Genomic DNA, 136,467 nt, shown 5'->3' with positions numbered 1-136,467 from the left:
GCCTAACGAATAAACTCATGAAAAGATGCTCAACATCACTCATTATTAGAAAAATGCAAATCAAAACCACAATGAGATATCACCTCACACCAGTCAGAATGGCGATTATCAAAAAATCTACAAACAATAAATGCTGGAAAGGGTGTAGAGAAAAGGGAAATTTCTTGTGCTGTTTTTCAGGATGTAAATTGACACAGCCGCTATGGAAGACGGTATGGAGATTCCTTAAAAGAACTAGGAATAAAACCACCATATGACACAGCACTCCCACCTAGGCATATACCCTGAGGAAACCAAAATTGAAAAAAGACTTCCATTGTTCATTGCAGTACTATTTACAATAGTCAGAACATGGAACCAACCTAGATGTCCATCAACAGATGAATGGGCAAAGAAGCAGTGGTACATATATGAAATGGAATATAAAAAGGAATGAATTTGAGTCAGTTCTAATGAGGTGGATGAACCTAGAACCTAGTATACAGAGTAAAGTAAGTCAGAAAGAGAAAGAGAAATTTGTATTTTAATGCATATATACATAATCTAGAAAAATAGTCCTGAAAAATTCATTTGCAGGGCAGCAATGGAGCAATATAGATAGAGAATAGACTTATGGACATGGGAAGAAGGAAGGAGGGGGTGAGGTATAGGGAAAGAGTAACATGGAAACTTACATTACCATATGTAAAAGAGATAGCCAACCAGTAATTTGTTGTATGGCTCAGGAAAGCCAAACAGGGGCTCTGAATCAACCTAGAGGAGTAGGTTGGGGAAGGATATGGGAGAGAGGTTCAAAAGGGAGGGGATATATGTATACCTATGGCTGATTCATGCTGAGATTTGACATAAAACAAGAAAATTTTTTAAAGCAGTTATCCTTCAATTCAAAAATAAAAATTTTAAAAAGAAGGATAAATATTAATAAATCCATACCTATTCACATCATATTCAAAGAACTAAAGGCTAATAATAAATAGAATATCTCAAAGGCAGTCAGAGAAGAAAGACATTATATAGAGGGGGACACTGATTGTGTGTGTGTGTAGATATTAATAGCTATAAATTTCCATCATTTTATTGTTTTTGCTTCATCTTGTAAGTTTTAGTTGGTTGTCTTTGTCTTCACATTCATCCGAAAGTATATTCTAATTTCTTTTGTGATTTCTCTTTTGACGTATCAGTTACTTTTAAGAGTGTTCTTTAATGTCCATGTATCTGTGAATTTCCCCAATTTCCTTCTGTTATCTGTTGGTGGTATAGTGGTGAGCTTGGCTGCCTTCCAGATTTCCTTCTGTTATTTACTTCTAATTTAATTTTGCTGCAGATAGAGCACATACTTTGTATGAAGTATATTTTTAATTTATTGAAAGGTATTTTGCCTACTATATGGCTTATCCTATAGTGTATACTTCAGAAAAAATGTATATCCTGCTATTTTTGGGTGGAGTATTCTACAGTTTTCTGTTAGATCTACTTGGTTTACAGCTTTGCTAGTGTCTTCTATTTTCTTGCTAGTCTTCTGTCTGGTTTTCCTCTCGGTTATCACAAATGAGAGTCTCCAACTATCACTGAGTTGTCTTATTTTCCTCTGAATTGTTTCAGTTTTTCTTCATGTAATTTTGGGTTTTGTTGTTGATTACCCATGTTTATAATTGTTATGTCTTCTTGATGGATTGACACTGTTATTGTTATAACATGTCCTTTTCCTCACATAATAATTTTATCTTAAAACTTCTTTTGTCTGATATTACTGTGATCAGTCTAGCACTTTTTTGATCATTATTTGCGTGTAACATCTTTTTCTATCCTTTCACTTTTGAACTGCTTGTGCCTTTGCATCTAAAGCATATCTCTTCATTTTTGTTAATACTTTTCCCCACTATTAAGATATTATTCAATTTCTTTCTGGTCTTCATTATTTCTAATGAGAAATAAGCCATTATAATTATTGAGTTTCCCTTGTAAGCAATGAGTAATTTTTTTTTCTTTTGCTGCATTAATGATTTTGTTTATTTTTGGCTTTTACATTTTTTTTGCCTATCTTTGATTTTATTGTAAATAAATTTCATTAGGCTTCTTGGATATATAGATTAAAATTTTTAATCAACTTTGGGAATATTTTGGCCATTGTTTCATCAAATATTAGCTACACTCCTTTTTTTTTCTCTCTCTCCTGGAACTTCTATGATGCAGTATTTATATGTTTGATATTGTTCCAAAGGTTTCTGAGGTCCTAGTCATTTGTGTTCATTCTGTTTTTTTCTGCTCCTCTGACTGCATAATCTCAATTGACCTGTCTTCAAGGTCAGTGATTCTTCTGTCTGAAGTCTACACAGTTAGCCTAGTGGTCACCTAATGATTCCACAGAGACTTCCTTAAACACTTGGGACTAATAAGTTTCCCAGTGCTGAGATGTTCTGTATACATGTTATGGTACATCCTCAGCATTCAGTCTTTTGGTTTATTACTATGCCTTGACTCTCATTTCTTATTCGTACAGACCCTTTAAGTTAAACAGAGTGGAAGCCTAATGCTTTTTAGACCTCTCCTGAGCATGTACACAGTCCTGGGCATGTGGGTCCTTCTAGATTATTAGTAATGTTTCAGAGTTTTACAAAGCACTTGTCAGCAAAACATCTCATTCCTCAGTCTTTCCTACCAAGCTTTTGACTAGCCTATTATTTATCCCAACTTATATGCATTGCTCCAGACAGCAGGAACTTAGAAACAACCTACAAGTCCATCGTTAGACCAATGGATAAAAATGTGGTATGTATGTTTATATATATTTATACAAACAAACACACAGTGGAATGCTAGTCAGTCATAAAGAGGGAAGAAATCTTTCCATTTGTGACACATGAATGGGCCTTAAGGCTATTATGCTAAGTAAAATATGTCAGAAAGAGAAAGACAAATGATCTCACTTATATGTGGAGTATAGAATACAATACAAAACCAAAACAAACTCATAGATACAGTGAAAAGACTGGTGGTTGCCTTAGTTGAGGGTGAAGATTGGGTGAAATGGGCTAAGGGGGTCAAAAGTTATAAAATTCCAGTTATAAAATAAATAAACCATGGTGATATAACATACGGCACAGTAAATATAGTTGATAATAATGTATGGCATAATTGAAAGTTCCTAAAAGAGTAAATTTGAGACTTCTCATTTTTGTTATGTAAGGTGACATGTTAACTAGATTTACTGTACTGATAATTTTGCAATGTGTACAAAAGTAATGAATATGCTAAAAATCAATTATACCTCAATTTTTAAAAGTTTAAGAAATGAATAGGAAAACCAGAGACTGAAAATAAATTTTAGTACATATATGTGACAAATAACTTATTGCAAGATATATGAGGAACACTTACAAGTCAATAATAATCAAAAGAAAAATGCTCAATGAGTATACTACCCAAAGCAATCTATAGATTCAATGTAATCCTTATCAAGCTACCAACAGTATTTTTCACAGAGCTAGAACAAATAATTTCACAATTTGTATGGAAATAAAAAAACCTCGAATAGCCAAAGCAATCTTGAGAAAGAAGAATGGAACTGGAGGAATCAACTTGCCTGACTTCAGGCTCTACTACAAAGCCACAGTCATCAAGACAGTATGTTACTGGCACAAAGACAGAAATATAGATCAATGGAACAAAATAGAAAGCCCAGAGATAAACCCACGCACCTATGGACACCTTATCTTTGACAAAGGAGGCAAGAATATACAATGGAGAAAAGACAATCTCTTTTACAATTGGTGCTGGGAAAACTGGCCAACCACTTGTAAAAGAATGAAACAAGAACACTTTCTAAAACCCTACACAAAAATAAACTCAAAATGGATTAAAGATCTAAACGTAAGACCAGAAACTAGAAAACTCCTAGAGGAGAACATAGGCAAAACACTCTCTGACATAAATCACAGCAGGATCCTCTATGACCCACCTCCAAGAATATTGAAAGTAAAAGCAAAAATAAACAAATGGGACCTGATTAAACTTAAAAGCTTCTGCACAACAAAGGAAACTATAAGCAAGGTGAAAAGACAGCCTTCAGAATGGGAGAAAGTAATAGCAAATGAAGCAACTGACAAAGAATTAATCTCAAAAATATACAAGCAACTCCTACAGCTCAATGCCAGAAAAATAAACGATCCAATCAAAAAATGGGCCAAAGAACTAAACAGACATTTCTCCAAAGAAGACATACAGATGGCTAACAAACACATGGAAAGATGCTCAACATCACTCACTATCAGAGAAATGCAAATCAAAACCACAATGAGGTACCATTTCACACCAGTCAGAATGGCTGCTATCCAAAAGTCTACAAGCAATAAATGCTGGAGACGGTGTGGAGAAAAGGGAGCCCTCTTACACTGTTGGTGGGAATGCAAACTAGTACAGCCACTATGGAGAACAGTGTAGAGATTCCTTAAAAAACTGGAAATAGAACTGCCTTATGACCCAGCAATCCCACTGCTGGGCATACACACCAAGGAAACCAGAATTGAAAGAGACACGTGTACCCCAATGTTCATCGCAGCACTGTTTATAATAGCCAGGACATGGGAGCAACCTAGATGTCCATCAGCAGACGAATGGATAAAAAAGCTGTGGTACATATACACAGTGGAGTATTACTCAGCCGTTAAAATGAACATTTGAGTCAGTTCTGATGAGATGGATGAAACTGGAGCCTATTATACAGAGTGAAGTAAGCCAGAAAGAAAAACACCAATACAGTACACTAACACATATATATGGAATTTAGAAAGATGGTAATGATAGACTTGTATGCGAGACAGCAAAAGAGACACTGATGTATAGAACAGTCTTTTGGAGTCTGTGGGAGACGGAGAGGGTGGGATGATTTGGGAGAATGGCATTGAAACATCTGTAATATCATATAAGAAACGAATCGCCAGTCCAGGTTTGATGCAGGATACAGGATGCTTGGGGCTGGTGGACTGGGATGACCCAGAGGGATGGTATAGGGAGGGAGGTGGGAGGGGTGTTCAGGATGGGGAGCACGTGTATACCTGTGGCAGATTCATGTTGATGTATGTCAAAACCAATACAGTATTGTAAAATAATTAGCCTCCAATTAAAATAAATAAATTTAAATTTTAAAAAATAAATATTGCTACAACTTGAAAAAATTAAAAGGTAGTTCTTATAATAAAAATAAATAAATTTAAATTAAAAAAAGCCTAAATAGACACTTTGAAAAGGAGATGTAAAATGATGATTAAAGACATGAAAAGGTGCATAATATTATTATTCAGCAGTCCAATGCAAATTAAAATCTATATGAGATATGATTTCATACCTACTAAAATGGTTAAAATTTGCAAGGTCGGCAAACACCAAATGTTTAAAATGTGAATTAAATGGGACTACCACATAATTTCTTTGGAAGGAATGATTCTAAAGCTGAAACTCCAGTACTTTGGCCACCTCATGCGAAGAGTTGACTCATTGGAAAAGACTCTGATGCTGGGAGGGATTGGGGGCAAGAGGAGAAGGGGACGACAGAGGATGAGATGGCTGGATGGCATCACTAACTCGATGGACGTGAGTCTCAGTGAACTCCGGGAGCTGGTGTTGGACAGGGAGGCCTGGCGTGCTGGGATTCATGGGGTCGCAAAGAGTCAGACATGACTGAGCGACTGATCTGATCTGATCTGACCACATATTGCTGGTAGGATTGGAAAATCACACAGTCTGTTTCACAAAGGTTTTTATAATTACTTGTAAAATTAAACAATACACAGTAGTTCTACTTATTGACTCAGGACAATAGGTAAAGAGATTCTTCAAAAAAGAAAAAAATGTAAATTATTGTTAGATAGCAAAGCATCCCCACTCCAGTACTTTTGCCTAGAAAATCCCATGGACAGAGGAGCCTGGTAGGCTGCAGACCATGGGGTCGCTAGAGTTGGACACCACAGAGCGACTTCACTTTTACTTTTCATTTTCATGCATTGTAGAAGGAAATGGTAACCCACTCCAGTGTTCTTGCCTGGAGAATCCCAGGGACGGGGGAGCCTGGTGGGCTGCCGTCTATGGGGTCACACAGAGTCAGACACGACTAAAGCGATGAAGCAGCAGCAGCAGCAGCAGCAAAGCATGGTCATCTTTGAACATTCAGTTCAGTTCAATTCAGTCACTCAGTCGTGTCTGACTCTTTGTGACCCCATGAGCTGTAGCACGCCAGGCCTCCCTGTCCAACACCAAATCCCAGAGCCTACACAAACACATGTCCATTGAGTTGGTGATGCCATCCAATGATCTCATCCTCTGGTGTCTCCTTTTCCTCCTACCCTCAATCTTTCCCAGCATCAGGGTCTTTTCAAATGAGTCAGCTCTTCGCATCAGGTGGCCAAAGTATTGGAGTTTTAGCTTCAGCATCAGTCCTTCCAATGAATATCCAGGACTGATTTCCTTTAGAAATGACTGGCTGGATCTCCTTGCAGCCCAAGGGACTCTCAACAGTATTCTCCAACACCACAGTTCAAAAGCATCAATTCTTTGGCCCTCAGCTTTCTTCACAGTCCAACTCTCACATCCACACATGACTAATGGAAAAATCATAGCCTTGACGAGACGAACCTTTGTTGGCAAAGTAATGTCTCTGCTTTTTAATATGCTTTCTAGGTTGGTCATAACTTTCCTTCCAAGGAGTAAGCATCTTATAATTTCATGGCTGCAATCACCATTTTCAGTGATTTTTGTGCCCTCAAGAATAAAGTCAGCCAATATTTCCATTGTTTCCCCATCTATTTGCCATGAAGTGATGGGACCAGATGCCATGATCTTCGTTTTTTGAGTGTTGAGTTTTAAGCCAACACTCTCCTCTTTCACTTTCATCAAGAGGTTCTTTAGTTCTTCTTCACTTCTGCCGTAAGGGTGGTGTCATCTGCATATCTGAGGTTATTGATATTTCTCCCAGCAATCTTGATTTCAGCTTGTGCTTCCTCCAGCACAGCATTTTTCATGATATACTCTGCATATAAGTTAAATAAGCAGGGTGACAATATACAGCTTTGATGTACTCCTTTTCCTATTTGGAACCAGTCTGTTGTTCCATGTCCAGTTCTAACTGTTGCTTCCTGACCTGCATACAGGTTCCTCAAGAGGAAGGTCAGGTGGTCTGGTATTCCCATCTCTTTCAGAATTTTCCACAGTTTATTGTGATCCACACAGTCAAAGGCTTTGGCATAGTCAATAAAACAGAAATAGATGTTTTTCTGCAACTCTCTTGCTTTTTTGATGATCCAGCGGATGTTGGCAATTTAATCTCTGGTTCCTCTGCCTTTTCTAAAACCAGCTTGAACATCAGGAAGTTCACGGTTCACATATTGCTGAAGCCTGGATTGGAGAGTTTTAAGCATTACTTTACTAGCATGTGAGATGAGTGCAATTATAGTAGTGGTAGTTTGAGTATTCTTTGGCATTGCCTTTCTTTGAGATTGGAATGAAAACTGACATTTTACAGCCCTGTGGCCACTGCTGAGTTTTCCAAATTTGCTGGCATATTGAGTGCAGCACTTTCACAGCATCATCTTTTAGGATTTGAAATAGCTTAGCTGGAATTCTACCACCTCCACTAGCTTTGTCCGTAGTGATGTTTCCTAAGGCCCACTTGATTTCACATTCCAGGATGTCTGGCTCTAGGTGAGTGATCAGAGCCTCATAATTAACTGGGTCATAAAGATCTTTTTTGTACAGTTCTTCTGTGTATTCTTGCCACCTCTTCTTAATATCTTCTGCTTCTTTTAGGTCTATACCATTTCTGTCTTTTATTGAGCCCATCTTTGCATGAAATGTTCCCTTGGTATCTCTAATTTTCTTGAAGAGATCTCTAGTCTTTCCCATTCTGTTGTTTTCCTCTATTTCTTTGCATTGATTGCTGAGAAATGCTTTCTTATCTTTGTTATTCTTTGTAACTCTGCATTCACATGGATATATTTTTTCTTTTGTCCTTTGCTTTTCACTTCTCTTCTTTTCACAGCTATTTGAACATTATGCTGAGTGAATAAAGCAAGGTACAAAATTCTACGCACTAAATGACTTCACTTTTATGAAACTCAGGAATAAGTAAAACCTCTCCCTGCTCTTAAAAGATGCTCAGCATCACTAATTATCAGAGAAATGCACATCAAAACCACTATGAGGTACCATTTCACACCAGTCAGAATGGCTGCGACCCAAAAGTCTACAAGCAATAAATGCTGGAGAGGGTGTGAAGAAAAGGGAACATTCTTACACTGTTGGTGGGAATGAAAACTAGTACAGCCACTATGGAGAAGTGTGGCAATTCCTTAAAAAACTGGAAATAGAACTGCCTTATGACCCAGCAATCCCACTGCTGGGCATACACACCGAGGAAACCAGAATTGAAAGAGACACGTGTACCCCAATGTTCATCACAGCACTGTTTATAATAGCCAGGACATGGAAACAACCTAGATGTCCATCAGCAGATGAATGGATAAGAAAGCTGTGGTACATATACACAATGGAGTATTACTCAGCCATTAAAAAGAATACATTTGAATCAGTTCTAATGAGGTGGATGAAACTGGACCCTATTATACAGAGTGAAGTAAGGCAGAAAGAAAAACACCAGTACAGTATACTAATGCATATATATGGAATTCAGAAAGATGGTAACAGTAACCCTGTATACAAGACAGCAAAAGAGACACAGATGTATAGAACAGTCTTTTGGACTCTGTGGGAGAGGGAGAGGGTGGGATGATTTAGGAGAATGGCATTGAAACATGTATAATATCATATATGAAACGAGTCACCAGTCCAGGTTCAATGCACAATACTGGATGCTAGGGGCTCGTGCACTGGGACGACCCAGAGGAATGTACAGAGGGAGAAAGGAGGGAGGAAGGTTCAGGACAGGGAACACGTGTATACCTGTGGCGGATTCATGGTGATATATGGCAAAACCAATACAATGTTGTAAATTTAAAAAATAAAATAAAATAAAAAATAAAAATAAAATTTAAAAAAAAGAAATAAGATGAGTGTTTGCCTATGTGAGTTGAGATTTAGTAAAAGCAGGAAAATGGAAGTTTGCTGGGTGTTGGAAATTTTCTGTACTTTTACTAGGGCTATAGTTCAATTTTTAAAATCTAATTAACATAAAGCAACTATGCTTCAATAAAAAATAAATTAAAATTTAAAAGTCCAATAAACTTTTACACTTAAACTAGCATATTTTAGTGAGTTTAAATTGTATTTAAGAGAAAAATATAAAATCTTTACGGGATTAAAACCACATGTAAGCTTTATCTCAATAGGCTCTTCCTCTCTTAATTTTACTCCTATATCCCTTATTTTGCCAACTCTTTCTGTGACCTTGTAGGAAAAGCATTAGAATAGTGTCAGGTAAAATGTATTTCATCCTTATTAGCTTTATCACATATTAGTTTGATGATTTCAAAGTATCATAGATCCATAGACTATTCAGTTCACTCAGTCGCTCAGTCGTGTCCAACTCTTTGCGACCCCATAGACTGCAGCATGACAGGCCTCCCTGTCCATCACCAACTCCTGGAGTTTACTCAAACTCACATCCATCTTGTCGGTGATGCCATCCAACCATCTCATCCTCTGTCATCCCCTTCTCCTCCCACCTTCTATTTTCCTAACATCAGGGTCTTTTCAGATGAGTCAGTTCTTTGAATCAAGCGACCAAAGTATTGGAGTTTCAGCTTCAGCATCAGTCTTTCCAGTGAATACTCAGGACAGATTTCCTTTAAGATGGACAGGTTGGATCTGAAGAGTCTTCTCCAACATCACAGTTCAAAAGTATCAAGTCTTTGGAACTCAGTTTTCTTTGTAGTCCAACTCTCATATCCATACATGACTACGGGAAAAACCATAGCTTTGATTGGTCAGATGTTTGTTGGCAAAGTAATTATATTACTTTTTAATATATATTAAATACTTTTAATATACATTATTTAAGTATACATTGTATACTTTTAATATACTTTATATTACTTTTTAATATACTGTCTAGGTTGGTCATGACTTTTTTGTTTCCAAGGAGCAAGCGTCTTTTAATTTCATGGCTGCAATCACCATCTGCTGTGATTTTGGAACCCCAAAAAATAAAGTCAGCCAATGTTTCCACTATTTCCCCATATATTTCCCATGAAGTGATGGGACCAAATGCCATGATCTTCGTTTTTTGAATGTTGAGCTTTAAGCCAACTTTTTCACTCTCCACTTTCACTTTCATCAAGAGGCTTTTGAGTTCCTCTTCACTTTCTGCCATAAGGGTGGTGTCATCTGCATATCTGAGGTTATTGATATTTCTCCCAGCAATCTTGATGCCAACTTGTGCTTCTTCCAGCCCAGCGTTTCTCATGATGTATTCTGCATATAAGTTAAATAAGCAGGGTGATAATATACAGCCTTGACGTACTCCTTTTCCTATTTGGAACCAGTCTGTTGTTCCATGTCCAGTTCTAACTGTTGCCTCCTGACTTGCATACAGGTTTCTCAACAGGCAGGTCAGGTGGCCTGGTATTTTCATCTCTTTAAGAATTTCCCTTAGTTTGTTGTGATCCATGCAGTCAAAGGCTTTGGCATAGTCAATAAAGTAGAAATAGATGTTTTTCTGGAACTCTCTTGCTTTTATGATGATCCAACAGATGTTGGCAATTTGATCTCTGGTTCCTATGCCTTTTCTAAATACAGCTTGAACATTTGAAAGTTCATAGTTCACGAACTGTTGAAGCCTGCCTTGGAGAATTTTGATCATTACTTTGCTAGTGTGTGAGATATGTGCAATTGTGCAGTAGTTTGAACATTCTTTGGCAATGCCTTTCTTTGGAATTGGAATGAAATCTGACCTTTTCCTGTCCTGTGACCACTGCGGAGTTTTCCAAACTTGCTGGCACATAAGTGCAACACTTTCACAGCATCTTCTTTTAGTATTTGAAATAGCTCAACTGGAATTTCATCACCTCCACTAGCTTTGTTCATTGTGATGCTTCCTAAGGCCCACTTGACTTCATATTCCAGGATATCTGGCTCTAGGTGAGTGATCACACCATCTTGATTATCTAGGTCATGAAGATCTTTTTTTGTATAGTTCTTCTATGTATTCTTGTCACCTCTTCTTAATATCATCTTCTGTTTCATCCATACCATTTCTGTCTTTTATTGGGCCCATCTTTGCATGAAATGTTCCCTTGGTATCTCTAATTTTTTTTGAAGAGATCTCTAGATTTCCCCATTCTATTGTCTTCCTCTATTTGTTTGCATTGATCACTAAGGCTTTCTTATCTCTCCTTGTTATTCTTTAGAATTCTACATTTAAATGGGTATATCTTTCTTTTTCTCCTTTGCCTTTTGCTTCTCTTCTATTCACAGCTATTTGTAAGGCCTCCTCAGACAACCATTCTGCCTTTTTGCATTTCTTTTCCTTGGGAATGGTCTTGATCCCTGTCTCCTGTACAGTGTCACAAACCTCCATCCATAGTTCTTCAGGCACTCTGTCTATCAGATGTAAGCCCTTGAATCTATTTGTTACTTCCACTGTATAATTGTAAGGGATTTGATTTACTATAGACTATTAACACTGAGGAAAAGTGTAAGGTACATAAGAAGGGTTGAACTGAATTAGGATATTCCTTTTGAATACCTTGTGACCCTGCTCTACAAAGGCTCTTTTTTGATGTACAATTGAAATTTCTTTAATCTCTTAATTGTCTAAATTAAAACTTTCTACCTACTTTGAATGTCATATATAGTTAGAACAAATTGTGCAGAGTCTTATGAAAGTTTTTTATGTTTTTCCCTCTTGGGTCACATCCAAGGCTAATTGACTGGGATATTTGAATTGTGGTATCTTCAGTGAGCCAGTCTAACTCAGTATCTTCTGTGACTCTGTGTGCACCCTTTCTGATAGTTAATGATTTTGAGCTTGTTTTCATGTGTTTATTGGACATCCATGTATCTTTTTTTGGAGAAATACCTATTAAAATTCTTTGTACATTTTAAAATTGGATTATGTATCATTTAATTAATGAGTTATTTTTTAAAAACTTCTGGATGCAAACCACTTACCAGATATCAAGTTTATCCCATTTAGTTTTTTGATAGTGTCTTTTAAAACACCAATACTTTTAATTTTGATAAAGTATAATTTATTTATTTTGTCTTTTATCACCATGCCTTTGGAGCCATTTCTAAGAAAACATTATCAGAGTTCATGCAAATTAACTCTTAGATTTTAATCTAAGAGGGTTAATAATGTTTTACACAACCCTCTTGGATTAGGGTCTTACATTAAGGTCTATGATCTATTAACTTTTCTGTTTTTATTGTAGTAAAATATGCATGACATAAAGTTAACATTAAAAATTAAGTGTAATTGGCAAATTCCGGGATATAGTGGAGAACAGAGGAGCCTGGCATGCTACAGTCCATGGGATTGCAAAAAGTTGGACAGGACCTTAGTGACTGAAAAATAACAACAATTTAGCAGCACTGACTATATTTACTTTGTTGTGTAGCCATCATCACTACCAGAACATTTTCTTCATCCTAAACTGAAACTCTGTGCCCATTAAACATTAATTTTCTATTATCCCTGGCTCCAAATCCCTGCTAACCACTACTCTACTTTCTGTCTTTATGAATTCTGTTATTTTAAATACTTCATATAAGTGGAATCATGCAGCGTTTGTGTTTTTGTAAGCCGACTTAGCATAGTTTCATCCATGTTGTAGCAAGTATCAGAATTTACTTCTTCTTTAAGGCTGATTGTGTGTGTGTGTGTGTGTGTTTATATTCATAGTAATATTGGCCTGTATTTCTCTTGTCTTGTGGGATTCTTATCTGGATTTGGTATCTGGGTAAAGATGGTCTTGTAAAATGAGTTTGGGATTGTTTTCTCCTCCTTGCTGGAGACCTTGAATTCCATGGTGCTGAAATGGGTTATGAAAGCCTCTGATAGGGTAATTAGTTTGGCAATGGTCCCTGCTGGATTCTCTCTTAATCCTTTGTCTCTGGCACTGATTGGGAACCTGAGGCTACAAGAGCCACGCAGGGCAGTAGAATCCAGCCACTACTGGAATATACTGGGGCACAATTGAAATCTGTTGCTACATGAGCTACCTGATGCCATAGGAGCCAACTTATGCTGGGGTAAGCTGAGAGCATGTATTCACGACAGTTTGTTAGGAATTTGGTTCCAAGAGATTCAGCTGTCACCTTGGTGGGTTGTCCCCAGATCTTGGTGTCCCCAGATCCACACTGGAGATGCCTAAGTCTGTGGGAGCCAGCAGGTGCCAGAGTGCATTGAGGGCTTTGATTCATGGAAGCATGTGGAAGCATGAAGACAAAGAAGCTTCCTGGAGAGAAACAATCACTTGTGGCCACCAGTCACCTGGAACCACTGGAACTGACCAGTTTCCTGGTAGAGAACTGAGTTCAAAAGGGCCTTCTAGTAACCGGGAGCCAAAAAAAGCTGCCTGAGGTAATGGATGCTGTCTGGGACTGCTGGACACAGTTCAGTTGAGTTCAGTCGATCAGTCGTGTCCAACTCTTTGCGACCCCATGGACTGCAGCATGCCAGGCCTTCCTGTCCATCACCAACTGCCAGAGTTTAATCAAACTCATGTCCATTAAGTCGGTGATGTGATCCAACCATCTCATCCTCTGTCATACCTTTCTCCTCCTGCCTTCAATTTTTCCCATCATCAGGGTCTTTTCAAATGAGTCAGCTCTTCACATCAGGTGGCCAAAGTATTAGAGTTTCAATTCAAAATCAGTCCACCCAAAGAATATTCAGGTCTGATTTCCTTTAGGAAGGACTGGTTGGACGTCATTGCAGTCCAAGGGATTCTCAAGTCTTTTGCAACATCACAGTTCAAAAGCATCAATTCTTCAGGGTTCAGCTTTATTTATGATCCAACTTTCACATCCATACATGACTACTAAAGAAACCGTGGCTTTGACTACACGGATTTTTGTTGGTAAAGTAATGTCTCTGCTTTTGAATATGCTATCTAGATTGGTCATAACTTTCCTTCCAAGGAGTAAGCATATTTTAATTTCATGGCTGCAGTCACCATCTGCAGTGATTTTGGAGCCCCAAAAAATAAAGTCTGACACAGTTTCTACTGTTTCCCCATCTACTTCCCATGAATTAATGGGACCAGATGCCATGATCTTCGTTTTCTGAATGTTGAGCTTTAAGCCAACTTTTTCACTCTCCACTTTCACTTTCATCAAGAGGCTTTTGAGTTCCTCTTCACTTTCTGACATAAGGGTGGTGTCATCTGCATATCTGAGCTTATTGATATTTCTCCCAGCAATCTTGATGCCAGCTTGTGCTTCTTTCAGTCCAGCGTTTCTCATGATGTACTCTGCATATAAGTTAAATAAGCAGGGTGATAATATACAGCCTTGACGTATTCCTTTTCCTATTTGGAACCAGTCTGTTATTCCATGTCCAGTTCTAACTTTTGCTTCCTGACCTGCATACAGATTTCTCAAGAGGCAGATCAGGTGGTCTGGTATTCCCATCTCCTTCAGAATTTTCCACAGTTTATTGTGATCCACACAGTCAAAGGCTTTGGCATAGTCAATAAAACAGAAATAGATGTTTTTCTGGAACTCTCTTGCTGTTTTCATGATCCAGTGGATGTTGGCAATTTGATATCTGGTTCCTCTGCCTTTTCTAAAACCATCTTGAACATCAGGAAGTTCATGGTTCATGTATTGCTGAAGCCTGGCTTGGAGAATCTTGAGCATTACTTTACTGGCATGTGAGATGAGTGCAATTGTGCAGTAGTCTGAGCGTTCTTTGGTATTGCCTTTCTTTGGGATTGGAATGAAAATGGACTTTTTCCAGTCCTGTGGCCACTGCTGAGTTTTCCAAATTTGCTGTCATATTGAGTGCAGCACTTTCACAGCATCATCTTTCAGGATTTGAAATAGCTCAACTGGAATTCCATCACCTCCACTAGCTTTGTTCGTAGTGATGCCTTCTAAGGCCCCTTGACTTCATATTTCAGGATGTATGGCTCTAGATGAGTGATCACACCATTGTGATTATCGGGGTCGTGAAGATTTTTTTGTACAGTTCTTCTGTGTATTCTTTCCACCTCTTCTTAATATCTTCTGCTTCTGTTAGGTCCATACCATTTCTGTCCTTTATCGAGCCCGTCTTTGCATGAAATATTCCCTTGGTATCTCTAATTTTCTTGAAGAGATCTCTAGTCTTTCCCCTTCTCTATTTCTTTGCATTGATCGCTAAGGAAGGCTTTCTTATCTCTTCTTGCTATTCTTTGGAACTCTGCATTCAGATGCTTATATCTTTCCTTTTCTCCTTTGCTTTTTGCCTCTCTTCTTTTCACAGCTATTTGTAAGACCTCCCCAGACAGCCATTTTGCATTTTTGCATTTCTTTTCCATGGGGATGGTCTTGATCCCTGTCTCCTGTACAATGTCACGAACCTCATTCCATAGTTCATCAGGCACTCTATCTATCAGATCTAGGCCCTTAAATCTACTTCTCACTTCCACTGTTTAATCATAAGGGATTTGATTAAGGTCATACCTGAATGGTCTAGTGGTTTTCCCTACTTTCTTCAATTTCAGTCTGAATTTGGCAATGAGGAGTTCATGATCTGAGCCACAGTCAGCTCCTGGTCTTTTTGTTGTTGTTGTTGTTGACTGTATAGAGCTTCTCCATCTTTGGCTGTAAAGAATATAATAAATCTGATTTTGGTGTTGACCATGTGGTGATGTCCATGGGTAGAGTCTTCTCTTGTGTTGTTGGGAGAGGGTGTTTGCTATGACCAGTGCATTTTCTTGGCAAAACTCTATTAGTCTTTGCCCTGCTTCATTCTGTATTCCAAGGCCAAATTTGCCTGATACTCCAGATGTTTCTTGACTACCTACTTTTGCAATCCAGTCCCCTATAATGAAAAGGACATCTTTTTGGGGTGTTAGTTCTAAAAGGTCTTGTAGGTCTTCATAGTTCAACTTCAGCTTCTTCAGCATTACTGGTTGGGGCATAGACTTGGATTACTGTGATATTGAATGGTTTGCCTTGGAAACGAACAGAGATCATTCTGTCGTTTTTGAGATTGCATCCAAATACTGAATTTCGGACTCTTTTGTTGACCATGATGGCTACTCCATTTCTTCTGAGGGATTCCTGCCCGCAGTAGTAGATATAATGGTCATATGAGTTAAATTCACCCGTTCCAGTCCATTTGAGTTTGCGGATTCCTAGAATGTCGACATTCACTCTTGCCATCTCTTGTTTGACCACTTCCAATTTGCCTTGATTCATGGACCTGACATTCCAGTTTCCTATGCAATATTGCTCTTTACAGCATCGGACCTTGCTTCTGTCACCAGTCACATCCACAGCTGGGTACTGTTTTTGCTTTGGCTCCATCCCTTCATTCTTTCTGGAGTCATTTCTCCACTGATCTCCAGTAGCATATTGGGCACCTTCCGACCTGGGGAGTTCATCTTTCAGTATCCTATCATTTTGCCTTTTCATACTGTTCATGGGGTTCTCAAGGCAAGAATACTGAAGTGGTTTGCCATTCCCTTCTCCAGTGGACCACATTCTGTCAGATCTCTTCACCATGACCCGCCCATCTTGAGTTGCCCCACAGGCATGGCTTAGTTTCATTGAGTTAGACTAGCCTGTGGTCCTAGTGTGATTAGATTGACTAGTTTTCTGTGAGTATTGTTTCAGTGTGTCTACCCTCTGATGCCCTCTTGCAATACCTACCGTCTTACTTGGGTTTCTCTTACCTTGGGTGTGGGGTATCTCTTCACACCTGCTCCAGCAAAGCACAGCCGCTGCTCCTTACCTTGGACGAGGGGTATCTCCTCACTGCCACCCTTCCTGACCTTCAACGTGGGATAGCTCCTCTAGGCCCTCCTGCGCCCATGCAGCTACCACTCCTTGGACGTAGCAGATATTCCTATGCCACCATTTTATTTACATCATTTTCTCAAAATCTTCTGATTATGTATTTTCAGGGCTGTTCTTCAGTAAGACTAGTTGTTCTCCAAGAGCCAGAGCCTGCACATATTCTGGCAAGGTCTAGTTAATTATGATACAGATAGGATTATTTAACCACTCAGATAGATACTGAATATACCTTGTGGAATCAGGCTGTTGGTATGAGGATCTCCATGACCTTAGATGATACGTGAATTTGGAAATTTCAGTTGCCTTTGTAGAGGAAAGACCATCAAATACTGATTGTCCATTACTTAGAATATAATATAAATTATATGGACCTGGATTTGGTAGAGATTTCATAGAAAGTGAAAGTGAAGTCACTCCATCATGTCCGACTCTTTGCGACCCCATCGACTGTAACCTACCAGGCTCCATGGTCCATGGGATTTTCCAGGCAAGAATACTGAAGTGGGCTGCCATTTACTTAGTCCTAATTAATATGTATATTACTAGGGCCTAAGACACAGTAGATCCTTAATAAATATTTGTGACACTGGAGTATTATTTTTGAAGGCTATTAATGTGTTTTACCTTTTAACATTTATCATGTGTGAGATTCCAGTATTTTGCTAGATATACTCATTTCTCCCATTGTTTGTATATGCAATGTGTGTGTGTGTGCGTGTGTGTCTGTAAAGGGAGCAGATTAGGATTATAACAGGAATGCAAAAGTAACTGAAAAATCTGTCCCTCTTCTTCAGCTAACTTACTTCAGGTACCTGTGGTAAGACAAAGATGACAGCTGAAGAAATGTATGTTTTATAGTCTTCTTTTCTTTTCTCAGAATAGGATCTTGGGGTGAGAAACTTGTTAGAGAGTTTAAGAGAAAATCCGAAATTAGAGTTTTAGTTCTCTACTCCGTTTGGGACTATGGGAAAGACTTCTTTTCAGTGTTCCCTCGATATTAAATTGTACCAGCAACCAAATCTGAATCAAGTTGATGGATGGCATAGTTATGCAGAGAGAGGACCTGAGTTTAGTGCCCTAGAGTCTCCTTCAGCTCCTGTGCAATATAGAAGATATTTAGAAGTTCATGCATTCCTTGTAGAAATAATGAGAAAGTAGCTGTCTGGAGAGTCATCATAATATAGGCTGAGAGCTGCAGAATGTGGTAACCTGAGAGTAAGGTTATAGTGATTAAAGAAAAATCAATATTTTCTTTCCAATATGAGTATAATATCTAAATGTATCAGTGCTTACACTTCCTGAAAGGGTTTATAAATTAGTAATTCCCTTTCTTATCTGTGTTACCTTAAACCAGACTGATAGGTCATTTCCATCATGTCATGGTAGCAAGAGGCTGCCGCTGTGACTCCCTTCTCCAACTAGATTTGACTGAAGCAGGTGAATTTGCGCCTTAGTACTCTGAGCCTCTGCAGCTCTCCATTCTGACTGCTCAGATCTGCTCACATTTTAGCAACCCAACTAAGCCATAGAGGCCCAAGCACAATATTTTTTCTAGTCTTATTGATACATAATGAATACATCACTGTATAAGTTTAAGGCATACTGCATGATGACTTAATTTATATATATTGTGAAATGATTATTGCAATGGCTCAGCTAACATCCATCATTTCAAATAAATATAATAAAGAGAAAATAAAGAAGAAAAAGAAAAATTTTTTTTCCTTGTGTGAGAACACAGGACTTAACTTCTTAAAAACTTTCCTATGTATTACATTAAAAAGTGTTAACTATAATCATTGCATTGTACATTATAGTCTTAGTACTTATTTATATTATAACTGGGACTTCCCTGGTAGCTCATGAAGAATTCGCCTGCAATGCAGGAGATGCAAGCTCAATCTCTGGGTTGGGAAGATCCCCTGAAGAAGGGAATGGCTACCCACTCCAGTATTCTTACTTGGAGAATTCCATGTACAGAGGAGCTTGGCAAGCTACATTCCACAGGGAAACAAAGAGTCGGACACAAATGAGTATCTAACATACAAACGCATCTTAACTGGAAAATTGTACTTTTTGACCACCTTCCTCCAATTCCTCTTTCATCCACCCTCTGCCTTTAGTAACCACATATCTGATATATTTTCCTATAAGTTTGGCTTTTTTGTCTCTTTTTTCTTAGATTCCACACGTGAGATCATAAAGTAATATTTGTTTTTCTCTGACTTATTTCACTCAGCATAATGCTTTCTAGATTTATCCATGTTATTGAAATGGTAGGATTTCCTCATTGTTATGGCAAAATAATATTCCAGTGGGGTAGGTAGACAGACCCCAGTGTCTTTATCCATTCATCCATCAATGGACACTTAGGTTGTTTCCATATCTTGGCCATTGTAATTAATGCTGCTCTGAACATGAGGATGCAGATACCTTTTCAAGTTAAAGTTTTCATTTCCTTTGAATATAGTCCCAGAAGTGGAGCATCACCACTGGCTATGATAGGTCCTTTGATCTTTTTTTTTTCCCCCTCTGGCTCATATTACAATTTAACTTGACAGGTTAAACTTTGCTCTGCAGATAAAAGTAACTCTACCTCTGCATTGATTTTGATAAGGTATGAATTTAAAATCCAACAGAACTCTGTGGTGTGTGTGTGTTTTATAGCATCTCTGTGCTTCCATCTCTACCCTTAGAACTCAAGATGTCTATAGCTCTTTATTTAGAATTAAAGACACTGAATGGCAGGAATAAGAAACAAAACAGGAGAATTTTATTTTCATATTTAAATATTTTAGCTATTGGAACTTTAAATATTAAAAGGCCAATTAAAGGTGCATTTGACATAATTTAAAGCCACACTCTTTATAACCAGAGGAAATAGATTTTATTTAAATTCAGTTTGTCAAAGCGCAAATATCTTCATACATTTATGTTGCTCCAACGAGGTGGATGAAACTGGAGCCTATTATACAGAGTGAAGTAAGCCAGAAAGAAAAACACCAATACAATATACTAATGCATATATATGGAACTTAGAAAGATGGTGACAATAACCCTGTATGTGAGACAGCAAAAGAGACACAGATGTATAGAACAGTCTTTTGGACTCTGTTGGAGAGGGAGAGGGTGGGATGATTTGGGAGAATGGAATTGAAACATGTATAATATCATATATGAAACGAATCACCAGTCCAAGTTTGATGCATGATATTGGTTGCTTGGGGCCGGTGCACTGGGACGACCCAGAGGGATGGTATGGGGAGGAAGGAGGGAGGGGGGTTCGGGATGGGGAACACGTGTATACCTGTGGCAGATTCATGTTGATGTATGGCAAAACCAATACAATATTGTAAAGTAATTAACCTCCAATTAAAATAAATAAATTTATATTTAAAAAAACTTAAAAGGTAGTACATTTTATAAGCATCTCTGGATTTTATTTGTTGGTTTCACATACTACAATACAAAGTCCATTTAAAAGAACATATTGCAGAAATTCTAAAATTGTAATTTACTTGAAAAGTTACTGTCATAAAGAAGGTTTTTTTTTAAAATATTTTCTTAAATATTTTTTATAATTGAACATGGAAGTAAGAATTTAAAAGTAAAATACTACCCAGTTAGGTTTTTTTGTTGTTTTTTAATTTAAATACTTTTTGAGTACATATATCCTTAACATTCTTTATGGGATAAATACAAAATTAACACAAAAGCATGTACTTGTACATAAAAGATATAGAATTAACCACGGATGCTGAATATTTTGGTGTTTCCATGTGTTAATATTGCAGAACACCTCAATTTTACTACTGTTTAAAAATTGCTTTGATTTTGAAAACTTGTTTACAATGACAGGTGTTACAAGAGTTTGCAGAAATATTTAAGGCTAATATTAATGTGTATATAAGTGAGGCCCTGACACTCAAAAGCTAACGTCAAAGTTTGTATCATTATGATAGATAGTCACCACTATATTGTATAGATTGTGTATATGAAATTACAATAATATTTTACTGGTAAGAAATCTAACATGACAACATGTTAAGGAATTACCAAATCTGTATGTGTGCTTTTAAAGATGGTACTGTAAAAAGAATGTCTGTGAAAATTTTAACATGCTGTGATCAGCATAACAAATAATGTCTGAGCTTTTTTTTTAACCTATTTTTTACCTCTTGGTAAATGTGAGGTACTATTTAGCTATTTGGGATACTATTTGAATATGAGGATGATGTTTTACTAAAAATCAAATGTTATAATTTAAGCTTTAGATCTTTTATATTAGTTATGTTCCAAATGATAGGATGCTTCTTTTTTTTTTTTTTTTTGGAAATAGAAAATATTCTTAACTTATCAGACTCTTAACTTAAAATTATCCATACTTTTATAACCTTTAATACTTTGGTCACTATCAATTTCCCTGAAGCATTTTTAACATTTTAAAATAATAAGGCTAAACCTAGACTACTGGCTTTTCATTTATATTAACTGTAACAACATATACACTAAACACCCATATGTAATTTATGTTCAAAAACTTACTTTGGCTTCACAAATGAGAGCATTTATAACTATACATTAAAATGACACAAGAATTTTCATGTTGATTACTAATCGAAGGAAAGGACATGTTTCTTCTTCCTCTTCTCTCCCTACTTCATTTCTTGAAATTATACGGTTTTCTCCCCTTTGATAAAGATAGTTTATGGTAGCTTCACCACCACAACACATGTACCAGCTCTTCCAATGTTAACAGGAACTTCCTAATGCAGAAAACAAAAATAAAGAAAGAAATGCTGTTTGAATGAACTCTGTCTTTGGCATAATATATTGGAGCTGAAAAAATCCTCAGCTATTCTGGCCCAGCCTTCATCTTGTATAAAGATAATGGAAAATGCAGCCCAGATAACATTCCAATGTGGAGACAGCATAGTCTTTAAGATGCAGTAGATCTGAGTTTGAAGGACAGCTGATCTTGGTTAAGTTTCACCGCTTTTGTAATTTCTCACTTAAAAAATTGAAACTAATAATACTTATCCTTCAATGTTTTTGTTAGGGGTAAGCAAGAAAATGAATGAAAATAATTAGGGATATAGGAGTTATAATCTGTTTATCTAGTTGTTCTCTTTCACCCTTTGCAAGGTCACACAATGAAACAGTGAAATACCTGGAATATAATCTATATCTCTTAACTACTTGTCTAAAATTTTCCGAAAAATAATTTACACAATGTTAGAAAAACATTTTTTATCATATTTGACCAATATCCTTGTTTGCCAAATATTTCTTTCCATTACTAAGCTGGTTTTAATCATTGTAAATTTAAGAGCTAACTATATGGCAGAACTTGAGTATTTCTGAGGGTCATAATGAATCATATTGTTGGAGTAAAGAGATAGAAACCCATGTTCTTTCTGTGCCACTTCTTATATTAATATTTTCCTTAGAATTTCTTCTGTTGATACCCAGAACTCTTTATAGGGTTTAATTCCAGTCTTTTACTGTGCACCAAATCCATGAATAACTTATTAGTACTTAAGAGTGTTGCAATTTGTAGAATCTCTATAAGGAGGAGACTGAAAGATTTTTCTCCTGGGCACCAGTTGATAAGAAGGGACAGACACTTGTAGATAAAGATATTATTCCTTGCTTCTCAAGTCAAAATACATACATAAAAAGTTGGTTAGAGAGTAAAGCTCTTGGATTATTGAATCTGATTCACTTTTCTATAAAAGGAATGAGTCCATGAAGCTTAAAAAATGTCTTGTCCTCACTTTATATAAATACTGATGGATTCTACTAATGATCAAACAGCTCAATTAATAATTCTATATAGCTAAATAAAGCACATGCAATAAATTTCACTAAAGTAATTTGATTCAGCCCTAGAGTGGAAGAGAATGGGATGAATTCCAAATATATATTTTAATTTTTGAGTTAAACCCTGAAATATATCAATTTGGATACTTAAATTAAGAGTACCTCTCTCCATTCATCTTTCTGTGCATCATACGATTCAACAGTGTGCAAATAAGTATGTCCATCATATCCTCCAACCACATAGAGTCTGTCTCCAAGGGGACATACAGCAACAGCATCTCGAGGAACACTCAGAGGTGCCACAGTTGACCATGAATCATTTTTTGGATCATACCTTAAGAAGTTCAGGCAGACAATTGAAAAGAAAGTTATACAGTGTTAAAATTAAAAATAATATAAATTAATAAAATATATACTTATCTAATAAAAAGAAATTTAAAAATACCTTATAAATAGCAAATGTAATCAGAGTAATAAATATTAAGGCTATGACAGAATTCTCTTCAGCCACCAGAGGACACTCAAAGCATAGTGAAAGTGAATTTCCTTTAAAAAATGCCATGCATTTCTTTGATCAGTTCTCAGATTTTCTGAGGAAATTTCACACATTGGCATCTTAACGTTATGTGAAAAATGCCCTCTTTGCCATTTAGTATGATGGTTGGAACGCATTTTTCTCTTATTCTTTATCAAAGTTATACATGTGATGCCTGATCTTGTTTATGAGAGCTCAAATTTTAAGTAAATCAGAATATAATTGCCTTTTTGTTAAATAAACTATGGTTACCATGGTTTTAATACTCTTTGTGGTTACAGTGACCACAGTCTTATTATTTTTCTTATTCTTATTCTTTCTTCCATGAAAGTTCTTATTCATCTTCACAGGACCCTGGGATTTTTATTTACATTTTAATTTGAAGTTGATTCCTCATCTCCAAATATATTTTGTAAGCAAAATGACAGGGCACTCAGTAATCAGTATTAATTAAAATCTTCTCCAGGAATTATTTACTAAAATTTGAACCAAATACATAATAATAAAATCTAAAAGAAGAGAACAGAACTTCCCTCATGGTCCCAGTGGTTAAGAATCCACCTGCCAGTGTAGGGGACACCGGTTTGATCTCCAAGTCTGGGAAGATTTCACATGACACGGGGCAATCAAGCTCATGGTACACAACTACGGAGCTTGAGCTCTAGGACCCAGGAGCCACAACTACTGAAATTCACATGCTGCAACTACTGAAGCCCTCGAGACTGGAGCCTGTGCTTCCACACAAGAGAAACTACTGCAACGAGAAGCCAGCGCACCACAATGAAGAGCAACTCCCAATCTCCACAACTAGCTTGTGTTCAACAAAGAAGACCCAATACAGCTAAAATTAAATAAACAAATTAAACTAAATTTTAAAAAAGGTTCTCTATTATAGAAAAAAATTTTAAATAGTTTTAAAAAACAGTGAACAAAAAAACTTATACAGATATATGTGTAAATTCTCTCTGATCTTATACTGTCTTATTTGTAAATTCCAATGAAAACATTTATTTTACAAAAGATATTTTCATTTATTACCACCTGTTAATTTCCTTATATTTGTATTACTCATCTGATTTCTGTTTTTCTTTGTTTAATCATAATCTAAATCATAAACCCCAGCTTTCACTTGAACTTGGTCTTCACATCCAGTAATATTTTCAATAATATCTGAAATCAACAATAATTAAGATATCCTTAATATCCATCACATATTGTTGAATGTCATGAAGGATTTCACCTTAAATTATGATGTTATACTGAAACCCACAACCAGAAGATCCACAGCTATGTGTTTTAGCTAAATTGAATCTTCAACACAATTGCTATTATTAATTGATGCTGCATTCAGCTAACAGAGTACACTCATACAAGTACACACACGTATGACTGGTGAACCAGGGCTCACAGGGTTCTTTTATAGATTGGCATCCAGAGCCCAAGATTTTTTCTGCATATACATGATAATAAATGTTCAAAAATCTGGTTAATGTTAATAATATCTGGACACTGCTTGATTAACAAGAGAGGTTTGGAGAATGTAGAATCTTTTGAAGAAAGAAAATTGTCACCTTGGTTATTATCTGTAAGGACACACAGGGGCAGTTATTAAAAAAAAAAGTTAACCACTACATCACCTTCAAATTAAACAGCACCTGTTTCTCCCATTCTGTTTCTCTTTTGCTTTTTGGTTTCTTCTTACTTTGGTTATAAGTATATAATTATTCCTCCACTTGGTGTAATTACGGATAATTTGCTTGACTTCTTTGCCACAATTTTCTCATCAACATTATAGAAATGATAATCCCTGACCCAGCCATCATAAGTTTATGTGATGGTTTTAGAAAACTTTAAATGATTATCTTAATTAACTGGATGAGACTCCTATGGTAAGCTGTTGATGTTTGAGTAGAAAAAGAGTTTCAGGAATGTTGTCTAGGACATGGAAATGAGAATTATCTAATTCCATAGAATGTGCATCTTTGACTTTCTACTGACAACACTATTTTACAACTCTATAAGTGTAGAAATTAAGTTGTAGAAAACTGAATTTTCTTGTGATTCCTATACATAACAATAAAATAAATTTTGCTTGATAGAGATAGAATTAATTTCTAACCCCAAATGATGACCTTCCCAAGTATTGTTTTATTCTCTATAGGATACTAACTACTCTTGCATCTATGAACAATTTTTACAGCATTTTTCAGCATTTTCCTAACTGTTTTTATGTATTTTCTTCAAAGGTTTTTTGAAATAATTTTAATACCTTATGAGTTACCACATTAATTAATGAATTACACAAAACATTTGACATGTTACTCATATTTGTATCAAAGGCATAACTTTTCAAAAATTATACTTTAGCACTAATTATTTCTTCAATATCTTTACAAAGAAAATGTCAATAAGGGGATAATGATAATAATAATAATTATTATTATAAAATAATACAAACAAAATAACACCAGCAACTAGCTACCATTAAGTACTTAATATGTTCCAGGCAACACACTTATTATTCTATACCCTATGAAGTTGATTATTCCCACTTTTCACATGAGGAAACTGTTTAGAGGTATAAAGTAACTGGGTCAAAGTCCCATAACTTGCAAATAACAGATCTGGGATTTACACCCAGATTTTTCTGACTCCAAATTTGGTGCTTTTAACTAGTATACTATACAAGTTTTGATATGCATGAAGTGCTTTTTTCCCATTAAACATTAAATTAAAAGTGGTATATTTGGAAATATAATTATATCAATAAATAAAAATTAGTTATTAGGATATGTTGGTAACTAATTTTGTAGCCTGAATTATGAACTGGATAATCAGCTTCCTCCCATGAGTTTATATTTTCCTAGTTGTATGTGTAAATGCCTATTGAAATTGGTTTAGACACCTCATATTATTGTAAGGCTAATTTCATGGTGAACACTCTACAGTGCTAAAATGCAGACAAATTACTCTCTTTTTCAGGTCTCAACATAGAATTACACAGTCACAGGCATTCTAAGTAAAGCCAGGAAAACGCTGGCATAATAATGAAAGAGAGGAAGGTGATTTAATTAAACTTTTTTATGTATTCTAAATTTTTTTTCCTTATGAAATGTATGCTTTATAGACTAAAGCTAATTTCATAATCCAATACCTTTAAATATAAGAAACCAAGTAAGTGCAACACAAGCTAAACCACTAAGTGAAAACAAAAAGCCTCCAACACTGAAATAGACAAAAACATAAGACTTTAGTATTCCAGAAAGAAAATATCTCACTAATTTGAATTTATTAAGAGAAAATGGCTATTATAAGAGCTGGGAGTATTACTTGTACTTGTATATAATTGTATAATCATATATACAATATACATATATATATGTACATATATACAATATATGTACATATATACAATTATATATGATTTAACTTTCATTTCAGATGAAATTTTTGTGAAGTCAGGTTTGATTTTTGTAGTGACAAACCTTCATTACTTTTTATTTACTAGATATAATTTTGCATAGTATTGCTTATTTTGTATAAAACCCTTCTAGACAACTTTTCATACTATGGTAAAGAACAGTATGAATTTATTATATCAGTATCACTATTTGACCTCTCCTTGTGAATTTACTACTTCAATATAACTTAAGTATTAATGGAATTTGAGAAAGAATAATTACTTTTACATGGGTTTCTTTGTACATTTGATTAAACCAAGTTTTCCCAAATATAATAATTACTGACACTGTCTATCATATAGGAGGTGATATAGTCTTTCATATTATCAACTGTCATGTAAAGAAGAAGCTATGTTTATTCTTAGATACAGAAAAATACATAGTTTTACAACTGTAAGGATAAAATTCAATGCCTAGATACTCTTCCTTAAAATGAAAGCTACACTTAGGTAAACTTACCTTTACTAAAATTTTTATTTCTTTAAAATTTATTTGTTTTTAATTGAAGGAAAATTGCTTTACAATACTGACTTGACTTCTGTCATACATCAAAATGAATCAGCCACATGTCCCCTCCATCTTGAATCTCCCTCCGACCTCCCACCCCATCCCAGTCTTCTAAGCTGTCACAAAGCACCAGGCTGAGCTCCTCCTGTGTTGTATAGCAACTTCCTATTATCTATCTATTTTACACACGGTAATCTCAAAAATGAAGAATGATCTCCATTACAAGGCAAACCATTATCACAGTAATCCACATCTATGCCCCAACCAGTAACACTGAAGAAGCTGAAGTTGAATGGTTCTATGAAGACCCGCAAGACCTTTGAGAACTAACACCCCAAAAAGATGTCCTTTTCATTATAGGGTGCTGCTGCTGCTGCTGCTAAGTCGCTTCAGTCATGTCCAACTCTGTGCGACCCCATAGATGGCAGCCCACCGGGCTCCCCCGTCCCTGGGATTCTCCAGGCAAGAACACTGGAGTGGGTTGCCATTTCCTTCTCCAATGCATGAAAGTGAAAAGTGAAAGTGAAGTCGTTCAGTCGTGTCCGACTTCCAGCGATCCCATGGACTACAGCCCATCAGGCTCCTACATCCATGGGATTTGCCAGGCAAGAGTACTGGAGTGGGGTGCCATCATCTTCTCCCATTATAGGGTATTGGGACGCAAAAGTAGGAAGTCAAGAAAAACATGGAAAAACAGGCAAATTTGGCCTTGGAGAACAGAATGAAGCAGGACAAAGACTAATAGAGTTTTGCCAAGAGAACACACTCGTTATAGCAAAGACCTTCTTCCAACAACACAAGAGAAGACTCTGCACATGGACATCACCAGAAGGCCAACACCAAAATCAGATTGATCATATTTTTGCAGCCAAAATAGAGAAGCTCTATACAGTCAGCAAAAACAAGACTGGGAGTGGACTGTGGCTCAGATGATGAACTCCTTATTGCCACATTTGGACTTAAATTGAAGAAAGTGGAGAAAACCAATAAGCCATTCAGGTATGACCTAAATCAAATCCCTTATACAGTGTATACAGATTATACAGTGGAAATGAGAAATAGATTTAAGAGACTAGATCTGATAGACAAGGTGCCTGATGAACTATGGACAGAAGTTCGTGACATTGTACAGGAGACAGGGGTCAAGACCATCCCCAAGGAAAAAAAATGCAAAAAATTAAGATGGCTCTCTGAGGAAGCCTTACAAATAGCTGTGAAAAGAAGCCAAAAACAAAGAAGAAAAGGAAAGATATAATCATTTGAATGCAGAGTTGCAAAAAATAGCAAGGAGAGATAAGAAAGGCTTCCTCAGTAATCAGTGTAAAGAAATAGGGGAAAGCAATAGAATGGGAAAGACTAGAGATCTCTTCAAAAAAATTAGAGAGACCAAGGGAACTTTTCATGCAAAGATGGGCTCAATAAAGGACAGAAATGGTATGGGCCTGATAGAAGCATAAGATATTAAGAAGAGGTGGCAAAAATACATAGAAGAACTATACAAAAAAGATATTCAAGACCCAGTTAACCACGATGGTGAGATCCCTGACCTAGAGTCAAACATTCTGGAATGTGAAGTCAACTAGGCCTTAGGAAGCACCACTATGAACAAAGCTAGTGGAGGTGATGGAACTCCAGTTGAGCTAATTCAAATCCTGAAAGATGATGCTGTGAAAGTGCTGCACTCAATATGTCAGCAAATTTGGAAAACTCAGCAGTGGCCACAGGACTGGAAAAGGTCAGTTTTCATTCCAATCCCTAAGAAAGGAAATACCAAGGAATGTTCACACTCCCACACAATTGTACTCATCTCACATGCTAATAAAGTAATCCTCAAAATTCTCCAAGCCAGGCTTCAATAATACATGAACTGTGCATTTGCAGATGTTCAAGCTTGTTTTAGAAAAGGCTGAGGAATCAGACATCAAATTTCCAACATCTGCTGGATCATTAAAACAGCAAGAGAGTTCCAGAAAAACATTTATTTCTGCTTTATTGACTATGCCAAATCCTTTGACTGTGTGGATCACAATAAACTGTAGAAAATTCTGAAAGAGATGGGAATACCAGATCACCTGACCTGCTTCTTGAAAAACCTGTATGCATGTCAGGAAGCAACAGTTAGAACTGGACATGGAACAACAGACAGGTTCCAAATAGGAAAAGGAGTACGTCAAGGCTGTATATTGTCACCATGCTTATTTAACTTATATGCAGGATATATCATTAGAAATGCTGGGCTGGATAAAGCACAAACTGGAATCAAGATTGCATGGAGAAATATCAATAAGCTCAGATATGCAGATGACACCACCCTTATGGCCGAAAGTGAAGAGAACTAAAGCGCCTCTTGATGTAAGTGAAAGAGGAGAGTGAAAAATTTGGCTTAAAGCTCAACATTCAGAAGACTAAGATCACGGCAACTTGTCCCAGCACTTCATGACAAATAGATAGGATACAGTGGAAACAGTGGCTTGCTTACTTACTTTATTTATTTATTTAATTTTGGCTCCAAAATCACTGCAGATGGTGATTGCAGCCATGAAATTAAAAGATGCTTACTCCTTGCAAGGAAAGTTATGACCAACCTAGATAGCATATTCAAAAGCAGAGACATTACTTTGCCAACAAAGGTGTGTTTAGTCAAGGCTATGGTTTTTCAAGTAGTCATGTATGGATGTGACTGTTGGAGTCTAAAGAAAGCTTAGCGCCGAAGAATTGATGCTTTTGAACAGTGGTGTTGGAGAAGACTTTTGAAAGTCTCTTGGACTGCAAGGAGATCCAACCAGTCAGGAGATCAGTTCTGGGTGTACATTGGAAGGACTGATGTTGAAGATGAAACTCCAATACTTTGGCTACCTGATGCGAAGAACTGACTCATTTGAAAAGACCCTGATGCTGGGAAAGACTGAGGGTAGGAGAAGAGGACGACAGAGGATGAGATGGTTGGATGGCATCACTAACTCCATGGACATGAGTTTGGGTAGGTTCCGGGAGTTGATGATGGTCAGGGAGGCCTGGCGTGCTGCAGTTCATGGAGTCGCAAAGAGTCAGACACTTCTGAGTGACTGAACTGAACTGAATATATATATTTCAGTGCTATTCTCTCAATTCAACCCACCCTCTCCTTATACCACTGTGTCCATAAGGCTGTTCTCTACCTGAGTTTCTATTCCTGCCTTGCAAATAGTTTCATCGTAACATTTCTCTAGATTATATATATATATATATATATATATATATATATATATATACACACATGTATTAATATACAATACTTGTTTTTTTATTTCTAACTTACTTTACTCGTATAACAACTCTAGGTTCACATATCTGACTAGAATTTACTCAAATTCATCCCTTTTTATGTTTGGGTAATATGCCATTGTATATATGTACCACGTCTTCTTTATTTATTCATTTGTTGATGGGCATATAGGTTTCTTCCATGTCCTGGCTATTGTAAATAGTGCTACAATGAATAGTGGGGGTACATGTGTCTTTTCAATTATGGTTTCCTCAGGGTATATGCCCAATAGTGGGATTCTCTGGGTCATATGGTAGTTTTAGTCCTATTTTTTAAGAGAAATATCCATACATTTCTCCACAGAGGCAGTATCAATTTGCATTCCCCAAAATATTGCAAGTGGATTCCCTTTTCTCCCTATTCTCTCCATAATTTATTGTTAGTAGATTTCTGCTGATGGCCATTCTGACCAGTGTGAAATGAAACATCATAGTTCTGTTTTGCATTTCTCTAATAATAAACAATTTTGAGCACTTTTTTTCATATATTTGTTATCCATTTGAAGGTCTTCTTTGGAGAAATACCTGTTTAGGTTTTCTGCCCAATTTTTGATTGGGGTTTCTGTTTTTGTGATATTCAGCTCCATGAGGCGTTTGTGTATTTTGGAGATTAATCATTTGTCAGTTACTTTATTTCCAATTCCGTTCAATCAGTCATGTGGTACACTTTGTGAACCCATGAACACCAGGCTTCCTGTCCATCACCAACTGCTGGAGATTATTCAAACTCATGTCCATGATCCAGCAATCCCACTGCTGGGCATACACACTGAGGAAACCAGAAGGGAAAGAGACACGTGTACCCCAATGTTCATCGCAGCACTGTTTATAATAGCCAGGACATGGAAGCAACCTAGATGCCCATCAGCAGATGAATGGATAAGAAAGCTGTGGTACATATACACAATGGAGTATTATTCAGCCATTAAAAAGAATACATTTGAATCAGTTCTGGTGAGGTGGATGAAACTGGAGCCTATTATACAGAGTGAAGTAAGCCAGAAGGAAAAACACCAATACAGTATACTAACGCATATATATGGAATTTAGAAAGATGGTAACAATAACCCTGTGTACGAGACAGCAAAAGAGACAGTGATGTATAGAACAGTCTCATGGACTCTGTGGGAGAGGGAGAGGGTGGGAAGATTTGAGAGAATGGCATTGAAACATGTAAAATATCATGTATGAAACGAGATGCCAGACCAGGTTCGATGCACAATACTGGATGCTTGGGGCTAGTGCACTGGGACGACCCAGAGGGATGGTATGGGGAGGGAGGAGGGAGGAGGGTTCGGGATGGGGAACACATGTATGCCTGTGGTGGATTCATTTTGATATTTGGCAAAACTAATACAATTATGTAAAGTTTAAAAATTATATAAAATTAAAAAAAAAAAACTCATGTCCATTGAGTCAGTGATGTCATCCAACCATCATATCCTCTGTCGTCCCCTTTTCTTCCCACTTTCAATCTTTCCCAGCATCAGGGTCTTGTCCAATGAGTCAGTTCTTTACATCAGGGTCCAAAGTATTGGAGTCTCACCATGAGCATCAGCCCTTCCAATGAATATTCAGGACTGATTTCCTTTAGGATTGACTGTTGGATCTCCTTGCAGTCCAAGGGACTCTCTAGAGTCTTCCCCAACACCACAGTTCAAGAGCATCAACTCTTTGGATCTCAGCTTTCTTTATAGTCCAATTCTCACATCCATACATGACTACTGGGAAAACCATAGCTTTGACTAGACAGACTTTTGTTGGCAAAGTAATGTCTCTGCTTTTTAATACGTTGTCTAGGTTGGCCTTAACTTTTCTTCTAAGGAGCAAGCATCTTTTAATTTCATGACTGCAGTCACCATCTGCAGTGATATTGGAGCCCCCCAAATAAAGTATGTCACTGTTTCCACTGTTTCTCTATCATTTGCAATGAAATGATGGGACCAGATGCCATGATCTTAGCCTTCTGAATGTTGAGTTTTAAGCCAAGTTTTTCACTCTCCTCTTTCACTTTCATCAAGAGGCGCTTTAGTTCTCTTCACTTTCTGCCATAAGAGTGGTGTTATTTGCATATCTGCGGTTATTGATATTTCTCCATGCAATCTTGATTCCAGCTTGTGCTTCATCCAGCCCAGCGTTTCTCATGATGTACTCTGCATATAAGTTAAATAAGCACGGTGACAATATACAGCCTTGACGTACTCCTTTCCCGATTTGGAACCCGTCCATTGTTACATGTCAAGTTCTAATCATTACTTCTTGACCTGAATATAGATTTCTCAAGAGGCAGGTCAGGTAGTCTTGTATTCCCATCCCTTGTAGAATTTTCCAGTTTTTTGTGATCCACACAGTCAAAGGCTCTAACATAGTCATTAAAGCAGAAGTAGATGTTTTTCTGAAACTCTCTCTATGATCCAGCAGATGTCAGCAATTTCATCTCTGGTTCCTCTGTCTTTTCTAAAACAAGCTTGAACACCTGGAAGTTCATGGTTCATGTACTATTGAAGGGTGGCTTGGCAAATTTTGAGCCTTACTTTACTCGCATGTGAGATGAGTGCAATTGTGCAGTAGTTTGAACATTCTTTGGCATTGCCTTTCTTTGGGATTGGAATGAACAGTGATCTTTTCCAGTCTTGTGGCCACTGCTGAGTTTTCCAAATTTGCTGGTGTATTGAGTGTAGCACTTTCACAGCATCATCTTTTAAGATTTGAAATAGCTCAACTGGAAGTCCATCCACTAGCTTTGTTCATAGTGATGCTTCCTAAGGCCCACTTGACTTCACACTCCAGTATGCTTGGCTCTAGGTGAGTGATAACACCATCATGGTTATCTGGGTCATGAAGATTTTTTTTTATATAGTTCTTCTGTGTATTCTTGCCACTTCTTCTTAATATCTTTTGCTTCTGTTAGGTCCAGTGAACCTAACAGATGTGCCCATCTTTGCATGAAAATTTCCCTTGGTATCTCTAATTTTCTTGAAGCATTCTCTAGTCTTTCCAATTCTACTGTTTTCCTCTACTTCTTTGCACTGATCGTTGAGGCAGTCTTTCTTCTCTCTCCTTGCTATTCTTTGGAACTCTCCATTCAAATGGGTATGTATTTCATTTTCCCTTTGATTTCACATTTTTTCTTTTCTCAACTATTTGTAAGGCCTCCTTGAACAACCATTTCGCCTTTTTGTATTTCTTTTTTGGGGGGGATGATCTTTATCACTGTCTCCTGTACAATGTCACGAACCTCCATCCATAGTTCTTCAGGCACTGTATCTATCAGATCTAATCCCGGGAATCTATTTGGCACTTCCACTGTATCATTGTAAGGATTTGATTTAGATCACGCCTGAAAGGTCTAGTGGTTTTCTCTATTTTTGTCAGTTGAAGTCTGTATTTGGCAAAAAGAAGTTCATTATTTGAGCCACAGTCAGCTCCCAGTCTTGATTTTGCTGACTGTATAGAGCTTCTCCATCTTTGGCTGCAGAGAATATAATCAATATGATTTTGGTATTCACCATCTGGTGATGTCCATCTGTAGAGTCTTCTCTTATGTTGTTGGATGAGGGTGTTTGCTATGACCAGTGAATTCTTTTGGGAAAACTCTATTAGCCTTTGACCTGCTTTGTTTTGTACTCCAAGGCCAAATTTGTCTGTTATTCCAGGTGTCTCTTGACTACCTACTTTTGCATTCCAGCATCCTATATTGAAAAGGACATCTTTTTTCGGTGTTAGTTCTAGAGAATCATTTAACTTCTGCATTACTGGTCGGGGAATAGACTTGGATTACTGTGATACTGTATGGTTTGTCTTGGAAACAAACATAGATTACTCTGTCATTTTTGAGATTGCATCCAAGTATTGTATTTTAGACTCTTTTGTTGACCATGATGGCTACTCCATTTCTTCTAAGGGATTCCTGCCCACAGTAGTAGATATAATGGTCATCTGAGTTAAATTCACATATTCCCATCCATTTTAGTTTGCTGATTCCTAAAATGTCAATATTCACTCCTGCCATCTCCTGTTTGACCACTTCCAATTTGCTTGATTCATGGACCTAACATTCCGTGTTCCTATGCAGTATTGCTCTTTACAACATCGGACTTTACTGCCATCACCAGTCACATCCACAACTCTGTGCTTTTTTTTCTTTTCTCCATATCTTCATTCTTTCTGAAGTTATTTCTCCACTGATCTCCACCTACCCTCCTGCGGAGTTCATCTTTCAGTATTGTATCTTTTTGCCTTTTCATACTGTTCAGCAGTGGCCTGCTGCAGGGTTGGAGGCACTGAGTGCAGCAGTACCTGTATGGGACCTTTTGAAGAAGGTCGCCATTACCTTCATTACCTCCACCATAGTTTGGTCTCAAGTCACACAACAGGGAGGGAACACAGCCCCACCCATCAACAGATAATTGGATTAAAGATTTACTGAGGATGGCCCCACTCATCAGAATAAGACTCAGTTTCCCCCTAGTCAGTCTCTCCCATCAGGAAGCTTTCATAAGCCTTTTATCCTTCTCCATCAGAGGGCAGAATGAAAACCACTGTCACAGTAAAATAACCAATCTAATCACACGGACCACAGCCTTGTCTAACTCAATGAAACTATGAGCCATGCCCTATAGGGCCACCCAAGACAGACAGGTCATGGTGGAGAATTCTGACAAATGTGGTCCATTGGAGAAGGGAATGGCAAATCACTTCGGTATTCTTGCCTTGAGAACCTCATGAATAATATGAACATTTGCAATTAATTTCTCCCATTCTGAGGATTTTTTTCATCTCGTTTATGGTTTCCTTTGCTGTGCAAAAGCTTTTAAGTTTAATTAGGTCCCATTTATTTACTTTTGTTTTTAATTTCCATTATTGTAGGAGGTGGGTCATAGAGGATCTTGCTGTGGTTTATGTCAAAGAGTGTTCTGTGTATGTTTTCCTCTGAGTTTTATAGTTTCTGGTATTACACTTACTTTTTTTGAATACAAATATGAGTTGAGAGTATATATACATTCACAGACAGGTGAGTCTAATCTTTTGTGAATTGTGTGCTCTCCATAATTTTTGGTGTTCTCTAGAAAGCATCAATAAATTATCTAGGCAATTTAAAACTCCAATAAAATCTATAATTTTCTCAACTTCTTACAGTGAACTTTAACAAGTCTTGCATGTACCATATTCCTTTGGCCTTTCTAAAAGTGAAACATGATTCCCATCAAGTATATATACACAAGTGCTGAGTAAATGCTTAGAATTTGGTATACACAATGAAATTCTGTATTAATAAAACAGGAAATATTGACGTTTAATCCTACTGATAGTACTGAGTGTACTATAGTGAACTTTTGGTTTTATAATAAATTGGAAAGTCAAATATGACAGGTTTCCAATCTTTTACAAACTCCACTTATATGACAAAAAAATCCTTTAGCCACTATTTGTCAGTTAACCATAGAGGGTTTCAACTTTCACTTCTGTAAGATGACAGGAATATACTAGATTTTCAAGGTCCTTTCCATTTGTAGTTACATGTAATTTCATTATTGTCCTTCTGGACATTTATTTAAAGGGAAGAACAAGTTCAGCTCTACTTTTTAAATATACAACCAACTCAAGGTGATTTTCATGTGTTTTTTTTATTTTGTTTTCAATGTTGCATAACTAGGGAGTAATACCAGCAAGATAGTAGGCTAGTAAGTTCTAGTATCTTATTCTAGCACAAAAAGTTATGGAATAAACCAACAGAAACGGGCCCAGATAACTTTGCAGCAGTTTTGGAAACCAGTCAAGATCCAAAGAAATAAATTCCATGCTCATTTAAGAAAAAGAAGTAGCAGGAGGAGCTAAGATGGCGGAGGAGTAGGACGGGGAGAACACTTTCTCCCCCACAAATTCATCAAAAGAACATTTAAACACTGAGTAAATTCCACAAAATAACTTCTGAAAGCCGGCAGAGGACATCAGGCACCCAGAAAAGCAACCCAAGTCTTCGAAAGGAGGTAGGGAAAAATATAAAAGACAAAAAAAGGGACAAAAGAGGGAGGGACGGAGTTCCGTCCTGGGAAGGGAGTCTTAAAAAGAGAGAAGTTTCCAAACACCAGGAAACCTTCTCACTGCCGAATCTGTGCGGAGCCTTGGAAACACAGAGGGCAACATAACAGGGAGGAAAAATAAATAATTAAAACCCGCACATTGCAAGCCGTACGGTAACTCCCCCAGCGGAGAAGCAGTGCAGACGCCTGCATACGCCATTAGCAAGCGGGGGCTGGGCAGGGAGGCACGGCGCGGTGCGGGCTGCATCGCAAGAATCTGGCCTGAATACCCCGAGCACTATCTGAGCGAAATAATTTGGGCTAGCAAACCAGACTGTGGGATATCTACCACGCGAAAAGCCAGCCCTAACTTATGACACCGTCAGGCCCGCGCACGGAATAAAGGACTGAACAGAGATAGCCGGCGGCAGACCATCCCCCTCCGGTGATAGGCAGCCAGAGCCAGAAGGGGACAATCGCAGCCCCAGAGAGACATTATCTATAAAACTGTAAGCAGGCTTCTTTGCTAACTAAAACTTCTTGGGGGTCTGGACGGTCAACATCTGCCTGAGAAGGTGTGCCGGTGCACAACTAGATAACCGAGCTGCGGGGAGGCGATAAGTCGCAGCAATCGCACGCGCAAAACACATCACCTGAGCTGCTCGGATCTGAGAAGAGCACAAAACGCAGGCCCAACTGAGAGTCTGCGCCTCTGAGGACTACCCGAGTGCCTGAACTTGAGCGGCTTGGACCTGGGAAGTACAGACAGGCCAGGGCGGGCCGCGGATGGTTCGCGGGGGAGCAACCTAGAGCCTGAGCAGCATGGGCAGAGAGGCTACACGTGCCGTGAACTGGTGGCAGACCCAGTGTGGCTGAGGCACTGCGAGCACACGCCAGTGTTATTTGTTTGCATCATCCCTCCCTACCTCCCCTCAGTGTGACTGAACAAGTGAGCCTATAAAAAAAAAAAAATTTAAGTCCTCTATTATTCCTTTAATTTCCACTTTTATAACCGATTACTTTGCAAAAAAAAAAAAAGACCCTATTTTTTTAAAGCAAACTTTATATATATATATATATATATTTTAAACTTTATATAATTGTATTAGTTTTGCCAAACATCAAAATGAATCCGCCACAGGTATACATGTGTTCCCCATCCTATTTTTTTAAATAATTTTTTGACCTTTTTTTTTTCTTTTTCCTTCTTTTCTTTAACATTGTATTTTTGAAATTCCAAACTCTACTCTAGATTTTTAATTTTAGCTTTTTAGTATTTGTTATCAATTTTGTACCTATAGTTTTTTTTTTATATATAATTTCTGTGACCCTTTTTTCTTTTTTCTTTTTCTTTTTCTCTGTTTCTTTCTCTTCTTCTTTTAAATAACATTGTATATCTGAAATTCCAAACTCTATTCTAGATTTTTAATTTATGCTTTTTGGTATTTGTTATCAAATTTGTTCCTGTATTTTTTTAATATATATATAATTTATGTGACCTTGTTTGTTCTTGTTTGTTTTTTTTTTTCTCTCTCTTTCTTTTTTTTCTTCTTTTTTTAACACTGTATTTTTGTAATTCCACACTCTACTTTGCTTTTTGGTATTAGTTATCAATTTTGTACCTATATTTTCTTTATAATTTTTGCGACCTTGTTTGTTTTTGTATGTTCATTTTTTCTCTCTTTCTTTTCCTTCTTCTTTTCTTTAACATCGTATTTTTGAAATTCCAAACTCTACTCTAGATTTTTAATTTTTGCTTTTATGTATTTGTTACCAATTTTGTACCTTTAAGAACCCAATCTTCAGTACCCATTTTTCACTAGGGAGCGAGATTACTGGCTTAACTGCTCTCTCTCCCTTTGAACTCTCCTTTTTCTCCACTAGGTCGCCTGTGTCTCCTCCCTAACCCCTCTCTACTCTACCCAACTCTGTGAATTTCTGTGTGTCCCAGATGGTGGAGAACACTTAGGGAACTGATTACTTGCTGGATCTGTATCCCTCCTTTTCATTCCCCCCATTTATCCTCCTGGCCACCTCTGCCACCTTCTTCCTTCTTCTCTTCTCTGTATAACTCTGTGAACAACTCTGAGTGGTCCAGTTGTGGAGTGCACATAAGGAAGAGATTACTGAATAGCCCACTCTCTCCTCTATTGACTCCACCTCATCTCATTCGGGTCACCTCTAACTCCCTCCTCACTCTTCTCTTCTCCATATAACGCTGTAAACCTCTCTGGGCGAAACAAGTTTCAGGGCAAGACATACCAAGCAAATTCTCCAGCAGCAAGGAACACAGCCCTAAGCTCCAAGATACAGACAGCCCAAAGTCACCCCAAAACCATAGACATCCCGTAACTCATTACTGGACATTTCATTGCACTCCAGAGAGAAGAAATACAGCTACACCCCCCCCCCCCCCAGAACACCGACACAAGCTTCCCTAACCAAGAAACCTTGACAAGCCACCTGTACAAACCCACACAGAGTGAGGAAATGCCACAATAAAGAGAACTCCACAAACTGCCAGAATACAGAAAGGACACCCCAAATTCAGCAATTTAAACAAGATGAACAGACAGAGGAATACCCAGCAGATAAAGGAACAGGATAAAAGCCCACCAAGCCAAACAAAAGAGGAAGAGATAGGGAATCTACCTGATAAAGAATTCCGAATAATGATAGTGAAATTGATCCAAAATCTTGAAATCAAAATGGAATCACAGATAAATAGCTTGGAGACAAAGATTGAGAAGATGCAAGAAAGGTTTAACAAGGACCTAGAAGAAATAAAAGAGAGTCAATATAAAATGAATAATGCAATAAATGAAATTAAAAACACTCTGGAGGCAACAAATAGTAGACTAACAGAGGCAGAAGATAGGATTAGTGAATTAGAAGATAGAATGCTAGAAATAAATGAATCAGAGAGGATAAAAGAAAAACGAATTAAAAGAAATGAGGACAATCTCAGGGACCTCCAGGACAATATTAAACGCTACAACATTCGAATCATAGGGTTTCCAGAAGAAGAAGACAAAAAGAAAGACGATGAGAAAATACTTGAGGAGATAATAGTTGAAAACTTCCCTAAAATGGGGAAAGAAATAATCACCCAAGTCCAAGAAACCCAGAGAGTCCCAAACAGGATAAACCCAAGGCGAAACACCCCAAGACACATATTAATCAAATTAACAAAGATCAAACACAAAGAACAAATATTAAAAGCAGCAAGGGAAAAACAACAAATAACATACAAGGGAATTCCCATTAGGATAACAGCTGATCTTTCAATAGAAACTCTTCAAGCCAGGAGGGAATGGCAAGACATACTTAAAGTGATGAAAGAAAATAACCTACAGCCCAGATTATTGTACCCAGCAAGGATCTCATTCAAATATGAAGGAGAAATCAAAAGCTTCTCAGACAAGCAAAAGCTGAGAGAATTCAGCACCATCAAACCAGCTCTCCAACAAATACTAAAGGATATTCTCTAGACAGGAAACACAAAAAGGGTGTATAAACTTGAACCCAAAACAATAAAGTAAATGGCAACGGGATCATACTTATCAGTAATTACCTTAAATGTAAATGGGTTGAATGCCCCAACCAAAAGACAAAGACTGGCTGAATGGATACAAAAACAAGACCCCTACATATGTTGTCTACAAAAGACCCACCTCAAAACAGGGGATGCATACAGACTGAAAGTGAAGGGCTGGAAAAAGATTTTCCATGCAAATAGGGACCAAAAGAAAGCAGGAGTAGCAATACTTATATCAGATAAAATAGACTTTAAAACAAAGGCTGTGAAAAGAGACAAAGATGGTCATTACCTAATGATCAAAGGATCAATCCAAGAAGAAGATATAACAATTATAAATTTATATGCACCCAACATGGGAGCGCCACAATATGTAAGACAAATGCTAACAAGTATGAAAGGAGAAATTAACAACAACACAATAATAGTGGGAGACTTTAATACTCCACTCACAACTATGGATAGACCAACTAAACAGAAAATTAACAAGGAAACACAAACATTAAACAATACAATAGACCAGTTAGACCTAATTGATATCTATAGGACATTTCATCCCAAAACAATGAATTTCACCTTTTTCTCAAGCGCACATGGAACCTTCTCCAGGATAGATCACATCCTGGGCCATAAATCTAGCCTTGGTAAATTCAAAAAAATAGAAATCATTCCAAGCATCTTTTCTGACCACAATGCAGTAAGATTAGATCTCAATTACAGGAGAAAAACTATTAAAAATTCCAACATATGGAGGATGAACAACACCCTGCTGAATAACCAACAAATCACAGAAGAAATCAAAAAAGAAATCAAAATTTGCATAGAAACTAATGAAAATGAAAACACAACAACTCAAAACCTGTGGGACACTTTAAAAGCAGTCCTAAGGGGAAAGTTCATAGCAATACAGGCATACCTCAAGAAACAAGAAAAAAGTCAAATAAATAACCTAACCCTACACCTAAAGCAACTAGAAAAGGAAGAAATGAAGAACCCCAGGGTTAGTAGAAGGAAAGAAATCTTAAAATTAGGGCAGAAATAAATGCAAAAGAAACAAAAGAGACCATACCAAAAATCAACAAAGCCAAAAGCTGGTTCTTTGAAAGGATAAATAAAATTGACAAACCATTAGCCAGACTCATCAAGAAACAAAGGGAGAAAAATCAAATCAATAAAATTAGAAATGAAAATGGAGAGATCACAACAGACAACACAGAAATACAAAGGATCATAAGACACTACTATCAACAATTATATGCCAATAAAATGGACAACGTGGAAGAAATGGACAAGTTCCTAGAAAAGTACAACTTTCCAAAATGGGACCAGGAAGAAATAGAAAATCTTAACAGACCCATCACAAGCACGGAAATTGAAACTGTAATCAAAAATCTTCCAGCAAACAAAAGCCCAGGTCCAGACGGCTTCACAGCTGAATTCTATCAAAAATTTGGAGAAGGGCTAACACCTATCCTGCTCAAACTCTTCCAGAAAATTGCAGAGGAAGGTAAACTTCCAAACTCATTCTATGAGGCCACCATCACCCTAATACCAAAACCTGACAAAGATCCCACAAAAAAAGAAAACTACAGGCCAATATCACTGATGAACATAGATGCAAAAATCCTTAACAAAATTCTAGCAATCAGAATCCAACAACACATTAAAAAGATCATACACCATGACCAAGTGGGCTTTATCCCAGGGATGCAAGGATTCTTCAATATCCGCAAATCAATCAATGTTATACACCACATTAACAAATTGAAAAACAAAAACCATATGATTATCTCAATAGATGCAGAGAAAGCCTTTGACAAAATTCAACATCCATTTATGATAAGAACTCTCCAGAAAGCAGGAATAGAAGGAACATACCTCAACATAATAAAAGCTATATATGACAAACCCACAGCAAACATTATCCTCAATGGTGAAAAATTGAAAGCATTTCCTCTATAAAGTCAGGAACAAGACAAGGGTGCCCACTTTCACCATTACTATTCAACATAGTTTTGGAAGTTTGGCCACAGCAATCAGAGCAGAAAAAGAAATAAAAGGAATCCAAATTGGAAAAGAAGAAGTAAAACTCTCACTGTTTGCAGATGACATGATCCTTTACATAGAAAACCCTAAAGACTCCACCAGAAAATTTCTAGAACTAATCAATGATTATAGTAAAGTTTCTGGATATAAAATCAACACACAGAAATCCCTTGCATTCCTATACACTAATAATGAGAAAACTGAAAGAGAAATTAAGGAAACAATTCCATTCACCATTGCAACGGAAAGAATAAAATACTTAGGAATATATCTACCTAAAGAAACTAAAGACCTATATATAGAAAACTATAAAACGCTGGTGAAAGAAATCAAAGAGGACACTAATAGATGGAGAAATATACCATGTTCATGGATTGGAAGAATCAATATAGTGAAAATGAGTATTTTACCCAAAGCAATTTATAGATTCAATGAAATCCCTATCAAGCTACCAACGGTATTCTTCACAGAGCTAGAACAAATAATTTCACAATTTGTATGAAAATACAAAAAACCTCCAATAGCCAAAGCTATCTTGAGAAAGAAGAATGGAACTGGAGGAATCAACCTGCCTGACTTCAGGCTCTATTACAAAGCCACAGTTGTCAAGACAGTATGGTACTGGCACAAAGACAGAAATATTGATCAATGGAACAAAATAGAAAGCCCAGAGATAAATCCACACACATATGGACACCTTATCTTTGACAAAGGAGGCAAGAATATACAATGGATTAAAGACAATCTCTTTAACAAGTGGTGCTGGGAAAACTGGTCAACCACTTGTAAAAGAATGAAACTAGAACACTTTCTAACAAACACCTTACACAAAAATAAACTCAAAATGGATTAAAGATCTAAACGTAAGACCAGAAACTAGAAAACTCCCAGAGAAGAACATAGGCAAAACACTCTCTGACATAAATCACAGCAGGATCCTCTATGACCCACCTCCCAGAATATTGGAAATAAAAGCAAAAATAAACAAATGGGACCTAATTAAACTTAAAAGCTTCTGCACAACAAAGGAAACTATTAGCAAGGTGAAAAGGCAGCCTTCAGAATGGGAGAAAATAATAGCAAATGAAGCAACCGACAAACAACTAATCTCAAAAATATACAAGCAACTCCTACAGCTCAACTCCAGAAAAATAAATGACCCAATCAAAAAATGGGCCAAAGAACTAAATAGACATTTCTCCAAAGAAGACATACAGATGGCTAACAAACACATGAAAAGATGCTCAACATCACTCATTATCAGAGAAATGCAAATCAAAACCACTATGAGGTACCATTTCACGCCAGTCAGAATGGCTGCGATCCAAAAGTCTACAAGCAATAAATGCTGGAGAGGGTGTGGAGAAAAGGGAACTCTCTTACACTGTTGGTGGGAATGCAAACTAGTACAGCCACTATGGAGAACAGTGTGGAGATTCCTTAAAAAACTGGAAACAGAACTGCCTTATGATCCAGCAATCCCACTGCTGGGCATACACACTGAGGAAACCAGAAGGGAAAGAGACATGTGTACCCCAATGTTCATCGCAGCACTGTTGATAATAGCCAGGACATGGAAGCAACCTAGATGCCCATCTGCAGATGAATGGATAAGAAAGCTGTGGTACATATACACAATGGAGTATTACTCAGCCATTAAAAAGAATACATTTGAATCAGTTCTAATGAGATGGATGAAACTGGACCCTATTATACAGAGTGAAGTAAGCCAGAAGGAAAAACACCAATACAGTATACTAACGCATATATATGGAATTTAGAAAGATGGTAACAATAACCCTGTGTACAAGACAGCAAAAGAGACACTGATGTATAGATCAGTCTTATGGACTCTGTGGGCGAGGGAGAGGGTGGGGAGATTTGGGAGAATAGCGTTGAAACATGTATAATATCATGTATGAAATGAGTCGCCAGTCTAGGTTCGATGCACGGTACTGGATGCTTGGGGCTGGTGCACTGGGACGACCCAGAGGGAAGGGAGGGGAGGGAGGAGGGAGGAGGGTTCAGGATGGGGAACACGGGTATACCTATGGCGGATTCATTTCTATATTTGGCAAAACTAATACAATATTGTAAAGTTTAAAAATAAAATTTAAAAAAAAAAGAAAAATAAGTAGGCAATTTTGTGAAATTCTTACTTGCTATTACCCCACTCCCTCCTAGAAAGACATGGTTTGGATTTGAGAAAGCAGTAGCTCAGCCCCAGCTCCTTCAGTTCCTTTTCCTGAATCAGAGAGAGAAGAGCAAAGCTAATAATCTACAATCTAACCCATCTCAATTGTTCCCAAAGAGGTTATTTTCTGTGTTACCTAGCTCAGAGCTCAGACAGTCTTATGTGGCATAGTTCAGATATCAGGCTAGGAAAAGCCATGAGAAGTAGTGCACATAGTTCGTGAAAATTGCGGGGAGATTACAGATGCACTGACAACTTAGAAAAGAGATTACTGATATTACAAAACTGCTGATTGTTCCAATAGAAAGCTAAGGCCCTGAAAGACAGCAGGGCCAAGACTCTTAGAAAGATGAATGGCAAAACCAATACAATATTGTAAAGTAATTATCCTCCAATTAAAATAAATATTTTTTTTTTAAAGAAAAGTAAGGCATTTAAAAGCAGCCATGTACACAGAGAATCACACACACACACACACAGGAAAAAGACGAATTTAGTAAAGGTCTGAGAAGACCTCAAGTCTTAATGCTAGGTTGATCTCAAGCACAGAACATAATTAGTGATTAATTAGTGACAGTCTTCCTATGCATGGAGCCAATCGGCAAGGATATTTAAAAATATCCAGTTTTCAACAAACATCCCAAAACATACAAATAAATAGGAAAATGAATATTACTCCAAAGAACAAAATAAACCTCCAGAGCCATTTTTGTTAAAAATATAGGCATCTGTCTTACTAGAGAAAGATATTAAAAGAACTGCCATATATTCTCAAAAAGCAAAAAGAAAAACAGGCAAAAAACTAAAGGAAACAGGAAAATGATAAATGAACAAAATAAGAATGTCAACAGAGGAAATAACTTATAAAGAAGAAAAAATAGAAATTCTGGCTCTGAAAGATGAAATGACTGAATTTAAAACCTTACTAGAAGGTTTAATTGGAGACTTGAGCAAGCAGAAGGAAGAATAAGTGAACTTGAAGACAAGTCTTTTGAAAATGATCAAGTGTGAGGAGGAAAAAAAAAATGAAGAAAAGTGAACTAAGTCTAAGGGCATTCTGAGATGACATCAAGTGAGTTAATACACACATTCTAGGAGAAGAAGTGGAAACAGAAAGAGAAGAAGAAGAAAGGAAGGAAGAGGAGGTGTGGAAGATCAAGAAGATATGGTTCTATAGTACTAGTAGAATTCAATTCCCCACTTACAATAATGAATAGAATAAACTAGACAGAAGATCAGTAAGTACATGAAAGATGAACAATTATAGGCCAATTGGACCTACTCCTCTAAAACTCAGAAGATACATTTTTCATGAGCAAGCAAGAAACATTATCCAAGATAAAGCATATTTTAGGCCATAAAACAAGTCTTAATAAATTCAAAAGACTGAAAACATGCAGTCTTTTCACAGTGGAATGAAACTCTAAATCAACAACAGAAGGAAAAGTGATATGTCTGCACATAGATAGAAGTGAAAGAATACACATTTAAACAAGTCAAAGAATACATTATAAGGGAAATTAGAAAATATCTTGAAGCAAGTGAAAATGAAAACATGACTCACAAGTGTCTTATGGAATGCAAAGAAAACAATGATAGGAGTCTATAACTGTAAAAGTTTACATATGAAAGGAAAAAAATTGCAAATCAAAAACCTAACTTTACACTTTGAAAAGGAAGAGTAACTAAACCCAAAGTTAGCATAAGGTAGGAAATAATAGAGATTATAGCATAAATAAATAATACAAAGATATAAAGACAATAGAAAAAAAACAATGAAATCAAGAGTTGGTTCTGCAAAATATCGAAATTGATAAACCTTTAGGTAGATTGAGTTTGAGAAAAGGACAAAACACATATAAAATCAAATGATGTGGAAATTAATACTGCTTTTATGAAAAAGAGAAGATGATAAAAGTACTATGAAAAATTGTTCACTAACAATTTGATTAACCTTGATGAAATGGACACATTTCTAGAAACTCACAACTCATCAAGATTAAACCATTATAAATCTATAATTGTAAGGAAATCAAAGGTTTCCTAACAAATTACAGTTGATCCTTGAACGGTGTGAGTGATAGAGGATCCCTGTACAGTTGAAAGTTTGTGTAAAACTTTACAGTCATCCCTCCATATCCATGGTTCTGTATCAGTGGATTCATGTATTTACTATAGAACAGTTTTTCAGTTGCTCAGTCATGTCTGACTCTTTGCCATACCATGGAATGCAGTATGCAAGGCTTGGCAGTCTTTCACCATTTCCTGGACCTTGCTCAAAGTCATGTCCACTGAGTCAGTGATGCTATCTAACAATCTTTTCCTCTGCCATCCCGTTCTCCTCCTGCCTTCAATCTTTCCCAGCATCAGGGTCTTTTCCAATGAGTTGGTGCTTCACATCAGGTGGCCAAAGCATTGGAACTTCAGGTTCATCATCAGTCCTTCCAATGAATATTCAGGACTGATTTCCTTTAGGATTAACTGATTTGTTCTCCTTGCAGTCCATGGGACTCTCAAGTGTCTTCTCCAGCACAACAGTTTGAAAGCATCAATTCTTCAGTGCTTAGCCTTCTATATGGTCCAACACTCACACCCACACATGACCTTTGGAAAAATCATAGCATTGACTATACAGACCTTTGTTGGCAAAGTGATATCTCTGCTTTTTAATATGCCATGTCATATGCCTTTTTAAGAGGCATGTCATAACTTTTCTACCAAGGAGCAAGCATCTTTTAATTTCATAGTTGCAGTCACCATCTGCAGTGATTTTGGAGTCCAAGAAAATAAGGTCTCTCACTGTTTCCATTGTTTGATCATCTGTTTGCCATGAACTGGTAGGACCAGATGCCATGATCTTTGTTTTTTGAATGTTGAGTTTTAAGCCAGATTTTTCACATTCCTATTTCACCTTCATTAACAGGCTCTTTAGTTCCTCTTCACTTTCTGGCATAAGGATGATGTCATCTGCATATCTGAGGTTGTTGATACTTCTCCCAGCAATCTTGATTCCAGCCTGTGCTTCACTGAACCCAGTAGTACTGTAGTACATATTTATTGAAAAAAAAATCCACACAAGTGGATTTGTGCAGTTCATACTGATGTTGCCTTAGGATCAACTGTAGTGAAAAATCTCACAACAAAGAAAAGACAAAGGTCAGATGGCTTCACTGGTGAATTTTCTCATATATTTAGAGAAGAATTAACACTAATCCTTCTCAAAATCTTTCAAAATATTGAAGAAGTAACAAAAAACACACAATGACACTATAAAAAAAAACTACACACCGATATTCCTAATAAATACTGAATGCAAAAATTTTCAACATAATACTAGCAAATTGAATTCATCAGATTATTAATATGATTATATATCATAATAAAGTGGGATTTCTTCCTGGAATGAAACAATGGGTTATCATATAAAAATCAATCCAAGTAATACACTATATACTATACATGAACCAAGAACTTCCAGATATTCAAGCTGGTTTTGGAAAAGGCAGAAGAACAAGAGATCAAATTGCCAACATCCATTGGATCATAGAAAAAGCAAGAGAGTTTCTGAAAAACATCTACTTCTGCTTTATTGACTACACCAAAGCCTTTGACTGTGTAGATCACAGCATACCATGGAAAATTCTTCAAGAGATGGGAATACCAGACCACCTTACTTGCCTCCTGAGAAATTGGTATGCAGATCAAGAAGCAGCAGTTAGAAATGGACATGGAACAAGGGCCTGGTTCCAAATTGGGAAAGGAGTACATCAAGGCTGTATATTGTCACCCTGCTTATTTAACTTATATGCAGAGTACATCATGCAAAATTCCAGGTTGGATGAAACACAAGCTGGAATCAAGACTGCCTGGAGAAGTATCAATAACCTCAGAGAGACAGCTGACACTACCCTTATGGCAGAAATTGAAGAACTAAAGAGCTTCTTGATGAAAGTGAAAGAGGAGAGTGAAAATGTTGGCTTAAAACTCAACATTCAAAAAATTTAGATCATGGCATCTGGCCCTATCACTTCATGGAAAATAGATGGTTAAACAATGGAAACAGCAAGAGACTTTATTTTGGGGGGCTCCAAAATCACTGCAGATGGTGACTGCAGCCATGAAATTAAAATATGCTTGCTCCTTGGAAGAAAAGCTATGACAAACCTAGACAACATATTAAAGGGCAGAGACATTACTTTGCCAACAGAATTCCATCTAGTTAAAGCTATGGTTTTTCCAGTAGTCATCTATGGATATGAGAGTTGGACCATAAGGAAAGCTGAGAGCTGAACAACTGAGGCTTTTGAACTGTCGTGTTGCAGAAGACTCTTGAGAGTCCCTTGGACTGCAAGGAGATCAAACCAGTCAATCCTAAAGGAAACCAGTCCTTAATATTTATTGGAAGGACTGATGCTGAAGCTGAAACTCCAATACTTTGGCCATCTGATGCGAAGAGCTGACTCATTGCAAAAGACCCTAATGTTGTGAAAGATTGAAGGCAGGACGACAAGGGAACAACAGAGGATGAGATGGTTGGATGGCATCACCAACTCGATGGACCTGAGTTTGAGCAAGCTCCTGGAGTTGGTGATGGACAGGGAAGCCTGGCGTGCTTCAGTCCATGGGGTCACAAAGAGTCAGACACGACTGAGCCACTGGACTAAACTGAACTGAACTGAATACACTACACTGGCAGAAAGAAGAGGAAAAAAACACATATTCTCTCACCTAATGCACAAAAAGTATGTAACAAAATACTTTCAATCATCTTTTAATGATAAAAGCAGTAACCAAAGTAGGAACAGAATAAAACCAACTTAACATAATAAAGGCCAGATATAGAAAACCCAAATCTATCATACTTAATGAGGAAAGACTGAAGGCTTTCTCTCTGAGATCAAGAACAAGACAATAATAGGAATTTTCACCACTTCTATTCAACATAGAGAAATAAAATGCAAACACACTGGAAAAGAAGAAATTAAAGAAGATACCATGAGGGAGAAAAATATCTCATGTTCCTGGATTAGCAGACACAATATTATTAAGATGTCAATATCACCAAAGTGATCTACAGAATCTATGCAATGTCTATGAAAACCCCAGCAACTTTTTTTGCAGGAATAGAGATATCCATTATAAACCTATATCGAATCTTGGGGATCCAGAGCAGCCAAAATAATTTTGAAAAAAGATGAACAAAGATTGAGGTTTAATACATCTTGATTTCAAAACTTACTAGAAAGCTACAATAATAAAGAGTGTGGTGCTGGCACAGTGACAGATGTAATTACAAACGATATAGAATACAGAGCCAGAAATATACCCTCACATACATTGTAAAATAATTTTTGTGAATGAGGCCAAGACCATTCAATGAGGAAAGGACAGTCTTTTCAACAAATATTCATAGGAAAAATGGATATCCACCTGTAAAATAATGAAGTTGTATTTTTACCTTACTCCATATACAAAAATTAACTCAAATGGATCAAAGGCCTGAACATAAGAGCTAGAACTATGGAACTCTTATAAGAAAACATAGGGGAAATGTTTTATGACATTGAATTTGGCAAAGATCTTTTGGATATGACCCCAAAAGCACAAACTATGAAGAAAAATTGGATTCAATATTAAAAACATTTGCACATCAAAGGGTACTATTATCAGAGTGCAAAAGCAACCCATGGAATGAAAGTAATGATGTGCAAATCACATATTTGACTAGAGGTTAATATACAGAATATATAAGGAACTCCTATAACTTGACAGCAAAAAGACAAACAACCCAAATAAAAATGGGCAAAGAACTGCAATAGACATTTCTATAAAGAAGATGTACAAATGACTAATAGCACACGTTAAGATGCTCAACAAAGCTAACCAATAGAGAAACCTAAATCACAAACACAAAGAGATACCACTTCAAATCTATTGGGATAGCTATGAAAAACAAATCAGTGTTGGTGAGGATGTACAGTAATAGAATTCCTTTTGCTTTGCTGGTGGGAATATAAAATAGTACAGCTTCAGTGGAAAACAGTATGGAGGTTCCTTAAACATTTAAAAATAGAATTTATGATAAAGAAACTCTGCTTCTATGTATACCCAAAATAATTGAAAGCAGAGGTTCAAACAGATATCTGTACACCTATATTCTAGCAGCATTTTTCATATTAGTCAAAAAGTGAAGCGACTCCAATTGTAAATTGATGAATGAGTGGATAAAGAAAATGATGTGGTATGTACATATAATGTCATATTTTTCAGCTTTCAAAAGGAAAGGAAATTCAGATAAATGCTATAACTTCTATGAAACTTGAAGAATTATAAGGCTCAGTAAAATAAGCCAGACACAAAAGGATTATTTATGACTCCACTTTTATTAGGTACCTAGAATTATGAAATTCATAGAAAAAGTAAAATGGTGGTTGCCAGGGACTGAGGTGAGGAAGGAATGGGGATTTATTGTTTAATGAGGATAGAGTTTCAATCTGAGGAAGTGAAAAAAGTTCTGGAGGTGGATGATGATAATGTTTCACAACAATGTGAATGTACTTAATGATACTGAACTGTGCACTTAAAAATGCTTAAAATGATAAATTTTATGTTATATATATTTTGCCAAACTAAAAAAATAATCTGGCGTAATGAACAGGTGATCAATTATTACTTTGCTAACTCTGGAGAAAACTGATATGAAAAAGCTCCCTTTTACATATGTCTAACTATAATATCCAATACTTTGGCCGCCAGATGTGAAGAACTGACTCATTTGAGTCACTCAGTCATGTCTGACTCTTTGCGATGCCATGAACTGTAGCCTAACAAGTTCCTCTATCTGTGGAATTTTCCAGGCAAGAGTACTCCAGTGGGTTGCCATTTCCTTCTCCAGGGGATCTTCCTGACCCAGGGATCGAACCCAGGTATCCCACATTGCAGGCAGAAACTTTACCTTCTGAGCAACCAGGAAAGCCCACATATATTTAACTATAATATCCAATACTTTGGCCACCTGATGTGAAGAACTGACTCATTGGAAAAGACCCTAATGCTGGGAAAGATCGAAGGTAGGAGGAGAAGGGGATAACAGAGAATACGATGGTTGGATGGCATCACCAATTCCATGGACCTGAGGTTGAGCAAGCTCCAGGAGTTGGTGATGGACAGGGAAGCTTGGCATGCTGCAGTCCATGGGGTCTCAAAGAGTGGTACATGGCTGAGTGACTGAACTGAACTGAACATTTGAGACAGTAATTGACCTTCTTTATGTTTTGCATAATTCTTAAAATTTGTTTGCATCTGTTAGGAACCAATCTCTTGAAAAGCATTCCAGATATACACTGAGTAGCAGGGAGCTAATCATTTAGGATTAAACTTAAGGGAAAAAAAAAAAAAACTACCAAAAATCAATTATTCCCTGTAAGAAACAAAGTATTATCACTATCAATTATGCCTTTCAGAAGAAAAATAATAGTATTTGTATGCTTTCCTTTAGTCTTTTCTGCCTACATTTTATCCTATATATCACTGTTTTTGTTTTTTTTTTTTTTTAGTTTTATTTATTTTTTTTAATTTTATTTTATTTTTAAACTTTACATAATTGTATTAGTTTTGCCAAATATCAAAATGAATCCGCCACAGGCATACATGTGTTCCCCATCCTGAACCCTCCTCCCTCCTCCCTCCCCACACCATCCCTCTGGGTCGTCCCAGTGCACCAGCCCCAAGCATCCAGTATCGTATATCGAACCTGGACTGGCAACTCGTTTCTTACATGATATTTTACATGTTTCAATGTCATTCTCTCAAATCTTCCCACCCTCTCCCTCTCCCACAGAGTCCATAAGACTGTTCTATACATCAGTGTCTCTTTTGCTGTCTCGTACACCGGGTTATTGTTACCATCTTTCTAAATTCCATATATATGCGTTAGTATACTGTATTGATGTTTTTCCTTCTGGCTTACTTCACTCTGTATAATAGGCTCCAGTTTCATCCACCTCATTAGAACTGATTCAAATGTATTCTTTTTAATGGCTGAGTAATACTCCATTGTGTATATGTACCACAGCTTTCTTATCCATTCATCTGCTGATGGACATCTAGGTTGCTTCCATGTCCTGGCTATTATCAACAGTGCTGCGATGAACATTGGGGTACACATGTCTCTTTCCCTTCTGGTTTCCTCAGTGTGTATGCCCAGCAGTGGGATTGCTGGATCATAAGGCAGTTCTATTTCCAGTTTTTTAAGGAATCTCCACACTGTTAACAAATGGGACCTAATTAACCTTAAAAGCTTCTGCACATCAAAGGAAACTATTAGCAAGGTGAAAAGACAGCCTTCAGAATGGGAGAAAATAATAGCAAATGAAGCAACTGACAAACAACTAATCTCAAAAATATACAAGCAACTCCTACAGCTCAACGCCAGAAAAATAAACGACCCAATCAAAAAATGGGCCAAAGAACTAAATAGACATTTCTCCAAAGAAGATATACAGATGGCTAACAAACACATGAAAAGATGCTCAACATCACTCATTATCAGAGAAATGCAAATCAAAACCACTATGAGGTACCATTTCACACCAGTCAGAATGGCTGCGATCCAAAAGTCTACAAATAATAAATGCTGGAGAGGGTGTGGAGAAAAGGGAACCCTCTTTCACTGTTGGTGGGAATGCAAACTATATATCACTGTTAAATCAATTTTCTCCAAACTATTTTTCATTGTAATATTCCATTTCTCCAAAATTTAATTACCCTTTTGTCTGCGAGATAAAATCCAAAAGTTTTCATCTTGACATTTTTGGCTATCAAAAATCTGGTATGTAATTGAGTTTTTAATTGCTCTTCCAAATACCTTTAAGTTTAATGTCTCTGCTCATATTTATGAAGCTTTCTCCTTTACTTTCATGGTTTGGGTTGTGTTTTTTTCCTAGACCTGAAATTCTCTCCATTCTTTTTTATGCCTACAAAGTTCACATTCTACCTGGTTCATGAATTTCTCTTGAAAGATGCCATCCATACTGATCTGTCTTTTGAATTCTGATAACTTAACTGACCGAAAATTTGTCACTTGGACTTAGGCTATTATCAACTGCTGTGTGTGTGTGTATATATACATATATATAGGACTTCCCTGGTGGCTCAGACAGTAAAGCATCTGCCTATAATGTAGGAGACCCAGGTTCGATCCCTGGGTCAGGAAGATCCTCTGGAGAAAGAAATGCCAACCCACTCCAGTACTCTTGCTTGGAAAACCTCATGGACAGAGGAGCGTGGTAGGCTACAGTCTATGGGGTCACAAAGAGTCAAACATTAGTGAGTGACTTCACTTCACTTTATACATATGTATATATGTGTGTGTGTGTATATATATATATACACACACACATACATATATAGTGTGTGTGTGTGCATGCATTCTATCTTGAAAGGGAAAAGTGAAAATGTTAGTTGCTCAGTCGTGTCTGACTTTGTGATCCAGTGAACTGTAGCCTGCCAGTCTCCTTTGTCCATGGAATTTTCCAGGCAAGAATACTGGGGTGTATAGCCATTCCCTTCTCTAAGGGATCTTCCCAATTTAGGAATAGAACATGAGTGATAAAGCTACAAAGTAATATGACTGACAAAAAATGTAGCACACTTTGTTCATCCAGATTAATGTCTCCCATTCAAAGAAGCTACCTGTGAGGAATTAAATACTCAATGCAATACAGTCATTGTTCAGAACATCATAAACACCTCTCTTTGGGATATTTTTCTCTGTTTATTTTGCAGTGATAAGCCTTGGAGTTGGTGATGGACAGGGAGGCCTGGCATGCTGCAATTCATGGAGTTGCAAAGAGTCAGACATGACTGAGTGACTGAACTGAACTGAACTGAAGCCTTTTTTCTTAGAGAACTGATTCGGTTTTTGAAACAGTGAAGTTGTGATTTGAGCCAGTGAATAGTTGAGTGATATAGCTTGTAATAAAAATACATTTATTCTTACTCTGTCTCACTTTATAGAGTGACTATTAAATGATAAAACAATGTATTCTTTTCATACAATTCTCATGATGAATCTGTAATGCATATGCAAGATTTCTTCAAAATATTTTGAGCCTAGGAGTAAGGATAAAGTTAAAAAAAAATTAAACCTCTGAAAGAATTAACACTTATTTGGAAGACTACATTTGGCAGCTTAAAAATCCTTCTCATTTCTGAAAAAAACAAATAACGGAATAAATAATGAATAAATAAAAATATTTTACCGTTCGACACAGGCAGAAAGTCTGGAGCAATGGTTAGAAGCAGGGGCATCATGACCCCCAACCACATATAAAAATCCATTGTATGTTGCAACTCCTACACCTCCACGTCTTTTGGACATTGGAGCACACAGACTCCATCTGTTAGTGTGTGGGTCAAAATATTCCATAGATTTGAGGCAGGAACTTCCATCACGTCCACCAATAGCATATAGCCTAGAATAAAGACAGAAGTATGTGTGTGTGTGTGTGTGTATATTTGTGCATAGAATGAAAGTGAAAATACACCACACACAGCATTGAACTGTGTATTCTACTCCCTCAGGATTTTATAGCAAAAGGCCTGAATTTGTGAAGGCATTTGTTAAAGTCTACCTTACCCCAAGCCTACCTGCTTCATAATTTTTTTTGAAAGTTTCTTTTATATAATAGATTAAAGGTTTATATGGGAAATAAACTACAGAGAAAGGAAAGAGATAACAAAAGCATTGGTAGTATTTGTCTACTAAACCACAATAAAGCTGAACATTTTTAAAGATGGTAAGATCTTTCCAAAACCCAAATCCAGGAACCTTACAATTTTAGCTAGATTTAATTGCCTAGCATTAAACTCTCTATTGCTTTAGTGAACTATTTTATTTAGTGTAAAAAACATTTGTAACTAAGAAGATGTTAATTTAACAAATAACTACGGGAATAGGATAAAACCTAAAAACCAGATTTTTTTCCTAGGAAGATGTATTATCTATAACATTTCTCATAAATTTTAAAATGCCAATTTTTTTTGTATGTATTTATTTTTTTAATATAAATTTATTTTAATTGGAGGCTAATTACTTTACAATATTGTATTGGTTTTGCCATACATTAATATGAATCCACCACGGGTGGATTAGCAGTGTTTTTAATTTGTTATTGTTGTTCAACTCTTTTGTGGCCTACTCTTTGTGACTCTATGGACTGTAGTACACCAGGCTTCCCTGTCCTTCACTATCTCCTGGAGTCCACTCAAACTCATGTCCATTGAGTCACTGATGCCATCCAACCATCTCCTCCTCTGTCGTTCCCTTCTCCTCCTGCCTTCAATCTTTCCCAGCATCAGGGTCTTTTCCAGTGAGCCGGCTCTTCACATCAGGTGGCCAAAGTATTGGAGTTTCAGCTTCAGCATCAGTTCTTCCAATGAGTATTCGGGGTTGATTTCTTTTAGGCTTGGTTGGATCTCCTTGATGTCCAAGGGACACTCTTCTCCAGCCCCACAGTTCAAAAGCATCAATTCTTTGGTACTCAGCCTTTTTTATGTACCAACTCTCACAACCGTATATGATTGCTGGAAAAACCATAGCTTTGACTATACAGATCTTTGTCAGCAAAATGATGTCTCTGTTTTTTAATATGCTGTCTAGTTGTGTCATAGCTTTCCTTTCAAGGAGCAAGTTTCTTTTAATTTCGTGGCTGCAGTCACCATCCATAGTGACTTTGGAGCCCCCCAAAATGAAGTTTGTCACTGTTTCCATTTTTTCCTCACCTATTTGCCATGAAGTGATGGGATCAGATGCCATGATCTTCATTCTTTAAATGTGGAGTTTTAAGCCAGTTTTTCAATCTCCTCTTTCACCCTCATCAAGAGGCCCTTTAGTTCCTGTTTGCTTTCTGCCATTAGAGTGCTATCATCTGCACATCTGAGGTTGTTGATATTTCTCCCAGCAATCTTGATTCCAGCTTGTGATTCATCCAGCCCAGCATTTTGCATGACATACTCTGTATAGAGGGGGCTTTCCTGATAGCTCAGCTTGTAAGAATCATCCTGCAATGCAGGAGACCCACTCCAGTAGAATTGCCTGGAGAATTCTATAGACAGAGGAGCCTGACAGGCTACATTCCACAGGGTCACAAAAAGTCAGACATGACTGAACGACTTTCACTTCACTCTGCACAGAAGTCAAATAAGCAGGGTGACAATACACAGCCTTGACATACTCCTTTCTCAATTTTGAACCAGTCCATTGTTCCATGTCTGTTCTAACTGTTGCTTCTTGACCTGCATACAGGTTTCTCAGGAGGCAGGTAAGGTGGTCTGGTATTCTTACCTCTTTAAGAATTGTCTACAGTTGTTGTGATCCACACAAAGACTTTTGTGTAGCCAATGAATCAGAAATAGATGTTTTTCTGACATTATTTTTAGCCTAATTTAAATTTAATCCCAATCAATAGAGAAGATCAACATTTATTAAACTATATGCCTATAACTGCCCTTCACACTCAGCTGTGAACAATAGCAAGTTAAGCAAGACAAAATTAAATTATTTAAATTCAATTATTTCAGCCTCTTCTGTAATAGATAGGAGATCACTACTCAGTCACTGGATATCATTAAGGTTAGGCTAGAGATAATCAGATTTAGGAGAATTTTAAACCCGAAAACACTGTAAGTCTGGGTTTCCTGTTAACCAACAGACACTTCTTACTTTATGCTGTTGCTGCTAAGTCTCTTCAGTCGTGTCTGACTTTGTGCGACCCCATAGACAGCAGCCTACCAGGCTCCACCATCCCTGGGATTCTCCAGGCAAGAACACTGGAATGGGTTGCCATTTCTTTCTCCAATGCATGAAGGTGAGAAGTGAAAGTGAAGTTGCTCAGTCATGTCTGACTCTTCACAACCCCGTGGACTGCAGGCTACCAGGCTCCTCCACCCATGGGATTTTCCAGGCAAGAGTACTGGAGTGGGTTGCCATTGCTTTCTCCACTTACTTTATGCACAAGGTGCTAAAAAACAGCTGCATAAAAATTTATATTGAACCCAGTTATATGATGAGATACTGATTTTATGAATAATCAATACAGACACACAAGACTGTCATCCTGGTGTCTGAAATTTTCATCATTCATGTTCCTCCTATATGCTTGTCATTATCTCCAAAGATCCCTTTTCAGAAAGAACACAATTACAAGTTACCTGCAAGAAGAATAATTCAAGCTTGTAGAAACCTCTAATAATATCAAGTTTCAATCTATTATTTTCTCTCATAAGAAAGTGATCAGAAAGTAAGAAAGATTCAGAAAGATGAGACTAGCTATAATTCTAGAACACTTAGGAGAGTGCGTTTAAAGAGAAAAAAAGACTTGGCAAATTACAAAAAAAGACTGAAGTTTTGATAAGTCAAGAAAAAGTTATAACCAAAAAATGGTAGCTTCTTGAGGGTAAGATTGAAACTGGCTTGCCTACAAAAGTGCTTCTCAAATTTAATGTGTAATACAAGTTACTTGAGGATCTTCTTTAAATGTCTATTCTGATTCAGGAGGTCTGGGATCGGGTTTATTCAGTGTCAGACTTTATTTTTCTGGGCTCCAAAATCACTACAGATGGTGACTGCAGCCATGAAATTAAAAGACGCTTACTCCTTGGAAGGAAAGTTATGACCAACCTAGATAGCATATTCAAAAGCAGAGACATTACTTTGCCAATAAAGGTTCGTCTAGTCAAGGCTATGGTTTTTCCTGTGGTCATGTATGGATGTGAGAGTTGGACTGTGAAGAAGGCTGAGCACCGAAGAATTGATGCTTTTGAACTGTGATGTTGGAGAAGACTCTTGCGAGTCCCTTGGACTGCAAGGAGATCCAACCAGTCCATTCTGAAGGAGATCAGCCCTGGGATTTCTTTGGAAGGAATGATGCTAAGGCTGAGACTCCAGTACTTTGGCCACCTCAAGCGAAGGGTTGACTCATTGGAAAAGACTCTGATGCTGGGAGGGATTGGGAGCAGAAGGAGAAGGGGACGACAGAGGATGAGATGGCTGGATGGCATCACTGACTCGATGGACATGAGTCTAGGTGAACTCCGGGAGTTGGTGATGGACAGGGAGGCCTGGCATGCTGTGATTCACGGGGTTGCAAAGAGTCGGACATGACTGAGCGACTGATGTGATCTGATCTGATCTGGGACGGGGTTAAGATTCAGCATTTCTAAATAGACCTCAGTTAGTAATGTTACTGCTGATCTCAGGATATTTAATTAATTATTCATTTTAGATAAATATTTTCCATCATAATGAAAGGAGAGTTCCAACAAAGGCCTTTTACAATCCATTAGTAGGATGTCCTAGTCACTGGGAATGCTTATTGTCAGGTGTATCACATCACTGAAGTGCTGTACTACAAGAAATGCGAGCAAAAGCATGCATGTTTGGCTCTACTCACTTATTGTTTAATGTGACTACACCAACTGTGCTTCTAGGAGTTGACATACTGGCCACGTAATTCCACTGACGTCCTTCAGGGTCCCATCTTTCTACAGTATTTAGATAACTCCATCCATCATGGCCACCAACAGCATACATTGGTCCTTCAAGTGTGGCTACACCTAAAGGATAAAAATAGCATGAGAGCTCACCTAGGTAGGGCATATATAATAGATATTTCATTTTACAAGGAAGTGACTACTTAAAAACTTGATTTTTATCTATTAATGGTTTTGTAAATAGCCATTTAGTGAATAATTTGCCAATCGTGATTTGAAACTAAAACTAAATATGGTCTTTTAATCCTAGAAAATATCATGGAAGGGTATCATGGTTATAATGCTAAAGACATAGAAAGTAGATGAACACACCATTTCTTGCAATTAACAGAAATGGGAAGATGATTTTTCTCTGTCACAGTTTCAATGTCATTTTTCAAATATAAAAGGTAGATGAGATATGATACTGAATCTTAGATAAATACTAGAACTGTTGGCTCGGAGAAGGCAATGGCACCCCACTCCAGTGTTCTTGCCTGGAGAATCCCAGGGACGGGGGAGCCTGGTGGGCTGCCGTCTATGGGGTCGCACAGAGTCGGACAGGACTGAAGCGACTTAGCAGCAGCAGCAGCAGAACTGTTGGCTAAGTCTGATAATCTTTTTAATCCTTTATTTTTATTAAAGGGATACAAATGATTCCCATAAGACATCTCAGTAAACAGGGGTTTTTGAAGTTTAGTTAGAAATTTGTTCTATTCAGTTCAGTTGCTCAGTCATGTCCAGCTCTTTGCAACCCCATGGACTGCAGCAAGCCAGGCCTCCCTGTCCATCACCAACTCTGGAGTTTACTCAAACTCATGTCCATTGAGTTGGTGATGACATCCAACTATCTCGTCCTCTGTCGTCCCCTTCTCCACCCACCTTTAAATCTTTCCCAGCATCAGGGTCTTTTCAAATGTGTCAGTGGTTCAAATCAGTTGGCCAAGTACTGGAAGTTTCAGCTTCAGCATCAGTCGTTCCAATGAATATTCAGGATTGATTTCCTTTAGGATGGACTGGTTGGATCTCCATGCTGTCCAAGAGACTCTCAAGAGTCTTCAGCAATACCACAGTTCAAAAGTATCAGTTCTTCCATGCTCAGCTTTCATTATATTCCAACTCTCATATCATACATGACTATGGGAAAAACCATAGCTTTGACTAGACAGACCTTTGTTGGCAAAGTAATGTCTCTGGTTTTTAATACGCTGTCTAGGTTGGTCATAACTTTGCTTCCAAGAGCAAGCATCTTTTAATTTCATGCTGCAGTCACCATCTGCAGTGATTTTGGAGCTCCCCAAAATAAAATCTGTCACTGTTTCCACTGTTTCCCCATCTATTTGCCATGAAGTGATGCGACCAGATGCCATGATTTTAGTTTTTCGAATGTTGAGTTTTAAGCCAACTTTTTCACTCTCCTCTTTCACTTTCATCAAGAGGCTCTTTAGTTCTTCTTCAATTTCTGCCATAAGGGTGGTGTCAGCTGCATATCTGAGGTTATTGATATTTCTCCTGTAAATCTTGATTCCAGCCTGTGCTTCATCCAGCTCAGCATTTCTCATGATGTACTCTGAATATAAGTTCAATAAGCAGGATGACAATATGCAGCTTTGTCATACCCCTTTCCCGATTTGGAATCAGTTTGTTGTTCCATATCCGGTTCTAACTGTTGCTTCTTAACCTGCATGTAGATTTCTCAAGAGGCAGGTCAGATGGTCTGCTATTCCCATCTCTTGAGGAATTTTCCACAGATTATTGTGATCCACAGAGTCAAAGGCTCTGGTATAATCAATAAAGCAGAAGTAGGTGTTTTTCTGGAACTCTTTTGCTTTTTCTATGATACAGCGGATGTTGGCAATTTGATCTCTGATTCCTCTGCCTTTTCTAAATCCAGCTTGAACATCTGGAAGTTCATGGTTCACGTATTGTTGAAGCCTGGCTTGGAGAATTTTGAGCATTACTTTATTAGCATGTGAGATGAGTGCAATGATGAGGTAGTTTGAGCATTCTTTGTCATTGCCTTTCTTTGGGATTGGAATGAAAACCAAACTTTTCCAGTCCTGTGGCCAGGCTGCGTTTTCAAAATTTGCTGGCATATTGAGTGCAGCCATTTCACAGCATTGTCTTTAGGATTTGAAATAACTCAACTGGAATTCCATAACCTCTACTAGCTTTGTTCGAAGTGATGCTTCCTAAGGCCCCCTTGACTTCACATTCTAGAATGTCTGGCTCTAGGAGAGTGATCACACCATGATGATTATCTGGGTCATAAAGATCTTTTTGTGTAGTTCTTCTGTGTATTCTTGCCACCTTTTCTTAATATCTTCTGCCCTCCACTTGGTATCTCTCATTTTCTTGAAGAGATCTCTAGTCTTTCTTATTCTATTATTTTCCTCTATTCCTTTGCATTGATTACTGAGGAAGGCTTTCTTATCTCTCCTTGCTCTTCTTTGCTACTCTTCATCCAAATGGGTATATCTTTCCTTTTCTCCTTTGTCTTTCCCTTCTCTTCTTTTCTGCCAAAGCCTTTGACTGTGTGGATCACAATAAACCGTGGAAAATTCTGAAAGAGATGGGAATACCAGACCACCTGATCTGCCTCTTGAGAAATTTGTATGCAGGTCACGAAGCAACAGTTAGAACTGGACATGGAACAACAGACTGGTTCCAAATAGGAAAAGGAGTACGTCAAGGCTGTATTTTGTCACCCTGTTTATTTAACTTATATGCAGAGTACATCATGAGAAATGCTGGACTGGAAGAAACACAAGCTGGAATCAAGATTTCTGGGAGAAATATCAATAACCTCAGATATGTAGATGACACCACCCTTATGGCAGAAAGTGAAGAGGAACTAAAAAACCTCTTGATGAAAGTGAAAGTGCAGAGTGAAAAAGTTGGCTTAAAGCTCAACATTCAGAAAACGAAGACCATGGCATCTGGTCCCATCACTTCATGGGAAATAGATGGGGAAACAGTGGAAACAGTGTCAGGCTTTATTTTTCTGGGCTCCAAAATCACTGCAGATGGTGACTGCAGCCATGAAATTAAAAGATGCTTACTCCTTGGATGGAAAGTTATGACCAACCTAGATAGCATATTCAAAAGCGGAGCCATTACTTTGCCAACAAAGACTCATCTAGTCTAGGCTATGTTTTTTCCTGTGGTCATGTATGGATGTGAGAGTTGGACTGTGAAGGCTGAGTGCTGAAGAACTGATGCTTTTGAACTGTGGTGTTGGAGAAGACTCTTGAGAGTCCCTTGGACTGCAAGGAGATCCAACCAGTCCACTCTGAAGATCAGCCCTGGGATTTCTTTGGAAGGAATGATGCTAAAGCTGAAACTCCAGTACTTTGGCCACCTCATGAGAAGAATTGACTCATTGGAAAAGATTCTGATGCTGGGAGGGATTGGGGGCAGGAGGAGAAGGGGACGACAGAGGATGAGATGGCTGGATGGCATCACTGACTCGACGGTTGTGAATTTGAGTGAACTCCGGGATTTGGTAATGGACAGGGAGGCCTGGCGTGCTGTGATTCATGGGGTTACAAAGAGTCGGACACGACTGAGTGACTGATCTGATCTGATCTGATCTCTTCTTTTCATAGCTATTTGTAAGGCTTCATCAGACAACCATGTTGCCTTTTTGCATTTCTCTTTCTTGGGGATTGTCTTGATCCTTGCCTCCTGTACAATGTCATGAACCTCCATCCTTTGTTCTTCAGGCACTCTATCAGATGTAATCCCTTGAATTTATTTGTCTCTTCCACTGTATAATCATAAGGGATTTTATTTAGGTTGTGCCTGAATGGGCTAGTGGGTTTCCCTACTTTCTTCAATTAAGTCTGAATTTGGCAATAATGAGTTCATGGTCTGAACCATAGTATGCCCCCAGTTTTGTTTTTACTGACTGTATAGGGCTTCTCCATGTTTGGCTGCAAGAATATAATAAATCTTATTTTTTCTATTGGATTCTATGAATAGCTCCTTTGTGTTTCTCATCTGCTCTGGGAATTCACGTTACTGGTTCCTCCTGCTGCCTTCTTCACCATCTCAATTTGCCATCCACACTACCTCTCCTATCTCTTTAGCAATAGCAATTAAGAGTTTTAAAATTTGCTTCAGTGTCTCTGTAAGATATGTTTTCTAAAAAATCACACATACAGAACTGAGCTGAATAATTACATAGTCTATCATTTGATATAATTTATCAGTTACATTGAGGCAAACAATACCCATCTTGGATATGTCACACTTCAGCTGTGTAAAATTTGGTTCTTTAAAAGCAATGCAATTATTCTTTTCTTAAAAAACAAACTCTGTAGTATTGAAACATATGGAGTCTAGCACTAAGAGAAGCAGATCTTGACAAGCCATCAGGAGAATCAAAGTTCTTCACTGTTCAAGAAGTCTCTATTCTTTCTTAAGCTTCTTGGGAACCTCTGACTTAAGTATAAATTAGGGCTGCTCTCAAGGAAAGTGGTTTTCTAAATAGCCCTGCCTTCAAACTGCATCCAAAGGCTTTTGCCTAAATATAGATTTGATTCTTATGGGAAGGGACACTAGTAACTAGAAACACAGTGTCTCTCCATTAGCAAGTGTTCTTTTCTCTAAACTGACCTTAGAAGAAAACTTGTAGTTGCATGCTCCTCAACAATATATTCTTTCTAAAAGGTTTTATCCTTCCTGAAGTGGGACCCCTTTAAAATACCATTGGAATGGAGGTACAGTTACAACAAGTATGACACATGAAACAAGGAAAAACTTCACATGCTTTTACCATTTATTTAAGCTTTTCAGAATTTTCAGACATTTTGAATATGAGTATGACTAAATCTCAATGATATGCACTTATTTAAGCTCTAGTAAATGTACAGTCTTTAGACTATACAACATTAAGCTCTTACCTAAACCATGCCTGTGTGTTGACATGGGAGGCATCACTGTCCAGATTTTGCCAACTGGATTAAAACATTCCACAGTATTCAAAGTTTTTAAACCATCTCTTCCTCCCACAACATAGAGTTTGTTATCAATAACAGCAACTCCAAACTGAAGCCTACGCCCATTCATGGTGCCAATATGTAGCCAGCGGTTGGTTCGGAGGTCATATTTTTCAATTGTAGTGGTACCTGTTAAAGGGATATTAAACAATGCTAAAAACTACTTGTGCAAAATGTTTTAATCATTTATATTATATTTATGTATCTATATTTATAGTATAGAATCAGTGATTGCAGTTCAAATTAAAATAAGTAGTCCAGATAATTCTCCAACCTGTATGACAAGGCAAGGATAATATTTCACCACTTCTGAATCCAAATGGAAAAGTGAGAATAAAATAGTTTATTTAATATATATGGTTTATATGTTTATAATGACTTCTTTGGCTATAATATGCTATTGTTAGTACTAACACAGGTTCCAGACACCATATTTTACAACAAAAACTGCTTTGGAATGTATTACTAACTGTTTACACACCCATTATAGTTTTACTTGACTATGAACATTCAATGTACTAATTTACGCCCTTTTATTTTACTCAGTTTGGTCTGTATGTGTGTGTTTATTTAAAAAACAAATGACTAAAGGAACAGAAAAGAAAATTCCTTTTAAATGGGCCTTCAGTGTTAATTCACATTATTCACATAATAACATTTTTGTCCTTTATTGTGCCCATCTTTGCATGAAATGTTCCCTTGATATCTTTAATTTTCTTGAAGAGATCTTCTTGAAATGAAAGCTAGGCTGCACTGATTACTAAAATTATAGAGGTATTAATGATGAAGTAAGTAGAAAATTATACCAAGCTACATTAATCAACTATATATAGAAGACTTACATTAAAATGATGTAGAAATCTGCTTAAAGCCAAGTTATTTTTTCCAAACATTAAATAAAATATAAAAGATGGATTTACTCTATATCTCTTATCTGCATCTATGAACATATATGACTGATAGTTTTGTATCTTTAATTCTGAAATGTCTTTAGCCCATTTTCCTACTAATCAAAATGTAGATCATCTAGCTGGCTTATTATGGCAACTCTGTATTTGATTGAAAAAGAGTTTTCTGTGGCGGATTCATTTTGATATTTGGCAAAACTAATACAATTATGTAAAGTTTAAAAATAAAATAAAATTAGAGGAAAAAAAAAAAAAGAAAAAGAGTTTTCCTTTTTTTAACTAATCTTTTTCTTTGGGACTCACTTCACATTTTTTTCTGTGTTTATTAATTTTCTGCCCTAAAATGTGGCAAATATTGCTTCTTACTTCATTTCAAAGTTCCTATTCAGCTCTCACTTATGATCTATTCAAGGGTGAACAAAATCAACTAAACTTTGTGGTATTGTTTAGAACAATAGTTCCTGCAGTCATGAACATATATAATTTAGTTATTTCCTCCATCTTTTTTAAATGAACTTAAAAATCACTATATTAGCCCTTATTTGTTCCCTGCCATACTGTCTCTCAGAATTCATTATTTTAGTAAGTTAAAATTTACTGAATACGTGGCATACACAAAAGCCTGAAGTTTAGCATTCAACCATTTAAAAATTTTGACTGTGTGATCGTACTGACAACTTTTTGATGACTCTTTTAATATACACGGTAGGGGTTATAGTTAATTACAGCCACTTGTGTGGTATCTATATTTAGCAACTAATTCCAAGTTAATTGTATGAGTCAAAAGGAAATTAAAGACTGAGGAAGTACTATATTTCCTAAATATCAAAAGGTGAAAGTTCAAAAAGTATCTTAAAAAGATAAATAAAACTACACATTGTAAGAAAAGGCATGCATATAGAAAACATTTTAAGAATGTAAATTGGTATGTTTTTAAATGCAATACTGATTCACATAGATAAATGTTATCACCTCAATATTTTTGCTTTATGTAGGTTTTTTTTTTTTCTTTCTTTTTTTGCTCCTATGTGTTCAATCTGGTTTTTCAATTCTAAGACCCTCAAAGAGAGGGGTCAGTTTTGTTGTTGCTGCTCTTTCATCTAAGATAGTGGCAATATAGCAACAAAGAACACAAAATTTGAGTAATAATTCCCAGTCCAGTAGTTCTACGATGCTTGCCCTTGGCATGGCTATCTAACCTTAAGAGCCTTAGTTTCCTCATCTCCAAAATTAAGGTAATAAAAATCTATCTTGTAGCATTACTGTGAGGATTAGAAATGATGTCTGCAAAATGCCAATCAAGGATCAAGTATTCAAAAATAATTATATTTACTATTATTGTAGTTTTCTGTAATTTCCCATAAAGCTTTTTATATTTTCATATACTAGGTATTTCAAGAGTCTCAAAATGATGGCTTTACTTCTTTCCATATCAAACTGTGGTAGCAGAGTCAAGGATTATAGGCTCACATTTCATTCATTTTTGTAAGCTATTAAGGAGTTGAAGATACATATTACCATCTTGTGTAATATATTCATTTGTGTAATGTTAACGTGAAAGACAAGAACCTGAAAAAATAACAAAAACAGTAAATAAACACAAAAACCAAACAAATAAACACAAATTTTCCCATTTCTCACTCCGCTAGTTGGATATTTTTAAAATCAAATATTATAGATAGCCATGTTTACATTTTATACTTAATACCCTTTTGATTTAATATCAAACAATACACCTTTTAAATTCTGTGCCTGTTCTTTCTATTCAACAAAATGCAGTAAAATATCAAGTTGCTAGACTTAAAATCTATTATAACATTTTACTGTATTTGTTATTTTCTGAAGAACACTAGTTCTGTGAAGTTACTCTACAACTTTGGAAAATAATTGCAGTTGCAAACTCCTGTTATACAGGTTTATTATTAATTGACATATCTCCTATATGGTCTTCCAATTTCCAATTACACATACCAAAAGAAAAAATAGTTTTCCAGAAGCATAGAACTTTGATTTTTGCATCATTGTCTACAAGGTGTCAAAACATTTCCATGTATTTTTTAAGTGAGTTGATTTTAGTTCCTACACAGCCAATTCTTAATTACAAAATCCTTGCCTCATTGTTTTGGCAACATGGTTCTATAGGTAGAAATCAATGTAAAGAAACAGAACTGTGGGAAAAAAATATTTTAAGAAGTATTCAAGGTAGACATGATGGCTTCAGAAATTTTTCCCTATTCCTACTGAAAACAATTCTTTTGTAAAATCACTATTTTTATTCCAGAATTGAATTGCTGATCTTGTTATCAATGCTTCAAGTTTATTTGTAAATGGTCTTTGGTCATCTATCAGGAAACTGACAGCAAGAAATTAGAAGTCATTCTCCTATTTCTGTCAAAAAGCAAATTTGGAGGACTTCATCCCTTCCACTTATGATAAAGCTGTAAGTTCTCCCTGAAAAGATCTTAGGTTGCAAAGCAAATACTCAAATAAAAAAAAAAAAAAATGCTGCCATAAGAGTCACAAAATACCCCAAATTGCCAACACAACCTTGTGGAAAAAGGAAGCAAAGCTGGATGTATCACCTTCCCAGACTTCAGACTATACCACAAAGCTAAAGTCATCAAAAGAGCATGGAACTAGCACCAAAACACATACAAAGATCAATGGTACAGAATAGAAAGTACAGAAATAAGCCCCCACACACGGTCAATTAATCTATGACAAAGGAGGCAAGCATATACAATGGAGAAAATATAGTCTTCAACAAGTGGTGCTTAGAAAACTAAACAGCTACATGCAAAATAATGAGAAAGAACATTCCTTCATACCATATACAAAAATAAAATCAAAATGGTTTAAAGACCTAAATGTAAGATCTGATACCATAAAACTCCTAGGAAAAAAAAAGCAAAACACTACTTGACATAAATCACAGCAATAATTTTTGGTTCCATCTCTTAAGGCAAAATAAATAAAAGCAAAAAATAAACAAGGGGGTCTAATTAAATTTAAAAGCTTAATTAGAAAAATAATTAGGAAAATACCAACAAAATGAAAAGGCATCCTATGGAATAAAGAAAATGTTTGCAAATGATGTGAAATACAAGAGGTCAATATCCAAAATATGTAAATAGCCCATACATTCAATATAAAAAAAATAAAAAATGGGTAGAAGAACAGAATAGACATTTTTCTAAAGAAGACAAATAGGTAACTGGCAAATGAAAAGATGCTTAGCATTGCTAATTATTAAAGAAAGGTAATAAAAAACACAATGAGATATCACTTCACACCTATCAGTTAACTATCATCAAAAAGTTTCCAAATAACAAATGATGGAAAGGATGTGGATAAAAGGGAACCCTTGTATGCTACTGTTCGGAATATAAATCGGTATAACCACTATGGAAAACGGTATGAAGGTTCCTCAAAAACTAAAAATATAACTATCATATGATCCAGAAATCCCACTATTGGGGTGTATATACCAAAAAACCAAAATGCTAAATCAAAATTATATATCCACTACAATGTTCATGGAGAAGGAAATGGCAACCCACTCCAGTGTTCTTGCCTGGAGAATCCCATGGATGAAGAAGCCTGGTAGGCTGCAGTCCATGGGGTCGCACAGAGTCAGACACGACTGAAGCGACTTGGCAGCACAATGTTCACAGGAGAACCATACACAATACTCAAGACATGGAAGCAACCGAAGTGTCATCAACAAACAAATGGATGAAAAAGATGCTATCAGTTCAGTTCAGTCACTGAGTTGTGTCCGACTCTTTTCGACCCCATGAATTGCAGCACGCCAGTCCTCCCTGTCCATCACCAGCTCCCGGAGTGTACTCAAACTCCCATCCATTGAGTCGGTGATGCCATCCAGCTTTCTCATCCTCTGTTGTACCCTTCTCCTCCTGCCCCCAATCCCTCCCAGCATCAGAGTCTTTTCCAATGAGTCAACTCTTCGCATGAGGTGGCCAAAGTACTGGAGTTTCAGCTTGACCATCATTCTTTTCAAAGAACACCCAGGACAGATCACCTTTGGAATGGACTGGTTGGACCTCCTTGCAGTCCAAGGGACTCTCAAGAGTCTTCTCCAACACCACAGTTCAAAAGCATCAATTCTTTGGTGCTCAGCTTTCTTCACAGTCCAACTCTCACATCCATACATGACCATTGGAAAAACCATAGCCTTGACTAGATGGACCTTTGTTGACAAAGTAATGTCTCTGCTTTTGAATATGCTATCTAGGTTGGTCATACCTTTCTTTCTACAGAGTAAGCGTCTTTTAATTTCATGGCTGCAATCACCATCTGCACTGATTTTGGAGCCCCAGAAAAATAAAGTCTGACACTGTTTCCATTGTTTCCCCATCTATTTGCCATGAATTAATGGGACCAGATGCCATGATCTTCGTTTTCTGAATGTTGAGCTTTAAGCCAACTTTTTCACTCTCTTCTTGCACTTTCACCAAGAGGCTTTTTAGTTCCTTTTCACTTTCTGCCATAAGGATAGTGTCATCTGCATATCTGAGGTTATTGATATTTCTCCCAGAAGTCTTGATGCCAGCTTGTGATTCTTCCAGACCAGCGTTTCTCATGATGTACTCTGCATATAAGTTAAATAAACAGGGTGACAATATATAGCCTTGACATACTCCTTTTCCTATTTGGAACCAGTCTGTTGTTCCATGTCCAGTTCTAACTGTTGCTTCCTGGCCCGCATATAGGTTTCTCAAGAGGCAGATCAGGTGGTCTGGTATTCCCATCTCTTTCAGAATTTTCCACAGTTTATTGTGATCCACACAGTCAAAGGCTTTGACATAGTCAATAAAGCAGAAATAGATATTTTTCTGGAACTCTCTTGCTTTTTCAATGATCCAGCGGATGTTGGCAATTTGATCTCTGATTCCTCTGCCTTTTCTAAAACCAGCTTGAACGTCTGGAAGTTCATGGTTCACATACTGCTGAAGCCTGGCTTGGAGAATTTTGAGCATTACTTTACTGGCGTGTGAGATGAATGTAATTGTGGGGTAGTTTGAGCATTCTTTAGCATAATATTTCATTGTGTGTGTCACACACACACACACAGTAAAATATTATTCTGCCAAAAAAGAGGGAAATTCTGCCATTTACAGTAACACTGATGGGCCTAGACATATTACGCTTAGTGAAGTAAGTCAGACAAATATAAATCTGTACATGATATCACTTATATGTGAAATCCCCCCAAAAATGAATGTATATCGAATACAGAAAGAGATACACACATACATTATAGAAAACATTTTTGTGGTTACTAAAAATGAGAGGGAAGGAGGGAGGGACAAATTAGGGGTATGGGATTAACAGATACAACCTACTGTTAATAAAATGGACAAGTAGCAAGGATCAGAGCCATTATCTTGTAATAACTTAGAATATCATCTAAAAAAATACTGAATCACCATGGTGTACACCTGAAACTAATATAATAAGTCTATACTTCAATATAAAGAAATTAAATTTATCATAGAAAAAAAATTGCCCTCATAAGAGAAAAAGTACATTTTTAACAGTTAATGAAATCTAATGAAAGGCTTATATCCCATAAGGCAATTGTAAAAAAAAAAAAGTATCAGAAAATTTATATTACTTTATTTATAAAAATTAGCTTTAGATGCACACATTTCAACATGGCTTTAATACCACCCTCACAATTTGGAGGGTGTTAAGAGTAATTATGAGTCCCATGGACAGAGGAGCCTGGTAGGCTGCAGTCCCTGGGGTCGCTAAGAGTCGGACATGACTGAGCGACTTCCCTTTTTCATGCATTGGAGAAGGAAATGGCAACCCACTCCAGTGTTCTTGCCTGGAGAATCCCAGGGACGGGGGAGCCTGGTGGGCTGCCATCTATGGGGTCGCACAGAGTCAGACACGACTGACGTGACTTAGCAGCAGCAAGAGTAATTAATTTGCTTCTGTTACCTTTCATAGCATCCATGCCTCCTACAGCATAAAGTGCTCCCATCGTTGATTTTCTAGGCCTTGTCCTAGGACTTTGCATCATGGGTCTTCTCTCAGGTAAGAGATGATACTTCATAGCTTCCATCAGGAGTTTCTGACATTCAAGATCACCAGTAAACATGGAGCTGTTTTCAAGATCAGCCAGTAACTGAAAAGTAATGATACATGGTATATGAAGTAAAGAGCAGATCATTAGAAGTAACATCTTCACTTATATAATTTTGGAGGAAACTCAAGCTAATTCTAATGCATGTGTTATTATTTAATATTTTAAGTTACTTAAGTAACATATTTTATGACTAAAACCCTCATGGTAGCAACTAATTTATTAATGAAAATTTATTTGACATACCATTCCTCATTTGAATATGTATTTTGCATACAATCTCCAGGAGTAAAAGTGAAAAAGCACTCATAAAATGTGTTACTGAAAGTGAAGTTAATGGCTGTGTCTGCACAAAGCAAGCATCTCCTGTCCTACTGCATGTAGCTAGAGAAACAATCAAATTTTTGGTTGATTTAAGGGAGGTAGAGCAAACATGACCAATTAAAGTAATATCACCATGGGGGCTGCATCTTTATCATCAAATCAAAGCACAAAGCAGGTGTTTTTTATCTATATATGTACATGTATACACAGGTAAAGTACATGTATTAGTAATTAGGTGATTCATCGTCAGTAGTATATGATATCCATCTTTTCTAACCAATGTTGCCTGACAGGTAATATGATCCCAATTGAATGAAATAAAATCTAGGTAAAGTATTCTTCCTGAGACTAGTTGAGGAGAAGTTACTAGCCTTTTTAGAATTTTTCCAAGGGTCATTTAGATTGGTTCTTAGAAGTTTGGAGCCCACATTATCATAGGGCATTGTCAGGAACAGCAAGCAGGTTGTTGGAAAGGAGGAACTAATCTTACCCCATAAAACTTCCCTGAAGTTTCCTGTGCTGCACTGGTTAACCTCAGCTGTGTTCTCACCCCACTTGTTATCTCTGATGGATCACTGTTTTGACTTGGCTGGTGAGATTCCAGGTACCTCTTTATGAAGTATAAAATTAAGGGCTTCTGAACCTGTATACCAGGGCACCTCAAATTTTTAAGAGTCATCTGAGAAACTTGCTAAAATACAGATTCCTTGGCTTCAGCTGCATAAATTGCTTCAGTAGGTTTGTGGTGGGGGCCTGAGAAGCTGAGTTTCAAACAAGCTTCCAGTCTTAAAAGTAAATATATACTGGGAGTTCCAAAGATGGTAGAGAATAAAGACTCTGAACTCATCTCTTCTCCCGGGCACATGAAAATTACAACTATTTCCAGGATAACTATTGATTTAAAAAAAGACCAGAACCTACCAGTAAAGATCATTTACAACTAAAGATGTAAAGAAGGAACCACAAGTTGGATAGGAGAGATAAAATCTTGGTACAGTCAAGACCCAGAATCCTATCTGGGTGACTCACAAACAAGAAAATAATTACAACCCCTCAAAAGAGTGAGGGCTCTAAGCCCACATTGGGCTCCCTAGTCCAGGTGTCCTGTACCAAGAAGACTCCAGACTATTTAGCTTTGAAGGTCAGCAAGGTTTACATTCAGGAAACTCAGAGGGCTGTGGAAAATAGTGACTCTATACTTAAAGGGAACACACAAAATTTCACATGGTTTGGGATCCAGGGAAAAAACAGGAACTTGAAAGGAGCTACTAGCTGATTTTAGAGTCACCAGGAAAGGCAATAGACAGCTCACCTTAGAATCAGACATGGGCAGCAACCGTTGTGAGAGTTCATTCTACCATGTGGACACTGGTGCTAGCAAGGGCCATTTTGGAAACTTCCCTTTAGCTTAATAGCAGCCAGACCTGCCCCTATCAAATAGACTATAGGCACTAATCCTGGGATGCCTCAGGTGAAACAACTAACTGAGAAGAGACATAAGCCTACTCACCAGAAGATGTGGTGTATACACACACACACACTGGAATACTATTCAGCCATTAAAAAAATTCCCATTTGCAATAACATGGATGGTCCTGGAGTGTGTTATGCTCAGTTTATACATATATATATATAATCTGCTATACACTTGAAACTAACATAGCATTGTTATGTATTTCAATAAAAGTTGATTACTGACTATAATGATGCTCTAGTGCATCTGAAACTCTTTAATATGGTTTCAATCATAGCAGTTAATTGCTCATATTAGTTAGTAGGTTTTATCCAGAAAATAACTCCTTCCTAGAGTCTCCTCTGGGATGCTACTGTAATAATTACTATCACCTTTCCTAGAGGGTGGTAGGAAAAGAAAAAGAGTTAGCTTTAGTCATTTCTCCTGTTTGTTACAAGTGCTGTTTGGTGAGAGAAAACTGAAACTAATGAGTACACTGAAGTTTGGAGACTATTTGTAGGTCTTTCATTAAAACTTCTTTCCCCTCTTTCCTATCATTATTAATATTGCTAACTGAAGGCTGTATTTGTCCTTCTGTGAAACAAATCCTGTACTAGAAATTCTCCATATAAAACAGATAAGGAATAGATTAATGTCCAGTTGTCATTTAGAACTATAATTTCCATTACCTGGGTAAGTTTCCATACCTGTGGTGGAAGTAACGGCAATCTGATGTAAGAAAGCAGCATTGCTAGGTCTTGTTGCCTAGCCTGCACATCATGCCCCACCCACAGCATTAGAGCATGGAAAATGGTTTCTTCATCGGGCACATTAATGTCATCACTGCACAAAAGTTTTGAAATCTCATTAGCTGGAAGGAGGAGGAATTCTTGGTTCTGTATTACCTCGATGAAGTGTTCCTAGAAAAGAGAGATCTACTGAAATTTTGTACTTTAACTTCTTAACAAAATAAGCTTATCAAAGCATTTTACTTTGTTAAACTTCAGAAAAATCAGAGAGACAGATATACGCATTTATAAAAAAATAGATGCTATTGCCGGCCATGAGAGGGGGGTCGGATGTGCCTTCTGAAGCTGAAGAACCAAAGAAGGCCTGGGGGAGGCTGTGCATTTGATGGGGCAACATACTGAATTATTTCATGATGAGAAAAAGAGGTCAATTAAAAACTCCTTCCTCTTGTGAAAAAAACACGATTAATCAAGGAAAAGGTATATTTTACAATGAATAAAGATCTACAAGTTAAGGTTTATCTGAAAGTGACTCTTATGAAGTTGTTTGTTGAGGGATAGTGGGGCTATCTTTCAATTTTTATATATTTTACCTTAATTCTCTCTTCTGTCATTTGTGCTGTATTTTTGTCAAGTATCAAATCTCAGGCAGTTATGTTTCAACTTTTTAAATAAAAACACTACTATGTTTTTCCTATTTATAATATCATACATATTTATTTGACAACACAATTACCATTTTGAATATTTTTCATCATGAAGATCTTAAGTTTAAATGCAGTAAAATATATTTTTGAAATTGATATGAAGGAATATTCTTATCTCATTATTTTGCATGTAGCTGTTTAGTTGGTAACTTATATTGCCTAGTACATTGATATTTTGGAAGCAGCTTAAGACAGTCTCTTTATAACTGGGGGATCTGGATAAACCAGATCACTCTTTCATCTCCATTCTGAGTTTAGTCATTGTGGGAGATGAGACTTCTGCCAATGAACCACTTATCCCCTTGAGTTTATTCATTGTGAAACTTAGTTAACCTAATAACAAAATTCTCCATACATCAATCATCAAGCTTGATAGTCCCAACAGGAGGCTCTAAGACCTTAAATTCCAAGTTGACTTGCCTTTTTCGACAAAGATCCTCCTTGTGACTAAGGCAAGCACCAGGGGGAGAACTGGTGATTTTACTATAGCAGATGTTCCTTGTTGAAAACCTTCTCACCTATAGCACAGTGGTGACTTTAGTACTAAAACTAATAATTCATTACACTTGTACAGCACTTCATACTTTACAAATTTCTTTTAGAAACATTAAGTCATCACCAATGCAATCTTGTGGAAAGTGTAATTACTGTGATGAGATAACAGGCTGTGAATTGGTTTGATCTCCTGCACAGTAAATGGCTAAGTGTGGACTCATATCTATGCCTTCAGGTCTACTTCATTTTATTTGATACTGCAACTGACTTTCATAAATGACATAATTTTTATGAAAGGGTTAAGAAAAAGATAAAACACTCCAAAACTTATGGCTACCTATTACTGGTAGTGTATGTAAACTTTGAAGTTGTATAACTATTATGCATGATCCCATATCTCGTTCTCCTTTCTATCTACTGTCTGATGAAAGAAAATAAAAATAGAGAGAGAGAGAAAAAAAAAGGGGAAGATTAGCCTAGTATATAAAACCTCAGTGGCTAATTAAATGATATACATATGGCACTGAAATATCCAGTACTATAAAACAGATATTTAGTCAAGCTTAAAGATTAATTTTAAATTGTTTTATTTTACTCCTAATTTCAAGGTAAATGCTTTCTTCTAATCACATTCCAAAGTGTCTTTTGTGTGTGTATGTGTGTGCCCTTGATTTGGTATTCATCTTTTAAAATCCACAATTACATTGTGTTAAATCATATTAAATTAATATAGCCTATTTCCTGAATGTTTCATCAATGCAGACTACTATTTATATGACTGTGATGGTCAATTTTATGTGTCGACTTGACTCAGCCCTGGAGTCTTCTGGCCAAACATTATTCTAGGTGTGTCTGTGAGGATATTTCTGGATGAGGCCCACTCACATTAGAGAAGACGATCTGTTTATTCAGTCTATGGTTCAAATGACTAAATTCTTAGAAGTTAATATTATTCTTAGACATTAAAGTTATTTGCATTTTATATTATCAATACAGTATTATAAAATCATTATTATAGCATGATCTTGGCATATTTTACCAAATTTATAATAGACACTAAAATAACTAAAGAGGGATTAAAGGAGACAACATTATTGCATTTTTATGTACATCCTGCTTTAGCATTCAGTTTCAGTCACATAATAGGCAAAGGAAGACAAGTTCATTTTGAGCAACAAAAATAATTCAAGCTGTTTATCAGAATGTGTTTTGTCAGCAAGAGTAAGACACCAGACAGGAAACTGTTAATACATAGTTCAAGAATTTAAGTAATTTAACAGGAAGTTTTCATGTTTGGCTTTTGTAGTAGGATTAACCTTTGAACTGCTGTTCTATAGTTTATGTGGCATCTCTATTTAGGACATATGAATATAAATAGCATAATTAAATAACATGTTAAAATGTCAATCCTTTATAATATGATTCTCGATATAAAGGTATCATTTCAGGAACATGTTTAAAACTTCAAATATTGAAAAATGACCAAGGGTGGGAACACCAGTGGGGAAGTTTTACAAGAACTTTTTTAGAGAATCTAAATATTGCAAGTTTGAAAATTTTAAGGTCTATATAAAACTCTAGAAATACTTTTTAATTATATATATCTGAATTATAGAATTGTAATATTAATTTTATTGTTGCTTTTAGTTGTGATTCTTTATTGTTCACTTTTATGTACTTGTCTTTTATTTTTGAATCTTAAATAAATGTAGCTATTTCTTAGCTTGAAATTTTATCTTTTAATTTGATTTAGCATGAATGGTAAGGATTTATTTAATATCCTCTGTCTACTTGTCTCCCTACAGATAATCTATATTTCATGTCACTGTCACTTGACTGAATAAAGGTAGTCTTATCCAATGCAACTTTTAAAGAATTAACATTAAACATGTTGATTTAGTTTATTATAATTACTAGTAGAATTGAGAGGGACTTTAAGTTAATTAAGGAATTGAACTGTGAATTGTTTTAAGCCAAAATACATGTTTTAATTGGAAAATAAAAAGTTCATTCAATAGGATGGTCTGACTTACTAATTTAGACAGTTTTTAAGCTCCTCCAGTTAACACTGAGCCATTAAAATTTCCTTTTTACATATTGAATGATATATAAATTTCATTAGAAACAATAATTTGTACAACTTTATGAAGTTCTAATAATATAAAAACATCACAGAAATTATTAATCTTATTACTGTGGATTCTACTTGAAATATATACTTGTCCAGTTTAATTATTGCTAATATTTTCACTTCTCAAAGTTGTGAGGTTTAATTAAATCTTTTTAGCTTAAAAAATGTGAAATTTGTTTGTATACAGATCAACCAGACCGATATTTTTACCTAATATTTATTATATGCAAGTAATTTGAAAATTATATAAATCTATATTGCTTTTTAATGTTATCCCAACCTTATAATCTTTACCTTGGAATGGTTCTAAACATGCATATCAGTAAACATTTCATTAGGTTAGATATTGTGTTAATATATTATAAATACAACATGAATCAATTGATGTTACCATTGTGTATCTATATGCCACATTTAGGAGCTTTGTACAGCCTTGGGCATCTCCAAATGATAGAATCCCTAAGCAGTTTGAAGGGTGGAGCTGCTTTATAAGAAAATTGGAGCAGACTTCAATGACTTGAGTCAGCTGCAGGAGACAAGCTGCAGCCAGCAAACTTTCAATAGTATCTTCTTTCAATTGCAGGATACCTAGATTGTTTGAAAAGTTAAAGAATGATTATATATTCCATAAAGAAAGACACAAATATGCTAGAGAGCTAAAAATTTCAATTTATCTCATTAATAGGGTTATTTTTTTTCTAGCGTACAGTGACTATTTAGGGAATGCCTTTTGAGGTGAATATATGCAAGTGAGTCTGTACAAACACTAACAAGATGGCTGAAAGGAGCAAGATTATAAAAAACAACAGGAGCAAATGAACTGTGAGTATCATCATTGCAAAGAACAGCAATTTCTGGTTTATATACCATCTTAGACCTGTATATAAATCTAATATCAAATATTGTCTACACTAGGACTCAAGAAACTTTATGATACATTAAATAAGGATCATGGGGCTTCCCTGGTGCTCAGACAGTAAAGCATCTGCCTGCAATGTGGGAGACCTGGGTTCAATCTCTGGGTCGGAAAGATACCCTGGAGAAGGACATGGCAACCCACTCCAGTACACTTGCCTGGAGAATCCCATGGATGGAGGAGCCTGGTGGACTGCAGTCCATGGTGTGGCAAAGAGTTGGACACGACTGAGATACTAAACTTTCACTTTCACATAAGGATCATATGATGGACTATACCGGTATCTGTCATTTGTGTGGGAAAATGTCTTGGTATATAAGAACATTAAGCTTATATGTCAATTTTTTTGCATCTGCATTTATTAGCCTATTAGGGTGACTTTGCTCAAATATTATGCCTGGAATTAATCACTAGCACTTCTTTAAAAGAAAGAAAATGCTGCCAAGTGTCCTCAGATAAAGAACTGCTTATATGATTATTTTCTTAGGTACAAAAACAGATTCTGCTAAAATACCCATAAAGATTTTTAAAAATCTAGATCAGAGCAATTTAAGCTGTTTAATTTTTATTGATGTATCATTATTTTTAAGCAAGAATTACTGATGAATCATTGTAAATGTTATACTATTTTGATAGGTTATATTTCTATATTTTTGTTTTAGCCATGCTTAGAGAAGTTGTAAATAATATTTCATATGAGTTATATAAACTATGAATTATTATTTTATAATTTTGCTTTATAAAATACCATAATATGGATGCTATCTATTTGCATAACTATAAAATATAATATTACAGTATTTGGTTCAGCCTTTAAAATATGTTGTAAAAGGATCCAGTCCATTAGCAGACTTTCTTGTATTGTTTCCTATCTGGATTTTGAAAGGAGAGCCCTGCCTCTATCTCATGAAACTCAGAAGTACAAACTATTCTCTGAATCAGATATAAAGTTTCACCTGTCATAGACATTGAAACTTGGCCTGGTTATGAAGAATGATATTCATTTCTCAATGAGTGAAACCATAAAACCCATAGAAGAAAACAGCATAAAAGCTCCTTGGTCTTGACTATAATTTCCTGGGTAAGAGACCATAAGCACAGGGGAAAAAGCTAAAACAAACAAGTGACACTACATCAAACTAGAGAACTTCTCCACAATAAAGGATACAAAAATAAACTGAGAAGAAACATGCAGAATGAGAGAAAATATCTGCAACTCAATAGCACAAAAGCAAATAATACAATTAAAAATGGGCAAAGAATCTGGATAGACATTTTTTTCCCCAAAGAAGACATACAAATAACAAACAGATACATTAAAAGATGCTTAACATCACTAAGCATCAGGGAAATGCAAATTAAAACCACAATGAGATATCACCTCACACCTGTTAGGATGGCTATTATCAAAATGAGAGGAGACAGTTAATGTTGGTGAGGCTTTGGAGAAAAGAGAACCCTCGTACATTGTTGGTGAAAATATAAACTGGGTCAACCATTATGGTAAACAGTAAGGAGGCTCTTTTAAAAAAAAATAAAGATTAGAACTACCATCAGTTCAGTTCAGTTCAGTCGCTTAGTCATGTCCAACTCTTTGTGACCACATGGACTGCAGCACACCAGGCCTCCCTGTCCATCACCAACTCCCAGAGCTTACTCAAACTCATGTCCATTGAGTTGGTGATGCCATCCAACCATCTCATCCTCTGTCATCTCCTTCTTGTCTCGCCTTCAAGCTTTCCCAGCATTAGGGTCTTTTCAAATGAGTCAGTTCTTCGCATCAGGTGGCCAAATAACTACCATGGGGTCCAGTAATTCCACTCCAAAGGAAAGAAAAACTGGGTCTTAAAGGGGTAGCTGCTCTCCCATGTTTTGTTGTTTTTCTTTAGTCACTAAATCGTGTCTGACTCTTTGCGACCCCATGAACTGCTATGTTTATTCAGCATCATTCACAAAATATGGAAATGACTTAAATGTCCATTGACAGATTAGTGAATTAATACAAAGTGATACACACACTCAAGAATAATATTCAACCATGAGAAAGATGGAAATTCTGCCATTTGTGACAACATGGATAAAACTGGAGAACATTATGCTAACTGAAATAAGATAAAGAAAGAAAAATACTATATGGTATCACTTGTATATGAAATAGAGGTATGAAGGGAAGATGGGGAAATGTAGATTAATGGGTACAAACTTTCAGTTATAACAAGTTCTAGGATATGAAGTACAGCATGGTGATTATAGTTAATAGTATGGTATTGGGTACTACGGGCTTCCCAGGTGTTGCTAGTGGTAAAGAATCCATCAGACAATGCAGGAGACATAGAATATGAAGGTTTGATCCCTGGATCACAAAGATCCCCTGGAAGGGGGCACACAACCCACTACAGTATTCTTGCCTGGAGAATCCCAGGGACAAGAGGAGCCTGCAAGGCTACAGTCCCTAAGGTTGCAAAGAGTTGGACACAACTGAAGCAACTTAGCATTGGGTACAGCATACTTGAAAGTTGGTAAAAGTGTATATTAAGTGATCTCACCAACAAAACAACAGAAAAAGGGTTAACTATATGAGATGTGTGAATTACCTTGATCTTGATAATCATTCCATTATATGGGTAGGTGTGTATATGTGTTAGGTCCATACCATTTCTGTCCTTTATTGAGCCCATCATTCTTGAAGAGATCAATAAAGGACAGAAATGGTATGGACCTAACAGAAGCAGAAGATATTAAGAAGAGGTGGAAAGAATACACAGAAGAACTGTACAAAAAAGATCTTCATGACCAAGATAATCACGATGGTTTGATCACTCACCTAGAGGCAGATATCCTGGAATGTGAAGTCAAGTCGGCCTTAGGAAGCATCTCTACAAACAAAGCTAGTGGAGGTGATGGAATTCCAGTTGAGCTATTTCAAATCCTGAAAGATGATGCTGTGAAAGTGCTGCACTCAATATGCCAGCAAATTTGGAAAACTCAACAGTGGCCACAGGACTGGAAAAGGTCCGTTTTCATTCCAATCCCAAAGAAAGGCAATGTCAAGGAATGCTCAAACTACCGCACAATTGCACTCATCTCACATGCTAGTAAAGTAATGCTCAAAATTCTCCAAGCCAGGCTTCAGCAATATGTGAACCGTGAACTTCCAGATGTTCAAGCTGGTTTTAGAAAAGGCAGAAGAACAAGAGATCAAATTGCCAACATCTGCTGGATCATCAAAAAAGCAAGAAAGTTCCAGAAAAGCCTCTATATCTGCTTTATTGACTATGCCAAAGCCTTTGATTGAGTTGATCACAATAAAATGTGGAGGATTCTGAAAGAGATGGGAATACCAGACCACCTGACCTGCCTCTTGAGAAACCTATATGGAGGTCAGGAAGCAACAGTTAGAACTGGACATGGAACAACAGACTGGTTCCAAATAGGAAAAGAAGTATGTCAAGGCTGTATATTGTCACCCTGTTTATTTAACTTCTATGCAGAGTACATCATGAGAAATGCTGGACTGGAAGACGCACAAGCTGGAATCAAGATTGCCGGGAGAAATATCAATAACCTCAGATATGCAGATGACACCACCCTTATGGCAGAAAGTGAAGAGGAACTAAAAAGCCTCTTGATGAAAGTGAAAGAGAAGAGTGAAAAAATTGGCTTAAAGCTCAACATTCAGAAAACGAAGACCATGGCATCTGGTCCCATCACTTCATGGCAAATAGATGGGGAAACAGTGGAAACAGCCACTGACTTTGCTTTTTGGGCTCCAAAATCACTGCAGATGGTGATTGCAGCCATGAAATTAAAAGACCCTTACTCCTTGGAAGGAAAGTTATGACCAACATAGACAGCATATTAAAAGCAGAGACATTACATTGTCAACAAAGGTCTGTCTAAAAAGGCTATGATTTTTCCAGTGCTCATGTATGGATGTGAGAGTTCGACTGTAAAGAAAGCTTAGTGCTGAAGAATTGATGCTTTTGTACTGTGGTGTTGGAGAAGATGCTTGAGAGTCCCTTGGACTGCAAGGAGATCCAACCAGGAGATCAGTCCTGGATGTTCATTGGAAGGACTGATGTTGAAACTGAAACTCCAATATTTTGGCCACCAGATCTGACTCATTTGAAAAGACCCTTATGCTGGGAAATATTGAGGGCAGGAGGAGAAGGGAATCACAGAGGATGAGATGGTTGGATGGGATCACCAACTCAATGGACCTGGGTTTGTGTGGACACCGGGGGTTGGTGATGGACAGGGACGCCTGGTGTGCTGCACTTCATGGGGTCACAGAGTCGGACACGACTGAGTGACTGAACTGAACTGAACTGAATTGATGTATATGTGTGTGCATGTATTTGTTGCTCTGTCATATTCGACTCTGAAATCCCATGGACTATAGCATGCCAGGCTCCTCTGTCTATGGGATTCTCCAGAAAAGAATACTGGAGTGGGTAGCCATTCCCTTCTCCAGGGATCTTCCTAACCCAGGGATTAAACCTGGGATTCCCACTTTGCAGGTGGATTCTTTTCTGTCTGAGCCACCAGGGAAGCCCTATGTATATATAATCATCAAGTTGTATACTTTAAATATATATGATTATATTTGTCAATCATTCCTCAATAAATTTGGAATGAATGAATGAATAAATGTTTCTTGGCCCCCAAACTGTTCCTGTTACCTTTGTTTTATGGTTTGAGTAAATATGACATTATTATTTCAAGAAATGAAACTAAATCTATAGAGGTAGAATATTCCATTTCCACTCTTAGTTTTACAAATGAGAATGTATCCACAACATGAGACACAGAGAGAGACAGACAGACATGCTCTTTGTGTTAATATAGCTATATTTTCTCATGGCCCCAAATTTTATAGCATATTATTTACCTCTTCCTCTTTTATACTATTGAATTTAAATGCTGACTCTGTCACTTACTATCTTAGGAAATTTACTTAACTGGTCTATCCTTCAGTTTTCTCACTAACTGATAATAGACTCACAGGCTAATAATAATGTGAGTTATAAGATATAGAGATATTGTGAGGATTGAATGAGTTAATACATACCAAGCACTTACCTGTGTAAGCATACTGCACCAAGGAATTAAGTGCATTAGGATCAATTCCTTCCATCTTGACCTCTTTTTGTTTGGCTTCAAGCACATCATTAGTAAACATCGCAGCAAAATAATCAGACACTGCACTAAGAACCAACCTAGAAATAGGAATGTTTCATAGGAACTTAAAACAGTCCATAATCTCACTGAAAAGCATGAAATACAGTCAGTAAATGTGTAATACTGTTAAGAATGCTTTCTGTGTATATATTTCATATTTCAGCAAATTATAGTGAAATTAGAAAAGTAAATTAAGTTTATTTTCTGTAGATAATTTGTGCTGCTTTTCTTCATTAATTTCTCTATGTTTAGCTCTTCTAAATATCACAGGGTGACATGGATCATATGGGCTAGTGCATTTTTAATATAATGACATAAAAATCTATTTTCCTCAAAGCTCCAATTTGTAATCAATGGACTGATACTTTCTCATTCATACTTGCTATACTCAGTATACTTACCGATGGGCTGGAATCCGGAGATGTCCAGCAATGAGTAACACATCACACAGTTGTTTCTCTTTCAAGTAGTTCTCCATTTTTTGAAGAGTTTGTTGTGCATGGTTTACAGCATGGAACTGCTCCTCAAATCTGCTAACACTCATGTCTTCAGCATGCTGTGTAGCCAGTCTGAAAGGGGGATAAGTGTGAGAATATGGTTTGTTTCTCCTAGTGAGTGTGCAAATATCCAGTGGAAATTTAGGTACATCACTCCTAAAAGAAATAAATTGAATTAAAGTAAACAATATTTGCCCACCAATTCTAAATATTTTACTATTATTGCTCCATAACTTCCATTATGGAGAAGGCAATGGCACCCCACTCCAGTACTCTTGCCTGGAAAATCCCATGGATGGAGGAGCCTGGTGGGCTGCAGTCCATGGGGTCGCTGAGGGTCAGACACGACTGAGCGACTTCACTTTCACTTTTCACTTTCATGCATTGGAGAAGGAAATGGCAACCCACTCCAGTGTTCTTGCCTGGAGAATCACAGGGACGGGGGAACCTGGTGGGCTGCTATCTATGGGGTCGCACAGAGTTGGACACGACTGAAGTGACTTAGCAGCAACCTCCATTAAAGTGAAGTGTCATGGTTAGTATTTATATCTGGAATGTAACCATGGATGTAGTTATGTGTAGTACAGCTGCAGACGTCATGCTAATTTTATATGCACAAACATAAATTTCAAAATACAAACCACATTTAAAAAATTTTATTGACATCACAGTTAAATCATTAGGCATGATATGGTAGAATTGTAGGCATAATTTGAAATATTTTTTCAAATTTGTTATGTTCTGGAGCTGCTCCATGAAGTATTCATTGCACATCAGAGATATTTCCTGGAGAATCTCAAGCCTGAGAGTTCCATGATATTGTTTACAATTGTTTCCCATCAAGAAAATAAACATATTTCCATCTTTTATATTGTTTCTGTTTTACTGAGATATAATTGACATATTACATTGAATAAATTTTAGATGTGCCATGTGATGATGATATTCATATATATTGTGAAATGATTACCATGATAAGGTTGCTTGCACGCTCAGTCACTCAGTTATATCTGACTTTTTGTGACCCTATGGACTGTGACCTGCTAGGCTCCTCTGTCCATGGGATTTTTCAAGACAAGTATACTGGAGTGGGTAGCCATTTCCTCCTCCAGCTGACCTTCATGACCCAGGGATGGAACCATGTGCTGTGTCTCCTGCATTGGAAGGTGGATTCTTTACCACTGAGCCACATGTAAAAGGGACCACTTTTACAGATACAGAATATTCAAGATTTTTTTTTTCTTTCAGCACTTTATTTAGAGTAAGCCCTTCATATCCATGGATTGAACCCATCCACAGATTTTTGTATCTGTGGTGGGTCCTGGAATCAATTCTCCATGGATACTGAGGGACAAATGTATATCATACCACTGCCTTCTGTCTTGCAAGGTTTCTTCTCAGAAAATTATTGATAATTTATTATTGATAATTCCTTGTATGTACTGAGTCACTTCTTTCTTGCTGCTTTCTAGACAACTCTGTCCTTTACAGTTTCATTATAGTGTGTCTGGGTCTCTTTGGTTTATCCTAAAAAAAGTTCATTTAGATACTTGTATTTCAAATCTATATCTCTCCTCAAATTTTGGGAATTCACTACCATTATTTCTTCTTTTTTAAGTATATAAGTAGGAGCACAATAAATATTTACTAATTGACTGGTTACAACTTTGTATTTTCACAAATCACAATCATAGAAGAGATGAATTTATGCTAATGGTTTTGACGAATGTCAAGAATTTAGAAAACATTTGACACTGAAATTTTTAAATATGCAGAAAAATTGAAGGGAAAGAATGAAAATATAATGTCCCCCAAGACCCACAAACTTTTAACTGTTACCACAAGTACTTTATCTGTTTTACTGAATCATTTGAAAGTAAGTTATGACAATATGACACTTCATCCCTGAATATATAAGCATTTATCTCCTAGTGAAAGAGTAAATTCTTAGGTAGGTTGATAAGAAGTCCAGGGTCCCTGAGGAGGAGAAAGGGGCACAGTGCTCTCAAGGAGGGGAAAAGGACAATTTTTCCACATTGCTTTGTCTTAGTCACATAAGACATTATTTTCTCTCAGCTCAGAGCTAATGATTACACAACACAACAACTCATCTTAAACTATATCGCAACAATGTATCCTGCTCAAGGACATGTTTCTCCTTCTTAAGAACATTCTGACTAATCCTGTTATCTTAAAATTATATTGTGGGAGTGGGTCTGGTAAGACCTTTCTGTTGTTAGTTCTAATCTTGATAATTTAAGATGTATGTTGTGGGAGTGGGTCTGATATAAGTATATAAGGTTTTGATAAGACTAGTGACTGGAGGCACTTTTCATCCCCCTTCTGATGTCTATGTCAGAAGCTTTCTCTATCTCTTTTTATACTTTAATAAAACTCTGCTACAAAAAAGCTTTTGAGTGATCAAGCCTGGTCCCTGGTCCCAAAGCTAAATCTTCTTCAGGGATCACAAATCCAACATCATTCACCATAGCTATTACTAGGAATAAGAATATTCTACATATTATGGAGGAGCCTGGTGGGCTACAGCCCTCAGGGTCACAAAGAGTCGGACACGACTGAGTCACTTCACTTCACTTCACATCTTAAGGTGTGCCATTGCAACACCTGAGATGAATAGCTCAGTAAAATCTAATATGATAGATTTATATGGAATAATTTCCCCTATAGTTCTAATATGTCTTTTAAAACTTTTTTTTCCTCATCGAGGATCTAGTCAAAATTTATACATCCATCAGGCTATGTCTTTTCTCTCTGTCTCTCTTTCTTTCTTTCTTTTTTATTTTGTCTTTCCTCTTAATTTAATAAGGAATACTTCTTTCTGGCATTTTTTTCCATTATGACCTTTAGCTTTTTCAACCATTCTGAATTCTTGTATAATGTCCTAAAACTTGGATTTTTCTGTTTGTTTGTTTTTCTTTTCTTAGTAGATTTAAATTACAATTTCTCACTCTGTGGTGCATCTCTTAGTGCATCAGTAGAGATACAGAATGTCAAGCTGCCCCACTGCTGGTGATGCTAAGATGATTGATTACTTGTTTAAGATGGTAACTGCCAGATTTTTGTTTACTTAAAGTACATTTTTTTTTTGTAAATGAACAATATATGGTATGATACTGTGAAACATTTTAAACACCTTTCCATTCAAGTATTCATTGATAACATATGTCCAAGACCCTATTAAGTGTTCTAAGAAACTTTCTGCCCATTTTCTCTCTTTTCTCCATCTGGGATTTTAGTTCTGAATATATTGTTCTGTTTGATGATAGTCTTAATTCTCTAAGGTTCCATTCACAGTTTTCACTTTTTTCTTTGTGTTTCTGAGATTTGATAAGTTCATATCAGTTCAATTCACTTCAGTTGCTCAGTCATGTCTGACTCTTTGTGACACAATTGACTGCAGCACGCCAGGCTTCCCTGTCCATTATCAACTCCAGGAACTTTCTCAAACTCATATCCATCGAGTCAGTAATGCCATCCAACAATCTCATCCTCTGTCATCACCTTCTCCTCCTGCCTTCGATCTTTCCCAGCATCAGGGTCTTTTCCAATGAGTCAGTTCTTCACATTAGGTAGCCAAAAGTATTGGAGCTGCAGCTTCAGCATCAGTCCTTCCAATGAATGTTCAGGATTGATTTCCTTCAGGATTGTCTGGTTTGATCCCTTGAAGTCCAAGGGATTCTCAAGAGTCTTCTCCAACACCACAGTTCAAAAGCCTCAGTTCTTTGGTGCTCAGCTTTCATTATGGTCCAACTCTCACATCCATACATGACTACTGCAAAAACCATAACTTTGACTAGAAGGATCTTTGTCAGCGAAGTAATGTTTCTACCTTTTAATATGCTGTCTAGGTTGGTCATAGCTTTTCTTCCAAGGAAAAGTGTCTTAATTTTATGGCTGCAGTCACCATCTGTAGTGATTTTGGAGCCCAAGAAAATAAAGTCTCTCACTGTTTCCATTATTTCACCATCTATTTGCCATGAAGTAATGGGACCAAATGTCATGATCTTAGTCTTTTTGGAGGTTGCATCTTAAGCCAGCCCTTTCACTTTCCTCTTATACTTTCATCAAGAAGCTCTTCAGTTCCTCTTCACTTTCTGCCATAAGGGTGGTGTCATCTGCATATCTGAGGTTATTGATATTTCTCCTGACAACCTTGATTCCAGCTTGTGCTTCACCCAGCCCAGCATTTCGCATGATGTACTCTGAATATAAGTTAAATAAGGAGGGTGACAATATACATCCTTGACAAACTTCTTTCCCAATTTGGAACCTAACTGTTGCTTCTTGACCTGCGTATAGATTTCTCAGAAGACAGGTCAGATGATCTGGTATTCAAATCTCTTGAAGAATTTTCCACAATTTGTTGTGATCCACACAGCCAATGGCTTTGGCATAGTTAATAAGGCAGAAGTAGATGTTTTTCTGGAGCTCTCTTGCTTTACCTAGGACCCAGTGGATGTTGGCAATATGATCTCTGGTTCTTCTGCCTTTTCTAAATCCAAGTTGAACATCTGGAAGTTCTTGGTCCAAGTGCTGTTGAAGCCTGGCTTGGGGAATTTTGAGCATTACTTAACTAGCATGTGAGATGGGTGCCATTGTGTGGTAATTTGAACATTATTTGGTATTGCCCTTCTTTGGGATTGGAATGAAAACTGACCTTTTCCAGTCCTGTGGCCACTGCTGAGTTTTCCAAATTTGCTGGCATATTGAGCACAACACCTTAACAGCATCATCTTTCAGGATTCAAAATAGCTCAACTGGAGTTCCATCACCTCCAATAGCTTTGCTTGTAGTGATTCTTCCTAAGGCCCACTTGACTTTGGGTTCTATGATGTCTAGCTCTAGGTGAGTGACCACATCGTCATGGTTATCTGGGTCATGAAGATATTTTTTGTGTAATTCTTCTGTGTATTTTCACCACATTTTACTAATATTTTTTGCTTTTGTTAGGTCTATACCATTTCTGTCCTTTATTGTGCCCATCTTTACATGAAATGTTCCCTTGGTATCTCTAATTCGCTTAAAGTGATCTCTAGTCTTTCCCATTCTATTGTTTTCCTCTATTTCTTTGCATTGATCACTTAGGAAGCTTTTCTTATCTTTTCATGCTATTCTTTGGAACTCGGCATTCACATGGATGTATCTTTCCTTTTCTCCTTTACCTTTAGCTTCTCTTCTTTTCTCAGCTTTTTGAAAGACCTCCTCAGACAACCTCCACAGACAACCATTTTGCCTTTTTGCATTTCTTTTTCTTGGATATGGTCTTGATCACCGCCTCATGTACAATGTCATGAACCTCTGTCCATATTTCTAGGCACTCTATCAGATCTAATTCCTTGAATCTATTTGTCACTTCCACTGTATAATTGTAAGGACTCACAAATTCATATAACTTGTCCATTTAACTTGTCTTATGATCACAAGTTCATATAAATTCTCTTCAAATTCACAGATCTTTTTCCTGCAAGTTCAAGTCTGTTACTGAAGTTCTCTAGTAAATTCTCCAATTCAGTATTGTATTTTTCAGGTCCAGAATTTCTGTTTGTTTGCTTTTTTTTGTTAATTTCTATTTCTTTCTTGATATCCTTATTTTGTTTATATATTGCTTTTCTGACTTTAAATTATTTTTCTGTGTTTTCCTTTAGCTCTTTGAAGATACTTAAGAAAGTTGTTTAAGTTATTTGTCTAGAAATTTTAAAACATGTGACTTTTTAAGGTCAGTTTCTGGATATTTATTTTGCTCCTTTTGAATCAGCTATGTTTCCATGTTTCTTTGCATGTCTTATGATCTTTTGTTAAAACTGGGTGTTTGGAAAAACAGCCACTTTTCCTAATCTTTGCATGATGGTTCAGTGTGTGGAATGTCTTTCACTAATCTGCCCAGCATGAAGGATGAAGTCTTTTCAGGCCTTTTTTGAGAATGTATATCTGTGGACTTGCATATGCGCAGTTTAATACCAATCTCGCATACACACACCTGCTTATACATGTCTTAATTTCTCTAAGTCTCATCTCTGCTTCTTTGTTGGGCCTTAAATATTCTACCATATTCCTTTGCCTATAATCTCTTGCCCCCAGGTTTCCACGGGTCTATAGTCTTTCTACATTTTTCACATGCATGTGAGATGGGTATCTGCCACTACTTTCTGTGACTTCTAACCTGGAATTCAAACCACACTGGTATTCTCATCTGAACACTGAGTTAGGCAATACTGAAATCAGTTTGTTGCATATCTTGTGGATAGGGAAGAATGTAGCAAAAAAGTTCACACATTTCTTGTAACTTGAGGGAGAAATCAAGAAATAAGCTGCCTATGTCCAGTTGTGTTGTGCCACCCTGGTACAAGAGCAAGCGTAAATGCAATGAAATTTCCTATTGATTTGAATATGACTTTTTATGGATGTGCTTGACTGCTGTATATCCTTGATTTCCTTCCAAAGCTCCCCAAAAGCCTTTTAAATCAATCTGTAATTGTTTACTTGATATTTACATAGAGGACAAAGGTCTGGAGCTTCTTAACTCATCATTGTGCTGACATCACAGAAGCTTTACAATATGATTTTTATTTAATTTCAGGATGCAGAACATGTGTACACCCGTGGCAGATTCATGTTGATGTATGGCAAAACCAATACAATATTGTTAAGTAATTAGCCTCCAATTAAAATAAATAAATTTATATTTTAAAAAAGAATACTTTAATTCCCTATTTTTCTGATTAGCAGTAAAATAGATATCAGAAAAATAAAACTTTGAGATTTTTGCTGCAAAGCTCTTTTGTAAAATATTACTTTAAGAGCAAATGAAAAGCAGTATCTTAAAAAATGGTGAGGGTGTGATAATTTTGGTGGCCACTTTGAAAGGCTGTTTGGAAATATAAACTTTAAAAAATGAAAGTATACTTTGTAAAGACATTATTGGCAAGCTTCTGAGTTTTAAGTTGAAAATCTGAATGTAGTTATTTTAGAGAATGTGTCTTTTACTATAGTTCAAATGCTGTGATAACACAGAGCAAGGAACTTCCCTAGTGGTCCAATGGTTACGACTTTGCCTTACAATGCAAGGGGTATGGGTTCGATTACAGCCAAGAAACCAGAACATAAAACAAAAACCAAATTGCAACAAATTCAATAAAAGCTTTAAAAATGATCCACATTAAAAAAAAAAAAGGTTTAAAAAAAAAGAACCAGGTGGTGCTAACACAGCGCATAAATTAATATTTAAGTATTTCACAAGTATCTTCATACTTTTTGTTTTTCTTTTGTAAGTTCTACTTTTCAAGTGAGCCATGGAAATTAAATGGCAACTTAGCCTTCTTATAATGGTGCTGCCTTAGCTCCTAAAATGTCTTCTAATGGTGTTGCTTTAGTTCCTAAAACTCATCATAGAAAAGGTCATTTTCATACTGAGGTAATATAAAACTGCAGAGAAAAATTAACTTCTATATTTTTCTGTATATGGTAATGCTTGTACATACTAAAAGTTGTTCTCTTATATCCAGGGGACAACCTTATTCCTTAAATAAAATATTTGTACTGACTCTTTTAGAGAGCTTTAAAGCTTCATCCATGTGCTTTTCCTGGCAAATAGAAGGCATTCAGTAAATGTCTGATGAAGGTATAATTTATGCACTTTTTAAATGCTATTGTAGCTTGAACTTTCTAGTGATTAAAGAACCCACCTGCCAATGCAGAAGACGTAAGAGACACAGGTTCAGTCCCTAGGTCGGAAAGATCCCCTGAAGGAGGGCACGGCAACCCGCTCCAGTATTCTTTCCTGGAGAATCCTATGGATAGAGGAGCCTGGCAGGCTACAGTCCATAGGATCACAAAGAATCTGACATACCTGAAGTGACTGAGCACAAACACAGCTTGAACTTTACTACATTTGGAGTCTTGGAAGTGGATAAATTAAATCTCAACAGCAAATCACAAACTTAAAACTTCTTATTTCTAAGATAGCTATGCACATTATATAACCTTGTAGTCATGCAGATATCATAATTTTGAGTGATGTAAATTAAGCAAAATTTTAAATCTGTAGTAAGTAGTAGATTTTTCTCTGGAGAAATGATGCATTCTTTTGTGTCAAGTCAAATAAGTCTTTTAATATATTGGGTTGGCCCAAAAGTTCATTCAGGTTTTTGTACAATGTTATGGGAAAACCTGAACGAATTTTTGGTGAGCCCAATATCATATGTGATCATATTTTAAGATATTATCTGTTGTAAATTACTGAAATTGTTATTTATAAAGAAATATTATATATAGATCATATAAAACAAGAGACTAAAATATTTCCATTCAATCCAAAACATTTGCCATATATGAAGGCTTATCAGTTGTTAATATTTCAGACAATATATTTCAAAATTTTGTTGTTATTTAATTATTATAAATGATGCATCAAAGTCGAAATCACTTTCATCTGAGATTCTAAAATTTATTTGCTCTTGGATTTCTAGCTTTCAGAATTATGAAAAAGTATTCTGATGCTGGGAGGGATTGGGGGCAGGAAGAAAAGGGAACGACAGAGGATGAGATGGCTGGATGTCATCACCGACTCGATGGACGTGAGTTTGAGTGAACTCCAGGAGTTGGTGACGGACAGGGAGGCCTGGTGTGCTGTGATTCATGGGGTTGCAAAGAGTCGGACATTACTGAGTGACTGAACTGAACTGAACTGACACTTGTATTGTTTAAATAACCAAGTCTGTGGTATTTCATTATGGCAGTCCTAGAAAAGTAATATAAGCCATATATAAAATTGAATATGATAATGTCAGGTTCTTTTCGCCATTAGCTTATAAACATTTGCTGAAAGAAACTACATGCATTTAATAATAATAAATGACAAAATCACAAGAGATGTCAACAACTTATTAAATATTAATTACATCAATTTCGTTTTAAAAATTAATAAAATTTGAGAGGAAGCAATGTAGTGTAGTCATTAAGAACTTAGACCTTTTACTCAGATAAAGTCTTAATTTCCATTCCAATACTTAATTAATTACTTTAAGAAAGTTACTAATCTTCCCTAATGCTCAACTCTTCTTTTTTTAATTTTTTTATTTTATTTATTTATTTATTTTATTTACTTATTATTTTTTTTTTACTTTACAATATTTTATTGGTTTTGCCATACATCAACATGCATCCGCCATGGGTGTACACGTGTTCCCCATCCTGAACCCCTCTCCCACCTCCCTTCCCATACCATTCCTCTGGGTCATCCAACTCCTCTTATCTGTAAAATAGTGCCAACTCCAAAGATTTTCTTAAAATGATGCAACAGGAAGTACTCATTAAATATTAGCTATCATAGTCACCAAAAGCACCAGCACTGACACTACAATCATAATAATTTCATTATGATAATCACTATCTAGTACTACAATGATCACTGAAAGCAGCAGAAAAAAAAAAAATAGGATAGCTTTAGAAGGATACAGTAAGAATACAGGTGAGCTTAGCCTTGAAGGATGGACATGGCCTGGCTGAACAGAAAAGAATGAGAAAGACATTTTAGGAATGGAGAACAAGGTGAACAAAAGTTTGTAAGTGTTGTACTGCTGTTATTTTGCCCAGCTAAACTTCTCATAACATGTTAGAAGGAAGGTAGAAGTAGCAAAGTAAAATGTAGACTAGGAATAAAAGTTAAACACCAGTAAAATCATAGGCCATTTACAAAACCTGGTATGGGGAATGAAAACTGAGAAAAGAGAAATCTGCACTTGGGAACTGAGTCATTGGGAAGAAGTTGCTCAGAGTTAGTCTGAAGGGCAGTTCTAGACTTCACCTGACAGTGACTTGACAAAGAAAATGAAAGTAGTTAGCATTTGGTTATAGTGAGACCCTTTTTGAAGGTCTTCCCTGAGTGAAGTAATAGCAATTTTGAGCCAGAAGCCTGGCAGTAGAAAAGTGCACAGCATGTTCAGCACTAGCATTTGACTACCTTCATTGGGATATACAGATTACATATGAAACAAAAGTGAAAGCAATAATTAACATTCACTGATTTTTTAAAATCTTTTTATTTTTAATTGGATAAATTAAATAAATAAAAATTTATCATTAATTTAATTTTATTTAAAAATAAAAATTTTATTTTTAATTACTTTACATATTGGGCTGGTTTCTTCCATGCATCAACATGAATCAGCCATAAGTACACATATGCCCCCTCCTTCTTGAACCTGTCTCCCACCTCTCATCCCATCCCACCCCTCTAGAATGTCACAAAGCACCAGCTTTGAGCTCCCTAAGTCATACAGCAAATTCCCACCAGCTATCTATTTCACATATGGTAAAGTATATGTTTCAATGCTACTCTCTATTCATGCTACCCTCTTCTTCTACTATGTTGACAAGTTGGTTCTCTGTCTGCATCTCCATTGTTGCTCTGCAAATAATTTCATCAATACCATCTTTCTAGGTTCGAAATATATGTGTCAAGAGAGCACACTGGTCATAGGAAACACCCTCTTCCAACAACACAAGAGAAGACTCTACACATGGACATCACCAGATGGCCAATTCCAAAATCAGATTGATCATCTTCTTTGCAGCCAAAGATGGAGAAGCTCTATACAGTCAGCCAAAACAAGACCGGGAGCTGACTGTGGCTCAGATCATGAACTCATTATTGCAAAATTCAGGCTCAAATCGAAGAAAGTAGGGAAAACCACTAGGCCATTCAACCATTCAAGTGTGATCTAAAGTAAATCTTTATTATTATCGAGTAGATGTGACGAATAGATTCAGGAGATTAGATCTGGTAAACAGTACCTGAAGAACTATGGGCAGAGGTTCATAACATTGTACAGGAGGCAGTGATAAAAACCATCCAAAAGAAAAAGAAATGCAAGAAGTCAAAGTGGTTGTCTGAGGATGCCTTACAAATAGCTGAGAAAAGAAGAGAAGTGAAAAGCAAGGGAGAAAGGGATAAATATAACCCAACTTAATGTAAAGTTCCTGAGAATAGCAAGGAAAGATAAGGAGGATTTCTTAAGTGAACAATGCAAGGAAACTGAGGAAAACAATACAGTGGGAAAGACAATACATATTTTCAAGAAAATTGGAGAGATCAACGGAATATTTCATGCAAGATAAAGGACAGAAACAGTAAGGACCTAGCAGAATCAGAAGAGACTAAGAAGAGGTGGCAAGAATACACAAGAAAAAAAAAAAAGTTAAAGTGTTAGTCACTCAGTCATGTCCAACTTCTTGCCACCCCATGGATTGTAGTCCACCAGACTCCTCTCTTCAAGGAATTCTCCAGGCAAGAATACTGGAGTGAGTAGCCATTTCTGGCTCCAGGAGATCTTCTCCAATTCAGGGATTAGCCCTGGGTCTCCTGCATTGCAGGCAGATTCTTTACTATTTGAGCCATCCGGGGAGCCCAAGAATACACAGAACAACTATACAAAAATAAATAAATAAAAAAGGATCTTAATTACTAGGATAATCACAACAGTGTGGCCACTCACCTAGAGTCAGACAAACATTCTGGAGTGTCAAGTGGGCTTTAAGAAGCATTGCTATGAACAAAGCTAGTGAAGGTGATGGAATTCCAGCTGAGCTATTTCAAATCCTAAAAGATAATGCTGTTAAAGTGATGCACTGAATATTTCAGCAAATTTAGAAAACTCAGCAGTGGCCTTGTGATTGGAAAGCTTCAGTTTTCGTGCCATTCCCAAAGAAGGGCAATGCCAAAAAAATGTTCAAACTACCATACAGTTGCTCTCATTTCACATGCTAGCGAAGTTGTATTCAACTCCTTCAAGGTAGACTTCAGCAGTATGTAAACCAATAACTTACAGATGTACAATTGGGTTTAGAAAAGGCAGAGGAACCAGAGATCAAGTTGCCAACATTCTTTGGATCATAGAAAAAGAAAGGGAATTCCAGAAAAAAAAAATGTACTTTTGCTTCATTGACTACACTAAAGCCTTTGACTGTGTGGATCACAGCAAACTGGAAAATTCTTAAAGAGATGGGAATACCAGACCACCTTACCTGCCTCCTGAGAAACTTTTATATGGGTCAAGAAGCAACAGAAGGGACATAGAACAATGAACTGGTTCAAAATTTGGAACTGAATATGTCAAGACTGTATATTGTCACCCTGTTTATTTTACTTCTATGCAGAGGAAGGACCTCATGTGAAATGCTGAGCTGAATGAATCACAAGCTGGAATCATGATTGCTTGGAAAAATATCAAGGACCTCAGATATGCAGGTAGTACCACGCTAATGGCAGAAAATGAATAAGAACTAAACACCCCTCTTGATGAAGGTGAAAGATGAGAGTTAAAAAGCTGACTTAAAACTCAACAATAAAAAAATAAAGACTATGGAATTTGATCCCATCACTTCATGGCAAATAGAAGGGGAAAAAATGGAAGAGGTGATAGATTTTAATTTTGGGGGCTCCAAAATCACTGCAGACTGTGGCTGAAGCCATGAAATTAAAGGATGTTTACTCCTTGGAAGGAAAGCTATCACAAACCTAGACAGCATATTAAAAAGCAGAGACATCACTCAGCCAACAAAGGTCCATACAGTCAAAGATATGGTTTTTCCAGTAGTCATGTATTGATGTGAGATTTGGACCATAAAGAAGACTGAGAGTAAAAGAATTGATGCTTTCAAACTGTGGTACTGGAGAAGTCTTGAGAGTTCCTTGGTATACAAGGACAGAAAATCAGTCAATTCTAAAGGAAATCAACCCTGGATATTCATTGGAAGGACTTATGCATGGAACAATAGACTGGTTCCAAATACAAAAAGGAGTATGTCAAGGCTGTATATTGTCACCCTGCTTATTTAACTTACACGCAGAGTACATCATGAGAAACGCTGGGCTGGAAGAAGCACAAGCTGGAATCAAGACTGCCAGGAGAAATATCAATAACTTCAGATATGCAGATGACACGTTATGGCAGAAAGTGAAGAGGAACTAAAAAGCCTCTTGATGAAAGTGAAAGAGGAGAGTGAAAAAGTTGGCTTAAAGCTCAACATTCAGAAAATGAAGATCATGGCATCTGGTCCCATCACTTCATGGGAAATAGATGAGGAAACAGTGGAAACAGTGTCAGACTTTCTTTTTGGGGGCTCCAAAATCACTGTGGATGGTGACTGCAGCCATGAAATTAAAATATGCTTACTCCTTGGAAGGAAAGTTATGACCAATTTAGATAGCATATTAAAAAGCAGACATTACTTTGTCAACAAAGGTCCATCTAGTCAAGGCTATGGTTTTTCTAGTGGTCATGTATGGATATGAGAGTTGGACTGTGAAGAAAGCTGAGCACCGAAGAATTGATGCTTTTGAACTGTGGTGTTGGAGAAGACTCTTGCGAGTCCCTTGGACTGCAAGGAGATCCAACCAGTCCATCCTGGGGGATATCAGTCCTGGGTGTTCATTGGAAGGACTGATGCTGAAGCTGAAACTCCAATACTTTGGCCATCTCATGCGAAGAGTTGACTCATTGGAAAGGACCCTGATGCTGGGAGAGATTGGGGGCAGGAGGAGAAGGGGACGACAGAGGATGAGATGGCTGGATGGCATCACTGACTCCATGGACATGAGTTTGTGTAAACTCCGGGAGTTGGTGATAGACAGTGAGGCCTGGCGTGCTGCGATTCATGGGGTTGCAAGGAGTCGGACATGACTGAGCGACTGAACTGAACTGAACTGAATGCTGAATCTGAAGCTCCAGTATTTAGGCCACCTAATTTGAAGTGCTAACTCTGGAAAAGACCCTGATACTGGAAAGTTCAGTTCAGTTCAGTAGCTCAGTTGTGTCAGAGTCTTTGCAACCCCATGCACACCAGGCTTCCCTGTCCATCACGAACTCCTGGAGCCTGCTCAAACTCATGTCCAATGAGTCGGTGATGCCATCCAACCATTCATCCTCTGTTGTCCCCTTCTCCTTCTGCCTTCAATCTTTCCCAGTATCAGGGTCTTTTCCAAAGAGTCACAAATATTTAAGCCAAAAGGAGAAGGTGGCAGCAGGGGATGAGGCGGTTAGAAAGCATTACCAACTTAATGGACATGAATTTGAGCAAACTCTGGGAGAGAGTGAAGGACAGGGAAGCTTTGGTGATGCATTCCACGGGGTCACAGATTCGAACATAACTTAGTGACTGAACAGTAACAAAATGCAGTAGTTTCCAGAAATTAACATCAATATTACTTACTCATTATAATGGGTAATTAGCCATTACCAATACTACTCACCATTCATACCTAATCAGGTAAGCTTTATCTTTTTTACATAGTTGGTTCCAAACCCAACCCTGACTTTATAATATAGTCAGACAGAACATTTGGGGGCTCATATTAGAGTGTCTTTCTAATTCATGATGACTTTTGTAGCACTCTGGAGTCAATTCTTAGAAAACTTGAATTAATCATAAAAACCAAAAAACTATAAATGTTTCTATGGCTCTCTTTTTCTGGCAATGTGCTTCTAGTTTCCATTAAATGAGAAGAAAGTGATTGTAGCTATTGAAAAAATAATTAGATATTGAACAACTTTTTAAAAAGACAAGTAAAATCTGAAATTAGTTAAGATTTATTTAAATATTTATGAGTAAAACAAATCATATTATTCAATTGTATATTGAAAAGAGGTACAGTTTTTGAAAGCTTGACCTTTTCTGGGAAGAGTGCATGTGTTTTTGTGTTTGTATGAGAGAGAGAGTGAGTGTGTGTGTGTGTGTAAGTTGAACACTATTATTGGACCTTTGAGATGAAAATCATAGTCATTCATGGATTTCCATTTAAATTTGAAAAACTAGAAAATCATATACAATATATTAAAAAAAACCCAAATCACTGGTAAAAATATTATTTCTAACTCAATTAATATTATATATAAAAACTATCTTGTTTTATTGTATCTTTCTTTTGTAGTCAAACAGTTGTATTTTTAAAGGACAACTTGCACCAAATCAATGGTGTCCTGGTTCCCACAAATCAACTAAAGCAGCAAAATTGGGAAAATATCTAGAAATATTTAATTTACTCTGTTACACACATATTCACTTGACTATTTTTCAGCAGTGTAGGTAAGACCTTGACCTTAATGGCTCTTTTTTTTTTTTTTAATCTGAACACTGCTATTATAAATTCAAGAGCTATTCTTATTTTTAGGGCGATGGAGGTAGGGAGGAGAAGACATACTATTGTGTTAGATATAATAAGTTTCTTTTTGTGTGTGTGTGTGCACACAAGGGTCAAAGCATGCCTTCTGGGGTCTAGCACTATAGCAGTGGGAGCAAAGATGAATAATTAAGATATTTCTCAACATAAAGATATTTTACAAATCAAAGAAATTAAATAACTGTCTTGAATTCAATAAGTAGAGTGTGTTTTGATGTCACAATGCATACTGTTCTCACTATTCTCAGTAAATCATCTCATGTATCCCAAGCCTTCAGTGTCCTTCACTAATGGTACTGCATACATCAGTACAAAATAAGAAATACCTTAAAAGTACTAAAGATTTAAATGGTCTAATCATCACAAATGATTAATAGTCCATTAGTTTATAAGTGCTTCTTAGGTACACTTTCAGAATTAAGCAATCATCATTCAACAAGCAAAAGAAATTGTTTCTATTTACTTATAAAAAAATAGAAGTGATTTGGTATAAAATTTTAATAAATATGTACATATATGCTTAAATTCTTTTACATATACTTTTAAACTATGTTTTTAAAGTATGAAGTGATCAATCTATTTAAGAATGACTTAATTAACTGTCTATACAGTTTTTTTATGGCATTATTTTATTCTTTTTAATGGCTGAGTAATAGAACCTTAGAAAGACTCTCAGTGTATCATTCAAAATGAAAGACAAAGAAATGCTGCTTAATAATTTTGTCAAGTATATCCCCCACATGAGCCTTTTTCACACTCTTCAGCAGATTGATGTTTTAGCTAAATGATGACTGGAATTTTCATGCATATGTAAAAATCCATGTTATGCTGTAAATATAAAAGGAAATAATTTTATTAAGGGTAAATACCTATTATTTGAGCTTGACTGGAAGCAATACCTGATGTTTCATGAATTTTCATATTTTTCCCAGTATTTTCTTCTCATTTTATTGGCAGAGAATTTTGAGTACAGCCAGCAATTTTTATCCATTTATTTTTGCAAGCCACTTTCAATACAAAAGTAAACAAAATCTGTGATGACCAAACTCTTACTAATTGTATGGCCATCAACAGAAGACTAACTAAATTATCTAGAGGATAAGAAAGGGTATTGTAAGACTTTTATGTCAATTCTGACAATTGGGCTTAAAGAAGAAAAAGTTACAGTGTAACTTTAAAAATTATCTTGAAAGTTTTACATAGATATATTTATCACAAATTTTATATTGCTCAGAGGAAAATAAGAGAATAAGACCTAATTGTTTTAGTGTATTTGTTGGTTAGCTTTCAGATAAACTGTTATTTTAATTACCTCCTCATTTTTGAATAAAGTTGCAACATTGATGTACTTTAGAATAACAACATAAATATGATCTCAGTTCTTGATTACCCATACTACTAATGGGCAGAAGCCAAAAGAGTAGATGATTCTTTGACCAGAGATACTCTTTGTCTTGTTTTTGCACAACTGAGTGTTCTGTGAAGCCTCTGTGTGATGATAGACAATTTATTATATAAAGCAAACATCTATTCTTGAACTGACTGAATGTTTTAGATATTTTCTGCAAACAGAATGAACAAGATGATTTAACTATGTTTTATAGTACAAAGGTATGTAAAATGTCCTAACTCCTATTCTGGGTGTAAAATAGTCAAATGGTAAATGGACACTTGTTCAAAATATACAAATAATAAATACTTAATTCTTATACTTTATTGTCTGAAATTCCTGAATAAACCAAATATTTTTCACTCATTAATTTGAAGGATACTTTTTAGAGTTAAACTTATACTAAATCATCCTCTACCTATGACTTTAAGACAATTGAGAGGATTCTTGGCATTACAGGCTATTGCAGCATTTGGATTCTGGGTTATGGGGAACTTGCCTGGCCGTCATATAAACTTATAACTGAAACTCAACAGGCCTAAATTGACAAGCTGGTTTGGTCCTCAGAGACTCAAAAGGCTCTTCAAACTCCTGCAGGCTCCAACTTTGAGCTTGCCTGCAGGATCAGAGTTTAGTTTGTTTGTTACTAAAAAAAAAAAAAAAAAAAAAAAGCTATGGCCACCACATTGCTTGAGGGTAATTACTACCATTGTTTTGCTAATGCCTAAAGCTCATAAGTTTACTAATGTGCAAAATCTTACTGTACTGACTTCTCATTATATAACTGGGATCTTAAACCCTAAAGTTCAGAGTGACAATGGCTCTGTCTTCAAAGCTGCTGTAACCCAAGGGGTGTTGAAAGCTCTAGGAATAGAATATCACTTACACTGTTCTTGGAGACCCCAATCTTAGAAAAAGTTAAAAAAGTCTAACGATATTATTAAGAGGCATCTACATAAGCTAACTAAGGAAACACAAGACAGTTGGGGTTTAAAGTTTTCCCCATAGCTTTAATGAGGGCTCAAACTGACCCTAAGAAGAAGGGACTGTCTCAGTGTCAGACCGTTTTTGTGCACAAATATTGTCATAGATCTTAAAACCTTAGAAATAACTATGTGACTCAGTGTTCAGCTTTTCAACCTCCCCCTCAGGGAAAGGCTTTGCATGGCTGGTTTCTCCACTTCAAGAAAAGGACTTTTTCCAACTTTGTGAATACTTTCACCAACAACAATCATATGTGATGCCTCTTCTTGATCTGATGACATCTAACAATACTAAGATAGACTGATATAGCACATTGTACCTTAACTATGGATATAATGTGACTTTTAATTTTGATTAGATTTTAAGTTGTTTTAATGACTATTTTGCCTTACATCTTTAACTGTATAATGGGGTTTGTTTCTAACAATGTGAAAGGTTTTAGATTACAAATGGTTGTCCAGGCTCCTACAAGTGCCACAGCCTTCTCAAACGATTACTTGGGGCCCCTCAATTTGAGTGTTAGGAGGATATGTTGCCTCAACAGTTCAGAGACAGTGCCACATCACAACAGGAAGTAGTTATGGAATGAAAACGATGACCCTTTCCCTTGGCAACATAATTCTCCTAAAACAAAAGGGGAGGAATGACAGGCTCAATTCCTTGGTAAGTTGATAAGAAGTCCCCAAGGAGGAGAAAGGGGTCCAGAGCCCTAGAGGAGAAAGGAGTCTTGGCTTCTTAAAAGGGAGAAAAGGACAAACTTTTTTTCTTTAAGCCCAGAGCTGATGATTGCACAATAAAACAACTCAGAAATAAGTCTTCCTTAGGGATAAATGCAAAGAACTAGTGGAAAACAACACAATAGGAAAGACAAGAGATCTCCTTGAGAAAATTAGAGATACCAAGGGAATATTTCATACAAAGATGAGCACAATAAAGGACAGAAATGGTATGGACCTAACAGAAGCAGAAGATATTAAGAAGAGGTGGCAAGAATACACAGAACTATACAAAAAAAGATCTTCATGACCCAGATAATCATGATGGTGTGATCACTAACCTAGAGCCAGACATCCTGGATTGTGAAGTTAGGTGGGCCTTAGGAAGCATCACTACGAACAAAGCTAGTGGAGGTGATGGAATTCCAGTTGAGCTATTTCAAATCCTAAAAGATGATGCTATGAAAGTGCTGCACTCAATATGTCAACAAATTTGGAAAACCCAACAGTGGCCACAGGGCTGGAAAAAGTCAGTTTTCATTTCAATCCCAAAGAAAGGCAATGCCAAAGAATGTTCAAACTACCACACATTTGCACTCATCTCACATGCTAGCAAAGTAATGCTCAAATTCTCCAAGCCAGGCTTCAATAGTACATGAACCAAGAAATTCCGTATGTTCAAGCTGGATTTAGAAAATGCAGAGGAACCAGAGGTCAAATTGCCAACATATGTTGGATCATAGAAAAAGCAAGGGAATTCCAGGAAAACATCTACCTCTCCTTCATTGAGTATGCTAAAGCCCTTGACTGTGTGAATCACAGCAACCTGGAAAATTCTTAAAGAGGTGAAAATACCAGACCACATTACCTACTCCCTTAGAAAACTTTATTCAGGCCAAGAAGTGACAGAACCAGACATGGAACAATAGACTGGGTCAAAACTAGGAAAGGATTATGTCAAGGCTGTATGTTGTCACCCTGCTTATTTAACTTATATGCAGAGCACATCATGCAAAATGCCAGGCTGGATGAAGCACAAGCTGGAATCAAGACTGCCAGGAGAAATATCAATAGCCTCAGACACACAAATGATGTCACCCTTATAGCAGAAAGAGAAGAAGAACTAAAGAGCCTCCTGATGAAAATGAAAAAGCAGAGTGGAAAAAGTTGGCTTAAAACTCAATATTCAGAAAAGTAAAATCAAAATCATTGCATCCAGTCCCATCATTGTATGCCAAATATATGGGGAAACAATGGAAATAGTGACACATTTTATTTTTGGGGGGCTCCAAAATCACTGCAGATAGTGACTGCAGCCATGAAATTAAAAGGCACTTGCTCCTTAGAAGAAAAGCTATGACCAACTTAGCATAATAAAAAGCAGAGATATTACTTTGCCAAAAAATGTCTGTCTAGTCAAAGCTATGTTTTTTCCAGTAGTCATGTATAGTTGTGAGAGTTGGACTACAAAAAAAGATAAGTGCTGAAAAATTGATGCTTTTGAATGTGATGTTGGAGAAGACTCTTGAGAGTCCCTTGGACTGCAAGGAGATCCAGCCAGTTCATCCTAAAGGAAAGCAGTCCTGAATATTCATTGGAAGGACTGATGTTGAAGCTGAAACTCCAATACTTTGGCCACCTGATGTGAAGAACTGACTCACTGCAAAAGACCCTGATGCTGGGAAATGTTGAAGGCAGGAGGAGAAAGGGACGACAGAGGATGAGATGGTTGGATGGCATCACCGACTCAATGGATATGAATTTTAGCAAGCTTTGGGAGTTGGTGATGGACAGGGAAGCCTGGCCTGCTGCATGCAGTCCATGAGGTTACAAAAAGTCGGAGATGACTGAGTGACTGAACTGAACTGATGTATTTGATGTGGCAGTTATCTGATTTAAAATGTAACTGTTATTTCACATATTTAATTATAAGAAATTCTGTAATCAGCCTTACCTTGACACTTTTTTTAATATAAATTTATTTATTTTAATTGGAGGCTAATCACTTTAAACTACATTGACACTTTTAAACATCAGTTATAATGATGTTTGGACACTCACAGATTTACCAGAAGAAAGGGGTTGAATAAGCTGATGAGAGAATAGAATGGTTAAAATACAGAAGTCAGAAAATTTTACTTCTTGTTTCAATTTTGCCCCTAATGAGCTGTAGTCATTCTATGTTTTAGGTTTTTCTCACAGTGTCCATTTATTTAAAGATCTTTCTAACCAAAATCCTGATATACATAAATGTGCAATTATTATAGACACTTAAGTCAGCTGAAAATGGATAAAAATAATCAGAGCATAAATTTCCTTTTTCTCCAGAAAATGGTTATGAAGTAATTATGAAATTGTTATGAAAATAACAAATGAAAATAATTATAGCATATATACTTGTTTTGATCATATGTAGCACTTTAATATAGAAATAAAATTATCTTGATATATTATCAAGATGTATGGTAATTGCTATCAAATTTGCTTTATCCTTAAGCAAGCCAAATATTTAGATCAGCCAAATAGTCTGAATGGTGATTACTAAATCTATTATTAAAATTATCTTAATCAGATTCATAATTTGTGAAGAAATGCTTAATTTTTCATCTCATTTCCTAGATAATTTAAAATGACAAAACCTTATTTCTCCCTTTTACTGCTTTAATTTGGGTTACAATTTTAGACTTACATACTTTTAGTGTATTAGCTTATACAGAGAGCAAAGGTAACAGAGAAGGTGAAGAGAGCAACTCTCAAGTACCAAAAAAATGTGAGGAGAAAGAAAGAGAAGAGCAGTGAATTAATTATGGGAATGAGCAGGTGATGGCAAGTCTGCAGGTAATGTTCCAAAATATAATCAGTATTTTCAATAAGTATCTATAGTATATATAGCATTATATTAGTAATCATTGTCCAGCCTTCAAAATTGCTCACCTGAGTTGAGGGACCACAGTGATGTTAAATTGTGACTGGTTATTTTGTTTCTGGGTTGAAAACTTAACAATAATAAAAAAATTTCCATGTGGTTGAAATTTGTTTCTATTCTTGGATTAAACTTTGTGTTTGCATTTCAACATGTCCTGAGTCATCAATCCTACTTCCATCTTCATTATCCTGCGTAGTTTCAATATTAAACACTAGGAGATCTGAACTGAGCTGCTGCCTTGTAATTGCTTTTAACATTTTTATTGAGGGGGTGTACTTTTTCACTCCAACTGTAAACTCTGTAGGGGTAGGATCTATGTTTTTATTTCTTTGACATCCTTTCACAGAAATTAATAAAGTTTATTACACATTAAGAACAAAAGGTTAAATTAATGCTGTTGGCTATTTTAAAGACATTTTCTTGGTCAACATTTTTGTTTATTACATGTTTATTAATATATCAAATATTAGGATCCTGTAGGAATTCTGACAAATTGGGCTTGCAGGAGCTGACCAAGTGTCTTTTTTTTTTTTTAAGTTTGGTTCAGAAGTTTGTTAAAATTCAGAATCTTAAATCTCAATTGAAATAAGTAAGTTAAATACTCTGATAGTAGGTACTGAGTAACTACATTTTTAACAAGCTCCCCAGAAGATTCTTAGGCACAGTTAAGTCCAATATCTTATTTGCACTATGAGGAAAGAGAATTGCTTCAGGAACAGCTCATTTAACTAGTATCTCTGAAAATGATTTGCCTCCCACACTCCATTAAAATCAACATAATACTGGAAGTCCTAGCCAGAGCAATTAAGAAGAAAAATAAATAAAATTAATCACAATTAGAAAGGAAGAAGAAAAATTATTTATGTTTGCAGACAACATGCTCTTAAATGTAGAGAAACCTAAAGACTCTTACAAAACAAAACAAAACAAAAAAACAACTGGTAGAACTAATCAACAAATTCAGTAAAGTTGCAGGATAAAAAATTAATATATAAAAGTCCTTTGTTTCTACACTAACAAAAGCTTACCTAAAAAGTAAATTAAGAAATAATTCCACTTATGAAAATATCAAAAAGAATAAAACATTTAGGAATAAATTTAATCAAGAAGATGAAAGATTAATAAAGTGAGAATTATAAAACATTAGTGAAACAAATTAAAGACAAAGAAATGGAAGGACATCCCATGTTCACAGATTGGAAAAAAATTAATAACTGTTAAAATGCCAATAAAATCCAAAGCTATCTACAAATTCAGTACAATCTCTATCAAAATCCCAGTGGAATTTTTTAACAGGAATAGGAAAAAATCCTAAAATTCATATGGAACTACAAAAGACCTCAAATAGCCAAAGAGATCTTGAGAAATAACAAAACCTGGAGGCAACACACATCCTGATTTGAGAATACACTACAAAGCAACATCAATTAAAACAGCATAGGTTTTGGCATAAACAGACTTATAGGCCAATGAAACAGAATGGAGAGCCAAGAAAACAAATTCATGCATATATGGTTAACTAATCTTTGACAAGGCTGCCAGCAACCTACATTGGGAAAAGGCTAGCCTCTTTAACAATGGTGTTGGAAAAACTGGATATCTTCCTGCAAAATAATGAAACTGGACCTTATGCCAAACACAAAAATCAAATCTCAATGGATTAAACATTTTAATGAAAACCTGAAACTATAAAATTGCTAGCAGAAAACATGGAGGAAAAGCTTCATGACAATGGTATTGGCAATAATTTCGTGGATATAATACCAAAACACCAGCAAAACCCAAAAAAAAGATGGGTGGGAATACATTAAACTAAAAAGTGTCTACATAGCAAAGGAAATAAGACTCAAAAGGTAACCTACATAAGGGAAGAAAATATTTATAAACCATCTATTTGATAAGGGTTAATATCTAAATTATATAAGTGACTCACATGTCAATAGCAAAGAAATAACCTAATTTAAAAATCGGCAAAGAACTTAAATAGACATTTCATCAAAGGAGACATACAAATGGCCAACATGTATATAAAAAGGTGCTCAACATTACTAATCATCAGGGAAATATAAATCAAACTCACAATGAGCTATCTCAAATCTGTTAGAAGGACTATTATGATAAAAAGAACAACAACAACAAAAGTGATAACAAGTGTTGATGAGGATGTGAAGAAATCGGAACTTTTGTACAATGTTGGTGGAGATGTAAAATGGTGCAGCTGTTACAGAAAACAGTCTGGAACTTCCCCCTCAAAATTAATAATAGAACTACCACATGATCCAGCAATTCTACTTCTGGATATATATCTTTAAAAAAATTGAAATTACTTTCTTGTGGAGGTATCCTCACTACAGTGTTCATTGCATCATTAGTCACAATATCCAAGACATGGAAACAACCTAAGTGTCCACTGATGGATTAAAGCATAAAGACAATGTGTTATATACAATACAACAGAGTATTATTGTAGTAGAGTATTACTGTGTTGTATTATGTATAGACACACAATAGAGTATTATTCACCTTGGAGAAATTGGGCTTTATATAACAACATGAGTAAATCAGGAGCACATCATGCTAAGTGAAATAAGCCAGTCACAAAAGGACAAAACTATTATTTCAAATTTATGAGGTACAAAAAACAATCAAACTCATAAATATAGAGTAGAATGGTATTTGGAAGGGAGTAGGAAATGGAAAGGTGCTGTTCAGTGGGTATGGTTTCAATAATACAACAAGAATAGGTTCTAGAGATCTGCTGTACAACTTTGTGTCTATACTCTATTGTGTACTTAAAAGATAGATCTCAATATTGTGTTCCTGTCACAATAAAAAATAAAATAAATCTAAAAGATATTTTTAGAAATTAAAAATCACTAACTCAAATGTATAGTGAAGTGTTGAGTACTGAAATTTCATTCAACCAGATCTTGATTAAAAAAAAAAAAAATCATAGTTTTTATGTTCTCAGTTCAGTTTAGTTCAGTCGCTCAGTCATGTCCAACTCTTTGCAACCCCATGTACTGCAGCATGCCAGGCTTCCCTGGCCATCACCAACGCCCAGAGCTTACTCAAACTCATATCTATTGAGTCAGTCATGCCATCCAACCAGCTCGTCCTCTGTTTTCCCCTTCTCCTCACTCCTTCAATATTTCCCAGAATCAGGGTCTTTTCAAAAGAGTCAGTTCTTTGCATCAGGAGGCCAAAGTATTGGAGTTTCAGGTTCAGCATCAGTCCTTCCAATGAATACTCAGGATTGATCTCCTTTAAGTACAGACTGGTTGGATGTCCTTGCAGTCCAAGGGACTCTCAAGAGTCTTATCCAACACCACAGTTCAAAAGCATCAATTCTTCTATGCTCAGCTTTCTTTATAGTTCACATCTCACATCCATACATGACTACTGGAAAAACCATAGCTTTGACTAGACGGACCTTTGTTGGTAAACTAATGCCTCTGCTTTTTAGCATGCTGGCTAGGTTGGTCATAGCTTTTCTTCCAAGGAGCAAGCCTCTTTTAATCTCATGGCTTCAGTCACCACCTGCAGTGACTTTAGAGCCCCCCAAAATAAAGTCTGTCACCATTTCCATTGTTTCCCCATGTATTTATCATGAAGTGATGGGACCAGATGACATGATCTTAGTTTTCTGAATGTTAAGTTTTAAGCTAATTTTTTCACTTTCCTCTTTCTCTTTCATCAAGAGGCTCTTTAGTTCTTTTTTTCTTTCTGCCATAAGTGTGGTGTCATCTGCATATCTGAGGTTATTGTTATTTCTCCTGGAAAACTTAATTCTAGCTTGTGCTTCATCCAGCCTGGCATTTCACATGATGTATTCTGCATATAAGTTAAATAAGCAGGGTGACAAAATTCAGACTTGACGTACTCCTTTCCCTATTTGGAACCAGTCTGTAGTTACACATCCAGTTCTGACTGTTGCTTCTTTACCCGAATATAGATTTCTCGGGAGGCACGTCTGGTGGTCTGGTATTCCCATCTCTTGAAGAACTTTCCACAGCTTGTTATGATTGACACCATCAAAGGCTTTGGCATAGTCCATAAAGCAGAAGTAGATGTTTTTCTGGAACTCTCTTGTTTGTTTGTTTGTTTGTTTTTAATGGCCAATGGATGTTGGCAATTTGATCTCTTGTTACTCTGCATTTTCTAAATCCAGCTCGGACGTCTGGAAGTTCATTGTTCACGAACTGTTGAAGCCTGGTTTGGAGAATTTTGAGCATTACTTTGCTAGCATGTGAGATGAGTGCAAATGTGTAGTAGTTTGAGAATTCTTTGGCATTGCCTTTCTTTGGGATTGGAATAAAAACTGACTTTTTCCTGTCCTGTGGCCACTGATGAGTTTTCCAAATTTGCTGGCATATTGAGTGCAGAACTTTCACAACATCATCATTTAGGATTTGAAATAGCTCAACTGGAATTCCATCACCTCCACTAGCTTTGTTCATAGTGATACTTCATAACAACCACTTAACATCACATTCCAGGATGACTGGCTCTAGGTGAGTGATCACACCATCGTGATAACCTGGGTCATGAAGATATTTTTCTGTATAGTTCCTCTCTGTATCCTTGCCACCATTTCTTAAAATCGTCTGCTTTTGTTAGGTCCATGCCATTTCTGTCCTTCATTGTGCCCCTCTTTGCATGAAATGTTTTATTGGTATCTCTAATTTTCTTGAAGAGATCTCTAGTCTTTCCCATTCTATTGTTTTCCTCTATTTCTTTGCATTGATCACTGAGGTTTTCTTATCTCTCCTTGCTATTCTTTGAAACTCTGCATTCAAATGGGTATATCTTTCCTTTACTCCTTTGCCTTTCATTTTTCTTTACACAGCTATTTGTAAGGCCTCTTCAGACCTTTTTGCTTTCTTTTTCTTGGGGATGGTCTTGATCACTACCTCCCGTACAATGTCATGAACCCCTGTCCTTCAGGCACTCTGTCTATCAGATCTTATTCCTTGAATTAATTTTTCACTTCCACTGTCTATAGTGGCACTCTGTCTATCAGATCTTATTCCTTGAATTAATTTTTCACTTCCACTGTATAATCATGAGGGATTTGATTTAGGTCATACGTGAATGGTCTAGTGGTTTTCCCTACTTTCTTCAATTTAAGTCTGAATTTGGCAATAAGGATTTCATAATCTGAGCCACAGTCAGGTTCTGGTCTTGTTTTTGCTGACTGTATAGAGCTTCTCCATCTTTGGCTGCAAAGAATATAATCAATCTGATTTTGGAATTGACCATCTGGTGATGTCCATATGTAGAGTCTTCTCTTGTGTTGTTGGAAGAGGGTGTTTGCAATGACCGGTGTGTTCTCTTAGCCTTTGCCCTGCTTCTTTCTGTACTCCAAGGTCAAATTTGCCTGTTACTCCACGTATTTCTTGACTTCCTACTTTTGTATTCCACACCCCTATAATGAAAAGGGCATCTTTTTTGGGTATTAGTTCTAGAAGGTCTTGTAGGTCTTCATAGAACCAATCAACTTCAGCTTCTTCAGCATTACTTATCGGGGCATAGACTTGGAATATTCTGATATTGAATTGTTTGCCTTGAAAGGAGCAAAGATCATTCTCTCCTCTTTGAGACTTCATCCAAGTACTGCATTTCCAACTCTTGTTAACTCTGATGGCTACTCCACATCTTCTAAGGAATTCTTGCCCACAGTAGATGTAACGGTCATCTGAGTTAAATTAATCCATTCCAGTCCAGTTCAGTTCACTGATTCCTAAAATATCGATGTTTACTCTTGCCATCTCCTGTTTGATCACTTCCAATTTGCCTTTATTCATGGACCTAACATTCCAGGTTCCTATGTAATATTGCTCTTCAGAGCATCGGACTTTACTTCCATCACCAGTCACATCCACAGCTGAGTGTTGTTTTTGCTTTGGCTCCTTCTCTTCATTCTTTCTGGAGTTATTTCTCCACTGATCTCCAGTAGCATATTGGGCACCTTCCGACCTGGGGAGTTCATCTTTCAGTGTCCTATCTTTTTGCCTTTTCATACTGTTCATGGGTTTCTCAAAGCAAGAATACTGAAGTGGTTCGCCATTCCCTTTTCCAGTGGACCACGTTTTGTAAGAACTCTCCACCAGGATCCATCCATCTTGGGTGGTCCTACAGGGCATGGCTCATAGTTTTATTTAGTTAGACAAGGCTGCGATCCATGTGATAAGATTGGTTAGTTTTCTGTGATTGTTGTTTCCATTCTGTCTGCCCTCTGATGTAAATCTTTTATCCAATTTTCTGTTGATGGGTGGGGCTGTGTTCCCTCCCTGTTATTTGACCTGAGGCCAAACTACAGTGGAGGTAATGAAGATAAAGGCGACCTCCTTCAAAATGTTCCATGCATGCACTGCTACACTCAGTGTCCCCACCCCTGTAGCAGGCCACCACCAACCCAAGCCTCCACCAGAGTCTCCTGGATACTCACAGGCAAATCTGCATCAATTTCTTTTGGGGTCACTGCTCCTTTTTCCTGGGTCCTGGTGAACACAAGATTTTGTTTGTGCCCTCCAAGAATCTGTATTCCCAGTCTTATGTAAGTTCTGGCAACTCTATGGTGGGGTTAATGGCGATCTCCTCCAAAAGGGCTTATGCCATACCCAGGTCTGCTGTACCCAGACTCCCTGTCCCTGCAGCAGTCTGCTGCTGACCCGTACCTCCACAGGAGACACTCAAACACAAAACACTCAAACTCAGCCTCTATGGGGTCTCTGGGTCCTGGTGCAAACAAGGTTTGTTTGAGCGCTTTGAGCATCTCTGGCGTGTATGGGGTTTCATTCTAAATGTGATTTCACCCCTCCTACCATCTTTTTGGGGCTTCTCCTTTGCCCTTGGAGGTGGGGTATCTCCTCAAAATCTCTCCAGCACCATGCAGCTGCAGCTCCAGTGCCAGCTGGAGATGTTTTAATTGTTCTTTTTTTTTTTTTTTTCCTGGTGTAGTGGAACGTTGGAGAATCTGAAGAAAGCAAGTGGAATTTCTTTGCAAAATTATTCACAGATGCAAAAGACTTCAGTAAATTCTTGGAGGTTAATAAACCCAGACCTCTAAGATAAAGTCCAGATGATTCTTTTTCTGTCTTTTAAGATCTTCCATAATCTATGCCTAACTTTCCTTTCTTGTTTAATTTTATGCTATTCTCCAAAATATATCATTCACTTCAGCCAAACTGAAGTGAAATCTGCCATTTGAGCACACCATGTTTCAATTCCTGTTTCAAGGCATTGTGTTTGTCCTCCTACCTAGAATTAATTCTTTTCCATATCTGCATCAAAATGCTATCCATCCTTAAGACTGATATCAGACGGTGTTCCTACATGAAGCTTTCTACAGTTGCTCTGGTGAAAAGAATTATTTGTCTCTGAATGCCTATTGGTCTTAATGACAAATCAACTTAAACTATTTTTGCAATACACTCTTTTTTTATTGCCATAAAACTTTCCAAGTGGATGCAGTTTATCTCCCCAACAGTATTGTAAGTCTCTAGTGGGAGTCAGCCTCTATTACTTATCTTTCATCTTCAGAGTGCCAGTTCAATAAACACTTGCTGAATGGAGGAAACAAACAAATATCAACATCTTAGTTAAACAAATATTTGTTGAACATTACAACAGAATTCAGGCCAAATTAAATAGTTGTGCTGCCCTAAAGTGCTATGTGATCATCTGTTAAACATGTAATTGCTGATTGGAATTATTATAGCTAATATGATCAACATTCACCAAAAAAGGACATTTAAATGCCACTGTGTTGAAGCAATCTATTAATAGTTTTACAGGGAAAATGTGGACAAAAATATTTAACAGATAGCTTCTATTGACTGAGCTAGCACTGGAATGACCAAGAACAAATCACCTATGTTAAAGAACCGCTGAAAAAATTGACAAGGCGTTTAGTATGGCTCTTGAAGAAACAACAGCAATAGACAGTATGTGAGGAGGGCAACAGTTCCGTTCTGTCAAACAACATTTGAAAGTATGCAAAGGATAAGTCATTTTGACTAACAGTAACAGGCTAAGAGGGAGAAGGCAATGGCACCCCACTCCAGTACTGTTGCCTGGAAAATCCCATGGATAGAGGAGCCTGGTGGGCTGCAGTCCATGGGGTCGCTAAGAGTCAGACACGACTGAGTGACTTCACTTTCACTTTCCACTTTCATGCATTGGAGAAGGAAATAGCAACCCACTCCAGTGTTCTTGCCTGGAGAATCCCATGGACAGAGAAGCCTGGTAGGCTGCAGTCCATGGGGTCACACAGAGTCGGACACGATTGAAGCGACTTGGCAGCAGGTGGCAGCAACAGGCTAAGAAAGATTAACCACGAGTAATGAAGCACTCACTTCTGATATCTTCAATAATATGATCACTGGTATTGTTCTCCGTCAGTGCAAAGGCTAGTGGTATGTATTATATCTATACATTGATTTTGGAAATGCATATTTTATAATGTTTTCAGAGCAAAAGCTTATGTGGGATACATTTTCAGTAATAACTTGTTCCATCCTAAAACATTAGATAATGAAAACTGTTTGATTTAGATTTTCTCACTTTTAGTTACATTTTATTAGATAGTTCTTTTAAAGTCTATTTTAAAAATCTTAATTATTAGTCACTATGGATATACATTTTCACTCTCTTTAATGAACTTATAATCTTAATGGGATATAATCACCATGAATAAAATATACTCAATAGCTGTATCTTTCATTTTAGCATGGAATAGTAAAGATTTTTATGTATAGAAGTGTGTTTTATGTGTACCATTATTTTCCTTTGGAAATATAAACCACAGACAGCAATACAAAGAAATAGAAAAAACATAGAAGACTATGTTTTTATTTGAAAGCACCAAAAAATGTATGCCACTTCATTAGTATCCACGGTGTTCTGGAGTGATTCAAGGACTTCCCTGGTAGCTCAGTTGGTAAAGAATCTGCCTGCCGTGCAGGAGACCTGGGTTTGATCCCTGAGTTGGGAAGATCCCCTGGAGAAGGGAATGGCTGCCCCCTCCAGTATTCTGGACTGGAGAATTCCATGGACTGGATAGTCCAAGGTGTCACAAACAGTTGGACTTGACTGACTGACTTTAATTCATTTATTCTGGAGTGACTGAGTTTCCAACTATGACTTTATCAATTATGATGCCCTTAAAAGTTGGTCCACACCAAATGTTACACATAATCAATATCATTGGGATAGGAACTGAAATTTCTTTTAGTTTTTATCATAACTTTAGCTGATTTTCCTAGGATTGCCTTTAGAATATTATCTGGTTGCCAATGTATAGGATTTTTCCATAGAAGAGGTATTCAGTTCAGTTCAGTCACTCAGTCGTGTCCAACTCTTTGCGACCCCATGAATCGCAGCACGCCAGGCCTCCCTATCCATCACCAACTCCCGGAGTTCACTCAGACTCACGTCCATCGAGTCAGTGATGCCATCCAGCCATCTCATCCTCTGTCATCCCCTTCTCCTCCTGCCCCCAATCCCTCCCAGCATCAGAGTCTTTTCCAATGAGTCAAGTCTTCGCATGAGGTGGCCAAAGTACTGGAGTTTCAGCTTTAGCATCATTCCTTCCAAAGAAATCCCAGGGCTGATCTCCTTCAGAATGGACTGGTTGGATCTCCTTGCAGTCCAAGAGACTCTCAAGAGTCTTCTCCAATACCACAGTTCAAAAGCATCAATTCTTCGGTGCTCAGCCTTCTTCACAGTCCAACTCTCACATCCATACATGACCACAGGAAAAACCATAGCCTTGACTAGACGGACCTTTGTTGGCAAAGTAATGTCTCTGCTTTTTAATATGCTATCTAGGTTGGTCATAACTTTCCTTCCAAGGAGTAAGTGTCCTTTAATTTCATGGCTGCAGTCACCATCTGCAGTGATTTTAGAGCTCAAAAAAATAAAGTCTGACACTGTTCCCACTGTTTCTTCATCTATTTCCCATGAAGTGATGGGACTGGATGTCATGATCTTCATTTTCTGAATGTTGAGCTTTAAGCCAAATTTTTCACTCTCCACTTTCACTTTCTTTTTTTTTTTTAATTTTATTTTTAAACTTTACATAATTGTATTAGTTTTGCCAAATATCAAAATGAATCCGCCACAGGCATACATGTGTTCCCCATCCTGAACCCTCCTCCCTCCTCCCTCCCCACACCATCCCTCTGGGTCGTCCCAGTGCACCAGCCCCAAGCATCCAGTATCGTGCATCGAACCTGGACTGGTGACTCGTTTCATATATGATATTCTACATGTTTCAATGTCACTCTCCCAAATCTTCCCACCCTCTCCCTCTCCCACAGAGTCCATAAGACTGTTCTATACATCAGTGTCTCTTTTGCTGTCTCGTACACCAGGTTATTGTTACCATCTTTCTAAATTCCATATATATGCGTTAGTATACTGTATTTATGTTTTTCCTTCTGGCTTACTTCACTCTGTATAATAGGCTCCAGTTTCATCCACCTCATTAGAACTGATACAAATGTATTCTTTTTAATGGCTGAGTAATACTCCATTGTGTATATGTACCACAGCTTTCTTATCCATTCATCTGCTAATGGACATCCAGGTTGCTTCCATGTCCTGGCTATTATAAACAGTGCTGTGATGAACATTGGGGTACACGTGTCTCTTTCCCTTCTGGTTTCCTCAGTGTGTATGCCCAGCAGTGGGATTGCTGGATCATAAGGCAGGTCTGTTTCCAGTTTTTTAAGGAATCTCCACACTGTTCTCCATAGTGGCTGTACTAGTTTGCATTCCCACCAACAGTGTAAGAGGGTTCCCTTTTCTCCACACCCTCTCCAGCATTTATTATTTGTAGACTTTTGGATCGCAGCCATTCTGACTGGTGTGAAATGGTACCTCATAGTGGTTTTGATTTGCATTTCTCTGATAATGAGTGATGTTGAGCATCTTTTCCTGTGTTTGTTAGCCATCTGTATGTCTTCTTTGGAGAAATGTCTATTTAGTTCTTTGGCCCATTTTTTGATTGGGTCATTTATTTTTCTGGAGTTGAGCTGTAGGAGTTGCTTGTATATTTTTGAGATTAGTTGTTTGTCAGTTGCTTCATTTGCAATTATTTTCTCCCATTCTGAAGGCTGTCTTTTCACCTTGCTAATAGTTTCCTTTGATGTGCAGAAGCTTTTAAGGTTAATTAGGTCCCATTTGTTTACCAAAAACTGACAAAGATGCCACAAAAAAAGAAAACTACAGGCCAATATCACTGATGAACATAGATGCAAAAATCCTTAACAAAATTCTAGCAATCAGAATCCAACAACACATTAAAAAGATCATACACCATGACCAAGTGGGCTTTATCCCAGGGATGCAAGGATTCTTCAATATCCGCAAATCAATCAATGTAATACACCACATTAACAAATTGAAAAATAAAAGCCATATGATTATCTCAATAGATGCAGAGAAAGCCTTTGACAAAATTCAACATCCATTTATGATAAAAACTCTCCAGAAAGCAGGAATAGAAGGAACATACCTCAACATAATAAAAGCTATATATGACAAACCCACAGCAAACATTATCCTCAATGGTGAAAAATTGGAAGCATTTCCTCTAAAGTCAGGAACAAGACAAGGGTGCCCACTTTCACCATTACTATTCAACATAGTTTTGGAAGTTTTGGCCACAGCAATCAGAGCAGAAAAAGAAATAAAAGGAATCCAAATTGGAAAAGAGGAAGTAAAACTCTCACTGTTTGCAGATGACATGATCCTCTACATAGAAAACCCTAAAGATTCCACCAGAAAATTACTAGAAATAATCAATGACTATAGTAAAGTTGCAGGATATAAAATCAACACACAGAAATCCCTTGCATTCCTATACACTAATAATGAGAAAACAGAGAGAGAAATTAAGGAAACAATTCCATTCACCATTGCAACGGAAAGAATAAAATACTTAGGAATATATCTACCTAAAGAAACTAAAGACCTATATATAGAAAACTATAAAACACTGGTGAAAGAAATCAAAGAGGACACTAATAGATGGAGAAATATACCATGTTCATGGATTGGAAGAATCAATATAGTGAAAATGAGTATACTACCCAAAGCAATTTATAGATTCAATGCAATCCCTATCAAGCTACCAACAGTATTCTTCACAGAGCTAGAACAAATAATTTCACAATTTGTATGGAAAAACAAAAAACCTCAAATAGCCAAAGCGATCTTGAGAAAGAAGAATGGAACTGGAGGAATCAACCTACCTGACTTCAGGCTCTACTACAAAGCCACAGTTGTCAAGACAGTATGGTACTGGCACAAAGACAAAAATATAGATCAATGGAATAAAATAGAAAGCCCAGAGATAAATCCACGCACATATGGACACCTTATCTTTGACAAAGGAGGCAAGAATATACAATGGGTTAAAGACAATCTCTTTAACAAGTGGTGCTGGGAAATCTGGTCAACCACTTGTAAAAGAATGAAACTAGACCACTAGAAAGTGGTGTTAGAAAACACCATACACAAAATAAACTCAAAATGGATTAAAGATCTAAACGTAAGACCAGAAACTATAAAACTCCTAGAGGAGAACATAGGCAAAACACTCTCTGACATACATCACAGCAGGATCCTCTATGACCCACCTCCCAGAATATTGGAAATAAAATCAAAAATAAACAAATGGGACCTAATTAACCTTAAAAGCTTCTCCACTTTCACTTTCATCAAGAGGCTTTAGAAGAGGTATTATGTTGGTGCAAAAGTAATTTTAGTTTTGCACTGTTGAACTTTGCCATTTGATACTGGAATACATTCTTAAATGACTGTGGTTATGTTATACATCATTTTATGCACATTTCTTGCTTTATGGTTTTGCTAATGAATTATTACTTTCTGTTTACTTTGTATGCATTTTATACTATTGAAATGATGTCAGGAAAAAGCAAATTCAAACATTTTTCTTATTCTAATTCAAAATGGGTCATAAAGCTGTGGAGACAACTTGCAACATCAACAACGCATTTGGCTCAGGAACTGCTAATGAATGTACAGTTCAGTGGTGGTTCAAGAAGTTTTGCAAAGGAGACCAAAGCCCTGAAGGTGAGGAACACATTGGTCGGCCATCAGAAGTTGACGATGACCAACTGAGAACATCATTGAAGCTGATCCTCTTACAACTACACAAGAAGTTGCCCAAGAACTCAATGTTGATCATTCTACAGTCATTTGGCATTTGAAGGAAATTGGAAAGGTGAAAAAGATCAAAAAGTGGGTGCATCCTGAGCTGACTGCAAATAAAAAAAAACTGTCATTTTGAAGTGTCATCTTCTCTTATTCTACACAACAATGAACCATTTCTCGATCAGATTGTGATGTGCGCCCAAAAGTGGATTTTATACAAAACCCAGCAATAATCAGCTCAATGGCTGGACTGAGAAGAAGCTCCAAAGCACTTCCCAGCCAAACTTGAACCAAAAAAAAGATTATGGTCACTGTTTGGTGGTCTGCTGCCCACCTGATTCACTACAGCTTTCTGAATCCCAGTGAAACTATTACATCTGAGAGGTACGCTGAGAAAATTGGTGAGATGCACCAAAAACTGTAACACCTGCAGCTGGCACTGGTCCACAGAAAGGGTCCAATTCTTCTCCATGACATGTGTGTTCATGTACCTCATCTGCCATATTCATCTGATCTCTCATTAATTGACTACCATTTCTTCAAGCATCTTGACAACTTTTTTGCAGGTAAAATGCTTCCACAACCAGCAGGACATAGAAAATGCTTTCCAAGAGTTCACCAAATTTCAAAGCATGGATTTTTTTTTTTTTTTTTTTTGCTACAGGAATACATGAACATTTCTTATTGAAAAAATATGTTGATTGTAATGATTCCTATTTTGATTAATAAAGATGCATCTGAGCCTAGTTATAATGATTTAAAATTCAGGGTCCAAAACTGCTGTTACTTTTGCACCAACTTAATAACAGCCCACTGATTCTGATTTGATATCCTTCTAATCAGTTGCCAAAGAACAAAAATAAGCAAAACAAATAACAACACGTATTAAATTCTTATAATTGGGTGGTCTCCTAGTATTCATTTATGAAATCTATTTATTGGATATGAAGGAAAGTTACATGGGCTCCAAATAGCCTGGAGTTAAAACTCCCCTCCAGGTCTTCCCCACCATTCTACAGAAAACAAAGAACTCTCTCAACCCGCCCCCCAAAAAGAAATGAACATTAAGGTTGATTATGTCCAGCTCCCAGCCAGTCCAGACTCTGGCTGATCTCCAAAATTCCTTGCCCCAGCTGTTTAAGAGATAACTACTCTGGACAACCTTGGAGAAGAACAGGCCCCCTTAAGACAGTAACTTTCCACATACATGCCTATATATACTTACTCTTTTCTTGGGTAAGTGCTGCTGCTGCCGGTAAGTCGCTTCAGTCGTGTTCAACTCTGTGCAACCCCATAGATGGCAGTCCACCAGGCTCCCCCGTCCCTGGGATTCTCCAGGCAAGAACACTGGAGTGAGTTGCCATTTCCTTCTCCAATGTATGAAAAGTGAAAAGTGAAAAGTGAAAGTGAAGTCGCTCAGTCGTGTCCGACTCTTCACGACCCCACGGACTGCAGCCTACCAGGCTCCTCCATCCATGGGGTTTTCCAGGCAAGAGTACTGGAGTGGGGTGCCGTTGCCTTCTCCATGGTTAAGTGTAGCACCTCGCTAATCTGACTGCTGCCCCTTCTCACCTCATTAAGGGTGATCTGTTCCTGTAAAGTGCTGGTCTCATTCTTTTTCTGAACCTCACCTTCTCTAACTCCCTTACCTTACAGGATATCCTTTCCTAAAATATTGTACATTTTTAAAAAACAATGTGATAGTATAATGATATAAAGCACACACCAAATTTCCCCTATTATTAACATCTTACACTAGTCTGAACATTTGTTACAATTAATTAACAAATTTTCATACATCATTATTATCTAAAGTCCATTCTTTATTCATATTGCCTCAGTTTTTATCTAAAGTCCTTTTTTGTGTTCCATATCACATTTATTCACCATGTCTTCCTAAGCTACTCTTGGTTGTTTCTGTTTCTCAGACTTTCCTTGTTTATGGTGACATTGACAGTTTAAGTACTAAAGACCAGGTATTTTTTTTTTTTTAAAGGTCCTCTCTTTTGGGTCTGTCTAATGTTATTCTCATGATTAGATTGGGATGGGAATGATGAGTTTTTGGAGGTAGAGGACAGAAGTTAAGTGCCATTCTCACCACATCATACCAAGTGTATATATTGTCAACATGACTAAGCAGTTTTCATGTTAACCTAGATTACCTGGCTGAGACAAGTATTCTTCAGGTTTCTTCACTGTAAATGCATTCTTCCCCTACAACACTTCCAGACCATATTCACTTTTTTAAAAGCTGAAACTGGAGCCTGTTATACAGAGTGAAGTAAGCCAGAAAGAAAAACACCAATACAGTATACTAACGCATATATACGGAATTTAGAAAGATGGTAACGATAACCCTGTATGCGAGACAGCAAAAGAGACACAGAAGTATAGAACGGTCTTTTGGACTCTGTGGGAGAGGGAGAGGGTGGGATGATTTGGGAGAATGACATTGAAACATGTATAATATCATATATGAAATGAATCACCAGTCCAAGTTCGATGCATGATACTGGTTGCTTGGGGCTGGTGCACTGGGACGATCCAAAGGGATGGTATGGGGAGGGAGGAGGGAGGGGGGTTCAGGATGGGGGAACACGTGTATACCTGTGGCAGATGCATGTTGATGTATGGCAAAACCAATACAATATTGTAAAGTAATTAACCTCCAATTAAAATAAATAAATTTATATTTAAAAAAAGAACTAAAAAAATCACACTGAATAGAAATATGATATTATGGAATTTGCAGTTATTATTGTATCCCAGTGTTTCCCTGTTTTATTAAAACTTGTTGAATATTCAAAAAAAAAAAAAAAAGCTATCACTATGTGCAGCCCACACGTAAGGCACAGTATTCAGCTCCACCTCCTTGAGGAAGAGTATGTACACAAATCACTTGGAATTCTTCTGCGTAAGAGATTTGTTTTTTCTCTAATTAATTTATTTAGTTATTGATCGATATCAATACAGATTTATGAATGTTTATTACCACTTAGGTTTATAATGCTTTTTTTGTTTGTTAAAATTGTTCCAGCTTTGGCCATTGAGAGCTTTTTCAGTTGGCTCCTGTGTCCCTTCAACATAATCCCATGACTATTTTTTTTGAGGATTTTCTACTTTATGGAACATGATGTTTCAGGTTCAGCTTATAGAGCACTGACTTATGTTTCTTTATTAAGGACTCAATGTTTCCCAATCCTTCACCTTGGTTTTAGTTTTTATCTCCTTCAAATGTCAGAATTTCACACTGATATACATATACACATACATGTATATATGTATATATGTTTGCCTATATGTGCATGTGTATATTATACATATATGTCAATAACATACATGTAAACAGGGATTCCTTGGTGGCTCAGACAGTACAGAATCTACCTGCAGTGCAGGAAACCCGGATTCAATCCCTGGGTCAGGGAGATCCCCTGGAGAAGGGAATGGCAACCCACTCCAGTATTCTTCTCTGGAGAATTCCTTGGACGGAGGAGCCTGGTAGGCTACAGTCCATGGGGTTACAAAGAGTTGGGCACAACAGTGACTAACACTTTTCCTTTTCATACACGCATACACATTACATATTTGTGTACACATGTGTATGTGTGTGTGTATGTGTGTGTGTGTGTATATATATATATATATATATATATATAGCATTGAAACTATTTTTAATTATAAGGTCATAGGAAAGAAGAAAAAATATTATTAAGTATTAAGACATCGACCCCAAAAAGTATTAAGGGGTCAATGTCTTAATGAAAGTCAGAAAGGAGATATACAAGTTTAAAAAATTAAGTCTAAAAGTATTAAATGTCTGAACATTTAGGCAATGTGTAGCAGGTCAATATAATCAGTATGTTGCTCTTGAAATCACATATTAAGTAGCACCAGATACTTTGAGTTCTTTATTTAAATTTCCAAATGCAGAAGGAAACTGATTCTTGTCTTTCAAATATCAGAAATAACAACTATAGGTGTGTAATCATAATAGTTAAAGAAACATGGTCTTAACATATTGCCAGATCCCTAGATAGAAAGGAGCCCCAAATTTCTCAAATATTAAATACATTTTAACTAATGTTAACTTAAATATATGCACAATACCACACTGCTAAGAATGAGTTATGAAGACCATGGTGCCTCACTCTCAGTAAACGGGCTGTGCCTAGCAAGGATTCAAAATCAACCAACACAAGTTCCATTAGAAATTAGGAATATTAGGAAACATTGCACTATATTTAAATTATGTGTTAACATGCTCTAAAAATGCTGTTAGTTCAATAAAGCAATTGAATAACTTGTGTAGTTTTGTACATTTTAACCCATAGACAAAGGGATTTAATCTTAAACTTTATATAAACAACAATAAAATTGTAGTTTGTTCCTTATTCTTTCCTTTGAAGTAACAGTTTCTACTCAGCAGTGCAGTGTAAAATTAAGTAAAGCAAGCCTAACTCTGAACTTTATAAAGCCACATAATATTGTCTTGAAAGAAGATAAGCAACAACAACAGATATGCAATAAAATAGTACCCAAGAGAAAGACGTGAACATTCTTTGCATTCAAAAATTTTCTTGGGAACATGAGAAAATATATGTATTTAGTGCTTGGCACATAGTAAATGTCTATAAAAGACGCTTATTATTTTTAACGCTGTGTTATTGTTGTTTTTTCAAAGCTATCTGCTATTAACCTCCCATTTGAAAGCCCTCCTCCAGCTGCACTAGCCTTCTTGTGTTTGAACATATGAAGAACACTCCATTTCAAGGCTCTTGAAATTGCCGTTCTGTCTTTCTGAAAAGTGCTCCCTGTAAATACTCACATACCTTACTTCCTACTTTATGAGAAAAGATATTACAGTAAGCTTCATTATTTAAGATTTCTCTTATGCATAAATATTCCCCAAGCATATTTCATATTACAGGTGGATTTGTGTTGAGGATGAAGACACATAATGCATTTAGTTTGGACCTATCTGGATTGTTTTGTGAAGAAAACAAATAAACCATCATGTGTCCATTTTCACAAAGGGCATGGGACCTCTGTACCTGAAGCATATAGTCTACTGGCTGAATAGCCAGATCCCCAGAGGACAAAATGGCACCATGGTTAAAGGATGACTGGAAAGTCACCTCTGTGGCCATGAGGATATGCATGTGATCTTAAAGTCACTGTAATAAGCAGCAGGCAGGGCATATTTTTTATTTCACCACTTAAGTTGAGAATGTTTGAAACATTAATCAGTGGATTGTGTGAGGAAATGTGGTATTGATTTGAATAAGTAAAAATATGAATGGAGGTTATGGACTCCCATGTGGCACAGCAGCAGTAACCTCTCACTTGCTTTGACTTCTGTCAGACATCCTCATGACTGCCCTTTCACTTCATTTAGATCTCTGCTCAAATGTTACCTCATCAGAAAGGCCTTCCCTATCTGAAGTAGGATCCTTTCTTCTCTCTCTTCCTTCTAATTATTTTTTCCTCATACTACTTACAACTACTAAAGTACTACATTTGGTTTGTTTTTATTGTTTCTCTCCTTATTAGAATGTATACTCTATGAAAACATATTCTCTGTTTTGATCCTGATTTATCTCCAGTATGTAGAAGTATACCTGACACACAATGGTGCTCAATATTTGTGGAATGAATTATTAATGAATTCTAAGTCTTATTCATTCAATCCCCCTTTCTTCAGGATATCACATTTTATAGTGACATCTTTCTTGTTGTTCCTTAGGCACACCTCACTTGAAAATCCAAAAGGTGTAAAATGGAGGGAATTTTGTTGCTTGTCTAACAGAGTAATACTGCCAAAGATACACAAAATCATAGATCATACAAATAACAAATTACACAAAAACATATAGGGTGAGGGTAGGATCCCGATTGCTGTCAATTCCTTAAAACTAAACATCCTTGTGAATCTTCAGCTTCGTACTAGGGCATGTTGTTCTGGGCCCATACACAGATCATCAGGATTTTATTCCATGTTCTCAAGCACAATGAAGAGATAACCACATTTGTCTCAGCAAATGCAGTTGAACAACTTTATACTCCTGGGTACTTACACAATCATCTCTGTATGAGCAGTTTATATATATATATATAACTGTATAACAATATTCTGTCATATAAAATCATGATCATAATACACTGTCAAAATAGTTTAATTTTTTGAATTCTAAGGATGATATAAGAAAAGAAAGGACATCAAGCAAGCTTATTATGGGAAGCAAAGATGCAGAGTTAGTACATAACTAGGGCAAAAAGAGTCATACATGACTGAGCAACTGAACTGACTGAACTGAGGGCAAAAAGGAGATGGTAATTGAGCCTAGGCCTCTGATGACAGGCATACTGATACGTGCATACTCACAGTGTGGGACCATGATACAGAGCTGCTCCTAAATGAAATACAAACTTAAAATTCAATTACATAGAATGTATTTGAGTTTTAAAATCCCCTAGCCAATGTACTAATATAACTTTAATATCTTGGCTTTACTATCTGTTTTTAATTATAGGTTATTCAACTATATTATATTTTAGTAAATTAGTCCATTCTCTATTCCCTGCAATATTTGTAGAAAGCAGGTTGACTTAAGAACCCTTACTTTTGCCCAAGTGTTAGAACTCACCTTGTGTTCTCCACACTGCCGTTTTTGTTTGTTATTTAACCACAAGAGTTCTACTGAGGGGATAGTAGGTTGCTGCCAACTTTGCAGGATCTTTTCCTCCTGCTCCCCAATTTTGCTTAAAAAGAGGCATTAGAGAAGTGGTAAATAAGAAAGTTCCTTATCAAACTTTTTTTACCCAAGATGAAATAATTCAGAATGGGTAATTATAGATTAATAAACCATCATTTTCAATTAATTAAGTGCTCAATTTACCTCTTCTCTTCAGCTTAAAATATTCTTGGCACATCTATAAAACCACTTCCTGTATTTATTTTAATAAAATATTAACTTTACACTGTAACCATAGAATATTTAATGGATGGTTTTTAGAATATGAACACTGTAAAGAATAAAAGGAGAAATATATTTTTAAAATATTACTTGCTGACACTTTATATTTGACATTTTATCTATCATTTTCATTTAGCATCTAACTTAACTTAATAAATATATTCTCATGCTGGAAAATCAATTTAAGGATCCTCAAAAAAATTTTGTCGGGAATTCACAGTGGATAATTTAATTTCCCTATAACAGTCACTAAGTCGTATCTGACTCTTGCGACCCCATGGACTGTAGCCCTCCAGGCTCCTCTGTCCATAGGATTTTCCAGGCAAGAATAATGGAGTGGATTGCTATTTCCTTCTCTAGGGGATCTTCCCTACCCAGGAATCAAATCCAGGTCTCCTGCATTGCAGGCAGATTACCGACTGAGCTATAAGGGTAGCCCACAGAACAGTCAGATGTATTTAATATTAACTTCCAAATTTAGAAGTTTTTAAAATTGCTGTTCATGATAAGGAGAGATAATTTGAAAACCCCCTTCATCTAAAGTATGGACTACATATTATTTTCAAAGTCTAAGTATTTGTACTAAATACAACCTGTAATCCCCACAGTTATTTACATTTCATTATTTACATTTCATATAGAAAGCCTGAGTTCCTGTAAAACATCATTTTGCACAGTTGCTTTGCCTTTTGTCATAATATTATTATGTTGTTTTTTCTATTCATTATACTTAGAAATCATGGAAGCACGGAACTGTCAAGGTAGATGTACTGAAAAAACTTATCTAGAAGCAAATTTGCCAGTCTTTCTCATCTACGCTTATGACGCCATAGACCATAGTCCACCAGGCTCCTCTGTCCATGGAATTCTCCAGGCAAGAATACTGCAGTGGGTAGCCATGCCCTTCTCCAGGGGATCTTCCCAATCCAGGGATCAAACCTGGGTCCCCTGCATTGCAAGCAGATTCTTTACCATCTGAACCACAGGGGAAGCCCACATTTATAGACAGTATACAAAATATCTAGATTTCTAAATAAATTAGCATACCTTCATGTTAAACTGCTATAAAATTTAAGCCATTTCAAAAATACGTTTTCTACTATAGCCTTTTACACTGTAATTACATTATCAAAATCATTAGTTGTGTCTACATGTTGAGGAAATAAAATCTGATAATGAAAAAAGGAAAATAAAGTTAAAATACACTAGATTAAATTATGCCAGACAGCATTAGAGGAGGGAACATACTTTTCTTCTACTCAAACAATACTGGTGTGGGATTTCCCTGGTGATCCAGTGGTTAAGACTCCACCTTTCAATGCAGGATGTGTGGATTTGATCCCTGGTCTGGGAGCTAAGATCCCACATGCCTTGTGGCCAAAAAAACAAAATATAAAATAGAATCAAACAATACTGGTAGACACAAAAATAAAAATGAGGTCAAAGATTTTATGAGCTATACTTACACAATACTTTATCATTTCTTATTATATTTTAATATTTTAAAATAGTTGATATGTTCCATTTCCTACTTTAAGATCTCACTGCCATAAGCAGCATTTCATTACTTGTTTTATGTAAAATATTTTCATAAATGCAAACTAGCTATGGAACCTAATACTACTTGAAATAAATCTCAAATGCCAAAAGAAACTTTTCCATACTCTCACATAAAGATAATATTTATCAAGCATCAGTATGGCAACTATGTACTAAGGAATAGACAAGGATGTGCTGAGCAGTCAGAGCTGGTCTGACAAAGTCAGAAAGAGTTCTAGGTAATTCATCACAATTTTACAAAGAAAGAAAGAAACACAACAATCTGAACATTCAAGCCACAGAGGATATATACAGAAAAGTAACAATTATAATAATTGCTAATCTCTAAAAACTGAAACAGAATTCTTAACAGAATCAGAATGGAATAGAGAAACTAAACTCACAACTCTAAAGCATAGTTCCCCTTAATTACCAAAAGTATGTACTATGACTATATTCTTTTATAGACTTAGATAAGGGGATTACTTGAACACCCTGATTGGCTGAATACAAATTCAGAAATTATTATAACTTTTATTTAAACACTAAATGAGCACTTTAGAGGATAAGTTAATCTAAGCTATGACTTTGTTATGTGTTCAAAAACTCCTACCCTGCTGTAGAATCTTCTGTATTGTCATCAGCCATCATCTCCACATCGTGTGGGTGTTTCTTATAAGCTTCTTTGAACAAATTCCATGAAACTGCTTTAGGAGTATCTTCATTTGCTCGAAGATGTTCTATCAGTTTTCCTGAGTGCCAGTTCTGAAGGGCTCTTTGATGGGCAGGGGCCAATTCTGGCTCTGGTAGTAGTATGCTGTGGTGGACAGGACTGTTGCTTTTTTTCAGTCCATTTCTGTCCCAAGAGTGGTTCTTCAATCTGCCCTGAACCGGGGTCTCTCTATGCTCATATCCTTCCTGCTGAAGGCAGTTTCCAGTGTTGGGTGAGCCTTGAGAAGGATGACTAAACCATCTCCAGCGTAGCCTTAGGATCTGTTTTACATCAAACTCTTTCTTGCCAGACACTGACATTGTTGCAGGAGGAAAGACGAAAGCCTTCTCTCACAGAAAGGAAACAGCCTTTGTTATCTCTTGTTTCTCTGCCTCTTCTGTAGGACTAACAAAAGCACAAGTGTCGAGAGCAGTCTTTCTTGTTCCCCCCTCCCCCACTGTTTGTGATACACTGCGAATACTTCCAGCTTTCCAGCTGAAGCAGAAAGCGGCAGCTAACAGTGTAGGTGGGACCCCATACCGACAGGATGATGAGGTCAGACCTTAAACAAGTAAATCAGCTTAGCACAGGAAAGCAGCCACCACAACAGACTCCAGCTGCTAGATTTGCAAACTCCCAGCCTTCCCGCCTGGACTTGCAAATATCTAACCCAGCTCTTTCCTAACTGAAGTATAGTAGCTTTGGCTTTTAAGTCCAAGCAAGTGAACAAAAGCAAAGTGTTTAAAAACACTTGTTTCTAAATTTCACTCACCCCACCCTCTGTCAGATATTATTTCCTGGCAGCCCACTTCTAAAAATGTGACATTTTGTCCTAGGAGAATTTGTAACAAGGAATTCATTATGATCTATTTTGGTGTTCTTATGGAAAATTTGAAAGTAGTTCATTAAGAAAAAGTACCTTGTCACCAGTCTCCTCATGCACATTTATAGTTATTCTTTACAAAATGTCTGAAAATGTGACTGTCTTTATAGAGATATTTGTTTGAAAACCTGAACAATTTCAGAAACATAACGTGTTGGTTACCTAAGGCTAAAAAACACTAAAGGATGTATTAACAGTATTTTAAGTCTACACCTGAAAGAAGAGAACAGTGTTTTTCTAAGCTCATAGGTAGGAAGACATGTCTTCTCTCACGAACCAAAATTTGAAAATGAATAGTCTATTCTGGCTCCATGCCTGTATAAACATTTCCTTATCATGCTCTTTACTCTCACAGGCAGTGTTAAAGGTCTATTTTCTTTGTTCAAAAGTTTGTATGAGAGGATGCGCAAAAGGCATGTTTTGAAGTAACTCCAAATTGTCACATATCTCAGTAATAACTGTGCACAAAGTACTTTGAGATCTCTGATTCAGAATCTCTACTTTGTACAGGGGTAAATGTTTCTGTAATAGTAATGTATAAAGAATATATTCACCAATACCATTTTGAAATTTAGTTTGAACTTTATAGCTTACATGTCATGCACACATGTGATAAGGGGGAATTGTACCACTGTATCCTTAGAAAGAATGCTGAAATTATAAGGTTTTGATTCTAGTTCAGGTTTTATGGTTAATGAACTGTATTATCTTGAACAAGTCATTTACTTGTTTGTATCTGTTTCTTAATATATAATATGGAGTGGCTGAACAAATTTCCAAGTTTATACTTACAATGAATTTTTAAAAATTTATAAATAGAAAATTTACGTGCAGTTTTCTGTAAATCTAATATACCATTTCCTTTCCCCTCTTTTTTGTGTATGTATAGTGGTAAATTTCTGTGTCAATTTAAATGGGCTACAGGATACCTAGCTATTTGGTCAAGTATTGTTTTGGGTGTTTCTGTGAGCATATTTTTGAATGAGTTTAACATTTAAATCAATAGACTAATAGATTGTCCTCCCTAATGTGGGTGGTTGTGGTTTAGACGCTCAGTCATGTCCAATTCTTTGTGATCCCATGGATTGTAGTCTGCCAGGCTCCTCTGTCCATGGGATTTTCCAGGTAAGAATACTGGAGTGGGTTGCCATTTCCTTCTCCAGGGGAACTTCCCAACCCAGGGACCGAACCCTGGTGTCCTATATTGCAGGCTATCTCCTGCATTACAGGTGGTTTCTTTACTGATTGAGCCACCAGGGAAGTTCTATAATGTGGGTGGACCTCTTCTAATCAGCTGAAAGCCTGAATAAACAGAATGCTGACACTTCCCCAAACAAGAGGGAATTTCCCTTGCCTGACTGCCATCAAGCTGGGACACTATCTTTTTTCCCTGACTTCAGACTCAAACTGAAATATTGACTCTTCTTGGGTCTCAACGCCTGCAAGGCCTTTGGATTAGAACTATACCATCAGCTCTTTTGGGTCTCCAACTTGCTGACTACAATCTTAAGCTGATTAAGATTGATTAAGATAAACTGACCTGTCAGCTTCCATAATCAAGTCAATTCCTTATAATAAATCAATATCTATTAATTTATTTATTTACATTTTTCTAGTACTAAGAAATTAATAAATACACAGATAGATATACAGCTGATTTTTGTACCAGTTACAAACACATTACTCCTTTCTCCAACTTCCCAATCCGTTTTCCAATAGGCTCCTTAAACCTCAATTTTCAGTTCTATCATCCTCTCTTCTTGGTGAGTGTAATGTCAGTTGCTGATATTTAACATATAAATAATTGAAGGGAATCTCAAATAGTTCTGATGAGTCCCAGGCACAGTGAGTCCTGACAACTAAACATAAATTCCCTTTCTCTTATCTGGGTAGATAACATTCCAAACAAATGCCTAGAGTCAAGATTTATATTTAAGATCTTTGTATTCCCCAGTATGCCTAAAACACAATGTTGGACAAAGGGTAAACAAACTGCAAATACCAAGCAGAATGTATAAAGTATTACAATAGAAGTGCAAACAGTATGTAGTAAGCACAAGAAGAATCACTACATTGGCCATCTAAGTAGCTCTAAATAATATCTTCTTGGATACTAAGAATCAGCAACCTAATTTTTTATATATTTCCTGAGCTTGTAAACAATTCAGATATAATTGTGTATTTCCCTGTGTATCTTTTATAAACAATACTTGTCAAAATCTAATCACTGATAATACAATACTTTGTATGATTCTACCAAGAGTGTTTTTTTTTTTGTTTGTTTGTTTAAAGTATGTAGATTATGACCATTTTCTTAGATATTGGACACAAAATTTTATTTTTTATTTTATTTTATTTTATTTTTTTGGACACAAAATTTTAGAATGACTAAAAAAGTATATAAATCATCTAGAAAATAAAAAGAATAATACATTATGAAGCATGAGGGTCCCTTTGAAGTTTCTGATTATAAAAGAAAGTTTAAGCATATTCAAACAAAAATAAAGTTGTATGTGAAGATAGGAATTATATTTTATTAATCATTTCCTTATTATCTACTTGCTATCTGTTAATACTATTTAATATACATGAAATTAATGAAATATTAAATAGTCAATATTCATAATTACCAAGTAGAACTAATGAATGAAAGATTCTAAATTATTTTATTATCACAGAATTTATTATCTCAATAAGTGCTGGAATTTTAAAAAGAAAATGCAAAAATGGCTATGGCCAGGTTCAATGCACGATACTGGATGCTTGGGGCTGGAGCACTGGGACGACCCAGAGGGATGGTGTAGGGAGGGAGGAGGGAGGAGGGTTCGGGATGGGGAGCACATGTATACCTGTGGCGGATTCATTTTGATGTTTGGCAAAACTAATACAATTATGTAAAGTTTAAAAATATAAAATTTTAAAAAATTTTTAAAAAAATAAAAAAATAAAATACCCTTCTAAATCATTAATAATTATACAGGTTGGGGAACAAGTCTTTAAACCAACTGAAAACTCACACCAGCTTAGCAGCTATATGCACTAATGATGCTGCATTCTGAGTAAAATCCTGGCCAACAAATTAAATTAGTTAGCTACTAGGGCACCTCCATAGTTAACATTATCCAAATGTACTTAGGAATAATTAGTTTTACTTCTTTCCAGTAATTATATGATTATAAGACTTAAAGTAACATGGTCATAGATTTCTGTGCAATAAAGGCTACATATCAACAACTTATCATGGTCCTGACATTGAACTATTCATTTGACACAAACCACTACAGGTAGCACTATGGTGAAAAGAAAAGCAATATCTGATTGGGAAAGTCGGATGCTAAGCACATGGCTCTCAACCAATCCTGTCCTAAGTCACTGTGCCCAAAATCACTATGAAATATTGAAGAAGGTTAAAAAACATTAATATTGACTCATAGTCCCTATCAGTTTCCTGACTCTGCAAAAGAATATCAAATAATTGAATAATAAATTGAAGGAAACTCCTTCATTTTATCCACTTATTTAGATGAACTAACTTTCTTCAGTGCTCATATCTATAATAACAAATATGACTAAATTTTGCTCACATCTGTCTCATTTCATTAAAAAGTAATAGCCATTGTTATTACCTGAACTTAGCACAAAAGTAGACTCATCTGTCTCTACTAATAAGTTCCCAATAAAATTTTAATGTGTTCAATATCTTTTAAAAATATGAAATGGATCTCTATTGTTTTGTTTATTATACTAATAGCTAAAATGCTCCTCCAAAGAAAAAATTATGTTCAGAATCAAAAGAAATTTAAAAAATAAAATTCAATTTATGACTTGAGACTATACTAGATAGCTACAGTAATCAAGACCATATGGTACAGGAACAAAAACAGAAATACAGATCAAGGAAGAGGATAGAAAACACAGAGATAAACCCATATATCTATCCATGGTCACCTAATCTACAGCAAAGGAGGCAACAATATACAATGGATAAAAGACAAGTGTCTTCAATAAGTGGTGCTGTGAAAACTGAAGAGCTACATGTAAAAGAATAAAATTAGAACACTCCCTAACACCATACACAAAAGTAAACTCAAAATGGATTAATGGCCTAAATGTAAGGCCAGATACCATAAAACTCTTAAAGGAAAACTTAGGGAGAACACACTTTGACATAAAATCACAGCAATATCTTTTTTAATCTACCTCCTAAACTAATGAAAATAAAAACTAAAATAAACAAATGGGGTCTAATTAAACTCAAAAACTTTTGCAAAGCAAAGGAAACCATAAACAAGACAACCTTCAGAATGGGTAAAATATTTGCAAATTAAGCAACTAACAAGGGATTAATATCTAAAATATATAAATCCCTAGAATATTTTAAAAACTCAAAAATTGGGGAAGACCTAAACAGACATTTCTCCAAGAAGACATATAGGTGTCCAAAAGGCACATAGAAAGAAGTTCAATATCACTAATTATTAGAGAAATGAACATCAAAACCACAATTAGGTACCACCTCACACTGGTTAAAATGGCCATCATCAAAAAGTCTGCAAATAATAAATTCTAGAGAGTGTGTGGAGAGGAAAGGAACCCTCCTACATTGTTGGTGGGAATGTAAATTGATACAAACACTATGGAGAACAGTATGGGAGTCTATTAAAAAGCTAAAAATAGGTGATCTAGTTATTTCTCTCTTGGGCATATACTTGGTGAAAACCATAATTCAAAAAGATACATGCACTCCAATGTTCATTGCAGCACAATATCCAGGACGTGGAAGTAACCTAAATGCCCATCAACAGAATAATGAATAAAGATGTGGCACAATGGGGAGTGAAATGGAAGGGAGGGTCAGTAGGGAGGGGACATGGGTGTACCTATGGCTGATTCTTGTTGATGTTTGACAGAAAACATCAAAATTAATTATATAAAGCAATTATCCTTCAATTAAAAATAAATTAATTTTTAAGAGATGTGGCATATATATATATATATATATATATATATATATATATAGTTGAATATTATTCAGCCATAAAAAGGAATGAAATTGTGACATTTGCAGAGATATGGATGGACTTAGAGATTGTCATACAGAGTGAAGGAAGTCAGAAAGAAAAAGCAAATATCATATATTAATGCATATATGTGGAATCTAGAAAAATGGTATAGATGAAGCTATTTGCAAAGCAGAAATAGAGACATAGAGAGAGCAAACATGTGGATATCAAGAAGAGGGGAAGGAGGTGGTGGGATGAATTGGAGGACTTGGATTTATATATATACACTACTATATATAAAACAGATAACTATTGAGAACCTACTCTGTAGCACAGAGAACTCTACTCAATGCTCTGTGGTGACTTAAATGAAAGGAAATCCAAAATGAAGGGGATATGTATATATATATATAAAAATGAAAAGGCTTATAAGTGGATCAGTTTATGTAAAGATGTCTGCGAGATTTGAGGGAAGAGAATAAGAGAGGGACAGAGCAAACAATTTAGGAAATATTTTTAGTTAGAACCCAAGGTTCTCAACATTCTATACAGAAAGAGAAAGTCGATTAAAATTGTAACTCCAAAATCTAAATGAATTTGGCATAATAAGCCAGATTCAAGGTAATTTCAATACAGCTTAAATTATATTGTTATATAATATAGAATCTTTCCTGGGAAATCCCATGGACAGAGGAGCCTGGCAGGCTACAGTCCATGGGGTTGCAAGAGTCAGATATGACCTAGCTACTAAACAACAACATTATATAGAGCAGAAAACTGAGCTCATGTTTACAAGTCAGAAGTTTTAAGTATAACTCTGTGCTTGGTATCTGCTTAGTAACAGTAGAGAAAATTTCATGAGTCTTTTTTTTTAATATTAACTACCTACTAGAAAACAGAGGTGCAGGCTGTGGAAATTCTTATAATACACATTATATAAAACACATTTCTCAAATTATGAATTGTGAGGACAAATGAAACCGTGCACACAAATGTGAAATTTTACCTGAAGCTTTCCACAGGCAATTGTAGATGTTAATTAATATCAAGGCTGAGTGAACATGTATATGTTGACATTTATAATAATTTAAGGGCTCTGTTTAACAGTTTTATTTCTTTAAAATCTGGCTAATGTCTCCTTGGTCATGCAAAAATGATGAGCTTCATGAAATGGTTATACCTAGCTTATAGTTAAAATGTTTTGAATAAAATGCCATTCGAAAAGAATGGCTTAAGTTTACCAGGGCATGTGGCTTCAAGGACCCCCTGGATTAAATAAGACATAAAATGAAAGTAGCATAGTCATCAAAAGGTAACTAGAGGGAGGTCACTAAAGATTTCCTAGAAAGAAATCTTTGAACTGATCTTATTCTCAGTTCCCTTATCTGTTCTGTGTGAGTAAAATCATGAAAACTGCTTTGTGCCTCAAGTTGTTTTTGTAAAAGAAAGTAAAGAAAATATGCCCTTTCCCTAGTTTGTGAGATACTGTGGGGGCAAAATAGGCAATTTAGTCTATAAGGTGTCTAAAAATAGGCAAAGTAAAAATACAATTTCTCATTATAAAACCATTATTTCAGAGGGTTTTATTGCTGGAAAAAATTATTTGAACACATCCCTATGTTTTATGGAATACTATGAAAAAATCAAGAAAAGTCATAGCCCTCAATACTGAGTAAATTGCTAGTGAATGGAAGGACAGAACATATTGGGATGATTGGAAAGGTGGTTAAGAGTTGTAAGACTTAAAAGGAGTTACTGTTTTCTCATAAAAACGGTAAACAAAATGTTCTTAACAGTTAACAGTTCACTTAAATGATGCCATTTGTCTCTTCTATGTAAGTCTATAAACATGACTGTCAGTTTAGAATGATCAAAGTAAAGTAATAAAGAAATGTGGAAAAGTGCACTATGTGCTGTCCAAGGAAAGAGAGAAAAAATAAAATATGCTAGCCTCTTTCAGTACACAATATTGGGCCTGGCCAAACCATTTGTTCCCATTACAGAAAATCTCGAATGAACTTTTTGGCCAACCCAATATAGGAAAGCTAACATTTTAGTCTTGATTTTTAAAACTGCATTAGTTTACATTACAAAGAAAACCCTATGATCTGCCAAAATATTTTACTGAATTTTGTTTTAATATGTAAACTTTGTTCTCATAAAACTGCTCTCAGTACACAACACACACACACACAGGTTCCTGTGTAGGAAATTGGTATTGTCCACAATTATTTTGCGAAAATACAGTAAATTTAGGCAAGAAATATAAAAAGAGAACAATTTATGTGAAAAGGAAATCCAGAAGAAAAGGGAAAAAACTGTGTGTTCCCTCAAAATGTGAAGGAAAGCTCAGAATCATGTGTGATCAGAAAAGTACAAATGACATATGAAAGTTATCTCATATTTCATGTCCATTGGCACAAACTAAATAGACTTAAAATACCAGTAATTAATAAGGATATGAGATTATGTCAAAAGAGTTACCTTTAAATTATTAGTAAAATAATTTCCCCAACATTTAATAAACTTTAAATGCACATTCCCAATAAAAGTAATGCAAGGATTCCACTCCCAAACATGTGACCAATAGAAACTCTCACATATACACCTTAGGAGACATGTACAAAACTGTTCATTGTGCAATTATTTGCAATAGAATGAAACTGGAACAAAAAACATATGCCTCTGGATTTGGTAACAAAAACATGTTTTGATACAGATATATAATAAAACTATGAAAAGGAAAAAAATAAGACACTGAAAGATGAACTCACCAGGTGGGTAGGTGCCCAATATGCTAGGGAGATCATGGAGAAATAGCTCCAGAAAGAATGAATGGACGGAGCCAAAACAAAATAAATGCCCAATTGTGGATGTGACTGGTGATGGACGCAAGGTCCGATGCTGCAAAGAGCATTATTGCATAGGAACCTGGAATGTTAGGTCCATGAATCAAGGCAAATTGGAAGCAGTCAAACAGGAGATGGCAAGAGTGAAGGTAGACATTTTAGGAATCAGCTAATTAAAATGGACTGGAATGGGTGAATTCCACTCAGATAACCATTATATCTACTACTGTGGGTAAGAATCCCTTAGAATAAATGGAGTAGCCATCAGAGTCAACATAAGAGTCTGAAATGCAGTACTTGGATGCAGTCTCAAAAACGAAAGAATGATCTCTGTTTGTTTCCAAGGCAAACCATTCAATATCACAGTAATCCAAGTCTATGCCCCGACCCGGAATGCTGAAGAAGCGAAAGCTGAACAGTTCTATGAAGACCTACAAGACCTTCCAATACCCAAAAAAGATGTCCTTTTCATTATAGTGGGTGGGAATGTGAAAGTAGGAAGTCAAGAAACAGGTGGTGTAACAGGCAAATGAGGCCTTGGAGTACAGAATGAAGAAGGACAAAGGCTAATAGAGTTTCGTCAAAAGAATGCACTGGTCATAGAAAACACCCTCTTTCAACAACACAAGAGAAGACTCTACACATGGACATCACCAGATGATCAAAACCGAAACCAGATTGATTGTGTTCTTTGCAGCCAAAGATAG

General features: G+C 36.5%; 1 protein-coding gene across 5 annotated transcripts; it reads right to left on the bottom strand.

The window, feature by feature from the left end:
* Positions 1 to 19,823: 19,823 nt before the first annotated feature.
* Positions 19,824 to 127,594, bottom strand: KLHL4 (kelch like family member 4). Of its 5 annotated transcripts, none has more exons than XM_086387235.1 (11): positions 126,927 to 127,594; positions 83,305 to 83,472; positions 82,805 to 82,941; positions 77,198 to 77,394; positions 73,432 to 73,644; positions 70,803 to 70,989; positions 63,829 to 64,053; positions 58,843 to 59,005; positions 54,652 to 54,864; positions 22,945 to 23,116; positions 19,824 to 21,725 (listed from the first exon to the last, which is right to left on the bottom strand). In XM_086387235.1, exons 1-11 carry the CDS (start codon positions 127,343 to 127,345, stop codon positions 21,666 to 21,668), a joined length of 2,154 nt encoding a protein of 717 aa, XP_086243361.1. In that variant the 5' UTR covers positions 127,346 to 127,594; the 3' UTR covers positions 19,824 to 21,665. The 5 variants fall into 5 exon arrangements, with proteins under 5 accessions (XP_086243361.1, XP_086243363.1, XP_086243362.1 ...); XM_086387237.1 differs by lacking the exon at positions 126,927 to 127,594 and adding an exon at positions 119,026 to 119,357; XM_086387236.1 differs by lacking the exon at positions 54,652 to 54,864 and having other exon boundaries at positions 126,927 to 127,498.
* Between the last annotated feature and the right edge of the window lie 8,873 nt (positions 127,595 to 136,467).

The sequence above is a fragment of the Bos grunniens genome, chromosome X (assembly GCF_055505025.1).
Source record: "Bos grunniens cultivar Pamir isolate PY7600 chromosome X, Bosgru_T2T1.0, whole genome shotgun sequence".
Lineage (NCBI taxonomy): Eukaryota > Metazoa > Chordata > Mammalia > Artiodactyla > Bovidae > Bos > Bos grunniens.
Note: the sequence above shows the minus strand (reverse complement) of the source record. Positions and strands in the feature narration are given on the sequence as shown.

Excerpts from the sequence above, each read along its gene's own strand:
- KLHL4 (XM_086387235.1), bottom strand. The coding sequence starts at position 127,345 with ATGTCAGTGTCTGGCAAGAAAGAGTTTGATGTAAAACAGATCCTAAGG. Across the intron at positions 70,990-73,431 it reads TGCCGTTACTTCCACCACAG|TTACTGGCTGATCTTGAAAA; the intron begins GTATGGAAACTT and ends ATTACTTTTCAG. Across the intron at positions 59,006-63,828 it reads AACACACAGGCATGGTTTAG|GTGTAGCCACACTTGAAGGA; the intron begins GTAAGAGCTTAA and ends TTTATCCTTTAG.